This window comes from Muscardinus avellanarius, assembly GCF_963383645.1.
Source record: "Muscardinus avellanarius genome assembly, chromosome: 6".
In the NCBI taxonomy this organism is placed as follows: Eukaryota; Metazoa; Chordata; class Mammalia; order Rodentia; family Gliridae; genus Muscardinus; species Muscardinus avellanarius.
The window spans coordinates 72,403,577-72,546,644 of NC_137791.1; the positions used below are offsets into that span (position 1 = coordinate 72,403,577).

Sequence of the window (143,068 nt, forward strand, 5' to 3'; positions counted from 1 at the left end):
GACAAATATGGACTCACAAGAAGTTTCAAACCTCTCTGACCTCTCAGGAAGCATTGCCTGGGGTAAGTTTCATCCTTGCTGGTGTGTGGGTTGGGTGCAGAGGGAGAAGGGGGATCACTTCTATAGGCTGGGACATCTGCCTCCTTGCTTGCTTTCTTCTCTAAACTATTTCCTTCCTCAAGAGTAGTTTTCCTGCTTCCCCCAAAAAATCTGTACCTAGAACCAATATTTCATCTATGGCCTAAGGACAAATTCTAGTATCTACTACAAATCTTTATAAGTATTCCTCTTCCAGCTTCATGGGACCTGAGCTCCCACACAAAAGCTATTCAAGGGCCAGTCATTACAATCAGCTACCAGAGGGTGTTCTAATAGTATCATTTCTGAAACTTTCTCTCAATAAATGATTCATTCAGTAATGGAAAAATGAAATAACTCTTAATCACTTTAGCTGTGAAATTGTTAATAAAAACTATAATTAAAATATTAACCCACATTTTCACTTTTATTAAATTGCCAAGAAAGTTTTCTCTTCTGATCTTACAGATAAGTAAGCAGCCAGGCAATATTCATATACCCATTCAAGAAATATTTATTGATTGCCGATTACATTGCTATTACACTTTGTGAATATCTACAAACATTCGGTCTAAAAGCTGTTGTGTATCCTGTGGCTGGCCCCTGATAATTAGTTACTAAACCATGGCTCTTTGTGTGTGTGTGTGTGTGTGTGTGTGTGTGTGTGTTTGTGTGTAGTTTTGGGGATTGAACCCAGGGCATTCTATCTCTGAGCTATATCCCTAGCCCTATTTTTTATTCTTTATTTTGAAACAGGGTCTCACCTAGTTGTGGAGGGTCTCATTAAGTAGCGGAGGCTGGCTACGAACTCAAAATCCTTCTGTCTCAGCCTCCCAAGTACTGGAATTACAAGTGTGTGCCACCACACCCAGCTTGAACCTTAGCTCTTAAAAAAGAAATAACTAGAGAACATGACTAACCAGGAATAAAACTTTTATTATATTTTATTAGCATAGAAGCCTGTTTTAAATGGACCTCACAGAAAAATTAAATTGGTGGTTCACTCCTGATTAGCGTCTCCAAAGGGCAGCTTGATGTGTAAGTTTTTGCAAAGTCGATAACAATAAAAGAAAGAAGCTCATCTGGTAATTAGGTTATTCTATAGTTAGTCCCATTGGCAAGGTCATGAAATGGAAATCAATAGTGGTATCTGACAATGGGCTAAGACAGAAGACTATGTAGCTGTGTTTTAGAGGCCTCCTCATGGGACACATTGGCTATACACAGGTCCAGGAAAGATTTATTATTTGCTGTCTTAGAGCAGATGGTTCTGCCTGGTGTTAGGGCATCAAATGAGCTCACTTAGTAGCATATTGTTTACACAGACTGAACAAAATCTGAAGGAAAAAAAAAACAATTTGACCCAATGAAGGTCTAAAACTAAACAGAATTCCCAATTATCCTTATTTCAGGGAAATATAATTTACTGATTAAATGAAATCTTTGGTGTCTGGGGGACTTTCAGGGAGCAAGAATCAGTTACAGACAGTCTGAGTTTGGGAAATGAGCCGACTTCATATCTCCAATGAGGTCCTAATGGATTTAGTTCCTTTTGAATGGTTACATGAAGAAATAAATGTAATATAGTCCAAGCCAGGTTTCTGCTGTGTAAATGCCAGAATGGGAAATAATAGCCCACATATATATAGCCAAATGAAAAAAGATTGTAATCCTGAAATTACTTTCATTTACCTTCTGTTACTTTGGTGGATAAATAGGCACTGCTTCTAATATGAATTAGTATATAATCAAAACATAAACAACAAATGATACAAACCAAGAGCAAAGACAAGCTACTAGAAGGAACTCTAGACAAAGAAGGAGAAACTATACATGAGCAAATAAGGCAACCTAACAGAGGGGGATGGGAAGAGGAAGAAGAAAACTCCTAATATACATGGTGTACATTCACAAACATATCACAGATCAATCAGTAAGCCAAACATGAGAAGGAGGGAAGGGGGAGGGAATGGGGTGGAATTTGGGTAAGGGCTAATTGGGTGATGTGTGCAAGTATGTCTCTACCATCTTGTACTTCATTAAGGTGTATGACTACAATGCACCAATAAAAAAATTAAAAAACAGCTATTTTACCCTAACTCTCACCAGATAGGCATGACTGTTCTTTTTAAATGTATAACTAGGGTTTTCATTTATAAAGCCCTTGCTACATGCCTTTTCTATTTGTTAGCATATGTGGCATCCAGGTATCAAAATGGTGAACCTATTGTTGATTACCTCACACAACACTGTGCTATGAGATTAAATATATCCTGGTATTCTAAAGCTATGTTGCATTCTGGTTGGAAGTTATTCGTGGATATTCACTAAGTGAAGACAGGTCTTCTTGACTGCAGGGAATTTTATTCTTAAGTCAGGTATATGAATAATTGTAAAGCCCCTTGATTAAACCCATGATATAGATAGAAGTTTTACATGGTTCTAATACTGTGGAAACAGGCTTGGGAGCAGGCCCAGGGCTCTGTGCATGGGTCTCGTGTGTGTGTGTGTGTGTGTGTGTGTGTGTGTGTGTGTGTGTGTTTCTTCTTGTAGCTCACCCTTCACACTCAGCTCTAATACCGAATATAAGAATGCATCCTAGTTTCATCTTCTAAATCTAAAAAACATTATCTTCTCCCACAGAGGCTTACTACCAGGTCATTAGCACAATTAACCTTGAGCCTTCAGGCTAATTTAGATCCTATGGAGATCTTAACATTACTAGAGTTCCCAGAAGAAACAAGTGAGGCTGCCCTCTGGGATCCAGCCCTTCAAAATATATGGCCTCTGCACCATCAGCAATGGTATCTGGGAGCCTGTGAAAAATACAGTAAAGCATCTCATCCCCAGACTTACGGAATCAGAACCTGCATTTCACAAGTGTTCTGGTGATAACATATGCACTAATGTTTGAAAAGAACTGGTCTAGGGCTTCCTAGGAGGCCAGTATATTTCTCTGATATGGAGACCTCCCAAGGCAAACTAAAAACAAAACACATATCTCTGAGCTGGTCATAGTGGTGCAGGCTTGTAATCCCAGTACTTGGGAGGCCTAGACAGGAGGATTATGGGTTCCTGGACAGTCTCAGCTACTTAGTGGGGAGGCCCTCTGAAACTTAGCAAGACCTTGTTTCAAAATAAAAAATAAATAAATAAAAAATAGGACTGAGAGTGTAGCTTGGAGATATAATGGTCCTGGGTTCCATCCCCAGTACTGAAAAAAAAGTCTCTAAAAAGCTACATAAAAAATCTGAGACTTTCCTGTAACAGTAGAGGGAAAGTATTAGAGGCAGAACTGGTTTTTTGTTGTTGTTCTTGTTGTTATCATTTTGTTTTTGGTACTGGGGATTGAACCCCAAATCATTCTACCACCAAGCTACACTGCTAGCCTTTTTATTTTGAAGCAGAGTCTTGCTAAGTTGCTGAAAGCCTCACAAAGTTGCTGAGGCCGATCTCAAACCTACATTCCTCCTGTTTCAGCCTCCCAAGTACTGGGATCATAGATGTGTACATGCTAGCTGAGGCAGAACTGTTTTGATATGTTTATTTGTTTATAGGCTCTATGCATTCTAACTTTGGAGACCCTACCTCTCCAGCACACACACCCCACACACATATATAGCGTTTGCATTGATGGGAATCAAACTCAAGGCCTTGCACGTGCTAGGCAAGCTCTCTACCACTGAGCTGCATCCCTAGCCCTCTATCATATTAAGCACATTTAAATGTATTAATATCCCATTCAAAATAAACACATATTTTTTGAAAAATGAAACATTTTTATAATTTCAAACTTTGGTTTTTGATATAACTCATTCCATTTGTTTTTATATAAATGAATGATTATATTTTTTACACATACATATGTATATATTTACATGAAATCACACACATACACTTAAATTGTTAGAGTTATTCATATGAATGTGGGGTGCGTAACTGAACATGTAACAATCATTATTATTTTTTTCTTTGCAAAGATTCAGTGAGGTCACCTCCCATAAGGGTGCTGGAATGAGGGTTTAAAGAAAGAGGGAAAGGTTTATCATTTACATTATGGTGGAGAGAAAGCTGGCCAAGTAAATTCAGTAGGCTTATCAGGGAGAATTTAGTACCCAGATGAAACTGATGTTAGGAGTTTGTATTGGTATAAAACTCAAATTCCTTGCCTACAGGGTCTACGTAATGCAGCCCAAATTTACCCTCCCTGACCTATCCAGTGTTACTTTCCTCCATTTTCACATGTTCCAGCCACTGTGGTATTCTTTCCGTCCCTGAAACTTACCAAGCTCCCTTCAGTCATTGCATTTGCTGGTCCACTGCTCTCCACTGGCATGATCCTACCCTAGATCATCCCATGGGTGACCACTAGAAGCAGTCTCCTAGGACTAACTCTCAAAGTAGACCTCTGTAGTTCTTATTGCACTTGTCAATATTAGGAAAGGTCTCTCTTATATACTTGTTTATCTTCTATGTCCCCCCAACAGTTCCCTTCTTTCTCTTACTATTCCCTTTATTCACATACTTTGCTCCCATTCTCTGTCTCTTGCAGAGGTAAACAGTCTTGTTTATTTTGTATTATTTTATATATAGGTATATTTTTGCAAAATGAGTATTGTATTTATATAGTTTTTAACTTATGAAAATGATGTTATACATATTTCATTATATTTTGGCAATTTTCTACTACACAAGCACACATACATACACATACACATACATACACACGCACACACTCATGTCTGTGTGTGGAATAGGGGCATGGTACAGTGATGCATGCCTATAATCCCAGTACTTGGGAGGCTGAAACAGGAGGATCACAGGTATGAGGTCAGAAATTTAGTGAAGTCAAAAAGAAATAGGGCTGGAGGTGTAGCTTAGAGATTAAATGCCACTGGGTTCAATCTCCAGTTAGTATACACACACACACACACACACACACACACACACACACACACATATATATATATATATATATATATATATATATATACTGAGAACTGAATCTAGAGTCACTTTATCACAGAGTGACATCCTCAGGTCTTTTAACTTTTACTTTGAAACAGGATTTTATTAAGTTGAGGCTGGTTGAATGTGCAGTCCTTCTGCCTCAGCCTCCTTAAGTAGCTGGGATTATAGGCACGCACGCTTGTACCCAGATTAGACACTATATTTTAAAAATATATTATTTTTCTCTTAAAATAACAAATCTGTTATTTCTAAGTGTTATAAATTTTTCTATGGCATATATCCACCAACAATGTACATATCCATCCTCTTAGAGATAGAGACACAGGTGCCCTGTTCCCCTAATCATAACAACAAAACAGATGTTGCCATAGGCATCCTTGTCCATGTCCCTTTATGTACCTGTATGAGAATTTCCTCAGAATATACAATAGACTCAGAAGTAGAATTGCTAGTGGTTGTTCATATTTTAATTTGAGTGAATCTTGTCAAATGGCTCTCTAAATGGCTTTACCAGTCTAATCTGCTACTATTGACCCAGAATTTAAGTTTATGAGAACAGGGCTTATATCAGTGTTGTCTACATATTAAAAAGAGAAGGTAAGAGGCAGGTTTCCTCCAGGATGGATATGTGGCCGCCTCTGGCTGCTTTATGACATAAAATGGGGTTAAGATACCAAGAGAGTGAAATAATACACTGCACGCTAAACTGTTCAGGAGCAGAGTAAAGGCAGAAAGGAAGTAAACAGATAGATAAGGAGCTTGAGTTACCTCTAAGGCCAGAAACATAAAAAATAATTGAACAAATAAGCTTGAAAGATGATAGGTTATAGTCATAAACATCTTGTCTTAGCCTGGGTTCCCTAGAATATAAAGCTTGAGTTCACATACTAAAACTTTATTTAGGGTATTTTCCCAGGGCCCAAGAATTAAGTGAAAAAAAAAAGAATTAGAAAGAGGGGTAAAAGCAGATTCAGTGTGGAACATGATCTGTCTACAGTTTCCCCCAAAACAAAGCTGATTGGTGAGTCATGCTGGAGCAGCCAGAAGTGCAGAACCATTGCATCTTAGAACAGCTCCTGGTTGGGCAGGAAGGGTGAACAATTATTCTGTTGTCTTCACCCTGGCTCCTGACTCTCAGTGGTCAATGTGAACGCCACAGGGCGTAATTCCACTGTATTTCTGGGTTGCATGTCGGTTCCCTTCAGGCAGTGGCTGGGAAAATCAGAGCTTCTGTGGGCTCAGTTAGGTCAGCCCAGGGGTTGGGGCGGGAGCTACTCAGCCTTCCTGTAGGGCTGGTATTGGCCTGACTCTCAAGCTAAAGGTGGTTGAGGTCTATAATAGCATCAGCCTGGGCTTTATATCCACCAGGAGAGCAGGGGCCACTGTGACTAAGAAGCAGAGCAAAGAACTGAAGTCTTGGGGGCCAGCAAAGTCAGGCTAATCTAGGGTGCACATACACCATTGGACTCAGTCATCTTAGTGGAAATTCCAGGCCTGACTGTGGGAGTGGATAGCTGAAGCTGAGCGATATATATATTACCCAATATCATATATATATATATATATATATATATATATATATATATATATCTCACATATATATCAAATATATATGTGATATATATATGATATATGTATGTGTATATATCATATTATATAGAGAAGACTGAAATGCTGAGAGGTCACAGTATTAGATGTGTAGTTCCTTCTAATAGTCTTCTCCTTTTTCTCCTCTTTTCTCTTCCTTCCTTCTTTTCTTTCTTTTTTCTTCCTTTTTGTAGTACTGGGTATTGAACCCAAGGACATTCAACCTCTGAGCTACACTCCCAATTCTATTTTATTTTTAATTTCAAAATAGGTTCTAGCCAAGTTGTGGAGGGCCTAAGTTGCTGAGGCTGGCTTTGAACCTATAATTCTTCTGTCTCAACTTCCAAAGTACTGGGATTACAGGTGTGTACCATCACACTCAGCTTATCCATGTTACTTTGAAGTAACACAGAATGGTGGTATGCCAAACACTGTGAGCAGGGTTCATAGTTGCTATATGCTGGCAATATTAATTAATAAGCACCTAAACTAGAAAAAATCATTATTTAAGAAAGTCAATACATATAAACCAAAAAACTAAATTTATATTTTGGTGCTTTACAGTAAAATTTATTATTTTTTATTGGTACCTTGTAATCATACATTTTAATGGGATACAAGATGGTAGAGGCATACATGCAAACATCACTCATTTAGCCCTTCATCAGTTCTTCCTCATTCCCTCCTCCCTCCCTCCTTCTAATGTTTGGCTTAGTGATTGACTCTGATACTTTTGTGAATGTATAGCATGTACATTAGGGAATTTCCCTCTTTCCCCCCTCAGGTCGCCTTATATTTTCATCTATGTTTTTTTTCTTCTTTGTCTAGAGTTCCTCCTATGACTTATTATTACATGTTTATTATTTAGGCATGTTACCAATTTATACATTAATTACCATTATTCCAAATGATTATCTTTATTTCAGAAGAAATAGCAAGAACAGTTTCCAAATTCTGAATTTCCGAAACATAAGAATAATTCTTCCTGGTAATAAGACTATCAAGTCCAGAATTGGACCTGCTGTGGATGCCAAGTGAGACTGAGCAAAGATGAACAAGATATGAGCCATTTCCTCCAGATGTTTACAGGAGAGATAAGAAGTATAGATAGATAACAATAACACAAAGTAGAAAGTGATTAAGATTGGCTAAAATAAGTGCACTGCTAGGGGTTAGGTTCTAGAGAAAGGACAAACATCTGGAAGTGATGAATGAAGATCAGAGAAGACAGAAAGAGAAAAAGAGAAAGGGAGAAGAGCAGAGAGAAGAAGTAAAGAGATAAGGGAAGAGAAGATGAGGACAGCCCTGAACAAGTTTAGACTGAGTGAGAGTAAAGGTAGAGGAGAGAGTCAAACAAGGAGACAAGTTAAAACGTATTTGTAACTTGAAGCAGCAGTGCCATAGAATCACAGAGCACTGAGCCACTATCCTGCACAGTCAGTGGGCATCAAGGAAGGTATAAATGGCACTGAGGTTAATAAAGGGATTGTGGGCTACACAGATAACATAACTGATGGAATCCATTGATCCCATTTCATAACCATGGCAAGTATTGTGGGAACATGGACGGCAGAAGTACTAAAGGCAAATAGTATCCTCTCCTGGGTTAGAATTTGGCACAACAAATCAGAAAAAAAAAAAAAAAAGGTCACAGTGCCCTAAGACTCTTGCTTTACCAATTGTAATGACTGCTTGTGGGGTCAATGTGGTAAAGTAAGCAATTATGAAAACAAGTGAAAGAATAAAGGAGGGGAGGGAGCAAACCCTTAAAGGTGGTGAGAAAACAATGTGAACCACTAGGATGCTGGTTTTATCCTCCGGTGTCTCCAGAGCTGCTGATACACAGGAGCTCAGTGTGAGCCTTAGAGGGCTCTGAGCTGGAGGGCAAGAGCCCTGAGCACAAGGCTGAGCTGATCAGCACAGGGCTGACAGAAGTTGAGTGTGTAGTGCATGGAGCCTCCCGCGTAGAAATTCATCTTGAGGAAACAGGGTTCAGGTTGAATGAGCTTGAACAGAAATGAACAGTCCAACTTCAAAGTCTGAATTCAGCATGGAAGCATTATGGAATTCATTCCCAGCTCAGCCCATGGATGCAGTTTCTTGTGAAAAAAAGAAAGTAGGCAAAACAAGGATTTCTGTAAATCACAAGGGCTTCTTAGGGGCTTCTCTAGTTGCAGAATAAAGAGAAGATAAGTTTTTTGTCCATCCATCTCCATAGGCTATCCCTGAGAACCCTAGAACCCTAGCTCTCTGTTGACAAAACCAGGACACCCAGAGGGAGAAGCTATATTCATGAACATATTCCCTGAACTGCCACTCCACAGACATATCTCAGAGGGAGCTTGGAGGGGGCTGCCTTCCTTAATCAATGAAGGAGTAAGGCTGGCAGACTATGTCTCTTACTCTCTTCTGTGGAAGCCAGAGAGGTCATGCCTTTTGGCTCTTACTATGACACAGTTTGATTCTGCAATTTATTTTCTCTGTGACCTTGATGGAGTTATTTAATTCTTTGAGCATACTTTCTGAGGTCCACCTGCCTCCTCTTTGGATGAGTCAATAAGAAATCACACACAAGTCTTTAACCCATGGTGCAGAGCCAGGCTTCACACATGGGATCTCTACCTGAAGGTATTGTCTTCTCAGCCCCAGTAGACTCTAAAACATCTGAAGTTTAATTGTTTTGGGGGATGGGGGAGGAAGGCATCTGATAAAGGCATCTTGAGTCCCTGCTGCAGAAATTAGATTGCACACCCAACATCTACATATACTTTCCCCTCTTTCTTGGGGTATCTACTTTCCCTAGCATGCAATCCTGAGGAGTTGATGGAAGTCCCAAAGAACCTGAGGCAATCAGCCATGGTAACCTCCTTCCATTCCCAGCACTTACCAGTGGGCATGAGACTCAGTTATGTCTAATGGCTGGCGAGAAGTCTCATGGAAGCCCCTGAGAAAGATTTCCCCATTTGGAAAAACAAAACAAAACAAAACAAAACAAAACAAAACACTCTGCTACCTTTGGGCCCTGTTAAGATTGTAATAACTGCCACTGGGTGGCTCTAAAGATAGAGCTGGCCTGTTGGGGACAGCAAGAGGAATAACGGAAAGAATCTGGGGCTCTCCCTAACTTACCAAGTTGTTGCTTTTGACCTTGGGACTTCTTGCTGGGTTGAAACAATAAATTTCTTTATCATTGAAGGCATTTTAAATTGGGTTAATTATTAATGGCAGCCTCCCACATCTAAATTATGACTACCTTTTTTTTTTTGCATTTTACTTCATAGTATTTATCATATGTATGGCTACTTATGTGTTTATTTAATGCCTGCTTCCCCTGTTGGATTAAGTTAATAGAGATGTCAAGTTAATTTGGTTCACTATTGAAATCCCAGTTTTAAACACTGAGATGGAGATAGAGGAGCTGCTGAAAGTACTTTGTTGGAAGACTAAAGAAAACTGAAAGATTGTCACTAGCTCTCTTCCTCCTCCTCATCTTCCTCTTCTTTCCTGTTCTCTTTCTCCAATATATTCAGCATGGGTGAGTTGACAGTATACAGGATATATAGGGAAGAACTTAGTTTGCCTTCCAACTATGAGGAGAAGACCTTGTGTAGTAGCCTTTACCTACCCTTTAAGCTTCTCCCTCAATAAACAATAATGGTGCACATTACATGGTTGTCCCAGTGCATACATACACACATATATTTAATCGCAATACAAGATTTATAAAAACACATTTGCTTTTAGTATATGTGATATACTCTATTCTACCCTGTATCATTTTTAGAAATAGTAGCTTTGCCTCAATACATCAAGTTTATGACTCATTAATTAGCAACCCACGGTTCAAAAACACCCTGGACTAAATGAAATGTAAGAACTTTGAAAATCCTCTGCTTTCATCTTTTTTTGTCATTAAATTGTTCACAAAAAATTCAGTCCATTGACTGACTTAAAAGTTCTTTATTACAGTGACTTAGCAATGACTTAATTATTTCCCCCTTTTCCTGTGGGATTCTTCTTCACCAATCTCCTCTCCTTAAGTTTTGTTGGAGGCCAGCATGAACATACAGAATCAGGCTTCAGGTTATGAAAAAGTACTTTGTATTTTTGCTTGTTTTGCTCTAGGCAGCAGGAAAACAGGAGTATGTTCTTCCTTCTCTGAAACTTAATGGCCCCATTCAGCGCATTGATGAGGGCTCATTTCTGTGTAAGTTTATATATGTAGCAGTGAATACTGGTATTCCATGGACCTCACTGCCACCCTGTGGTTTCAAACCCAAGGGAGTCAGTTCTCACATTCTCTAGATGCACAGTGAAGAATAGCCCCTCACTGTACTTCCTCAACATAGAAACTGCCCTTGTCCTTGGTGAAGTCACCAGGGGAATTTCTTTGGGTCCAGAGGAAAAGGAAAAAGCTACATAGACATCTCACAACTCCAGAGCACAGCAAATAATGCTCTGTGTGTGTGTGTGTGTGTGTGTGTGTGTGTGTGTGCGCGCGCGCGCTTGCTTGCTTAGAAAACCATAATGCACGCCTCATTATGAAATAAAAAGTGCCCAAAAGGCAACAGGAGAGCTGCTGGGGCCATCAAGAAAGCTCCCTGTTTATGACCTACAGATATGTAGAGACTGGATTCCGGAGGTAGATAATACCGTGTCCCTTGGAACCCAGTCTCACCACTGCCCCCAGCATCATGTGAACTGGCAAACTAGATGCAAGTTATGGTCCCAGAGTTCAGGAAGAGCACGTTGCCAAGGTGCTCAGAGGTCACAGGTCTTCTAGAAGGACCCTGGTGTGACCTAGAAGCGCAAGATTGCGCACCCATTGCCTCCGGGAGGAGGAAGGCAAGATGAATGGAGCTTGTGGTGAAAACAGCCTGGAGAGACTGGAGACCAAGAGGACAAGAAAGAACGACAACCCCCAGCCCCAGAAGTTTCCTTCTCCTCGTCCCACACACTTGAAACACAAATAATAGTAACATAAAAAAAAATGCTTACAACCACGACGTTATCGCCCTACTTAAGTTGCCTCCCTCTGGAGGGAATGGGCTAGATATAAAGTGCAGGCGGCTGCGGTGGCCACGGGCTCGCCTGGGGAGTGCGGGCTCGGGCTGGCGCGGGCGACCCCACCTTGGGGGCGGCGGCTCCGGGCTCCTGGGCGCCGCAGCCCCGGCTGACCCCCGCCCTCCGCTCCCCTCCCCCTCCCCCCTCCCTCCCTCCCCGAGCGCCTCCTCTGCACGGAGGAGCCAGGCGGCAGCACCGACGCCGCACTCCCGCCCGCAGCGCGCCTGCCGCGTCCCCGGCGGCTCCTGGAGCCCGCGGCGGCGCCCGCACCCCGGGGCCGCGCCGCGCACCGTGCGCCCTCCTCCACGCCGGGGAGGGCGTTGAGGGCGACAGAGGACGCCCGGACGCAGGGGCGCCGCGAGGTGACCGGCTGCGCACCTGGAAAGTTACCCGGCTGTGCGGTGAGGCTGGCGGGCTGGGGGCTTGGGCGCGCGGAAGGCACAGCCGGGGGGCGCGCGTGTGCCTGCGCTGCGTGCCCGGCGCGCCGGCGCCTCGGCTTCCACACCCAGCGCTGCGTGTGTGCTGAGTGCGTGTGCACGAGTGCAGACGTTGCGTTCGCTCGGCGTGGCCGCGGCAGCAGCGACCGCCGCGCGGGGCTGGGGGGCTTGGCGAGGCTGCGGGGTGCGCGCCCCTTCCCTCCCCGGGCTCCCGGCAGCGCCCAGGGGAAGAGCAGCCGGGCCCGGGCTGTTGTACAAGTCCTTGTAAACTTGTGTGGGTGTCCTGGGTCACTTTCGGCACCGTGGGGCGCTTCCACATGTCTGTATCTCCTGCTGATTAGGAAGCAGAGCAAACAAGAAACCAGCCACTTTGGAAAAGAGAGAAAAAGAAATGGGCTCAGGTGCAAGTCGGAGAACTACAGTGCAGATGCGCAGCCCTTGAGGCCGGAGCTGAGAATAGAAATAATGCGGGCAGTACAAGTAGGTAGAGAGATGGTCTTCAGCCTTGGTTCCCTGATCTCCATGTTTGTTTCTACCTTTCCAGGAGCATTTCTTTCTTTCTTTCTTTCTTTCTTTCTTTCTTTCTTTCTTTCTTTCTTTCTTTCTTTCTTCCTTTTTTCTTTCTTTCTTTCTTTCCTTCCTTCCTTCCTTCCTTCCTTCCTTCCTTCCTTCCTTCCTTCCAACTTTTTCTTTCTTTCTTTCCTTAAATGGAAGAACAGAATGCACCTGCACCCTACCACCCCGCTGTACTTGCATTTTCTTGGGAAATTTCTATTTGCAAGTTTCTGTTTAACTCCTGGAGAAGGCGATCATCCCACATAACACACGGCAGCTGGTGCCAGGATCCCGGGTTAGTTTTTTGCACAGGCGGCTCTGAGCTGATAATGGTGGCGAATTCTCTTAGGAGGAGGAGAGACTGTCCTGTCCATCGGAACACTGAATAACTAAGAGTAAGTGGCATTCCAAGAGGATGCCCAGGAATGTTCCCTCTTTATGTGAGACACTTAATTCCAGTCCTGTGAAATCGCTAATGAGAAGCAAGGCAAATGAAAATTCACCTCTCAGTGAAGGCAGAGGTTGCCTGGCTGTTGCCCAAGCCCTGTGGTCTCATGTTGTCAGCCTCCCCTAGTCTGTCTTCCTATCAGTTATCCTTCTTCTGCGTTTTGTTTTTCTCTGTCTTCTGTGGTTCATTATCCTGGCCTTACAAACACTCATTTCCACTATTCTAAAAATCCTAGGTACAAACCATGATACCATCTTGACGTCCCTACTGTCAGCATGAGCTCATTCTATGATCCTTTGTAACTGAGTTCCTATCCTCACTCTTTCAAGAAAGGCTGAATTCAGTGCTGTTCCCTCTGACTGCATTTTTTTTTTAAATGTCTGGGATTTGAACTGCAGCCTGCTTGCATCTTGAAAATCCATAGCATCTCTGATACTTCTCTTAGATATCTTATTCATATAACTATATCATCTTCTTTGTTGTTTCCTTCTCCTTTCCCACAAATAATACCCACAGGCATTGCTAAGATGTTTGTGTACAACAATAGAGACCTTTCCCCCTATGTGATCTAATCTGTTATGAAAACTTCAAGTCTTACCTCTATGGAAGACTCTTGACTCTTACCTTGGCATGTTGGTAGACACCTCCTTGATGATCCATAGGCATTTCAAACTCAACATATATAAATGTAGGCATTTATATATGTGCCTGTCTGTTTCAGGCACAGTCTGCACTCTCCCATCAGTGTCACAGTAAGTAGCCCCTAGATGTGCTCTGGGTGTCATTTTTGAATGAATGAATGAATGAATGAATGATATAGAGTGAAAAGTACTATCTTCCTTTAAATGGTCAAAGAGAAAAGCATTGGAATATGTTTTCCTCCCCTTATGTATAACTGCATTTATTTACCATATTAAAAACTCTACCCCGGCAGCGTTCCTCCTATCCTCTTCTTTAAGTACTAAACCTTTACATTCTTTCTCACATTAACCTAAGCAACAGCTTCTTAACACTTCTCTAGTTTTCTTCCCAACCTTGTAGACTTATACATTCTTTCTCTCCTCATTGCCATTCTCCAGGGTATTTCTTCAGCTTTACCCTTCCATTATGTGTCAATTACTACTATATATTTTTAGGTTTTGTTCCTTTTGATTTTCTGATTTCTTACTGATTATTAAACATCTCTGCTTTAAATTTCCACAGGTCCCTGAAACTGAGTGTGGGTCAAAATTAAACTTGAATTATGCATTCCTTCAAATCTGCTCCTCATTTTTTATTAATGACATCAGCTCTTTCCCAGATGCCACAATATAAACTTGCAAATCTTTATTGACTTTCTTCCTACCACTACTCAGATTCCATCAGCCACAATCTCCTAACTCAGACCTATGGACCAACATTTCTGTGTGTTTCTTGTTTCTCTAGTAATGTACCTCCCCAAAATAGCTAAGTGGAATACTGCCAAAATTGGCAGCCAAATATAGACTATAGCTGAGCATGGGTGGCTCATTGCTATAATCCCATCCCAGTACTTGGGTGGCTGAGACAGGAGGATCACAAGTTTGAAGATAGCCTTAGCAATGTAGTATGACTCTGAGCAACTTAGCAAAACCTTGTTTCCAAATTAAAAATATAAAAGGGCTGAAGGTATAGGTCTGAGGTAGAATACCTCTGGATTCTGTTCCCAGTACCACCCTCTGCACACATCCCCCGCCACACACCACAAATATATATATATATATATATATATATATATATATATAACATATATGTATGTATCTCTATATATGAAATGTGGCATTCATAAAATTCACTGTGACCATTTTGCTAGGGGAGGGAGGACACTTTAAAGATAGCCTTGGGAGTGTATGAGACTTTGATACAATAAGCTCCTATGATTATGTGTCAAAAGAAAATTATTTTCCCAGTCAGGATGCTGTGAACAGAAAAAACAAGCAGCAGATTCAAAACGGAGCCTCAGGTCCATAGTCACAAGGTCATGTAGAGGGAGGCTTTTAATTGTGGCTCTGATAAGGAGTTTAGTTGCTTCTCAAAAGGATGCCTCTGTGTGTTTCACTTCAGTTTTGAAGGAGGGATTTGTATATTCAATGATAGTTAATTATTTTCTAAAAGAACTATGGCTAGATAGCTATAATGGAACACCAAATTGATATGCATCAGTTTCATACACACTTAGAATTGTATTTAGAAAAGACTGCATAATTCACTCCTCTGGTTTCAATCTAAACTGCCCATATCATAAGAAGAATCTCTTCTGCTTTTCATGGTTTATTGAAGGAAAGGAAACTGGCGAGTTGCCTGTACCCATAACTTTTATAAAATCCCCTATGAAAATGTTTTTATTTTCTGATTACCATGGAGATGGCTCATTTTTTCCCCTTAGTTCAAAAAGTTCAGTCATTAGAATAAGGCTGGGATCCAGGAGTGGTGACGCAGGCCTGTAATCCTAGTTCTTGGGAGGCTGAGACATGTTTTACATGTCATATATATGTGCAAAGATGTTCCATTTCATTGTATTGTAAGAGTTTCATATAGAGTTAGTATTAGCATTACAGTTAGCGTTAGGACTTCCATAAGTGTTAAAGTTCCTATATGCGTTCGTTACAGCAATGCGTAAAAGCTTGGAAAAGTTGTATACTAGTCATATCTATGTAAAATGATGTTCAATTTCAGAGTATTGTAAGAATTTCACATACGTTTAGAATTAGGATTACAGTTAGCGTTAGGATTTCTATAACAAGTTTGCAGCCAGTGTCAGCAACTTATCAATACCCTCAGCAACTTAATGGGACCCTGTTTCTAAACAAAAAAAAAATAAGGCTGCTGATATAGTTCAGAGGGAGAATGCTCCTGGGTTTAATCCTCAGTACCAGAAAAAAATAAATAAGTAAAAAGAATAAGGCTGGAACTCTGGGCTGGCCTTAGTCCTGGACTTAGAGCCTTCTTTGGATTGGTGCAGTGTCCTCTTAGTTTGTCTTACTTCCTTTTCACTTTGTTTGCTTATTTCTAAGAAAGTTAACTTTGTATAGGACAGATATGACCATATAACTTGAAAACAATTTGGCTTACATTAAAATACAGATGCCATGCCGAGGCTCAGGACGTTTTTCAGCATCTCCCTCAAGTATTTTCCTCTCATAGCTCTGCTGTTAACTCCTCACTTTCCTCCCACCCATCATGCATTTCATCTTGTTCCCTGAATATGCTATCTGCTATCTGCTTAACTACATTCATTGCTTAGTATATTAGTATATTTTTAAAAGTAATATGCTTTCTGGTTTTTTTTTTTTTTTGCGGTATTGAGGATGGAACCTAGGGGCATTCTACCTCTGAGCAACACCCCCAGCCCTGATTTTTTATTCTTTATTTTTGAAACAGGGTCTCACTGAGTTGCAAGGAGCCTCACTAAGTAGCTGAGGCTGTCCGCGAACAGCGAGCCTCTGGTCTCTGCCTCTCGAATGCTGGGATTACAAGCATGCACCACCATGCCTGGCCTACTTTCTGTTTTAAAGCAGTTTTAGTTTTATTTAAAAAAAATGCTGAAAAGTACAGAGAGTTCCTGTATCTACCCTTTCCATCCCCAACATACACTCTTTTCCCTGTTCATAACATATTCCAACAGTGTGGTACCTTCGTTACAATTGATGGACTGGTATTGATACATTATTTTAAAATAAATCCCATAGTTTATATTAGGGTTTATTCTATGTATTGAATATTCCATGGGTTTGACAAATGTATCATGACATTTATCTATCATTATAGTATCATACATACTAGTTTCACTGCCCTAAATATCCTTTCACTTATTTATTCCCTCTTCCCTCTCCCAAACTCCTGGAAACCACTGATATTTTTACTGCATTCAGATTTTGTATTTAGCAAGTACATAGGCTTTTCAAATTTTCTCCATTCACTTAGTAATATGAATTTAAAATTTTTCTCATTGGTTGATATTTCTTTTTATTATTGAGTAATATTCCATTATGTAGATATACCACAGTTTATTTCTTAACCCTCTGAAGGGTATAACTGCTTCTAAAGTTTCAGCAATTATATGAATTTATCTCTGAAGATTTGGGTCAAGACATACATTTATTTTTTGGTATTTATTTTTTATTTCATATACTTTTTTGGCAGTACTAATAGTAATTAGTAATAATTACTATTATTGTAATTCTCTGATTTCAGTTCAGGTATGGAACTCAGGGGCATTCTTCCTCTGAGTTACACCCCCAGCCCTATTTTTTATTCTTTATTTTGAAACAGGGTCTCACTGCCTTGTAAAGGGCCTCACTAAGTAGCGAGGCTGTCAGTAAACCAAGATCCTCCTGTCTCAGCCTCCCAAGTGCTGAGATTACAAGCATGCGCCACCACGCCTGACTATTTTATATACTTTTATTGGTGCATTGTAGTCTCACATCATAATGTAATTCATATTGATAGTAACATAAATGCACACAGCACTGGGTGGGCTTTCCCTCAGATTGCTCCCCATTTTCTTTCCTTCCCCATACAGGGTACTGAGATTGACATTGCTGTTCTCACATATGTACACTATGTTGATGGAAGTAATTCCTTCATTGATCCTCCCTCTCTCCCTTTTTCCCAGATGACCTACCTGATTCCACTGGAGTTTCTCCTCCATTATCTGGAGTCCCTCTGGTAACCCAGTTACTATCTAGCTTCTGCATATTAGAGAAAACATATGACCCTTCACTTTCTATGACTGGCTAATCTCACTTAACGTAATGTTCTCCAGGTCCATCCATTTTCCTGCAAATTACATGATTTTATTTTATATTGCTGAGTAAAATTCCATTGTGTGTATATCCCACAATTTAGTAATTCAGTCCTCTATTGATGGACATCTAGGTTGGTTCCATAATTTGGCTATTGTGAATGGTGCTGCTATGAACATAGATATGAATATATTATTGTAATTCTCTGATTTCAGTGCCTTTTGAAAGATACTCAGGAGTGGTATCCTGAGTGTGTGTGGTGGTGCACGCTGGTAATCCCAGCACTTGGGAGGCTGAGACTGGAGGATCGCAGTTCATGGACAGCCTCAGCTACTTAGTGAGGCCCTTTGCAAGGCAGTGAGACCCTGTTTCAAAATAAAGAATAAAAAATAGGGCTGGGGTTGTAGCTCGGAAGTTGAATGCCCCTGGGTTCCATACCCAGTACTGCTAGACATACATTTCTTACCAGTTGAATAAATACCAAGAAGCATAATTAGCTTTGTAAGATACTGATGTCCTATCTTCCAACATATCATATTTTATTTCCACTATCAATGAATGAGTTTCTGGGCTTCAAGTCCTTGCCAGTATTTGGTGTGGCTGGTGTTTTGGATTGTAGCCATTCTAATCTGTATATAGTGGTATCTATTGTTTTAATTTAAAAATTCCCTAATGACATATGATGTTGAACATCTTTTCATATGCTTTTTTGTCATCTGTGAATTATTGATGAGGTGTCTAGATATTTTGCCTAATTTTTATTTGAGTTCTTTGATTCTTTAATTGTTGGGTGGTAAGAATTTTCCCTTAGATATAAGTTTTGCAATTGTTTTCTCTGTAGTTTCTTATTTTATTTTCTTAATTCTCCTTTTGCAGAAGAGAAAATTTATTAAATTTATTTGATGAATAAGTTTCTAGTACAATTATTTGATCAATAATGATTGTCCCAACAATGATTGTCTTGGGTAACCATGCCATATTCATAAATTTACACATATTCGGATGTGGACCCTCATTAATCAAGTTCAGCCTTCCTCCTCTTCTATCTTTCCATTCAAGCTTTGTTGGTATTTCCCCTCCATTATCTGGAGTATCAATGGTATCCTCTGTGTTCCCTAGTTTAGGCATATTAGAGGAAACATATGTACCTTCTCCTTCTGTGCTTGGCTGGTCTCACTTAACATAATGCTCTCCAGGACTTTCCATCTTCTTGCAAAAGGTATGATTTTGTTCTTTATGGCTGAGTAGAATTCCATTGTGTGTATTTCCCAGAGTTTTGCTATCCATTCATCTGTTGATGGGGACCTGGGTTGGTTCCATATTTTGGCTATTACGAATTGTGCTGCTATGAACATAGGTATGCATATGTTGCTATAGTTCTCTGGATTCAACCCTTTTGGAAAAATACCCAGGAGTGGTAGAGCTGGATCGTATGGTGGATCTACTTCTAGCTTTCTTAGGAATCTCCACACAGATCTCCATAGTGGCTGAACTAGTTTGCACTCCCACCAACAGTGTAAAAGAGTTCCTCTTTCCCCACATCCTCGCCAGCATTTGTTGTTATTTGATTTCTTTATGCTTGCTACTCTGACTGGGGTTAGATGGAATCTCAGTGTAGTTTTGATTTGCATCTTCCTGATGGCCAGTGATGAAGAACATCTTTTCATGTATCTATTGGCCCTTTGTATCTCTTCTTTTGTGAAGTGTCTATTTAGTTCATTTCCCCATTTCTTGATTGGGTTGTTTGTTATGCTAGTGCACCACTCTGATAGGGGTCTAATATCCAGAATATACAAAGAGCTCAAAAGAATCTACACTAGCAAAACAAACAACCCAATCAAGAAATGATCAATAATTTTTTCTAAGATACATTATTTTCATTATTTTGCTAGTTGAGTAATATGAATAGCAATAATAATAAATATATTTAATCTTTATTACACCGATACTATATGCCAGGCAGACACTAAATTCTTCCAATGGTCCAGCTTATTTAACCCTCAAACAACCCTAAATGATATGTAGTATTATTTTATTTGTCTATTTGTCCATCTATTCATATGCCTGTCTCTTTTGTTATTGACACTGAAATCCAGTGTCTGGCCTGAGGGTGTAGAAACTTTAGGTGAAAGTGCTTGGGCTGGGCCCTGGCACTGTTACCGTAGCTAGTACTGTACTGTCTCCCATATTTATGGATATACATGCAGCTACACACACACACACACACACACACACACACAAATGTGTGTGTGCACAAGTCTATTTATATCAGACTCCAGATGGGTAGAGAGAGAAGCAGATATCGAACCAGAGCCAAGATTTTAGTTTCAAACTACTTTAGGGCTGGAGGAAGAACAGACAAAGCCCAGTTCCTCCCACATTGACTGCAGGTGCAGGTGTGCCTGGGCCTGCCAGCCACTTTCACTGTTCTTGTGTCTCTCTACTTAACATTTGGTGGACAGCATTTCCTAAATGGTGAGCAAATGAATGTAATACTAACAATAGGTAGTATTACCTAGTTTTCTTCTCTTTAAATGACATTACCTGTTCTACTCTCCTTGCTCAGTAAATCAGATTTCTTTGTTACCATCAAAGTTAACTAGATGGGCCTTTTTGGTTTAAGAATTTCACTGCACTATGTAAACATAAATAGGAGCCACATGAAGGAATTTCAGAGCCCAAGGAGGCCTTGCCCTTCTGGAACTGGCTCGGTGCCATTCAAAATGCTTTTGTTTTTCTGTCTTTTGGTGGGTTTAGTTTCCTAGGGGGCTGTTACAGACTGGCTTCTTTTCTCAATGGAGGATGTAATCTAGGCGGAGTGAAATCTCCGTCCCTCAAGGAGATATTTGAATCTTTAAAGATCTCTTGTCTGGAAGGCATCCAGTTTACTGAACTTCTGCCCCACCTAGAAATGGTCTCCTCTGGGCTTTCCTCACCCCAAGATATTAGTGTGGTCTCCAGTCCCATTCTTAAGAGAATGGCTCTTTATCTGGTGCCTACTATGTGCCAGGAATTGTACTGAATACTTTACAAACACAAGCTTACATCCCTAGGAGAGGGATGTAAGTATATCCATTTTACAGATAAGAAAACTAAATCCAAGATTGCAAGTAATCTCAAGAAGGCTGGGGAGAGGGCGGGTTGTTTTCTAACCATGACTCATCTGACTTCATTGCTCATATTAAATTCGGGTCTTTATCTCCAAAGTCATTACTCCTTGCATCAAGTGATGCCCTCTGAATGTAAGGATGATTTTAATAACTTGTTGTTGCTATATTGATGAAGCAACATCCTGTGGTTCAATTCTCCTTGTGGCTAGCAATCCATATTTGAAAAATAGCTTATCTTAGTGACGGGAAACAGAGTGAATCTAATTAGGTTTTATGAAGCCAGAGACTTCTAACCATGGCTTCAGGAACAATAAAATTTGAACAGGTGAACTAAGAAGTCAGACTAGTATTGAGCCCCTTAGGAACTTATCTCAAATTAGTGACTTGAAAGATGAGTTAGTTACTGTCATTTCGCCCCTCTTTGAAATTCAAAATAGTTTGAAAGATTTATATAGCTCCCAGACTGACTTCATTAAAACCACAGAATAATTAGTGTTTGGGGAAAATTTAATACCCTCCACCTAACTGTGCTTCAGGTTTGTAAAAATATTGGTTTGGTACAGAAGTTTTTAATGCCATTCATAGAACAAAAAATGATCCTAAGCCTTTTCATGTTTATATGCTAGAACTGCTTTCTCTGTCAAGTTTGATTGCAAATCTATAAGAGGATTTGCCCTGACATAGTACGTGACAGTTAGATCATAGTAAACAATTGTTCCATGAATAAAGAATGAGTTGTTAGTTTAATATTAAATTTAAACATGTTTGTGCTTGTGTTGATTCTTTATAAAGCAGTTTCTTTTTCTCCCATCCTTCCTGGGCCTGAGAATGCTTATTTATGAACCAAAAAGCCTGTCTGAAAGATGGCCTACTGCTGCTGCATGTTAAAAATTTGTGCACATGTTAATTTCACATATCTTTGGGAATACCTTTCATATGCCTGCATTTTTGAATATTTTTTAAGTTTATTCTCGAGTCTCAATCTAATATTTTTTGAATTATTTATTAGGAAAACAAGTGTTCCAGGGCTGTTTTTCTGAATTCTAGTCTGCTTAATTTTTGTATATGTTTTAATATAAATGCTACCAAATAAACAGAAACTTAAAGGTTAAACCTGTCGCGTATTAAAATGGTCTCTTCAGGTTAATGTTTACCAATAGCTACTTTGAACAGGAATCATATGAGAAATATCTCAGTATTGTAAGATTAAGTTTTCAAATATATTTTCTTTCTGTTTGTACTGTCTGCCTTAGGCAATCTGTATTGGCTATTGGTTTGCATCCATTTGAAACTTAGAGGCTATGTCATATTTTTTTACATCTATGCCCTTCTAGTGAATAAGCATTTTATTTCTGTCCAAGTTTGAAATTTGGAGGCAGAGAGGACAAGAATATGCCCGTTATAAAACTTAAGAATGGAGCCAGGCGTGGTGGCGCACGCTTGTAATCCCAGCATTCAGGAGGCTGAGACCCAGAGGATCGCGGTTTGCAGACAGCCTCAGCTACTTAGTGAGGCCCTCTTCAACTCAATGAGACCCGGTTTAAAAAATAAAGAATAAAAAATAGGGCAGGGGGTGTAGCTCAGAGGTTGAATGCCCCTGGGTTCCATCCCCAGACCCGGAAAAAAAAATTACAGGTGTAAAAGTATAAAGTTTATGCTGGATGTGGTGACACATACCTATAATCCCAGCACTTGAGAGACTGAGACAGGAGGATTGCAGGTTCTGGACCAGCTTCAGCAAACCAGCAAGACATTGCTTCAAAACAAAATTTAAAAAAGGGCCAGGCGTGGTGGCACATGCTTGTAATCCCGCACTTGGGAGGCAGAGACAGGAGGATCACACAGACCCTGTTCCCCAATAAAATATAAAATAGGTCTGGGAGTGTAGCCTGGAGGTAGAAGGGTTCCATCCCCCATACCACCAAAAAAAAAAAAAAAATTAAAAAGGGCTGGGGTGTAGTTTGGAGGTAGAATGCTCCTGAGTTCAATACCCAGTAAGGGGGGGGGGTTGAAAGGGAAGAAAGAAAGTATAAAGTTCAAATAAGTAGCCTAAAAAGATTTATATCTTCTGCTAATTAATTAGAACAGTATTTCCCAAACTTTAACCATTTGAGTTTTACTTTTATGATTTCATTCATATGTGCTAATTATGTACAGATGGCTTATTTTAATTTTCACTGAATTGGCTCAGTAAGCCTAAAGTAACTAATTTACCTTCTGATTAAGTAATATCAATTTGTGATGCCAACAGTTTATATTTCTAGGAAATGTTAAAATACATGCATAGCTACTAAAGTGAAAAGAAAGATCTGAATCAACCGAAATCACTTTCCAAACCCTTTATCTTGCTATTATATCCTGAGACTCATTTGATTGGTCATTGCCTTGGGGCCTACACTGAAGATATTCTTAATGAGAGAGAAATAGATCCTAGTACCATAGGTCATGATTTTTCGGACAACCTAACTTTAGGACATAAAGGATATGAAAGCGTCTCAATGACTCTATTTCCTTCTAGGGGTCACAATCCTAAAGTCGTGAACAGTGAGCATTATCAGAAAGGCAGTACTTCACAGTACACACAGCAGAGTGAAGTGCTAGTAAAGCAATATCGAATCTGCCTCTGCTTTGTGAGGAATGCAGATGTGTTATTTTCTAAATCAGGGGAAGCTTCCTTACTGTAGCCACACAGGGAGCTGTGAGAGTTGTGACATTTCCAAGCCTCTGTCGCAGTTAGCTGCTCCTTTGCATCTTATCTTTGCCATGCTGACATCCGAATCACAGGCTTGTTGTGATGCTTTTGACAGCTCTCCAGAGAGAAGAACCAAAGAGAACAGCGGGTAACCCGGGCCGTTTGTACAAAATGCTTAGCTTCCATACTTGTGTTTGCAAAGGACCGGGGAAGAATGAACCCCAATGCCAGCTCCTCCTCATGGAGTGATAAAGGAAATTAATCACTAGCCTCTCTTGGAAGCATGGGGGAATTTATTGCTCATGACATGATTTGATGATAACTGCTGTCATTTCTATTTATGAAGCTGGTTGGAATGAGATGATTGGTGGGGACTGTTGGGAAACAGAACTTCACATGGTCATTCCCAAATCTGTGCCCTTTCTCAGGTCCTTGAGCAACATGGGAAATGGTTCAGTGAAACCCAAACATTCCAAGCATCCAGATGGCCACCCCAGGAGCCTCAGCACAGATGCCCTGCGGAGCAAGGTGACAGAGCTGGAGAGAGAGCTGAGGAGGAAGGATGCTGAAATCCAAGAGAGGGAGTACCATTTGAAGGAGCTGCGGGAACAGCTGTCGAAACAGACAGTGGCCATTGCCGAGCTCACAGAGGAGCTCCAAAACAAGTGCATCCAGCTGAACAAGCTCCAGGATGTGGTGCATATGCAGGGCGGGAGCCCACTCCAGTCCCCTCTGGATAAAGTGCCTCTTGAGGTCCACAGGAAGACCTCAGGATTGGTCTCCCTCCATAGCAGAAGGGGAGCAAAGGCCGGAGTGTCTGCTGAGCCAACAACACGAACCTATGACCTCAACAAACCCCCCGAGTTTTCTTTTGAGAAAGCAAGAGTCAGAAAGGATTCCAGGTAAGACGTTTCTACTTCCTTTTAACTCAAATACTCTTCATATTATGAAAGACTAGAGTACATGTATGAATCCTCCTGAATGGCAAACAGCTCAGATTTGGGCACAGAGGGAGTTTTCAAAGGGTTTTGACTTGTCTCTCATTAAGCAGACATTTTCTTTAAAGCAGGAATTGCACTTTATGTGGACTTTGAGGAAATCTGGATATAGATGCAGATATAACTGAGTTGCTGAGTTTACTGAAAATCATTTCCTTGATCTTGAAACCCCTTGAAGGAGTGAAGAGGTCAGTTTAGGAAGTCTACACTTCATCTCATTTCATGTCAGAGTCGACATAAAAACGTACACAAATCTCAATGAAATATAAACATGTATAGCGAAACCCACTTCTTAGCAGTTAGGCTGCAAGTACAATGAAAAGGGAGCATACTGGAAGCTTAAAGGAGGAGGATTTCAGTCCTTTACTCCACTGTGTATGTTGAACACTGCTCTACCAGATACTGTATTGGATGCTTGAAATAAACAGACACAGAGCCTTTCTTATGGGAAAGATCGATTGCACAGAAGCACATAAGAAATGTATCATTATCAATTGATGTCAAGGATAAGATGGAAACCAGCACTACAGTGGGTGGTGTCCAGGGTGGGGGAAGGGAGGGCAAGGAGACAGCCGGAGCCGGATTATCATGAAGGCCTGAGGAGGTGACCCCTAGCTGAAACCTGAAGGACAAACACATGCAGACACTAGATGGAAAAGGCACTTTAGGCAGAGGGAACAATTGAAAGGTAGAATTTCTATTGAAAATTAGAATTTATGTCTTTAAATATTTTTTAAAGTAACCTAATAATTCTACATATTTATGGGGCATTTCAACACAAGTATATAGCATATACTCAACAAGTCAAGGTAATTAACATTTGCATTTCTTTATCTTTTTATATTTGGGGCCAAATTAGAGTAAAAAACCCATAAATATTTACCACCACATATTACATGTATGTGAGTGCATGTATGCTTATACATTTCTTTTCTGGTGAAAGTTTGATTTTCCTGGCTAGGAAAGATTGACTAGAAATATGAACTACTTTTGCATTATTTTTAAGTGAGTAGGTATTTATTAATTGAAATGAAATATTGAAATCTTTTCCCTTGAGTATGTCATGGCTGAGTCTGAATCTCTGTTACAAAATACAAGATCTCTGAAGTTAAATTAAATTTTAACTTATTCAAAGATATGAGTAATATGTATCAAGACAAAACATTGAACTTTAAACTAATAGAAGATTAATTTCAACAACAAAATTATAAAGGGATGCTTAACTCATCAATCTGTGACAATAGTTGGCACATAATAAATGATCAATATTTATTAAGACTAGTCATACTGGATTATTAATCATAATATTCTATGGTTGAAAGAAATCTGATTAGAATTAAACTTTAGGAGAGTTTATTAAGCTAAAGTTTTTATTATTAATTGGTTTATAAAGGTCTTATCTATTCCCTTTTTAGCTTTATTTTAAAATATTTTTATTGATGTATTGTAATTATAGTCAGATTCAAAGTGATATAAACATACATGCACATATATCTTATAAGTAATAGCTATTTGGTGTAATGGTGTCAATTCAGAAATTGTAATTGTCATAAGCTTGTGCTTGTTTTTTTTAAAAAGTGAGTATTATCTAGTGTTATTTTTTGCTATTTTAGAAATACATGTACTATTGTATATGATATAAAAACTACATATATTATATGTAATATCATATATAAAATATATACATAAAAGATATTATTTATCCCCTCCCCACATCTTTCCAAATAACAGTGTGCTTTCAAATGCAGGACAGTGCATAAGAGAATTTAGTAGCAATTCATCTTTTTTTAACCTCTCCCTATATATGCCACCAGATTTCTCTTCATGAACCAAGATTTTATTCAGTTACTTTGTTCAAAGACTTATACTCATCTTGAGGTACACCATTCTCCTAGTGATGAATATTTTGAGATCAGCATATTTCTTTGAATTTTTATTAGCTTTATTATAATCAGGCAAGAAAAATCAGTGGTTATGCACCCACCATAAATTTATGAGCCAAACCATATTTCTTTTCTTTCATAGTGAGTGGAACACAGGAAAAAACATCATATTCTTGAATAAGAATTATTGATGTTTGCCCTTATCATTCATGCCCTAATCCTAGTCATCTGCTTCCACAGAGCCTTGTGCTTCTATATTTAAGAAAATAAAATAGAATGTGTAACCACTCTTTTTTCACTGACTGCTTTGTGTCCCCATATCCCATGTGGAAAGTACAAATATTTCTCCACTTATATCTGGAATAACTGGTTAAACACAAGTAACTTCATCCATTCAGAGACTTAACTTTCTAAAAGTGCTCACCATTAACAATTCATTTCCCATTTCCAAAACATTTTAGTTTTGGAGAACAGCCAAAGTAAATTTTGGATATTTTTATGTTTGGATACTTTTATGCAATCTGTCAAAAACTTTTGTAAGAAACAAGTTTTAGAAGCTAGAGCATGAAGATGATGGGCATGTTGTTTCTTAACAAAAGGATGATGCACTGTATTCATTGTATTGGCTGCGATTGCAGAGTCTGTTAGACAATAGAGGATCTGTGAAGCTCTGATAGAAACCAGAGGGCACTGTCTGATGAAATGGTAGATTCAGACTTTTTAGATTCTGTTTCAGTAATCCATGAGAAACTGTACCTCATGACACATCAGTCTATGATTTTCTGGGTTCTCCATGCTTAGATGGCTTGTGAGTGGCGAGTGACCCTCATCGACTTCAAGGCATCCCCAGCCCATAGCAACTTTGTTGTCCTGTACTCTTCAAGTAGACTTCAGTGTCTGAAGGGGCAACTTCAATTGTGGAATTGCACATCCGGGCTTTATATGGAGGAACTTATAATGGTGCCCTAGTAGTAAGGGAGAATTCTGGAAATTTAGCTCACAAAATCCAAGGCTCTGTTTTTAAGACCACATTGTGCAGTAATTCAGTGCCATCAAATAGAACCTTCTGCAGTGGTGAAAATGTTCTATAATATTTACTCTCCGATATGGTAGCCAAGAACCAAATGAGGCTATTAGGCACTTCAGATGTGGCTAGCACAACTAGGGAATAGGATTTTCAATTTTAATTAATTAGAAAATTTAATGCCCACCTATGTCCGAAAGCGACTACATTGGATTTTGAAGTTCTAGATTATGTGGTTTAGACGGTAACTGCTGTGACATGAAATGAGAATTATGACCGAGTGAGGTTTGAGAACACTTTATAGTCAAAGAAGACTAATGCAGAATTTTAGACAAAGCCACAGAAAAGGTGAGTGTAACTTTCAGATTAACATGGACACAAGTGAATAGCTATGAAGCTGCCCTGAATCTGCGTGGCCTTTTGTAGTCACTTGGCTTTGTGCCTATGGACCATTTTAGATCTTCAAAAGCATACAGCTATGTGGGCACATAGGCTGTTTCTATAATAGGCACGCGGATTTTTTGAGACTATAAATAATGTGAGTCAAAGTACTATAGTCTATCAATCATTCTGATTTAAATATGATATGGTGAACATAAGACTGTAGAGCTAGAAGTACCTTAGTGTTTCATGTGATTCTTCTTTCTAGAGAAGCACAGAAATAGGAGTAGGGGAGTTACAGATTACACTGTGAAAGGAGACTGAGCTAGGATTGGAATTCAGGACTCCTGACTTGGAAACCAGTTCTTCTTAGCAGTCCTGCTGTCGTGTTTATAGATATCCGCACAGAGATGAAAGGTTTCAGGTCATACTAGTTTGAATATCATCCTGCCTTATCATGATAGACTCCACTGATTGGTAGTAAGAAGGATGGTGCTTCTGCTTCTTCCTTGTGGCGCTGAGCAGAGCCTGCTCATTGCATCCGTAGTTACCAAGAACTATGTCCTCAGAGTGCAGGCCTGAGAGGAAAGGAGGTGGCAGATGGCTTTGATCCACCTGATGGCCCAAACTGCAGCATATATGGAAGGCCACATAGCGGTTCCTGAGTGAATACAGTGCTTCTCAAGATTGAAATCTGGATATTGGTGGCAAAGGAGAGCCGAGGAGAGTTCAGATAGCATTTCTGTTCATCGTGCGCCTGCCTTGAACACAAAGACAACCTGTATCCAGAGATTAGACCTTTTCCTGAAATTAAAGTTTCTGTTTATGTAGACATTGTTTAGCAAACTTCAGCACTGGCAGAGGAAAATTACAAGCTCCTGCTGAATGTCTGGGGGAACACAGACAAATTAATCAGGGACATCTGGCAAGTAGCTGGTATGACTGCCTTTTGCTAAGAATGCTTAAACTATCATTTGAAACTATTGTTCTTTCATGAAAAGAAAAGATAAAACAAAGACTTGCCATCTGACTTCAGATGTTGGCTCCAGTTTTAGGAAGGACAATTAGTTGTATTTGTGACTCCCACCCCAGGAGCAGGATAGGTAAAAGTGGAAAATGCCAGTGAGTCACACATTGACGTTAAGATGTGGAAAAGGAGCGAGGAAGGGTACGTTGTTATTTGTGTTTCCTTTCTAACACAGTGCCAAGCAATCAAATGAGCATTAGAGAAATATATTTCCTTTATTGAACAGATAGCATTCAATGAAAAGCAAGAATATTTTTATATCACTAATCTGTGCTAATCCATTCTGAATGCTTCACAAATGGTGAATCACGTAATCCTTACAACAAACCTATAAGAGAAATATTACCACCTCCGATTTATATATTAGAAAACTGAGACACGTGGAATAACTTGTCTTGATTAATGTTACAGACACGTGGAATAACTTATCTTGATTAATGTTACAGAGCTTTTAGTTTTGAAACCAGAATTCAAAACTTGAAAACCAGCTATCAGGTATCAACTCTAACCACTCCTATATGACTTTTCTTTTATGTTTCTTTTCTCTCTTCTTTTTTTTTTATTGTACTGGGAATATTGAACACAGGAGCATTCTATCTCTGAGCTCCAGCCCAGGTCCAAGCACTTTTTATGTTTTATTTTGAAACAGAGTCTAGCTAAGTTGCTAAGGCTGGCCTGAAACCTGTGTTCCTTCTATCTCAGCTTCCCAAGTACTGGGATTACATGTGTGCACCCTTGTGCCTAGCTCATATATATGACTTTTCCAAGAAGAATATTAGAGGAGGACTTTTCATATTTTAGTTGGGAAGGCTTGACAAAAATTAAATATATAATTGTAGAAATAGATTTTTAATGCTATGATTAGAAGCGATTGCCTGTTATTTCTTTCTGAAAATTATGCTTCCAGAAAGTGATGTTATATTATCAGTTTGCAGGAGAGGGAGGCTTTGCTGGGAAGAAATCAACTTTTGCTCTCTCAAGAATTAGTGACTTACATGTTACAGCATGAGTGTTCTTCTTTCTCATTTTGACATATAGATTTTTAAGAGTATATGTACAGGGCTGGGCATGGTGGCACGCACTTTTAATCCCAGCATTCAGGAGGCAGAGACGGGAGGATCGCGGTTTGTGGACAGCCTCATCTATTTAGCAAGGCCCTTCGTAACTCAGTGAGACCCTGTTAAAAAAAAAAAAATAAATAGGGCTGGGGTTGTAGCTTGGAGGTAAAATGCCCTTGGGTTCTATCCCCAGTACTGCAGAAAAAAAGCATATATATACAGATTCATCATTTGGATAGCTAAGAATTGGTGCATATGCTTTTAAATATTATTGCCTTAATCTACGTCTTCAGAAACGCAAAAAAAAAAAAACATAGCTCTCTGTGTAAGGAGTAAAAGAACTAAAAATTCCAATTTTATAGCCAAAAGCAGTGGTTGAAGACAGCTAGGTGATATGTCTATGAAAGTGGTCAGTTTGTTTGAAAACAAAAGGCTATGATTTATAGTAAAAATGTGCATGTGCTTACCCAGAGCAGAAGTAGATATTGAGGGATGGGGTGAGAAAATTACATTATCAGTTAACTACTATATGTCAGTTATTTTATTTACATGATCTCATGTAGTTTTTAGACTACATGAGATAGTCTAAAGGTGGGTGTTTTCCACCTTACCAAAGGTGAAATTACAGCTCAGTCATATCTCAACTTGCTGAAAGTTGTAGTGTTGAGGATTTACTGAACCAGGCTTCCCACTCTGAATCTGTCTGATGTCAAATGTGTATTTTCTGCCACAGTATATACAACATTCTTAGGCTGTGTAGACCGTGGTGTGAATGGTACCCTTTGAGGTTGGGCAGCCAGGTTTGGGCAGTTTGGGGAGTGGGCTTGGGTGAACAGTGCTGTTAAACTTCAAAGAAAGAGAGAAGTAAAATGCACGGAGAAGTTCATGATGTGGCTAGGATGCGGTGGCAGCTGCCCTCTCATTAGGTGCAGATAATTCAGTGTTGGCAGCCTCTGTGAGAGCTGGCACCTGGCCCCCTCACTTCAGGCCTCTGCCTCTTCTCCCTCTAGGAGAGGAGCAGAAGGGCTCTGAGCTCTGATCTCTGAGCACCCCCACTTCTGCCCTCTCCCAACTCTCAGATGATCTGCTTTGTTCCTCTCTGCCTGTTATTCCTTCTCACTCCATCCTCAAGACTTTCAGCCTGTCAGCCACTAGGTGTTAGGAAATGTATTTAATGAGCTGTAATTTCACCTTTGGTAAGGTGGAAAACACCCACCTTTAGACTATCTCATGTAGTTTAAAACCTACATGAGATCATGTAAATAAAATAACTGACATCTAGTAGTTAACTGATAATGTAATTTTCTCACCCCATCCCTCAGAAACACTCAGGATTAATGACTTATTGTTTGGAACAGTCAGAAGCATAAGTGTGCCCTGCCTCCTGGGCTGCATTCCTAAGAGGGCACTCTATGCTATTTTTATAGTATGTAGAAACCATAGGAGCTTTTTTTTTAAAAAAAAGATTTTTTAAGAAACCTTTTCTTAAAGAATTTTATTGATACAATATAGTTATACCTCATAGTGAGATTCAAAGTGATACATTTATACATGTACATACCATCTCTTGGTGTGTTTCTCTTGTAACCCTATTCAGCTAGCCCCCTCCTTCCTCCTAGAATTCACTAGTAAGCTTGGTTGTTAGTGAGACCTCATATATGGACATAATACCTTTTGGTCTGTTTTCTTTCTCAAGCTTTCTTTTTCTCCACTGATCCTTCCTCCCCATCCCCTTCCACTCTTCTTCTAGTTTCTCTTGTTATTATCATGAAGTCCCTTTTCTTTCCTATTTTCTCTCTAGCTTCCACATGCTAGAGAAAATATTTAACCTTTTTTTCTTTTATTGGTGGTACTGGGGTTCCTGGAAGCCCTTCTACCTCTGGGCTATACTCCCAGACCTATTTTATATATTTGGAAACAGGGTCTCTTATGCCAGCGCGGCTGGCTTCGAACCTGCGCCATCCTCCTGTCTCCGCCTCCCAAGCGCGGGGATTACAAGCGTGCAACACCATGCCCGGCTGAGAAAATATTTAACCTTTGACTTTGACTTTCTGGGACTGGCCGACTTCATGTAGCATAATATTCTCTAGTTCTATTTTTTAAAAAGGAATTGAACCGAATAGATACTTCTCAAAAGAAGAACTACAAATGGCTGACAAACATATGAAAAAAAAAAAAGCTCAACATTATTAGCAATCAGGGAAATGCAAATCAAAATTCCACTGAGATTCCATCTATATCCAGTTAGAATGGCAATCATCAAGAATACAAACAATAATAAATGCTGGTGAGGATGTGGGGGGAAAGGAAGTTTTATGCGCTATTGGTAGGTTTGTAAATTAGTACAACCTCTATGGAAATCAGCATGGATGCTCCTCAAGAGACTAGGAATGGAGCCACTGTGTGGCCCAGATATCCACTCCTTAGTATCTTTCCAAAATAATTAAAGTTAGAATACTCCAGTGACACATACATATATATGTTTATAGTAGTACAATTTACAATAGCCAAATTATGAAACCAATCTAAGTGTTCCTTAAGAGATTAACAGATTACAAAAATGCGGTAGGTATTTCTCTGAATTCAACCCTTTTGGAAAGATACCCAGGAGTGGTATAGCTGGATCATATGGTGGATCTATTCCCACCTTTCTTAGGAATCTCCACACAGATCTCCATAGTGGCTGAACTAGTTTGCACTCCCACCAACAGTGTAAAAGAGTTCCTCTTTCCCCACATCCTCGAAAGCATCATGTTAAGTGAGATCAGCCAAGCACAGAAGGAGAAGATACACATGTTTCCTCTAATATGCCCAAACTAGAAAACACAAAGGATACCAGTAGGACCCCAGATATTAGAGGGGAAATACTAGCTAAGTTTTAATGGAAAGATAGGAGAGGAGAAAGGCCGATCTTGATTAAGGAGCATCTTCACCTGAACATGTGTAAAATTATGAATAAGACATGGTTAACCTGGCCAACCATTGGTGGGGGGGGGAGAAAACGGGGGCGGGGGGAGAGGGCACCAAATATAGTGTAAATGTATACTATTTATGTTCAATAAAAAAAATTGTTAAAAAAAAAATGCGGTAGGTACACACAGTAGAGTTTTACTCAGCCACAAAGAAGAAAAAAATTACGTCATTTGCAGGAAACTACAGCATTTTTTAACCCAATAGCAACTGGAGCATCCAAGATTTCCTTTACCCTCTTCAGGCTAATACATCCAAGCCAACAGATAATTATTAAATACTGAATGAGCATCAGTGATGCTCATTCTTTAATCATGTCTTCTTCTCACTTTTGTTCTCTTTTTCCTGATTCGCCTTTCCCCACTTCCATTTTTTCACTGATTCTTATATTTTGTTCCCCCCTTCTTAGCATCTGACTAGTCAGTGGTTACCAGTACCTTTGAGTACCTATGAGAGGCTAGGCACGGTGAGCTATCACCTATCTATAGCTACCTCAGTGGTTTTTATTATACAATTGTAGGGTCAGTACTATTATCTGAGGCTTGGCGGGGAATGTTGAAATCCTATATATTCCCACCTAGATATTAGCACAACTGCCACTTAATCAGAGCCACTGAAACCTACACTCAACTTTTGATTACGCTTGCTCTCTCCTTAGTTTCTAGGATATTTATGCAGTTGGTGGATCTGCTTGGTTGCATATAGGTTTGGAACAAGGCAGCGCTGGCACGAACCACTGTTGTGGAGGCCCAGGCAGCAGCTGCCAGCTCTCCTCATCTCTGTCTTCTAAGTGTCCTCTGAAATTGGCTGCTCTTTTCTTATTCATTTTACTTTTAAATCTAAAAACGTTTTATGCTATTTCAGATATTGCCTATTGCCTTGCTAGGTACCTGAGAAAGACTATAGTAGAAGTAGTATAGCTGAGAACACAGCGGTCTTTATTTTCCTTGCTTGTTGGGCCAGAAGGAAGCACTGCCATTGGCCTTTAGCTCTTCGGAGCCCTGCTGTTCTTCACAGGCAGCCTCTGCTCTCTTTCAGTGAGTTTGAGCCTCTCTGTCCAGAACCTTTTTCTAGGACTTAAACTGCAACACAATTCTCAAAAAGCAGAAACAACCTACAGATCAGGATAAAACCTTATAGGTTTTTAGACCATGTGGAAGGGCCTAAAGGCCTTCATTGTGACAGATAAGTTTCTTACATTTATCTTTTATCTAAAATGTTGCTTTCCTCGCAGTCTTACTTTAAAATTGTCTTTGAAGTATATGTTGTAGTTTTTCTTTGTGCAGTCTTGTTTGATAGTTTTTGTTTGATTTTTTGGATAAATAGCCATTTATGGCCAAAGAATATTATAATATTATATATATGTAATTAATACTGAAGTATGAGTGTTCAGGAGCCCTCCTCTCCATATTTATTGACTCCTTCCAGGTTTTTTTTTTATTGCTGTTATTATACTACATCCATTTTAATTGGTGAATTTGATGGTCTTTTTGAGGTTTATAGGTCAAGTTCTAGGGAATAAAGTGAGAAAGAAAAATCTAGAGCTTTTAATCTTCTCTCTTCAGATGAGAAGAGGAAAGAGGAAATAAAAGTGAGCAGAACAAGATAGTGCTTGAAATTTCTAGGGAATAGAAACTATGGGAAACCCAGGTGTGATTGTTTTTGATAGCTGCACAATACATCAGCACATCATTAGTAGTTTAGGTAACAGGTACTTGCTGTCTGGATGTCTGTGGGCCAGGTATCCAGGGCACCTTACTTAGGTCATCCTCTCAAGAGTCTTTCAAGGTGGCAGCAAGGAGTCAGCTGGCTTTATTCCTTTATAGCATGGATTCCCAAACTTAACTGGCTTACAGCCTCTTTTTAGGAAAAGAAAAAAAAAATTTACTCATCACACACAATTACATTACACCCATACTTGATTACATAGGTAATAGGTAAAAGAACTGACAGGAGAAAGTCCTGCGTGTTTTCTGATTACCCAACAAATGGCCTCACTGTTCTCATGCTGCTCTCTCAGTTTTTCCACATGGGTATTTATTAGGTACTTTTTGTTGGTTTATCTCTCAGAAGATTTTTTGGGGGGTGATAGGAAATAAAGAGGTGCTTATCCTGCTTATTACTGGTGTCTTATTAAAAAGATGGTTGAAATTTTTCATCCTTACTCTTATCCATGGACTGATAATGTTTAAACAGTAGGAAAGAATTTGAATGTCCTTCAGCTTTCTCAGTTTGATTGAGTTTCTAAGATGTGCCAGGTACAGCTTTAGATCTTAGGTAACTAAGAGGATAGAGAAAGCCACAGACACTCCTTGAAGATCAGAGCCTCTAGGAAAATTAAAACGTATTTCCATCACCCTTTCTTTTAGTTTTATTTAACGTTGTCATTTGCACCTGAGGCTATTACTGCCTTCCTCATCAAAATAGCTTCTCCCCCACATACATCCACATCCATAGTATTTCTGGATTTGGGAATCTATGCTTTGTAGAACTTTTCATAGGAAGAGGTCCTCTTCTAAGTTCACGTGATGGTTGGCAATTAAGTTTCTATGGTTGTAGGACTGGGGTTCCCAATTTTTGCTGCTCCTCCACAGAGACTTTTCTCATCTCTGGGGTTTGTCCATGGCTCCTTGCCACATGCCCTCCACAGGCCCTGTCTCTACAAGGTGGATTGCTTCTTTGAGGCCATTTGGAGAGTCTCTTTATAGTTTGCCAAGACAAAGTCTTAAGTCTTGGATAGTCCTCCCTTGAAAGGCGGACCATGGCAGTGTATTGTTGATGAGAAGCAAGTCACAGGTTCTCTGCTCACCCAACAGAAAGATACTAGACACAATATATCAGAAGGGGTAAAGATTATGGGCCATCTTAGAATTCAGCACACTACACCAGGCTTTATGCATCCCTGAGGTTAGAATCCCTGGTTAAGACTGGTGGCCATGGGGCTATATAAAGCTACTTGTAAAAAGTCCAGAGTCTTGTATGTCCATGTTCAGAGCACATCCTCACAGTAGCCACCAGATGGAAACCGCCCAATACTCATCAGTAGGTGAATGGAGAAACAAGAGGCTGTATGGAACAATCAATGGGATATAATCCAGCCTTCAAAAGGAACTTATGACCTGTGTAAAACATAAATAAATCTTGAGGACATTACGGTGAGTTAAACCAGACTTGATAACTATTACATGATCCCACGTATGTGAGATGCCTAGAGCAATCAAATACATAGAGACTTGGGCTTCCATCCTAATAGAGGTTACCATGGCCAGGAGGAAGGGAACTGAGTTAGTATATAAGTTAGTGAATAATGGTCCAGAGCTGGGGAGATGAGAAAAGTTCTGGAGGTGCATGGTGGTGATAGTTGTAAAATGTAATGCTACTGTGCACTTAAAAATAGTTGAACCAGTTTATTTTATCTAATATGTATTTTATCACACACACGAAAATCCCAGAGTCCTAGCACTGACCTAACAGTGTGACCTGAGGTGCCAGGCCAGGCTTTAGGTTCCAGATAGGATCCTGGAACTATTTTGTATTAATTTATTATATCGTGAAGGAGAATAAACTATGTCAAAATCCTGTGACAGATACTGGCTATCCTTAATCAGTCATTGTTAACTACCTAATATCAATTGATTGATTTCTAGGTGAGCCTTCAGTAAAGGCATGTCCCAATCTAGTGCTATGGAGATAGAGAAGGAATGAATTCAAATTCCCTTACTATTTTTTGTTTACAGTTATAATTATTAGTAGGTACATATCAGAATCACTTAAGGAAATTTAAAAAATGCTGATGCCTGCGCCCAACCCCTGGGACTCTTGTTGAATTGGTTTGAGGTGAGAACTTGGACATAGAGATTTATAGAACCTTCCCTGAGGATCCTAACCTGCAGCCATCACTGAGACCATTATGGCACAAAAGAAGCCTCTCTGCAGTTGCCTTCCCACATACAATTCAATAATCTCAGAGCAGTGCTGATTCCAGACATTTAAGGGAGCTATTTACCATTTTATACCGCATTATCATGCCACGGGATGGTGATTGAACATAGTATCCGGTGTGTCAGATTAACTTCATTATAACCTTTGGTTGTTTTCAACATTCATGAGGATTATTGACACACAATTACATTACACCCATACTTGATTACATAGGTAATAGGTAAAAGAACTGACAGGAGAAAGTCCTGCGTGTTTTCTGATTACCCAACAAATGGCCTCACTGTTCTCATGCTGCTCTCTCAGTTTTTCCACATGGGTATTTATTAGGTACTTTTTGTTGGTTTATCTCTCAGAAGATTTTTTGGGGGGTGATAGGAAATAAAGAGGTGCTTATCCTGCTTATTACTGGTGTCTTATTAAAAAGATGGTTGAAATTTTTCATCCTTACTCTTATCCATGGACTGATAATGTTTAAACAGTAGGAAAGAATTTGAATGTCCTTCAGCTTTCTCAGTTTGATTGAGTTTCTAAGATGTGCCAGGTACAGCTTTAGATCTTAGGTAACTAAGAGGATAGAGAAAGCCACAGACACTCCTTGAAGGTCAGAGCCTCTAGGAAAATTAAAACGTATTTCAGTCTTGTGTGATTAATATTCTAAGAGATTGGTGTGCTGAGGCAGGAGGGAGCAGTTTTTACCTGGTAGAATCAGGGGAGCCCCCATAGAAGAGAAAATCTTGAGTTGGGTTTTGAGGGAGGAATAGACTGCGGGACATAGAGTGTTTTTACAGCTCTTTTAACTTAGTTTCTTTTTTAGATTTTCCTAAGAACCATTTTCTTTCCAATTTTTTAATATTTTATTGGTAGATTGTAATTTTTCATCATCATGAGGTTCAAAATGATACATTCTAACTCAGTTCTTAAATTGCTGGTAGCATGCTGATTTATCATAGTGATAATTTAATTCTCATCAGACTGTGTTTGTTGTTGTTTTATAGCTAAGAAAACTTAGAGGTTAAGTGACTTCCCCAAGGTTCTGCAGTTAGTAAGTGGCAGAACTTGAAATCAAGGTCTGGCATCTCAGCTCCAGATCTGGTGCTGGTAACAAATACACTTTGCTATCTGCTTTCTGTCTGTTTGTGCAGTCAAGCTATGAAGTACCATACAAGTAAAGCTGATGGATCTGAAAGAAGGTGGAGGTACTGGCCCCTGGCTTTTCACTGAGTGTATGCACAAAAGGTTGCAAGACAGCATGATTTAACCTGTTTGTTTACAAACAAACAAACAAAACAAACAAAATAAAAACAAAAACAAAAAAAATCCATGGAGGACAGAGGCCTGTAAGATACAGGACCAAGGAGGAAGATTGAGAGCACAGCACAACAGAAACTGTCATGAACTTTGAGAAATGAAACTTATGGAAGGAACTTAGAGGACAGGAATTTATTGCTTCAAGGAATGTTGATTATGTAAGTTGGGGACATAAATGGATTACAGGAGGATTACTGACATTGCCTCAGATGGGTATGAATTTGAGATCTTCAGGACTTTGAACTGAGCAGCAGTGCCTCTTTATTGCTTTGTGGTTTTCAGAAGTTTTCACATCCCAGCTCTCTCCCTAGAAAAATATGATATTACTTCTTCCATTGCTAGCTACTACTATTAGCATGTATTAAGTATTTACTGCTACATAGAGTTAATGTGCATAATAGTCCTGTGACTTAGGTATGATTACCAGGCTCTAGTCACAGATGAGAAATCTGAGCTTCACAAAGGGGAAGTAGCTTGTCCAAGATCATGAAGCTAGGAAGTAGCAGACTTGAGATTTGAACCTATGATTCCCAAGCCATACACATTTTTGAAATACATTTTTATTGAAGTATACAATAACATAAATACATCCATGTCACCACCAAATATTACCAGGAAATAGAACACTGCCAGATCCCCGGAAAGTCCTCACGTTCCTTCCAAACTCTACCCACTATCCATCTCATAGCTTGATACTATCTGCACTGCTATTACTATGCCTTTTACATATTTTGGAACTTTATTTCAATAGAGTATGCACTTTGTAGACACTGGATTCTTTTGCTTAACGTATTGCAATTCATTTATTGTACATAGCAGTAGTTTATTAATTATCACTGCTGTATAGTGCTTATTGTATGACTTTATGCAATTCATCAGTATTACTATTGATGAGCGTTTGGTTACTTCTGGTGTTTAGCAATCATGAATAATGCTGCCACGAACATTTTCACACACGTCTTCAATGTGTTTCTTATGATGGACATTTATGTGTTTCTTATGATGGATATATACCTAGTAGTGAAATAGTTGGGCAGTACATTATTTCTAAGTTTAAATTTAACATGATTGTCAAATAAGTTTCCGAAAGCATTGAACGAACATCTGTACTCCCACCAGCAATGTGTGGGCACTGAACTACCCCGCACTCCACAGTGCGCAGCACCTTCAGTCTTTGTCATCTGAGCTATCCATGAGTCTGTTGTGGTGTCTCATTGTGGCTTTAGTTTGCTTCTCTTTCATAATGAACAATGGTGAGCACTTTTCAGTGTAGTTTCCTTCAATATCTGTTTTTATCTCATCTCTCTGCAGTGCAATTGTTTTTCATATATCAGGTTTCTCTGTATGTGTTGGCCAGCTTCTGGACTTTGGTTTCTGTTCCAAAGGTCTTTTTGTTATGTCTGTGCCAATAAAACACTTTCTTAGCGATTTCAATATATAATAATTCTTTTTTTATATTGGTGCATTGTATTCATACATCATAGTGGGATAAAAAAAAAAGCTTTTGTAGACATACATGCACACATTACCCAGTTAGCCCCTACTCGATCTCCACCCTGTTCCCTCCCCATCTCTCCTTCCCATGCTTGGCTTAGTGGTTGACATCTAGTATTATAGCAATTTACCCAAAATTAACAGTGATAATCTCACATAACAGGTTCATTTTTCTGATACCAATCTTTTGATGACTTAAAGATAACATTTCAATATTTCTTTTTGCTTTCTTTCTTACCAGAGAATAGTTTTTTCTTTTTTTTTAGGTGAAACTATCATATATATATTTATTTATTTTTCAGAAAAAATCTATCCTAATATGGAATATGGACTCTAGATACCCAAAACAATCTCGAAAAAGAACAAAGCTAGAAGATGTATATTTTCTGATTTCAAACCATATAAAGCTACAATAATTGAAACAGTGTAGTACTGTTCTAAAGGCAGATATATAAACCATTGGAGTTAAATAAAAGCCTAGAGATAAATTCTTCCATATATTGTCAAGTTATTTTTGACAAGGTTTCCACGAATATTTGGTGGAGAAAATAATAATCATTTAACTAAATATTGTTGAAAAATAATAATTACATGAAAAAGAATAAAACTGGACCCTTACCTAACCCTATATACAAATATTAACTCAAAATAGATAAAAGACCTAAATATAAATCTTAAGACTATAAAATTTTAGAAGAAAATCTGGGTCAAAAAACCTCACAACATTGAAATTGGCAGTGATTTCTTGGATATGATTTCAATGGCACAGGAAACAGAAAGGTATACAAACTCCCTAAAAAATAAAAAAAATATTGTATATCCAAAGACAGTGTAAACAGAGTTAAAAGTTACTGATAGAATGGGATAAAATATTTCCAAGTGCTATATCTGAATGTATATTAATATTCCAACTAGAAATCCTAAAAATTAGCAAAAATAAAAGCAAACAATACAATTTAGAGATAGGTAAAAGACTAACATAAATAATGAATCTCCACAGATAACCAATCTTAGTTGTCTGTTGGATGGAAGATCTTGTTTCTCTGGTTCTGGTGTGTGTTACCTATTTCTTCTTTGTAGTTAATCTCTTTGAGTATTTTCTGTAGTGCTGGTTTTGAAGACATAAATTCCTTGAGTTTCTGTTTGTCATGGAAGCTTCTTTCCCCATCTAATTTGATAGAAAGTTTTGTTGGGTAGGAAATTTTTGGCTGGAAGTTGTTTTCTTTCAGAGTTTGGAATATGTTACTCCAAGCCCTTCTGGCTCTCATGAGTTGGTTTGGGAAGTCTGGAGTGATTCTAATTGCTTTGTCTCTGAATGTCACTTGGCCCTTTGTTTTTGTTGCCTTTAAGATTCTCTGCTTGGCTTCCACATTGGTCATTTTGACAATTATGTGGCGTGGGGATCCTCTTCTCCGATCCTGTCTAAAGGGAGTTCTATAAGTTTCCTGGACCTGTGTATCAACCTCTTGCTTTATGTTTGGAAAATTTTCTGCTATTACTTCCTTGAAGAGATTGTTGACCCCTTTGGCTTCACTTTCTTTTCCCTCCTCTATTCCAATTATTCTTAGGTTAGCTCTCTTAAAATGGGCCCATATTTCTTCAATATCAGATTCCTGCTATCGGATATTTTTTCCTAGATTAGAAACTATGCGTTCATTTTTGGAATGATCATCTTCTAAGAGCGAGATTCTGTTCTCCATGTGGTCTAATCGGTTGTTTGTGCTTTGAATTGAGGCCTTTACTTCATTAATTGCATCCTTTATCTCTTTTTGGCTCTCTCTGAGTTCTTTTTGAAACACCTCTATTATTTCTACAGTTATTTTCCTGATTTGATCTTCTAGAAATCTCTGAATTTCTGTTTTATCAGGTTCCGAAGTTGTGGGGTTGTGGGCATTCATTGCTCCATTGTTATTCCTCTTTTCCATGATTTCGGAAGTTTGTGCCTTCTCTGGGTTCTTCTCTGGGTCACTACGACTTCACTTAAGGTGCTCTGGATCCCGAGTCTGTGGTATCTCAGTCCCCACTACTACTTTACTGGGTTGTATCGCAGAGTCTCAGACCCAGGGAGTCAATTGAGGCTGCTTTAGACCATGGGGGCGTGCCAGGTTGGGCGTTCTCCTGCTGGGAGTTGTGACTATGGTGTGATAACTCTGCCACCGCCACTCCCCCACTGGGTCAAGTCCCTGGGAGTGCTGTACTGGGATTTCTCCTCTAGGGGCTGCAATTTGACTCACTGTTGTTGTGTGCGCTGATGGAGCTGTAGTGGACTCGGTAAATTCACTGCTGCTGTGACTGGTGACAATATAGCGCCGCTGCCACACCCTCGGTCGTGAGGCTGACGTATTTCTTCTCTGGTTTTGAGCTACGTTCTGAGTCTCTGCAGGGTGTGCTGAGCCCGGCCCCTGGGAGTTTAAGATGCTCCCTGCGCCGAAAAATCTGCCAAATTCTGCCAGGCGGCTCACCTCGGCTCGCTGTCCGCCCCTCCTCTCTGGAGCCTGGTGGGCTGTTGAGTGTGTTGGTCTGTAGCCGTCCGGTGAACTCGCCACTGTCACTGGCAGTAAGGCACTGCTGCCACGTCCTTGGGCATGAGGCCGGCGTATCTCCTCTGTGGCTCTCTATAATAATTCTTGATACTCATCAGGTGTTCTAGTTTTGTCATTCTTCAATTTTGTGAAGCTATTCGTGGACATTTTTATGACTATAAGAAGTTAGGATAAGTTTGTCAATTTTCATAAATTTTAAGAAATGTTGGTTAGTATTTCATTGAACTTGCTCAATTTGAATAGATTTGACATCATTAAAAATTTAATCTTACATTTATGGCAAAGTCCTCTATTTATTTAGACTTACTTTTATTTTATAGAAGTCTTATACATCTTTGTTAGGTATAATTTTACAGAGTTGATGCTCTTGATTCTATTCTAGCTTAATTTTTTTTGGGGGGTCTATTTTTTTTTTTTTTGGTCTTTTTTGATTGGGGATCCAACCCAGGGTGGTGCACTTTTCAGGCAAGCACTTTGCCCCTGAGCTACATCCCAGCTCTTGATTCTATTCTATTTCTTTTTTTCTTTTTTCTTGGGGTGCTAGAGATGTAACCCAGGGGGATTCTACCTCTGAGCTACATCACGCCCTATTTTTTTTAATTCTTTATTTTGAATAGGGTTTCACTGAGTTGCAAAGGACCTCACTAAGTAGCCGAGGCAAGTGGTAAACCACAATCCCCTGTCAGCCTCCTGAATGCTGGGATTATAAGCTTGTGCCATCAAACCAGGCTCCTTGATTCTATTTTAAATGATGTCATTTACGCAGGGCATGGTGGTGCACCCTTGTAATCCCCGTGTTTGGGAGGGGGAGACAGGAGGATCGTGCAGGTTCGAAGCCAGCCATGCTGGTTTCAGAAACACTGTTTCCAAATAAAAATATAAAAAATAGGTGTCTGGGAGTGTAACCCGGAGGTAGAAGGGTTTCCAGGAACCCCAGTACCACCAAAAATAAATAAATAAATAAATAAATAAATAAATGATGTCATTTTAAATTTTTACTTTTAATCATTTGATGCTAGAATATAGAAACATTTAAATTTATATATTGACTTTGTGTCAAATGAGATGACTGATATAATTTGTTAACTTTTATAATAATTCAATGCATCCTTTTGAGTTTTTCACCTATATGACTGATTTTTAGAAAGAATGGCAGCTTAATTTATTTTCCTACATTTACTTCTTTGTTTTTCTTTTCTTTTCTTTCTTCCCTTATTAAATTTTCTAAGTCTTCCATTTCAGGGTTGAGCCGAAATGTCCCATTTTGACATTTGAAGTAAAGCTTCCAATATTTTACAGTGCATTATAATGTATTCTTTTTTGTGATTTTATATATCTTATCAGGTTAAGATTTTCCTCAATTATTGTGTTAGGAACTTTTTTAAAATTTTAAAATTATGAAATTCATGCAGGATAGTGGCATATGCCTGTAATCCCAATACTTGGGAGGTTGAGACAGAAATATTATATGTTCAGTGCCAGCACACAGTAACTTAGTGAAACCCTGTTTCAAAATAAAATAATAAAGGCCGGGCGTGGTGGCGCACGCTTGTAATCCCCGCGCTTGGGAGGCAGAGACAGGAGGATCGTGCAGGTTCGAAGCCAGCCTCGCACGTTGGCTTAGGAGACTCTGCTGTTTCCAAATAAAAATGTAAAAATAGGTCTGGGAGTGTAGCCCGGAGGTAGAAGGGCTTCCAGGAACCCCAGTACCACCAAAATAATAATAATAATAATAATAATAATAATAATAATAATAAATAATAATAATAATAATAATAATAATAATAATAATAATAAAAAAAAGCTGGAGGTGTAGTTCAGAGGTAGAATGCCCTGGATTAAATCCCCAGTAACTAACACACACATACATACACACAGATTAAAGATATATCATTTTATCAACTACTTTCCTGCATCCATTTAAATTTGCTGTATTTTTCACCCCTTTATTCTTCCCATGTGGTTAATTATATTCATTTATTTTCAATCTGATATAGAATATTTATTTTATATACTTTTTCTATGTTTTGCTTTTGTCTATAGGTATTTTTAGGCATATTAACTTCTATTTTTCTTTCTTATAATTTCAGTTTTTATTATCAGGTCATTCTGGCACTTAGAAATGTGTTGGGGACAATCCTTCTTTCCTATTTTCTAGAAAAGATTATGTAAGATTAATATTATTTTTCTTTAAAAGTCTAAAAAATTTAATGGTCAAATCTCAATCTAGGGTTTTCTTAGTAGGATAGTATTTATTTATTTATTTTTGTGATGCTGGGGGTTGAATCCAGGGGCCTTCTACCTCTGAGCTACACCCTCAGCCCAATTTTTCATTCTTTATTTTATTTTATTTTATTTTGGTGGTACTCGGTTTCCTGGAAGCCCTTCTACCTCCGGACTACACTCCCACACCTATTTTATATTTTTGAAACAGGGTCTCTTACACTAGTGCAGCTAGCTTCGAACCTGTGCGATCCTCCTATTTCCACCTCCCAAGCGCGGGGATTACAAGCGTGCGCCACCACGCCTGGCCTTATTCTTTATTTTAAAACAGGATCTCAGTAAATCACAGAGGGACTCACTAAGTAGCTGAGGCTGTCCTTGAACCGTGATTCTCAGGTCTCAGCCTCCCAAATGCTGGGATTACAAGCGTGCGCCACCATGCCCGACTTGGATACAGACTTTTAAAATACCAATTAGATCCATTATAATCCATTGCAATGGACATAAAAATAGAAGCTTTGGTTTGTACATCTGAAGTGCAGTACCCTCTACTTCCATATACATTTATCTTTCTCAATGTAAATTCAATGCCAGGACTATAGAATATGGCTCTATGCTCTGGACCTACAGAAAATTGAAAAAAAAGCACAAATTATAAAAAATAAAAAAAATACAAATTAGATCAAGAGATCAAGTAAGGTTTGATAATCAGTGTTTTGGATGTTCTTATTTCTATTTTTCATCTGCTTGTTTTAGTAGTTTATCAAAGAAATAGGTTAAAATTTTTCAAAATTATTGTTGAAAATTTACCTATTTTCCTCCAATTGTGCTTTATGTATTTTGATGCTATCTTACTAGGTACATACATAGTTAATTCTATGTATTTGTGTGTTCCTAATGCTATCAATATGAAATATCACTTTCTAGAAATGTATGTTTTCATTAAGGTCTACTTTCCTGTGTCAAGGAAAAATTTCTATTTAATTGGTGTTTACATATTATAGCTTTTTTCCATGTTTTACTTTCAAATTTTTTATATAATTATCTTTAATGCATATCTCTTATATGTAACATGCACTTGATATTTCTTTTTTATATTTTCAGTCTGATAATCTTATAACTGAAATATTTAGTGAACTTATAGGTATAAAATATTTGGCTTTAAATATGATAGCATATGATTTAATATTTATTTATCTTCAGATTCTTTTTCTCTACCTCATTGCCATTTTCTTGGATTAATTAATCATATATATTCATATATATATATATATATATATTCTGTTTTTATCTTTTTTTCGCTTTCTGGATAAGCATTCTTCGGCTAATGTTTTTGAGATTACTCTGTAAAATATTTGCATCTTTAATTTGTTAAAATTCTAATACAGATAAGTACTTTTATCAATTCCTTGATCTCAAATTATTCAGCTCCATTCATTGTCTTCATCTCCTGCATTTTTGGATATTTTCATATATTTATTTGTAATATATTTTATACTCTACAAGTTATTGGATTTGTAGGGTTAATTTTAGCTTTTTCTTGATAACACTAAATGAATATTTTATTTTTATGTGTTGCATGCACTTTTTATATTTTATTGGTGCACTATAATTTTATATAATAGTGGGCTTTATTGTTATATATTTTCTTATTGATATTTTATAAAGACTGTCTTTCTGTAGTCACCCATGTATTTACTTTTTCTTGTACTTTCTGTCTGTATCTTCATGTCTATTAAGAAAATACTTAAATATGATCTCTTAATATGTTATTTCATATCCCAATTATTTCCTATTCTTCAAATGTCCAGATTACATATATGTTCAACTTTTCTATTATGCCTCGTATGTCACCTATGTTTTGTTCTTTCGGATTCTTTGTTCTATTTCCATCCTGTATTCTCTCTGGTCCTCTATAGATATATTATACTTGCACATAATTTTATTTGTACATATTTTATTTCTAATTATTTGTAGTTTTATTAAAATTTAAAATTAAGTTCTAAACTTCAGATACTTTTTTTTTTTCAGTACTAGGGATGGAACTGAGAGGCATTCTACCTCCAAGTGACACCGCCAGCCCTATTTTTTATTCTTTATTTTGAAACAGGGTCTCACTGAGTTAGTTGCAAAGGGCCTCACTAAGTAGCCGAGGCTGGCTTCGAACCTGTGCAATCCTCCTGTCTCAGACTCCTGAATGCTGAGATTACAAGCGTGCGCCAACACGCCTGGCTTCAGATATTACGTTTTTCAATTTTAGAGTTTTAGAATTTTCATTTGGTCTTTTAAGATGATTGGTGTTCTCAGTTGACATTCTTCTTTTTGCCCTTCAACTTATTGATTACAAACATATTAACGTCTGATATGCTGATATTGTATAAAGATTGTGACAGTTTATAAATCATCTTTGCTCTCAGTTCAATAATTTCGTGATATCTAAATATAAAGTAGGTTGTCTAAAATATCTCAAATTTATGATAATTTCTATTTTGAGCTACTTATTTTCCAATAAAAATGAGCATTCTAGGATTTTCAAGTAGGATGTGGGTTTGAGGAATGAATATAATGTGGCTTTGGAATGGAAGTGCTATTCAGTCTACACATACCTAGAATAGGACCAGAGCAGATCTAGACTTTTTTTTTTGGTATGTATGCTACTGAAAGTTGAACCCAAGGGCATTCTGCCTCCAGGCTACACCCCATCACTGTCTCCTTGTATGTCTGATCAAACCTAGAGAGCCCAAGGGAGCCAACTTTCTTCTTCAGAAGAGGCAATGGAATGGAATGTAAGCAACATTGGCTTCAGGCTCATGGGCTTAGAGTTAAATTACAGGAGGAATAACTTGCTTCTTGCCTCTTAGTCCACTCCCACAGAAAATAGGATACAGTGATCTTACAGGGTGGTGGTGAGAATTAAGTAAGATATAAATAAATTACTATATATGAATTTATATATTAGTAAGTGAAGACTATTGTATATCCTGAAATACAACTTCTTGGAATTCACCAGACTTATTTTCTACCTGCAAATTGAGTGTCCATTAGTAGTACCCATAGAGTTCTGGAGAAAAGCCACATTTGTGACAATAGAACTAATAATAATAATTAGTGTAATAATAACTACCAGGAAAATATTCAAAGATATTTTCAGAAGTTTTGCATGGAAGGTATGGTAGTTGAGTTTTTTGGTGTGGCTAAACAAAAGTTGCCCTTGCAGGAGAAGTTGTAAATATGTAGGTAGCAATATCAAGAATAAGAATAAATAGCCAAATATAATTGTCATTCATTGTGATTACCAATTCTTTTCCATTACACCAGTGAGAAGAAGCTCATTACAGATGCCCTTAATAAAAATCAGTTTCTGAAGAGACTGGATCCTCAGCAGATCAAAGACATGGTGGAATGCATGTATGGGAGAAACTACCAGCAAGGCAGTTACATTATAAAACAAGGAGAACCGGGAAACCATATCTTTGTGCTGGCAGGTGAGTTTTTCTAGTTATCGTATAACAAAAGCTTTCCTTATTGTCTTGTGACTTTTTGCAAACATTTATTTAAAAATATAAAACCAGTTACTGTATTTGTATAAAATATAATAGATTGGGTTCATGAAATGGTAACATCGTTGATCTAATTATGATGATGTTAATATTTATTGATTTTTCTATATAAATGGCATTCTACTTAGCACTCAATAGAGAGATCTCATTTCATCTTCTTACCAACCCTATAAAAGCAAGTGCTGTCTCCATTTACTAATAAAGACTATGGAGACAGTATGACCTAAGAATCCATATTTTTTAAAAATAAAAATATGAAAATTTATTTTAAGTCAAGGAAAGATAGAAGACAAAAACATCCCCTCCCACAGGTGGGGATCCCTGAAATAGAGTAACCACTAAAGCTCCTGGGAGGTAGGCTTCTAAACCTTACTGAGGTCTCAATCTTTATTTTTATGATTGGTCAGGATTGGGTTTTGGAGAACCAGTGTCTTTTGACTAATTTCAATCCTTAATTTAAATTATTATTTGATCTGGCGCCCACCAGTCTCTCTCTCTCTGCTCACCTCCCCCACGTCCCCTATACACAGTGTTTCCACTTAAAATACAGAGGCACAGATTGACAGTTTTCAATATTTTACCTGGAAAATATTTTTGTATTTCTGGAAACTATTTTGGGGATATATCAATGCTTTCAAAGAATACTTTAGGTCCTTTTAACCAGTAGACAAATCTATAGAATTCCTGACAATAAAAACTAGTGTTTTACAACTATTTAAATGTTTTTCTTTGTCAATGATTGCTTGAACATGCATACATGTTGGATAATTATAATGGATAAAGGATTTATTTCACAAATGCTTAGGTTTTAAAATGGCTACTCAAAAAAATTTTTTATGGAAGCAATAAATTATTTGAACAGGGACTAACTTTATTGAATGCCTCTCCAGATCTGAATTGCCCAACTCTTTGAGTCTCAGAAAAAAGTTAACTTGACTTACCATATGTCAAATTGACTTGAGATGGGCTGTGATTTCCTATTTTGGGTTCTGATAACCTAAGCAATACGTTTATACCTATTTCTTAAGCTCATTAGGTATGGAGCAGAAGTTGCCTATCTGCACAAATTAAAAAGACATGTACTAACCTATATATGAGAATACAAACTTTGCTAATGTTATTCTATTTAGAGGGTGCAAAAGATTGTTTTCATATATTTTGATTCTTTAAACATGTTACTTTTATAATTGTTAGTGTATTGTTTGCCATATAATCTTAATAGGCAACTTTAAAAGTGTGGTCATTCCCAAGTAGTTATTCTACACAAATGGTGAATTACAACCTTCATTTCACTACCCTTCAACTTTATAGGGTCAAATGATCCAGAACAAAAATTCCCTTCTGTCCCTCTGCTTTTTATAGGGACAGGTGATCCAGAGCAAATTTTCCCATTTTTCTTTATATAGGGATAAGTTATCTGGAGAAATTTTTTCTGATTTTTCTCTTGGGCATTTCCTATCTATTTCAGCAACATTAGAGCATTCTTTCTAAAGAGGATAGATCAGTGAGTCAACAAATATTTATGGAACCTGCTAGGAGAAAATGAGAAACTCATGTCAGCCCATCTTGTTTTTTGCCAATTACCTTGATAAAAGGCTTGGGGAGAGCAGAGGTTGAACAGTTGTCAGCATCAATGCAGCTATTGAGATCAAGGCTATAGCAACATCCATGGAAGTGAAAAGTGGATAGCTTCTTATTTGAATTAATTATGGTATCATCTAAGGACTAAATTGCCCAGTTTAATTATCTTACAGAGCTAATTAATTTTATAATTAAAAAATTCTCTTTTATAAAAGATGGCATGAATCTCAAATAGTATAAGCTTGAAAAATTGGTATTCCATATATCTCTTTAGAATTACTCAAGCCCCATGAACCATACCAATTAGGAAAAAGCCTTGAAATACATTAAGAAACATGATATCAACTGGACCGTACCCTTAAGTGTCTTGATAGGATAGAATTAGTTGTAATGAGAAATTATTGAATTGCATATCTAATTTCTGAGGCTTGGAACAAAAACAGAGTCTTTTTTCTTACAAATTCTATTGAAATGAGCAGCTTTTTCTCTTTTGTTTAACCTGTTGATCTGGCACCTGAAATATTGCTACTCAGATCAGATTCATGGAATGATTGGATGCAGAGATGACCCAGCTTCGCTGATTAGGGAGAATGAAACTAATTTTTTAAGGGGAAGAGACATCATTCTACCATTTTTTCTTCCTTTAAGAATTTAGAATTTTTATTAGCTTATGATTTCGGTTAGGTAAGATTTTGTTTGAAGGGAAATGAGAAAAGAATTGCAGGATAAAAGAATTGTGAAAAGTTTGCCTAAAGCTCTGCTTCCTCCAGTCTTTTCCTGGGGACAAACAAGTGCCCTAGTACTATTGATAGAGTCATGTATTCCTAAGTAATAGGTACAACATTTAAAGGAAAGAGAGATTAGATAACAGTGCTGACCTCAAGGTCACATAGCCAGTATCCCTGAAGAGCTAGTTCTTAGAGCCAGGCTGTGTGGCTTCAGGGCCATTGTGCATCTAGAAGCCAGTTGTCACTGTGAATTCCTGAGCTGTGTTTTAAGTCATAACTTGTTGAATTTCTAGTATAAGAGAAATCATTTCATGTACTATACTTTTTATAGGGTAGAAAATTTTTGAACAAAATGCGTACTATTCACTAAATTTAGGGAAGAACCTTTGTTACACTATCGTAATACTAACAATAACGTGTGTGTGTGTGTGTGTGTGTGTGTGTGTGTGTGTGTGTGTTACTGGAGATTGAACCAAGGAATGTTCTACCCCTGGGCTACACCCTTAGTCCTATTTTATATTTTATTTTTGAAGTAGAATCTCACTAAGGTGTTGAGAGTTCTGCGAAGATGCTGAGGCTGGCCTGGCACCTGTGACCATTCCTCCTGTCTTAGCCTCCCAAGTACTGGGATTATATTGCATGTGCCACCTCACCAGCTTAACAATATCTACTACTAACATAATATTTACTAGGTGCTAGCCATTGTTCTAAGTCTCCTGCCTATATTAGCTCTTAATTATCATGTCAGATGAAATAAATATTATTGTTATTATTCCCATTTTTTACTAGGAACTTTAGTCAGTGAAGGTAACTTTCTCAAGGAACGTGGTGGAGCTGATTTCTGGCTATACTTTATCACACTCTTATTATGATGAGAATCATACCTTACCTGTATATTTTGCATACTTTCTTTTCTTTTTAATTTATGGGATCTGGGTTGATTTTAATTATGTGTGTTTTCTTAAATTCTCCTTGGTAGAGGGTCGACTAGAGGTGTTTCAAGGCGAGAAATTGCTCTCATCCATCCCTCTATGGACCACATTTGGAGAACTAGCCATTTTGTACAACTGCACAAGGACCGCCTCTGTGAAAGGTAACAGGAGATTAAACGCACTATCTAATTTGTTGCATAGAGTTAATAATTATCTCCTTAAGTCAGCTTTGCAACTTTTTGTTTGCCCCATATGGTCTGGGAAATTAAACTTTGAGGCATCCTACCCTGAGCTTAAACCCCAGCCAGGTTTGATTTTTTTTTTTTTTTGAAACAGGGTCTCACTAAGTTGCAGAGACTGGGCTCAAACCTTAGATCTTCCTGTCTTAGCTTCTCAAGTACTAGTATTATAGATGTGTCCCATATACCTGGCTTAATATGCTCTTATTAATAGACATGCTATGCCTATAAAAGTATTTACATGGATTCACTTATCTATATAATTCAAGTTATTAAAAAACTTATCTTTCAGATACCTGTATGTAGAAGATAAAAATGGCTTTGGCCGGGCGTGGTGGCGCACGCTTGTAATCCCAGCATTTGGTAGGCTGAGACAGGAGGATCATGGTTGGTGGACAGCCTCAGCTACTTATTGAGGCCCTTTGCAGCTCAGTGAAACCCTATTTCAAAATAAAGAATAAAAAATAGGGCTGGGGGTGTAGCTTGGAGGTAGAATGCCCCGGGGTTTCATCCCCAGTACTAAAAAAAATTGATAAATAAATAAAATAAATAAAATTTTAAAAGCTTTAAACTGAATGATTCCAATATTCCATCAATTGTCACTTCTCCTTTTACTATACAGATATGTGCCTTTGGTTCATCCAGAAGGTTTGCTTTCAAGTTTCCTTGAGGTTATGACCAGATTATAAGCAAGAAAAAATAATTAAACTAATGAAAATGAATAAATGTCAAAAGGGAGTGAGTTAAATGAGAGTTTTTGTGAATGACTTTTAGGATTAGTTGCGTTATTTTAGGGATTCTCATTTTTACTGACTGTATTCCTGTTAACTTTGAATTTTGTTTTTTGGAAGTATTTAATGTGCTCAGTGTTTGGGGCTGGGATATAAGTATTAACATTGCACAAGTATTTAATAAAAATACAGATTCTGGGGTTCTACTCCAAATTTGAAGGAGAATCTCTGGCCAGGGGCCCTGGATTTTATATTTTAACATGAGTACTAAGATAATTCTAATTGTTTCTAAAGTTCATATACCAGAGCCTTAGATCTTGACCTATTTTGTAGGTTCTCTTTTATTTTTTCAATATTACAACAATAATTTCATCAAGATTGTTTTTAGAGTTGCTACTTCTGGTCTACTTACTTTTTGGATTTTTATGCTTGCCTACAATGTCTTTTCTTATTTTAAAAAATGCTTTTGTCCTAAAAAACCCTGTTTTGTAATCTCTTTTAAAGTTATTTGTGTACATTTTATACAAACATAACCACAGAGAGACCATTAAAATATATAGAATTTTTTGGCAACAATGTCTAAACAGCATGACAAGATAAATATGCACACAAAAGCCTATACGTACAGAGATCTTTAATTTCTAGCCACGGGTTTCTGGATTCTTTACTCTCTAGATTAGCTACAGGTTGTCAGACCTTCTCTAATATAACAGCACAAATCTGAACTACTTCCTGATGATGTAGTGCATAGCTGGGAATTGAAGTCTCATTTGAATATCATGCTAACCAAAACACAATTAGGAAGGAAATCTCTGCTGCCCAATTCCAAATCATGGTGCATTTCGAAGCCCAAATGATTTTTAAAATTAGTCACCATTCATGTCTCTGCTTCCTCCCATTAGCATGCTTAAATACTGCATTTCCCAAGAAATGCAAATTAATTGATTGACATTTTGGAATGCTTTCTTGATGTGGTTGCTATACAGTGTTTTATTATCCTGTCATTTTTTTTTCTAAAGCTATTACCAATGTCAAAACGTGGGCACTAGATCGAGAGGTTTTCCAGAACATAATGAGGAGGACAGCACAGGCTAGAGATGAACAGTACAGAAACTTCCTCAGAAGGTAAGACTAACACACGGGGGAACATGCACACATGAGGCAGCAATGATGTGGATATGCTTGTTTTGTAATAACTATTTTACTCTACTCTCTCATTTAAGCATGTTCTACATTATTAAACCAAGAAGCAAATGTATTCCCTTGCAGAAAATGCCACTATCAATAAAAAATTAGATAGACTTCTCATTAGTTTTATGTGTTGATTATATTTATTTTTCCTGCTCTCTTTGGCCCTGATATTGATGGAGCCTTGTGAAAAATGTGGAAAAATGTGCAAAAATTTCTAAACGGTCACCCTGATTGCTCACTTGGCTTTGAAAAGGCTTTTAAAAGGATATAGCAAAAAAGATAGCCCTTCTAACAATGCTTAATAATAAAGATTAATTTATAGGTCTTAATTTATAAATATTAATAATAAAGATTATTTTACTCCCCTTGCTTTACCTGAGACATTCCTTTTCTCATTTGCATAGCCACACTTCCTTCTAAATTACTATGATTTATAGCAAATTGACATGCCAAAAATGGTGACACAGATCCTTGAAACCTGCTCATTTTGTGGAATATTCTGTAGCTCAATGTGGATACATCAATTTATAGAGAAACAATTGTCTTTGTAGTTTAAAAACTACAAATTAAGGAAAGTTTTTGAGACTCTAAGTTTCTTATTTAAACTATTTTGGGACCATTTAGGAGAGTTTTGACAGTCTTTGAATCTGTAATATGTAATACTAAAAGTGTATCAAGTGTTTTCCAGAATTAAATTCTAAGTTCTTAAGTACTGTATGGTGATTTCATCTTGCATAGTAAGCCTGTGGAACAGTGCCTTACATATACCAAGGGCTCAGTAAACACCAAAGGACCACACTGGTATAGTCAGTAGGACATTGCAGGTGTGAAGGTTTCTTGTACAGAATCTTACCCGTTTGCCCTCCTAGAGGAAACCATGACAACCGGCAGAGCGGCAATAATGGCAAGCAGGTGCCTTCTCTGATTGCCAGCTTCTGTGGTAGTCATCACTTTGTGGGATCACCTGAATGTAGGCACTCTCAAATCCAAAGAACTGAGTGTCATAGGTCAGCATTTACAATTAATAAGCCACCCTTAAGCAAGGGCTAAAAAGGGATACATAGATAAACCAGAGCCTATAGGTTATATTTTAGTGTTTGAGATAAAAAACAGAACCTCTATGCATAGCAGTTAATTCCCTCACAGTCTAGTGTATTCTGTCTTAGTGGAAGGGGCTCAGGTAATGAGCTAGCACATATTTATTCTTTCCTTCCATCCTTTTAATATTTCATTCATTCTTTTATTTGCTCAACAGATGTTTATTTCCAGATATCAAAACTGTGAATTCAGTGTAGAATAAGATAAACCTGCTTCCTCCCTTCAGAGAGGGGCTGTAGACTAAGGTTTCTCCCCCACTTACCTCTGGTTTCCCAGTATTCCTCAAAGGTGACAAGTTTACTAACATTATAAATCCTGGTTTGAACCAGAAGTAAAACTTTCATTAGAATGTGTTAATCAATGACAAGTTCTGGTTCCTTTTATCATTTCATCAATAGGGAAATATGGGAAACATTTTTATTTTTTCCATAATATGCAGTGATATACTGCATATATTTTCTTTCTTTTTTTTTTTTTTTGGTGGTACTGGGGTTCCTGGAAGCCCTTCTACCTCCGGGCTACGCTCCCAGACCTATTTTATATTTTTGAAACAGGGTCTCTTACGCCAGCGCGGCTGGCTTCGAACCTGCGCGATCCTCCTGTCTCCGCCTCCCAAGCGCGGGGATTACAAGCGTGCGCCACCACGCCTGGCATTTTTTTCTATAATATACAGTGATATATACTTTCTTTTTATATATACATTTTTATTATAAAGTAGATGACAATTTAAGATATGTAGTACTTATTTATGTAGGTAACAAAACATTGTAGTACCAGCAGTTCCTGCTACTGGATATGTATCTAGAGAAAATGAGATCGGTATGTCAAAGAGACACCTGTGCTCCCATGTTCCCTATTCAAGGTAGCCAAGAAATAGGAACAATCTGTGTCCAGTGACCAAGGAATGAGTAAGGAAAATGTGGCACATTTATGCAGTATAACTGTAAAATAAGTGAAATTCTACCGTTTGTGTCAACATGGCTGTAAATGAAGATCATTTAAAATTTTTAATATGCCTTATTGGTGCATTTTAGTCTCACATCATAATATAAATCATGTTGACAGTGATGTACATACACACAGAAATTTCTAGCAATGAAGATTATTTTATTAAGTGAAATAAGCCAGATACACAGTGACAAGTACTGCTGATCTCACTTATATGTGGAATCTCAGTCAGCTCATGGAAGTTGAAAGTAGAATGGTGGTTACCAACAGCTGCCGAGAGTAGGAGAGGTAGGGATGGGGAAAGGTTGATCTATGGGTACTAAGTTGTAGATGGATAAAAGTAAGAAATTTTGATGTGCTCTTATAAACCATGACAATAGGTAATGATAATGTGTATGCCAAAAAGCCGGAAGGAGGGATTTTGAATGTTTTTACCACAAAGAAATGATACAAGTTTAAGGAGATAAGTGTTTACCCTAATTTAAACATTGGGTAATGTACAGAGACATTACAACATGCATGTGTACAATGTTTATATTTTATGTATCAGTTAATACCTTTAAATTAAAAATTACAGCAAAGCCAGGCATGGTGGTGCATGCTTGGGAAGCTGAGACAGGAGGATCATGGGTTTGCAGACAGCCTCTGCAACTTAGGCCCTGTTTCAAAATAAAGAATAAAAGATAGGGCTGGGGGTATAGCTCAGAGGTAGAATGCCCTTAGGTTTAATCTCCAGTACCACAAAAAATTATAGTAAAATAAATATTCATGAAACTACTTCCCAACCTAAGGAAGAGGAAATGGTCAGCATCCTTAAAGTTCTCATGTGATCCCACCTGTCATTTCCATCCTCCCACAGCCCTGCTTCTTGGAAGTAGTCTGTAATTGGACATATAATGATCATTTCCTTGGTAATCTTTATAATGTTGCCTATAGCTTGGCTAAGCCTATTTTTGAATTTTATAAAAGTGGTGTTATTTTTTGAAGCTCAAATATTTTGCTCAATATTTTTTCAAGACTCATTTCTCCTATGGTAGTCCATCATTTGACTTTTTCACTGTGTATTTATCTGTTCTCCCATTGGGGCCTCTTCCAGTATTTTGTAATTTCAGCTATCTGGTGCAAACTTTCTTATACATGTCTCTTGGCCTTGTGCCTCCCAGTTGATGTGTAGAGGTCAGTCTGGAATTTTCTGCTTTCACAAAAGCAGATCCACTCATGCATCTTTGAGGGTAGCATTATTTTTCCCATAAGAGGTATCAAATTTAGATGGTTAAAAAGTATTTATCTTATAGAAATTTCATTGACTCTTCTAAATAAAAATGGGTAAAGTAGAAGATAAATTCCTTTAAAAGAACAATTTAATCATATTGATTGGTCAGTCATACTGAGTGAAATTTCTTATTTTTTAAAATAATGGGTTTCAGTATTCTATTTAATTCTCTGTATTATATGAAACAATGTTATTATTACATGCCTCTGGTTACCATTGATTTTTGAAAAGATAGCACAGTATGACTAATAAGCAAAGACCATTTCAATGCAAATCTCCCCCATTCAGTTTTAATTACAAGGAGTTAGGTGAAAATATGATTCTCCATTGAAAGCAGAGCTCCTCACTCAAGCTAATAGAAGAGCAATTGCAATGTGGAGAGAAACTCATTTCCAGATGTGATTCATTTTGAAAAGCCAACAAGAAATGTAAAATGATTTTCTCCCCAAATTGACAGGATGCAACTTTTCTCCTTTAGTGTGACATACTATTTTCATTTTATTATTACTTTTTTTGTTGTGGTAGTACAAAAGATTGAACTCAGAGACATTCTACCTTTGAGCAAACTCCCAGTCCTATTTTGTTTTATTTTTATTTTGTAACAAGTTCTCACAAAGTTACAGAAGGCCTCACTAAGTTTCTGAGGCTGGCCATGAACTTAAAATCCTCTTGTCTCAGTCTCTTAAATACGGGGGTTATAGGTGTGTACCACTGTGCCCAGCTTATTATTACTTTTATTTACTTATGGTAAATATTTGGGATTGTATGTATATATGATTTCCAATGCATATACTTTTCTGCTGTTTATGTGTTCAGTTATTTGAAAGTTTACTTTGAAAAATTAAAGTGAATTATAATGTTTAAGCTAATATAAACATTTTGAGATCTAAAGTATATGTGTGTGTGTGTGTTTAGTTAAATCTGGGAAGATAATTAAGTGAAGATTTCTTTTTAATTTTGAAGCGTATCCTTGTTGAAGAATTTACCTGAAGACAAACTAACCAAGATCATTGACTGCCTGGAAGTGGTAAGAAATTTTAAAGGAAAAATTCAGTTTTATTACAAGGTTTTGGAAGCTAGTTATAGAATCTAGCTCTATAACTGAATAAAGGAGAAAAGATGGTAGATCACCATTCTACAGAGACCAGGAACATTTCCCTATTGTGAAAAATTTTAGGCCAACTCACACTGAAATAAGGGGCCAGGAAGAGTTAGACTCTTTTAAAATGTATAAAAGGAAATTGGATTTGCATGTGTAAAGTGAAATTTGATTTACATATTTTAATGTTTTTAGTATATTTCATAAGACAGATCTGCCTTACTCAAGAGGCATTTGACTTTCTACAATTAACATCACAATCCCTTGCAGAGTTTTCATAGTATAAAGGAGTCAGTGAGGCATAATTAGGAAATAGAGCACAGAAAGGGCATGTTGGTGTTTTTGGTGACAAGCTTCTGATTCAGACGATGAAACACTCAACACTTGAACACTCCAGGACACAAAAATACATTTAAAAAACCCTACTCAAGGGGGACGTTACCTATTTTAATATCTAGAGGAAAACAACATATTGGAACATGTTCAAACACTAATTTTAGCCATCAACCCAGATGGTTGGTTCCAGTCCAAGACTCATCAAGCCTTTTTGTGAATAATGCTTTTATGGCCTGTACCTTAGAGTCTAATGGTATGTGTTTTATGAAAATCTCTTCAGATTTTGGAGATTAAAATTCAAAGCAAATAACCCCTCTAATTTATTCAGGGTTCAGTTTTACTGAAACTAACATGGCTTTAATGGAACTGGAAGGCAGTAGGGAATGGTAAAGGAGCCCCATCTAGGCTTTAAGCTTTAGTCGAGCCTGCTTTCAGTGGGAGAAAGAAAAAAAGCCCCACAAGGCTGATTGTTGACAGATTCATGCCTCTGTCAATCAAAATATACAATGTAAACTAATATCTGGTGAGAAGGGAGGGGGGCATTTTATCCTTAAGTGTAAGTGACACCGGTAATGTTTCCATTTACAATTCATGGAACCCTTCTAGCAGTTTATCAAGGACAGGCCATGATGACACAGTGCCTGGCCTTATGTCTCTGGGGGCTTCGGATATAAAGTCATTTTCAAGAAGACTGCTTATCCTGAATCTCTTGGGACTTTTTCCAATGTAACATAAACCAATCACAGATGTTACAAATTAATAATTCATTTCAATTTCTGAAGGTGTTTTTTTTTCCTCTTAAAACTAGAGAGGTCTTATATATTTTTTTGTTAACCAAGGAAATCTGCTTTTAATATCATACTAATAGAGTGGATTCACCAGAGGGGAATTCCATGCTGACAGCAAAATGAAAATTTAGTATAATTAAAATTAAATGGTAAATTAGACATATTTATAGTAGCCATGGGCAATAGCTATATAATTTATAGATAGGGACTCAAATCCAGTAATAATTAACACACAATTCAAGTTTTCAAGTTTGAAAGTCTCATCTTTTAAAACATCCCAAAAAAGATTTACTATATTTCAGCATCCGTGGAGAACAGCACAGATTGTAAAAGCCTCTTTATTCATACCTGGCAAACAAATGTGTCTCTGTTATGTGTGAAAGTTCTCGGATGCAAAAATGATGAACAAGGGAGTAATGGAATCTGTTTAGGCCTAAGAAAAGCACATAACTTAGCAACATAGGTTGGACTAATGACCTATCAGTGTGGTGCTGACAACACTTGATCCCTAAACCACTGAGCTTATGACAGAGGGCCTGCTGAGTTCTAGGACCAGCTGTCCCATGAACTGGTTCCATGGTCTCTGAGAAAACAGACAGGATATGTCATGCTGTTCAAGAGTTGATATGAGAAGTTTATTTTTATGTCTGTGGGGGGCAGGGGAAGAGAATAATCAGAACTTTCCATCACCAAGCAGTTGGTCTGATTTATTTAAGGTGTAGACTGTTGACCGTCTAGACCAAAAGGCCTAGATGGTGAAGTGGCTTCAACAGTGTAACCACCCAACTCACCCAGAACATTTCATTCTAGATACAGCCATTGCCTTCATGTTCTCCCAGGAAAATGAGTGAAAATAACACCAACATACTCACTGAAGCACTGTAACAGTTGAATACTAATCTCATACCTGTATTCCCAGTACTTGAGAAGCAGAGACAGGAGGAGGGCAGTTGATGAGATTTACAGCAACCAGTGACTTATGCCCCTGGCTGTTGTGCAAGACAAAAGACAAGAGAGGAAAGATTTTCTACTCCCACGTGAGGTCATCAGTCCAGAAGTGTGGACTTTGTGCTGCCCTGAATCGCAAACACTGAGATTAATGGTAAAGTCACCTAACTCCTGTCAGGAGCTCTGTGTTTGGCCTACTGTCCTGCACTGCCGCTCTCTCCTGCATCCTCCCCCAAAGCCACAGTGGTGCTGGGAGTGGAGTAGCATGGCATGTCCTTGTCTTTCTACAGACCTGTGCTGGCTGTTAAAAGACAGATTCTCAGCTACCACCTATACTTACTGAATCAGAACCCTTGGGAGGAGGCCCCAAATCCACATTCTTATGTTCGTTGAAGTTTGAAAAGCACTGGCATATGAATAGAATATATGTATTTGGAACTTTCCAGTGTGCCTCTTCATTTAGGTATTTTTCCATTTTTAATCAAGTTTTGTCAAAGTCTTGTCTTTCTTATAGTCCCAACTAAAAGCTGAGTAAACCAAAGAGTTTTTCCCTCATTTTAATGATTACATCCAGTGTCCTGAGAAACCTAAGATAACCATTGATTTTGCTGACTCATGGGTCAGTGAGTGGAGGGACTGGGGGATGTAGAAAGTCCAGTAGTTCAAAGTCTGGAGATTAGGGGCTGTGGACCTTCCTCTATCACTATGAGCTATCAATTAATTGTGGTGAACATTAGTATCCCCTCCTTTAAAAAAATAAGGGGTGGTGGGCCACATCAGCATGGGTTCTATTATTATTTAAATAATGTATAGTTGGTTATATAGTTGGCTTACTAGATAGCTGGCTTACTCAAATGGGAGTAATTTATGTTGGATTCTATTTTGTAGGATCTAGTTCCTTAGAAATAGCAAGCTAGGTATTAAATTGATGCTGAATGGTTGATGGAGTCTACCTAATCTAGGTGTGCTTGCCTTAAAATTTCTAAGATGTTTTGACCATCCTACTTGGAAAATAAACAAAAAATAACTTGTAACAATCCAAATAACTATAAACACCTTTTAAAACATACTTGGATACCTAGTCACCTGATGCATGGAGATGTGTGTGTGTGTGTGTGTGTGTGTGTGTGTGTGTGTGTTTGTGTGTGTGTGTGTGTGTGTGTGTGATACATCTTGTTGTATATCATCAATACTTCTTTATAATGAGGAGTCCTAGCCACAAACTAGAGACACTAAGGAAGTTGAGGCTTACCCATTTATTTTTCCTCCATTACCTTTGAGTTCCTTTTGGTTTTATACATTCTTTTTTTATAGGCATTCAGTTTTTGGCCTTTTGCTAGATTATACAAACTGAGCATTTTTCTTAAAGTGAAAAATAAGGTCTTTCCATGTTTAGCTGTTGCAGTTTCTTGTGCTCTCCACCTCTCAATCTACCCTGAAATTGATTTCCTTATTTTTCTTTCTGTTTTGCTGAACATTAAGTCACTACTCTCAAGGCTTCTAGCCACATATGTATATTTTTGATGGTATGGGAATGGAACCCAGGAGCCTTCTACCTCCAGGGGCTACACTCCCAGACCTATTTTATATTTTATTTGGAAGCAGGGTCTCACTGAGTTGCTGAGAGCCTCACTAAATAACTGAGGCTGGCTTCGAATCTGTGTGATCCTCCTGTCTCAGTCTCCCAAGTACTGGGATTATAAGCGTGCGCCACCACATCTGGCTTTCGCCATTTTTAAAATATCTTTTTTAGATTCTGGGTCACAGATTATTACTAGGTTATCAAATCAATTTAGTGGAATTTAAAGAAATAGAGTAGTGAATGAAGTACTGTTTTGAAAAATATACTTATGTTTTATATAAATGCCTATATGTGAACACGATCTTGTGCGTGTGTTGAGTGTACATGTGAAATGTATTTCTTACTGCAGGTCAGAGTAAAAAAAAATGCTTGAAAACCATTGCTCTACAGGATGGGGTCTTTGGCTTTTTGGTCCTCTAAGCGACCCCTTTGCAATGGGACTGCAGGACAATAACCACACTGTTTACATTTCTCCTTTTGGTCTTGGTCACCACCCTGGCTTGGCTGGCTACTCTCCCCAGTTGACAAGCACTGGGCAGTCTAGAATCACAGCCAGTACTTACCACTATATATTTTTGGTCTGACCTATTTCCACAGCCATTACTAATCTATGAAGTTACTGTCAACACACTGGGAGGTATTATTTATCTTCCTTCCGTGGTTTTGGGTGACAAAGAATCATCCCAGGGAAAAATACCACTAGGAAAGTTGTTCCTTAAGTAACAATAAAGCTCTTTCTGAGGGTCCCCTTGCAACCCTTTCCCCTTTGAACTTACCTGGTTGGCAGGAATTAAAGCCATACCTCCACACCCAACAAAGGCTTTGTAAATGAAGAGCAGCCTAACATCACCTGGGAAATTCTCTATGTCCTTTCTGTTTCACACTGGTAATGAGGATTCACACCGGTAGTGAGGATGGAGCTTAAGAAGGGGAACAAGAGATTTAGAGCAGAGAAGAAGCAGAGGGGATCACTAACAGAGCTGTAGGTACTTTAGTGAAGGGAATTGAACATTAGCTAGATAATAAAGACACCTGGACTATGGGAATGTGGCTGTCCCTCAGGGTCACAGTTATCACCATAAAATCATAATAAGAACATGTACCTACCTTTAAATGTTTAGAGAAGCATCTTAGTTCTATGCTGCTGTTGAAATAAGTGAGCACAAACTGGGTGGCTTAAAACAACACATTTTCATTATCTCAGTTTCTATAAAATCGAGATTGTCTCTAGTGAGGGCCGGTTCTTAAATCTAAAGTGAGACAGAATGAAGATTTGGGGCAAACAAACTATAACACATTTATTATTTTTTAATTAATTTATGTTTTAAATTGGTGCATTGTAGTCATATATCAATCATATTGGAGTACAAGACTTGAGAGGATATACAAGCACACATCATCCAATTAGCCCTCCTCCAGCCCCCGTCCCATTCCCTCCCCCTCCCTCCATCCCACACTTCTTTGGTGATTTACTTTGATACATTTGTTTATGTACCTCCTGCGTTTTAAAGAGGCTCCGTCCTCCAGTATTACATACCCTCTGATTGGTCACATTAGTTGCTTCACTATAGGGCCCTTTCTATAGCTCAACCTCTTCCTGTTGCCCTTTTCCTCCTAGTTATTGCTGATTAAGAGAAGCGTCTGATTTATATTTTCTGCGATATTTCTCTGTGCATGCTGCGTTGCAAGTACCAATCCCACTCTTGATGGTCCCAGTAGTGGCCTGGCTACTCAGTGGACTGATCCAGACCTCGCTGGCTCAAGCAGCGGCCTTGCCTCATAGGAGGACCCAGTTCTGGTCTCGCTGGCCCCTGAACTGGTCAAACCCCTAAGCTGGCTTTGGTCCCGACCTTGGAGGCCGCAGGAGTGAACTTGCCTCACGCCAGGCTCCAATGCTGGCCATTGGCCCCTGCACCGGTCTAACCCCTTGGCAGGATTCCAATCCCGGCCTCGGAGGCCCCAACACTGGTAATGCCTCACGGCAGGCTCCGATGCAGGCCTCACTGGCCCCAGCACTGGCCTAATCCCTTGACAGGCTCTTATCCTGGCCTCAGAGGCCCCAGTACCGGCCTTGCCTCAAGGCAGGCTCCGATGCCGGCCTCGCTGGCCCCAGCACCAGCCTAACCCCTCGGCAGGCTCCGATCCCAGCCTCGGAGACCACAGCACTGGTCATGCCTCAAGGCAGGCTCCGATGCCGGCCTCGCTGGCCCCAGAACCGGCCTAACCCCTCGGCAGGCTCTTATCCTGGCCTCGGAAGCCCCAGTACCGGCCTTGCCTCAAGGCAGGCTCCGATGCCGGCCTCGCTGGCCCCAGCACCGGCCTAACTACTTGGCATGCTCCGATCCCGGCCTCGGAGGCCCCAGCAGTGGTCATGCCTCACGGCAGGCTCCGCTGCCGGCCTCGTTGGCCCCAGCACCGGCCTAACCCCTCGGCAAGCTCTTATCCTGGCCTTGGAGGCCCCAGTACCGGCCTTGCCTCACGGCAGGCTCCGTTGCCGGCCTCGCTGGCCCCAGCACCGGCCTAACCCCTCGGCAGGCTCTTATCCTGGCCTCGAGGCCCCAGTACCGGCCTTGCCTCAAGGCAGGCTCCGATGTCGGCCTCGCTGGCCCCAGCACCGGCCTAACCCCTTGGCATGCTCCGATCCTGGCCTCGGAGGCCCCAGCACTGGTCATGCCTCACGGCAGGCTCCGCTGCCGGCCTCGTTGGCCCCAGCACCGGCCTAACCCCTCGGCAAGCTCTTATCCTGGCCTTGGAGGCCCCAGTACCGGCCTTGCCTCACGGCAGGCTCCGCTGCCAGCCTCGCTGGCCCCAGCACCGGCCTAACCCCTCGGCAGGCTCTTATCCTGGCCTAGAGGCCCCAGTACCGGCCTTGCCTCAAGGCAGGCTCCGATGCCGGCCTCGCTGGCCCCAGCACCGGCCTAACCCCTTGGCATGCTCCGATCCCGGCCTCGGAGGCCCCAGCAGTGGTCATGCCTCACGGCAGGCTCCGCTGCCAGCCTCGTTGGCCCCAGCACCGGCCTAACCCCTCGGCAAGCTCTTATCCTGGCCTTGGAGGCCCCAGTACCGGCCTTGCCTCAAGGCAGGCTCCGATGCTGGCCTCGCTGGCCCCAGCACCGGCCTAACCCCTCGACAGGCTCTTATCCTGGCCTAGAGGCCCCAGTACCGGCCTTGCCTCAAGGCAGGCTCCGATGCCGGCCTCGCTGGCCCCAGCACCGGCCTAACCCCTCGGCAGGCTCTTATCCTGGCCTCGGAGGCCCCAGTACCGGCCTTGCCTCACGGCAGGCTCCGATCCCGGCCTCAGAGGCCCCAGTACCGGCCTTGCCTCAGGGCAGGCTCCAATGCCGGCCTCGCTGGCCCCAGCACCGGCCTAACCCCTCGGCAGGCTCCGCTGCCGGCCTCGCTGGCCCCAGCACCGGCCTAACCCCTCGGCAGGCTCTTATCCTGGCCTAGAGGCCCCAGTACCGGCCTTGCCTCAAGGCAGGCTCCGATGCCGGCCTCGCTGGCCCCAGCACTGGCCTAAACCCTCGGCAGGCTCTTATCCTGGCCTTGAGGCCCCAGTACCGGCCTTGCCTCAAGGCAGGCTCCGATGCTGGCCTCGCTGGCCCCAGCACCGGCCTAACCCCTCGGCAGGCTCTTATCCTGGCCTCGGAGGCCCAAGTACCGGCCTTGCCTCATGGCAGGCTCTGATGCCAGCCTCGCTGGCCCCAGCACCGGCCTAACCCCTCAACAGGCTCCGGTCCCATCCTCGGGGGCCCCAACACTGGCCTTGCCTCACGGCAGGCTCCGATGCCGGCCTCGCTGACCCCAGCACCGGCCTAACCCCTCAGCAAGTTCCGGACCCGACCTCGGAGGCCCTAGCACAAGCCTTGCATCATGGCAGGCTCCAATGCCGGCCTCGCTGGCCCCAGCATCGGTCTAACCCCTCTGCAGGTTCCAATCCCGGCCACGGAGGCCTCAGTAGTGGCCTTGCCTCACAGCAAGCTCCGATGTCGGCCACTGGCCCCGGCGCCCGCCTAACCCCTCAGCAGGTTCCGATCACTGTCTCTGTGGTTAGTATTTCAAAGGTTCCAGTTGTAATGTATCAGATCTCTGCCTCCCCCGAATATTGGCCACTGGCATTGCCACTGCCTCCACCGTTTCAAATCCTTCCCAGGCTCTTTTTCCACTCTGAATGTTGTCCAGTGTTCCTAAGCATGCGTGATGGTAGCATTCGACATTTGGTGTAATTTCTCCAAAAAAATAAAGTTGGTAAGATCCGGTTTCTGCTTCTCCTGAATACAAGTCTCCACCACCATCGCGGAGAACTCTTTCAACACCGCGTTTCTCCTTGGTCTCCGCTAAACTCTCTCCTTATATGTGATGTCTGAGATTCTTAACAATATAGAGAAATAGCAGTCCTCTTTCACGGCGAATTTTTCCATAAGTTCCAGTGCATTTAGATAAGTTTTGTCTGCATCTCCAGTGTCCTGGCATCCATAACGGCTTTCTTACTACCTCTCCGATATTTTTCTTTATCTTTTTCTGTTCTGGGCCCGGTTTCTCCAGGGGTCTGGCGTGCTACTCGCAGTTCGGCCTGGGGCCCAGAGTCCCGCGACCCGGGCCCCATCTGGCGTGCCCAGCCCGCGACCCCCGCCCAGAACCCAGCGTCTTACTGGGTCTGGTTTCTCCAGGGGTCTGGCGTGCTACGCGCAGTTCGGCTGGGGCCCAGAGTCCCACGACCCAGGCCCCATCTGGCGTGCCCCGCCCACGACCCCCGCCCAGAACCCAGCGTCTTACTGGGCCTGGTTTCTCCAGGGGTCTGGCATGCTACGCGCGGCCCGGGGCCCGGGGCCCAGGGTCCCGCGACCCAGGCCCCGGCTTTTGTGCGCCGCGCGCGACCCCTGCCCAGAACCCAGCGTCTTACTGGGCCTGGTTTCTCCAGGGGTCTCCTATAACACATTTAAAACATCATTGTTCACGTAAAATAGGATTTTGTCTTTTGTTCACACAGCAGTCCAAGGAGCATGGTCCCTGTTGAAACTGCACAGTCATTCAGGAACCCAAGCTGACAGCTACTTTGCTCTTTTCAATAGGTAGTTTTCAAGGTCCCTCTGGACCACACCATTAAAATTGGGGAAAATATAAAGATATGTGCATGAAAGGGCTCATGGGCCTGGCCTTAAAGTAACCCTGATTCTTTTAGATAGAAGTTAATTCTATGACTGCAACTAATAGCAGACGTACAATTTACCTGGATAGCCATGTATTTCAGTGGAATGCTCTGTTGACCAGCCCACAGTCTCTGCACTGACATCAAGTCAGCAGGTACCTCGTGTGTACCAACATACTATCAGGTACTTTATTTATTTATGTATTTTTTTTCTGGTACTGGGCATTGAGTCTAGGGACATTCTACCTCTGTGCTATACCCCCAGCCCTATTTTTTTTTTTTTTTGCAGTACTGAGGATGGAACCCAGAGGCTTTCTACCTCTGACCTACACTCTCAGCCCTATATTTTTTCTTTATTTTGAAACAGGGTCTCACTGAGTTGCAAGGGGGCTTACTAAGTAGCTGAGGCTGTCCACCAACTGTGATCCTCCTGTCTCAGCCTCCTAAATACTGAGATTACAAGCGTGCACCACCATGCCTGGCTAACCCAGACCTATTTTTAATTTTTTTTTTCATCCAGGCATGGTGGCACACACTTGGAATCTCAGTACTTGGGAGGCTGAGACAAGAGGATCACAGATTATGGCTAGACTTAGCTACTTAGTGAGGCCTCTGTAACTTAGTGAGACTCTGTGTCAAAATAAAGAATAAAAACTAGAGCTGGGGTGTAAGTCAGATGTAGAATGCCTCTGGATTCAATCCCCAGTACTGCCAAAAAATTTTTTTAAATTCTTTTTTGGAATAGGATCTCAATAGGTTGATGATAGTCTCACTATTTGCTGAGGCTGTCCTCAATCTGCAATGCTCTAATCTCAACCTCCAAAGTACTAAGATTACAAGTGTACCCTACCATGCTCCGCTTACCAGGTTCTTCAGATACATTGCCCTATCTCACTCTCAGACAATGTTAGGTGTGGTAGATATGCAATCTTAATTTTACAGAAAAGGATTCTGAGGTCCAGGAAATGTATCAGCTAAGCCAAAGTGATTGTCTTCCCTCTTGACATGGCAGTCACTAATCAAGCATTCACTGTGTTTAAGATGTTCTTAGTGCGTCAGACAACATGAGCTTTAATTGCCTTATTGTGAGAAGCAGAAGCACAATAGCCATGCAAACATTCGGGCTCTAATCCCTGCAATGTGGGAATGTGTTAGTTACATGGCAAAAGGGATACTGCAGTTGTGCTTAAGGTTTGGGATTTTAAAATAGATTAGTCTGGATCGGCCTGGTGGGATGAATACAATTATGGGAGTGCTTGAAAGCAGAGAATTTTCTCTGGATGGAGTTAGAAGTAGAAGTCAGAGAGTCTCCAAGGGTAAGAATTGGACGTGCCACAGTTGGTTCTGAGACATGGAGGCTTTGTGCGAGGGATGACAGAGCTCCAGGAGCTAATGACAGCCCCCACTGATTGTCTGCCAACAACCTGAATAGACATGGAAAGCATATTCTTCACTGAGCCTCCAGGAAGAAACACCGCCCTGCTGATAACCTCCAGGCTGAGAGACCCCAGGCAGAGAAATCTAGTGCCAGCTATGCTGTGCCTGGATTTTCTGACCCAAAGAAACTGAGATAATGTAAAAGTATTGTCCTAAGCCACTAAATTTGTGGCCACTTGTTTTAACTACACTAGAAATTGAATGTACTTCTCTAGAAATTGAATATACCTCTCTAAAAATTTGAAAGTAGATGTTCTTATTGAAGTGTGTGTGTGTGTGTGTGTGTGTGTGTGTGTGTGTGTGACAGACGCTGGGCTTGAACCCAGAAGTACTTTATCTCTAAGCTACATTCCTAACCCATTTTAATTTTTTTTGTTGTTTTGAAACAGGATCAATCACTAGGTTGCTGAGTCTAAGTTTCTGAGTCTTGAACCATGATCCTCCCCCAAGCACTGGGATTATAGGTGTGCATAACCACACCCAGATACTCTTATTATAATCTTATAAATTGAGGAAAGCAAAACTCAGCGTGTAAATGGGATTTAAATCTAGTTCTGTTTGGTTTTTAAGTACTTTCTATATTATATCATTCTTTTTATCATGAGTTGCTGAAGTATCTTGTAAAATGTATGTAGCACTATGTAAATTAAAGGTGTGATTACTAATACTAGAAGCAGAATTTATCCTATGAATTTAAGTTGATTTTAAGAATAAGTGACCAGGAAGGTATGGAAAAACAAAGACACGAACGTGTATTAGTTTGGGGCTTATTTTTAAGTAAGAAAGAAAAAAGACAGATTAAGTTGTTAATTGTGCCTTTTTTAAAAATTAAGTTAATTTGTGTTTGTATGAATAATTAAGAGATCCATTTATTCCTGACTTTGAGACATGATCAAATTAAAACAATATAGAGTCAGACAGTTTAATCCATCTCTTATTTCCTCAGGTACTAGATTGCTTTTTTGGTTTGACAGGTAGATAGATTATTTTCCCTGCCCAAGAATTCTGTAGTCTCACAACCATATTAGTGAAACAGAGTGATACATAAAAAGAAATGTGATCATTTGAAATTTCGTGAGTATGAGCCTACTTTTAAAAACAGAATTTACATATACAAATTTTACTGTCATGTTCTCTCATGATAACAAATCTCTGGGCATAATACATATGACAGAGCTATTTAGTGTGGATCTGGAATCTGCTTAGTGGTTGTTTTGCTTCAAAGAATTAGTTGAGACTGGTATTCCTAATATCCATTACAGATAATATTTTCAACTAATTCTTTAATCAGATGTTCTTTTCTAAGCCTCAAGCCCAATTTTCAGAACTGTTACCTATTATTGCCAGTGTGTTTAGATTATGTAGGTGAGAGCTCCCCTGTCCACCAGCTAGTTGGTACACAGATATGTGTTGGTGTACATAGTTGACTTGCTCTACCTCCTCCTTGTCATTCTCCATCCCTGAAATTCAGTATTCCAAGCGAACTTGCTCTGTAAGAGGAAAAATTGAGTGCAGATAATAAAATAAAGATCTCCTTACTCTTAAATAGTTTATGACTGACTGCACTGGAAGAAAAGTTGACAGTTACAATGTGCACAAAACTAAAAACACAAGTGTGGAAGACTCATTTCAGAGACATGAAGAATCTAGGTGCTTTGTGTCTTCAGGTGTACGTCTCCTCCAGATTTAATGCTTTGTTTTCCTCTCATCCCATTAGGAATACTATGACAAAGGAGATTACATCATTAGAGAAGGCGAGGAAGGAAGTACCTTTTTCATTTTGGCAAAAGGAAAAGTAAGTATAAATGAAAGCTTATTTAAAGTAAATTTTAAAAAGTTTTTTTAAAATCAGTTTGCCATATATGCAACAGTGCTTTGCATTGCAATGTTGGAAGTTCTCTGCATTGAACAGATAAAGGAGCTTTCTCTAGAAGATCTCCTGGGGTTTGCCTGAAAGCTGGGTTTGGGGCTGGGCCCAAAGGATACTTGTGATGGGTTTCAGGAGTGATAGAAACTGTCTGGTGACCTTCTGCAGGTCTTTTGACTTCTTTAGACCTCGCTTTGCAGTGTATAATGGCTGGGTTATTTCTGAAGTCCTTTCTAGCAATGAGTGTGTGACTCTGTTAGTTTAACAATCCAAGAACATGGCTAGAACTTTTTCCCATCCAATAGATAAACTTAGCAGTAGGTAGAGAGAAATGAACTCGGCAAGGGAGGATGGCAGGCGTCAGGCATTAAGCCATGGCTGAGAACTTTAATTCCTACATGATATCTGAAGTTGATTCAGATGGTGGTGCAAAGTTTACACATCTGTGTATGTTTGCATACATACATTTATATGTATACATATACATCTACATGTATAATGTGTCTTTTTCTTTATCTAGCTATTCAGTGGGTAACAACTTCTCAGTTGTTTCTGTGTTGTCTCTTTTTTGTGTGTGTGGTGGTACTGGGGTTCCTGGAAGCCCTTCTACCTCCGGGCTACACTCCCAGACCTATTTTATATTTTTTTATTTGGAAACAGGGTCTCTTAAGCCAGTGTGGCTGGCTCCAAATCAGCGCCATCCTCCTGTCTCCGCCTCCCAAGATCCTCCTGTCTCCGCCTCCCAAGCATGGGGATTACAAGCGTGCGCCACCACGTCCAGCTGTGTTGTCTCTTAAATGTTCCTCGGAGACAAAAAAGCATTTGTCAAATATTGAAGGAAAGCATTCACTCTTGAGGCGTCTGTGTCTGCCAGCTTTTTGTGTATGCTGTTTCTCCCATGGAAGAAAACCAGAGAGCTAGGCACTGCCTTTTGCAAACTGGTTTGTAGGTGAACTTTGAAGTGGGCCCTGACTGAAGGAAAAACATAAACAAAATAATTTCAAACGTCTCAAAAATCATCAACCATCAGAACCACTTCCTATCATTTCTCCCCTAACTAAACCCCATGTTTCAAAAGAATTCTGGCTTCTAAGGGGGTTGCATTTGTTATTGTTATCTTAAGATTTTTAATTCATTGTGACATACATAAATCTCAATCAGAAATTCTATTCAGAATGAAACAACACATGACTATGTTAAACTATAATAATTCTAGCCACAAATAGGAAATATTGAAGTACTTTTTGGCTATACCATGGGAGTACTTCTACCTTCCTGGGCCATGGTTCACTTTGAACAAAAGTTGTTAACACTTTGCCAACCCACATTTTGTATTCAGTTTTAGCAGGTACATAGAATTTAGTTGATCTATGTATACCCCACTTAGAACTCTTGACCTTATTTGACCTTATTTTTGGTTAATTTACAAACACTATTAGGCATTTCAGAGTAACAAAAATTGCCACAGGACCATTATTATTTGCTTTGAGGATATCTAGGAAGAAATTACTAAGTTTACTTTAAAAACTAACTTTCAGAGATAGGGTTTGAATGGAGAATTTGCATCTTACAAATTTGATTACCAAGGGTAGTCATTTGATAGTGTTAAGCCACAGGATTACCCATATCTATCAAAATGAGCTTTGTGTAGTTAATTCTGCTACTACTGAAAACTGAAATCTTGTCTTTTTCCTCCTTCATCAATATATAGGTACAGAGGGTTGGGTAGAATGCATTCAGATCCTCCTCCTTTCTCTTCTCTTTCTAATTGTTTAGGTTAAAGTCACACAGAGTACGGAGGGCCACGATCAACCACAGCTGATAAAGACACTGCAGAAAGGAGAGTACTTTGGAGAGAAGGCTCTGATCAGGTGAACCTGTGAATTTATGTGTCACCCCTAAATAAAATGCTTAGATTATTTTACATGGAAAACTACTCATTTAGAATTGTCAAGCTGAGCTACTGAGGACATGGCAACAGATTAAAAAAAGACTATTTTATTAAAAAAAAAGCTTTAAACTAACTTCTAAAAAAATTGTTGTCCAGGAAATAAGGATACTATTTGCACAGGAAATAATTGGAAAATCTTAAAAACTTGTTAGTAATTTGATATTTTTGTAAGATAATTTATGTGGGGACTTATGTTCCCTCTTAGAAAATCATGACCTTTTCTCTTTGCCTTTTTATCTAAGTGGCCTTTCACATGTTTAGTGACTATTAAAAGGTTCTAGAATGTAGATGACTTGTCCAGCTGTCTGAAACAAAAATTTTAAAAAGTTAAAATAAAAAAATTTTGCTAGTGAAAATAAGAATTGTGTTCTATTAGAATTTTGGAGACAGATGTGGTGGTATACGCTTGTAATCCTAGTACTTGGGAGGTAGAGACAGGAGGATCTCAGATTTTGGTCAACCTCAGCTACTTAGTGAGACCCTCCACAACTTAGACCCTGTTGCAAAATAAAGAATAAAATAGGGCTGGTGGGGGTGTAGCTTGGAGGTAGAAAGCCTCTGGGTCCTAGTGCCAAAAAACAAATAGTTAAAAAAATTTCAAAAACCAAATGATGACTTTACATATTTTAGGTGCTTTTCAATCATTGTCATGTCAAACATATTTTAAAAATTTTCAAGCAGCTCATTTTTCAAATTTTGTAAGTAACTCAAAATAGTGCATGTGAAATTTCTACCTGAACCTTTAGTTTTTTTAGGTATGATTGTCTTTATATTGACCTAATTTATGGAATAAATTTTTTAGTTGTTAATTGAATTGTTTCAGGGATGCTTTGGGCTCCTAGAAACTCAAAAAATCTCATGTGTAAAGAAATACATTTCCCTAGATATGATTGTCTTTAGTATTTTTAGTTTTTGAAACTGGATCTCATTGAGTTGCAAAAGGGCTCGCTAAGTAGCCGAGGCTGTCTGTGAACCATGATCCTCTAGTCTCTGCCGCCCAAATGCTGGGATTACAAGCATGCACCACCACGCTCAGCAGCCATCTTTATAAAATATAAAATTAAAAAGTTTGGGATAACAGTCTTTTGCATTATATATGTTTGAAGTAAATACATAAAACTACTTAAGAAAGCACTTAAAATTTGCTATGACTTAATGCCTTTACTTCACATTTATGCTTCAAGAAAAAGAATGGTTCAGTTCTGTTCACTTCTTTGCTTTGTTTATAAAGCTCCCGTTCTACTGATTTGTATGACAGGTTTACATAATTATAGAGCAAAGAAAATGTATTTCAGAAATTACCTGAAGATAAATTTGATTATTTAAAAATAACAAAGCAATTATACTTTAAAAGAAAATCCAAGTACTAAAACTTAATAAATTATGTTATAGCTATTATGTAAGCAGTATTAAAGTGGGATTTAAAGACAAGCTGAATTTTTCTTTCCCACTTTCTAGATGGTAATGGACTTGTTTCATTAATAGGGAAATTATCTTTCTTTTGTGCAGTATCACAATGTATTATCATTATCTAAAACTTCAGTGTATTTATTCTTAACATTTACAGTCTTTTTCCTCATACTTCTAAGCAAAATAGCTGGAGCTTGAAAGCATACAGAGCTTTATAAATGTAGAGACAAAATAGGTCTTGAAAAGAAACATGTTATCTGGTTTTGCTGGACCTGAAGTAATTTATGCTGTACATTGCAGCCAGCCAATTATAGTGTTTTCTTAATGAGAAATGTTGGAATTTATATTTAATATAGACATCTAACTTTCTAGTAATTTTGAAAGCATAAAGCTAAATTTAATAGGAAAAATAGTCGAAGACAAATATTTTTACAGTTTTTTACATTTTTCAGCTATCACTTTTTAGGGTTGCTGACTGTGACTCAGTATTTCTTCTATTCTGTACATTTCCATGACTTGTCAAGAAATAGTCCCCAGAGTTTTTGTAGAATTTTAGGTGCAAAAATAAATCCATGGCACTTACATAGCCACTATCAAAGAAATAAAAGTGCATTTGTGAACATTTAGTTTCCTTTCTCTGAAGTTATAGATCCAGTAGCTGGTCTACAATCCAAGATAGTTTCTGTGTTTATACCTACCTGACTTATCACTATGATCTCTATCTCTGTCTTCATCTCTGTCTGTCTCTATAACCGTCTCTACCTCTGTTTCTAACTATGTAGATACATGTTAAATGCAGACTATCCTGCCTCTGATTCCAAAGTCCATGGAACTGGAGTACTTTTACTGATGTCTTCTAGCAAGGATTCTATAAACTGGAGAAGGACTGTATGTAGGTTGTATTAGAAGTCTTTGGATGTCACTAGGGAGAGAGGGAACTTTTTTGGACCTGTAGAGATAGGCCACCAAGTTTTCTTTGTCGTATCACTAAGAAAAGATTAAGGGCCAGGCATGGTGGCACACGCTTATAATCCCAGCATTTGGGAGGCTGAGACCGGAGGATCACGGTTCACCGACAGCCTCAGCTACTTAGAGAGGCCCTTCGTAACTCAGTAAGACCCTGTTTCGAAAATAAAAAGACTAAAAAAAAAAAAAAAAAAAAAAAAAGGCTGGAGGTGTATCTTGGAGGTAGAATGCCCCTGGGTTCCATCCCCAATACCACAAAAAGAAAGAAAAGAAAAGGTGAAGGAGCTAGACTTTGCCTGATACCATTTTTTATGAAGTTGCCCAGAGCAGTCCCAGTGGTTACTCTTCCACAGCTAGCTTCTATTCCTAGGTAGCCTTAAATGAATTTCTGATATCTGGGTATCATATGGGTATACCTTTTATTATTATCTTTAATTTATAATGAATGGAGGGAGGAAACCAATATATGTGTGTGTGTGTGTGTGTGTGTGTGTGTGTGTGTGTAAAGAAAAATTTTACCTGATGCTTGAAATTAGACTTATATTCAGGTCATATACAATAATTCATTCTATCTACGATTTTAATTGTAAGGCACACTACTATATTATTCACCCCTAAGAAAGACAGTGCTACTAATTACCCTACCACTCATTTTTTAATTGAAAAATAAACATACATCCTATAAAATGAATATGTGTTGGTGTTTATTTAATTAGGTGATAAGGCACTGAACACACTTTCATTGGATTTTATTCTTGTTTTCTCAATAAATTTCTCTGATTAGTTCACTTCTGGTTTGCTTCCTTGTTAATTAGAATTTATCCTCTGATCAGGAGAGAGCCCCTTTCTTTCAGCTGTTAACAAAGCTCAGAAGGAGGTTGCATGCACAGTCCCTGTCAGTGATTTCTTTCTGTTCTCAGTGCAGTTATCTTCTCCTCTGAAGTCCTTCTGTAGATAACCTTTGTTGGGACACACTTTAAATCCTTTCTTGGAAAGATAATGTGTATAAATTATAATGTTAAAAAAAGCATAGTCTTTGCAAGGTTTAAGTGCTTGTTGTGCTTTTTGCCTGCAAACTAATAAAAACGGATGTACAATTTCAAAGTGTAGTGAAAACTGACTTTTCTGCTCTTGTCTGCAGTGATGATGTCAGGTCAGCTAACATTATTGCTGAAGAAAATGATGTCGCATGCCTGGTCATCGATCGAGAGTGAGTATCCTGATGTTGCTGGAGAAGGCAGGTTCCGGCCATCATTAAAGACTTGGCCTTCTGTCGCTCCCAGGGCTGATCTGGTTTTTCATTCATCACCACTTGGAATTGCGGGCCAATCCTCAGCTGCAAGTACATCCCATTAAAATTCATGAGAAAGAATTGGGCCTTCTGATCTGAATCTGTCTGTGACAGTGGCAGATGCTGGGAGGCTAAATATTTTGTGTGCAAAGTTTGTACATAAATATCAGCAAAAGGCTGATTTAAATTCTGCACCTTCTGAGAGGCATATGTTTATTAGTGCTCTTATGGAGTATTTCCATACAAAACTGTTAAATTTTATAATTTATTAAAATGCCCCTGTAGTCAAAAATGGTTTTGAACAAATCCTCTCACCAGCTATAAAATATTCATTAGCTATTTATATTTCCAAAAAAGTTTTCACATTCGTAGTAATTTGTAAGTGATGAATGTCTTAGGTTATTTTTCAGAATAAATCTCATGTAGCCTTTATTTACTTCAAATCATATTTTAATCTGGCTTTTTGGGTCTCTTACTAATCATTTAAGTATATACTGGTTATTTGCTAGATATAATAAAGGAAATTTAAATGTGCAGAATGTAGGGCATTATCTAAATAAGTATAGTCGAAGAAATAGGTCATACTCATATGAATTCTTAACAAAACTACTAACATGACAACAAGTATCTTAAGGGAGTATATAGTCGACTTACAATTAAATCCAACATTTATTGAAGATAGAATCCTAGATATTTCAAGCCAGAAAGACTTCTAGAGCATTAAACACTTCTTTTCTCATGGAAAATTTAAAACATTAAAAAATAGAGTGGCATTATGAACCCCACAAAGCAAGCTCAATGATCATCAGTTCTTGTTCTATTTAATCCTTTCCCAGCACTATGCCATCTTTTTTTTTTTTGTTTTTTTTTTGTTTTTTTTTGGTGGTACTGGGGTTCCTGGAAGCCCTTCTACCTCCAGGCTACACTCCCAGACCTATTTTATATTTTTATTTGGAAACAGGGTCTCTTAAGCCAGCGAGGCTGGCTCCGAACCAGCGCAATCCTCCTGTCTTCGCCTTCCAAGCGCGGGGATTACAAGCATGTGCCACCACGCCCAGCAGTGCACCATGCCATCTTCACACCATTTTAGGCAAATCTCAAATAGAAAATGATTTCATCTATACATTTTTGTAGCATCTCTAAAAGTTAAACATTACTTATAAAATACTTATAAATGATGTTAACATCTAAGAAGTGAACAATAATTCTAAATACCATTTGGAATTATTTTAATTCTCTCTCTTATAGGTAGGAAAATCAAATTCAAAATAGGTTAGAGAATTGCCCCCATGGTGCCATTTGTGACTCAGCAGGGATACTACCCAGGTTTTCTGATTTTATTTCAACATTATTTCTAACATTACATTTGGAGATGGGAGCTCTTATACCTCCCATCTCCATATGTAAATATTCAAAAGTTTAATTCAGTTTTTAAAGTGTGAAATGGGGCTTAACATTGATATAATTTAAGCAAAGAGAAAATGTTAAATTCACTGCAGGTAAAGAACTTCAAGGAAAAGGCACATGGCTAGGGAAGTGCAAAGTGTGTTTGGATAGAGGTAAATTTTGGAGGCCATCTCTCAAGTGGAAAACGTTATCTGTACAGTGTTGTCCCAGCAATGCATTGTTTGGTATCAGTTTCTTAACATGCTCTCAAATGCCAAAAGGTATTAACTGTGTGGTATAATTGTTCCAAATTGTTAGCACAAAAAATATGATAGAAAAGATGAACTTCTTTCCTTTTTCATTATAATTATACAGACCACATATTTTTGTAATGTCACAGGATCCACAAAAAAGCATGCGATGATTTTGTATACATTGTATATGACTTGGAAGTTATGATTTTAAATTGTTTAATTTGCATACATGTCATTAAAGTCTATAATATACATTTGGTACAATGAAAACCGAAAAGTAATTTTTATTCTATGAGTGAGAGATACTGAATCTCAGCTATGAGTATAGATTTACCTACAACTTGGATTTTCTGGGACTGTCACAGTCATCCCAACATATATATCATTGGCATTTTATTTCACTATGAAGAGTATTCTAGTTTGGATGATAAAGGATAGAATCCTCCTAGCTATAACTTATACAGTGGACTAAAATTCTATAATAATGCTCTCATAGCACCCTGTATACCCAAATCATGCCATTATTCATAACTTTTTTTTACTCAGCATCTGTTGTCCCACTGCTCTGTAAGCTTCATGAATACAGAAATGTATACCGTATTCATCAGTGTACAATACACCTTGTACACTGATGCCACAGAGTTTGCATCCACATAGTCCTCGGCACATGAAAACACTCATGGGCAGTGGAATATGGAAGAAGTCTCAGGACAGTGGGCCGGGGACAATGAGATTAGATCAGGAACAAGACAAACCTGTGACTTATGTGGGGTTAGTGCTGTCAGCCGAAGACATGAATGAAATTCAGACAGAGAATTACTAAGTTGTGGTAAAAAGAAACACTGGGTGTTGTTTTGAAAGAAGAGATGGGAAGACAGAGACAAATCAGAGACAGGGAAGAGACACATTTTTTCCTTGAGTTTTAAATTAAATCACTTAATTAAGCAAATTTATAAGAATCTGTAACCTGTTGATTCAGTAATCAGATCATGTAAATGATTTTCTTTCCACCGTCTTCTTAAAATAAAATAAAACAAAGTGTTTGCAAACTACAACTACAAGGCAGAAAACTGTAGAAATATTTTCTCTTCTCACGCATAGCCCCCTTTGCTTCCCAAAACTCAAAGGATCAATTATAGAGCTTCTAGCAACTAGCCTGCATGATATAGCATGTTATACCTCTATCCAAACACACCTTGCGCTTCCCTAGCCATGTGCCTTTTCCTTCATCAGTTATTGAAAAATGTTGTCAAAATAACCATATAAATAGTCTTTTTTAATATTAAGAAGAATATCAAATTACCTTGGTATCCATCAGCACAGATCATCATTTTATATTATTTTATTTAGAACATTCAACCAAACTGTTGGGACATTTGAAGAACTCCAAAAATACCTTGAAGGGTACGTGGCAAATCTGAACCGTGATGATGAAAAAAGACATGCCAAGTAAGTGGGGGATGCTTTCCTAAGTGAGATTTGACTCTGGAAGAAGAGAAAGAAAAGGGATGGTGGGGGGATGATGATCTACATAGTAACTGTTAATGTGCCTTCATCAGAAAATCCTGGGGAGTTTTTTTTTTTTTAATAGATCTTCCATAAACAAGATACCACTTACCACTAGAATGGAGATTATTAATTCTGTAAATAGTCAGAAACTTTATTTCAGATGATGAGTAGGAATTTCAGGGAGAAATTTCCTTATAATGGGAATTTTTCACAGAGGTGACTTAGTGCAAAAGAACATAAATTCAGATTAGAGGTAAAGAGTAGGGTAAAAGTTTGAATTTTCAAAACAGAACGGAGCTACTGCTTAGGTTGCATTTGTGTGTGTGTGTGTGTGTGTGTGTGTGTGTGTGTGTGTCTTTCTGTTTCTAAAAGATAGGGTGGAGAAGGACTCTAAATGAAGCAATAGTGATGATGTTTTTATTTGATAGAAAATATACCTTGTTAGGTGAACATCATTTGCTAAACATTTATTTATTATATTTATTTTTATTCATGGAGGTGCTGGGGAGTGAATCCAGGGCCTTGTGCATTTCAGCCAAGCACTGAGCTACACTCTCAGCCCTTAAAATATTTTTTGAGTGAAAGCTTAAGCATATGTTCACCAGATAGTGTTAACGAAACTGTATAGTCAGAATCAGACCAAAGTTTGAGTTAAATTGCAACATTCAGTTAGTACCTAATAAGTTTTTTGCAGCAAATATATTTGCAATTTTTATGTCAAAGGCCTTTTGTACTAACAGCTTATGACTACATAACTTAGAACATAAATCTTAGTTAAAAGAAAACCCAGGCATTTCCAATCAACAATACTTAGACAAAAAGTAAGAAATGTACTTTTCACATTTCACAAAGCAGCAATTCTGGGTAATGCATGGAAACTGTCAAGATCTAATAAAAGCAGCAGAATTGGCAGAGATTCTCAGCATGGCATTCTCCTGTATGCACAGGGATGGAAATCAGTCTCTGGTTTTATTCCTTCCCATTGGCCCCTTTTCTGCATTGTTGCTTAAAAGCTATGTTGAAGTATATTTCAAACGCTGCAAAATTCATTCATTTTTCTGTCACTGATTCAGTGTGACTTTTGTCTATTTGTTGTTCTGCATGTGAGTTTTTTGTTTGTATATTCCACTGTTTTCCTCCCCAGATTCCGATCCTGTCAAGTTGAGGTAGCCTTTGTGGCAAGTTTAGGCAGACATACAGGCAGAAATAAATGACTGTAAGAGGGGTGTTCATCATTAGGTTAAGTGACATCAGCCAGTCACAAAGTGAAGGGTCATATGTTTTCTCTCATATGCAGAATCTAGGGAGTAATCGGGATGCCAGGGGGACTCCAGATAATGGAGGAGAAATTCCAGTGGAGAGAGGGAGGTGGTCTAGGAAAGGGTGCATTCCCATGGACAGTATGTACATATGTGAGAATACCAGTGACAATCTCAATGTACGGGCAAGGGAGAAGTGGAGAGAGAGCTGGGGAGCAAACTCCCCATCATATTCATATGTTACACATTATAATGTAGTAAGTAGTGATCATGTACTGTAAGTATATATAGATCATATGCTATAAGACTATATGCACCAATAAAAGCATAAAAAATAAAAAAGAGGGGAGTTTGTGAATGGCATGGCGCCTGCTGGACTAAGAGTGTGTGTAAAGTTTTTCTTCTTTTGTTCAGGCGGTCCATGTCTAACTGGAAGTTGTCCAAAGCACTCTCTCTGGAGATGATTCAGCTGAAGGAGAAGGTGGCCAGATTTTCCTCATCATCCCCCTTCCAGAACCTTGAGATTATCGCAACACTGGGCGTTGGTGGGTTCGGAAGAGTTGAGCTTGTAAGGGGTTTACGTTTCAAGCATCTGAGAGAAGCCTTTTGACTTTTTTGTTTTATATTCCAGCTTAACTTGGAGGAATATATGAATTATTGTTGCTATCTTAAATGTTGTTTTGAACTAAAAGCGAGAAAGTAAACATTTCAATCGGTATGTTGTATATTAGCAGCAGGTCTGTGCTAGTAAATATCTTGTAATGATTGCTATTTCAAGCTTCTTACATCATATCTTGTGGTGAATTTTTTTCATGGTAATTAGTGGAGAATGTACCAAGTAAGCATTCCCAAAGGCCAGAACATATAAAAACCATAATTTCTAACAAGATGTATATGTCTAGATAGATCTAATCACAACACATCAGCTCTCTATACACTAATATACACAATATACCTTCTATATACACTATATACACTATATAAATACACTATATACATACACTATATACACTATATACTATATACACTATATACATACACTATATGCACTATATACACTATATACACTATATACACTATATACATACACTATATACACTATATACACTATATACACTATATGCACTATATACACTATATACACTATATACATACACTATATACATTATATACACTATATACACTATATACATACACTATATACGCTATATGCGCTATATACACTATATACACTATATACATACACTATATACACTATATATACTATATACACTGTATACACTATATACATACACTATATACACTATATACACTATATACACTATATTCACTATATTCACTATATACACTGTATACCTTCTCAGAAGTTATCCCACAGAAATGCTATAGAAATGGAATCTTTAATGTTATGGTTACATCCCTTAAACAACTCCACTACCATGTCTACATTTGGCTTTCATTATGCTATTTTGGGATTGCTCCAAATTTTATTTCAGAAAAAAAAGAAAGAGGATAAGTACAAAATGATATTTGAAGAGCAACCTTCTGCAGTATTGAACAGGACAGCTAGAAACATACTCTGATATCAATTGTATCTTCCATATCACCATCTTCACTTGATGGTTGCCTTTCAAAGGCTAGAAGAAGGCCAGGTGTGGTGGCGCATGCTTGTAATCCCCGCCCTTGGGAGGCAGAGACAGGAGGATTGCGCAGGTTCAAAGCCAGCCGCGCGCGCTGGCTTAGGAGAGCCTGTTTCCAAATAAAAATGTAAAAATAGGTCTGGGAATGTAGCCCAGAGGTAGAAGGGCTTCCAGGAACCCCAGTACCACCAAAAAGAAAAAAAAAGGCTAGAAGAATTGTACTGTAAGATCAAGTGCTGAGAAAACTGTAGGATGGAAATCTTTGACCTTATTGGGTACAGATGGTTCTGAGCCCTTGGCAGTTTTCAAGCCCTTCTTTGCCATCAAACTTTTAAACTATTCACTGTGCATTGACCTTTGGGGATTGTGCTGACATTTCTATCTGCTGGATAGGCCTAGGCATCTGAAATGTTGCCCAAGAGAGCTGGCTAGTACAGTGCCCACAAAGTTCATACTGCATCCCTGATGGGTTGAAGGTTCTTAATAGGTCAAATAGTAGTTTTGATGTTTCTTATGTCATGTGAAGAGTTCAAGATAATATCCATCTACAGTGATATGTCCCACCAAAGATTAGGGTAAAAGTATTGACATTTTAAGATCTAAGATCTGTTTTTCTAATAGTAGTTATTAATAATAGTTATTGATCTAATAATAGTTATTGATGCAGTAATTTTACCATTGATTTGGAAGTCATCGACAGCATTCTTTGTAAATGTGAGCAAAGTATGGGGGAAGCAGCCACTTCTGTACAACCTCGCTACTTGTCCAGTATACTCTGCTTAGTTTTAAACCGGTCAGAAAAACACTTATTTTAAAATCTTGGTTTCCTTTTAAGGGATAATTTTGTGCTGATAGAAATGTCCTATATCTGTGTTGTCCAGTCATTAGCCAATACTGTTGGCTATTGAACTTTTGAAATGTGGCTAGTACCAATGAGGAACTGAACTTTTGTATTTAAATTAATTTAAATTTAAATAGCCTTATGTGATTAGTAGTTACCCTGCTGAATAGTGCAGACACAGAATTTGATTTAGTGTTCTGCCTTGAAAAAATCAAAGAGGGGAAATAATAGGAAATAAGAATTTATGGCAAGTCTGGTCAGAGTTTTTCCTGTTACATGATCGAAAGTGAATAGATTTCTAAAGATGAGATCGTCTAACCAGTTTTTTTTTTTCTTGCTTCAATAGAAAAAAGTCATAACCAGATAGATGGACTCTTGGAAATTGTGATGCAAGGGACATGTGTACACTTTTATGGAACTCAATTCTCTAGGGATGAGTGGTTAAAAGCCTACCTACTGCCTAAATGTGAACCAATTTCAACTTTCAATAATTGACATGTTTTAGATAGATTTTCCAAATCTTTCCCAGTAATTTAATGTTGAGGATCTTTCTATTTCTCGTATAGGTTAAGGTAAAAAATGAGAATGTTGCATTTGCTATGAAGTGTATAAGGAAGAAGCACATAGTTGACACTAAGCAACAGGAGCACGTCTACTCAGAGAAGAGGATCCTGGAAGAGCTGTGCTCCCCCTTCATTGTGAAGTGAGTGAGTGAGTGGGTGGCCTCCCAGGGCTGAAAAGACCTTGGCTGAGCTTTGAAAAGTCTGCATGTAAGAGGACAGGAAAAAAGGAGGACGTGCCACTCAGCATTATATAGTGAAACTGGGAGTCAGAGGTTCCAGTTGTTTTTATTTTAGAGTAAATCTTACAAAAGTGTGTGTGTATGTGTGTGTGTGTGTGTGCGCGTGTGTGCGTGTGAGAGAGAGAGAGAGAGAGAGAGAGAGAATGAGAATATAAAAATATAAAGTCATTTCAGAATAATTTGAACTGCTTATTTTATCTGAAACTACTGTCAGTACTGGAAATAGGGCAGCAAGAACCCATAAACTTCCTGTAGGGTGTTTTAATGTTGAATTTTTGTAGAAAATGGCATATGGGCACATGGTGGGTACTGAAGGGGAACATCCACTGGTGCCAGCAGTGCTTACATAGTAAAGAAATCAGCCCCTCATAGTTATTCTTTATTTTCTGTTTCTATCATGAAAATTTGAAGGAAAAATAGAAATTATTCTATGTCGTAGCTTTCATTGCTTGTAAACTCATGGGTTAGTGCTATAAGTCAATTTGTACTTCATATATCTCTTAGTGTTCCCAAGTATAGTTGTAGTGATTTGGGGATGATAATATAGTATTCCTGTAATAAAGAGAATTTATGCTTATTTGATCAAATGCCTTTAAGACCATACCTGTCCATATTCCCATATCCAGTTTTTTCATGATTAAAAGATAAGCCTGAACCCCAGCAATTCTGGAAATAGTTATCCAATTATCTTTATATTAATTATGTTCCCAGAATTCCCCTTTTAAAATAATATTTTGTTAGGGAACTATGATGAGCAGCTTCAGGGCATGAATTAAGTTGTATCCATTGTTCATTTCTACTTCTTTATAAAACATCTGTCATATAGTAGGGCAATATTAAAAATAAATATTTGTGACAACATTTATTGTATGGGGAGATTGACATGTACCTGGTACTCTTATGAGCCATATATAGACAAGGGAGTGGAGAAAATAAGCACATTTACCTCATTGTCCTATTAGGAAAATCAAGCAAATATATATTTTTAGTAAAGATATATCATCAATGATATATATAATCTATACTAAATAAATATATAAACAACATATAATCAAATGAACACACACATAGTCAATGAGAAATAGAAGAATACTGAGGTTGGATAGCTAAGAAGTGTCTAATAAGTGTCTGACTTGGGATTCAAGCCTGGGCCTCTTGGTTATGGAGACCACACTCTGGGATATAAGCTACTTTATTAAGAAGATGGCCATGGAGTTTAGCCTTGCAAGAATGGATAAAATGTTTACAGTGCAGCTTAGACTAAAAATCTCAGTCTGTTTGCAGAGGGGGGCTGTCTCAGTAAAAGGATCTATTAAAAAAGGATCAGTGATTTGTCAAGAAGTCCAGTGTCCTGTTAGGATATTTGTATGGAGATAAGGGTTATTATTAAAAATGTTACTGATGATAATCTTAAACAGCTTTAAAGGAATTCAACTGTATTTCCAATAATCATGTTTTTTCTCTGCACAGGTTATACAGAACTTTCAAGGACAATAAATATGTATACATGCTTCTAGAGGCCTGCTTAGGTGGGGAGCTGTGGAGTATATTAAGGGACAGGTAATGAAGAGGTGTTATAAGCATAGCTCTTATCTACCCACATCTGGTCTAGAGGATGCTGTGTTTATGATCATTTAAAGAGGCATGAAGGACATTATTAGGAAATTATTATAAGAAGATATTATTGCTTGCTAAAATAAATAGTAACTGTGGTATTTTATTAGTTAACTTTCCAAAAGTATCAATATGAACTCTGTAAAATAGTAATTGTCATTTCTCTTTAAGGGAGCAAAGAATCCTGAGCTTAGAGAGAAGGGGCAATATCCAACGTCACAGGGCTAGTACGAAGCAGAGTCAGGGTATGAACTCAGATGTTTCTGATTCCCAGCCTTGAAAAAAAAGGAGGTGTGGTGGGAAGTGGTTAAGCCCTCACTGAAAAGCCAAGTAAGATGTGTACAAAGGGTCAATTTTACCAAAAGTATGGTTTCCGCACAATCAAAACCACAGGTATGTGTCTTAAGCACTGCCTGTCTGGAAGATTCCATAGTAGACAAGATGCAGGTTTTCTAGACAATGTTGCTCTATCAAAAGACTAAAGTGTACAAACATTTTCTTAACAAGTTTAGAATTTATTTGGGGAAATTTTGTGATTTGAAAACATTTCATTAATTTGGTGATGCACTCCTGTAGTCCCATCACTTGGAAGGCTGAGACAGGCAGATTATAAGTTTGAGGCTAGTCTAGGTAACTTGGTGAGACCCTGTTTCAAAATAAAAAGGGGTGTAGTTCATGGTAGAACATCCCTGGGTTCAATCCCCACAACTAAAAAGAAAACTTTAGTCAAAAAACTAAATAATTACAAAGAAAATGGCAATTTTTAATGAAGTAGGAAATGAGTGTGGCATGTAGTAGCTCTTAGGAGGAAGAGGAAAAAAAAAAAACCTTAACGTGAAAGGAAGATTTTGAACTAAACTCTAAAGATGACAAAAATTTGGAGAGGCAGAGAGGCAGGAGAAGACAAAGCAGGAAAGCTGGCTTAGTGCTGGGATTCTGGACTATGAACACAAAAATCTGAGTGGGAGATAAGGACAGCGGAAGAGGGAATGGGAGGGTGGATTGGTATTAGACCTAATTTTCCTGGGACAGAGATTCTCAACTCTGACTGCAGGTCACTGTCACATGGGGAGCTTTCTACAAAGTAACAATGGTAGATCCTAAAGCCAGAGGATATGGTTCATCTACGAAAGGGCTGAACTTTTTTTTTTTTGTATAAAATTTTCTTAGGCAATTCTCTTTTTCCACACTGGTTGGTGCATCTTAATTATGTTTTCATTTATTTTGCTTATAAAAGCTATGCCGTAAATATATACTTAGCAATCATTAAGTCTGTGTGTTATGTAACTATAGATTGTTTCATGTGCATTTGTGGCTGAGAATTGCTGATCTAGGCAAGCAAAGACTTGACAATCTGATTAGAAGGTAAATGTGTTAGGAATAACTTGTTGGATGGATTCAAATAGGGATGATCTGAAAGGGTGAGGAAATCTTCATCAGATAAATATAAAGGCATTATTAGTCCCTTTCATGTCTGGTCCATTGTGACAATCAAGTTAGAAAATCTCAATCTATACCTTTTAGGTACTGCTCTCAATTCTGAAAATCACCTTGCTAATTAAGTATAAAATTTATATTATAAGCATGGATCTGGAGGCTTAGAACAGTTAAACAAGTTGCTCAAGGTACAGTGAGTGAAGGAATCAGGAATTAAACCCTGTTTCTCTCACTCTAAGAGTCACACTTTGCTGTTATACCTTGTGGCAAATCACTACTATGTTTATTTTATTTATTTATTCTTTTGATGGTACTGGGGTTCCTGGAAGCCCTTCTACCTCCGGGCTACACTCCCAGACCTATTTTTACATTTTTATTTGGAAACAGGGTCTCCTAAGCCAGCGCACGTGGCTGGCTTCAAACCTGCGCGATCCTCCTGTCTCTGCCTCCCATGTGTGGGGATTACAAGCGTGCACCACCACGCCCGGCTTACTACTATGTTTAAAAACTGCATTGTTTATAGCTACACACCATACTGATACAGGGCAACACTAATAAAAAAAATCAAGGAATATAAAAAGGAAAACATATGGCTCCCCTTTCTTTCTGGGTAACTGTTGGATACTGTACAAACAGGAAATGAAATGACCACTTGAAGCCATTTTTTAGTCAAGTAATAAATTACAGAAGTCTGTTTCAAGTGATCCACTGAGATAGTAGCATTTTTCTCCAGTGTATTCTGAAGACGTCTAAAATAATCTTTCTACTTTTTTTTCTTTTTTCTACTTTTTTTTTCCTTTTCTACTTCATATGTTCATGTGTGAGTACCAGTAACAAGTGCTTGAATGTTGATATTTTAATTGTAGTGGAGTGATTCTGGTTGGCATTATGCAACCACCCCGGTTCCGTTATAATCAGCAAAAGGCCTAATTCATTAGCAATATAAAATGTATTTCATGTATTTTGATGTTGATGCTCCTCAAAATATTTGCATTACATAAATTTGCTAATACAAAAATTCACACCTAGAATGATGCCAAGAACATGTATCCAGGGAACTAAGAAGGAAACTTATTTTATTGCAGAGGCAGTTTTGATGAACCCACCTCCAAATTCTGTGTTGCCTGTGTAACTGAAGCCTTTGATTACCTGCATCGACTAGGTATTATCTACAGAGACCTGAAGCCAGAAAACTTAATTCTAGATGCGGAGGGTTACCTTAAATTGGTAAGACAAGATATTTCACTTGGAGTATCATATGAAATATTTTTAGAACAAAGTTGTGTAACAGTTACCATTTCCTTTTTCATTTTGGGACAGCTGTTAGTTTCACTATGGGAGATATGGCCTCTGAAGTTGGCACACTCAATACTGGAAACGATGTTTGAGTATTTTCTTTGGGGCATAGGAACTTAACATTTCAATCATATTTATGACTCCTACTGAAAGTTCACATAATGAAATTTTTTTTAATTTTGATTTTTTAGTATTTTTGTTTAATAATCTTAACTCGGTTTTAATTGATCCAGGTTACATATTGGGACTGGCTATAAGTAATAAGGAAAGAAGATAGGATGACTCCTGTCCCAAGACATCCAGTATCTATCTAGGGAGAAAAGAGAAGCATATACCCATTGGTAGTTTGTTTTTTAATCTTTCCAGGTGATTCTAATGGGCAGCTAGGGTTGAGGCTCGCATTAGACTACATGCTCCTTGATACCCATCTTTGCTATCCAGCAATACTTTACAGGAACTCCCTTGCACATCACACAAAAGAATAAAGGGTTACTAGCCACATAAAGTGCTTTAATGAATAATGATAATATAACTGAAGGGTCATAACTGAGGGGAAACCAAGGCACTTTGGGCCTAAGTAAGGAACTCCACAGGATGGGGACCAAGGCTGAGTTTTCCTGGATCTACTTTGATAGCTCCTAAAAAAAACCTCATTAACTATATCTGAATATTTACAGATATTAAAAGTTATCCACCTCAGAAATATTGTGGAAGAAAATTATATTGTGTACTGAACAGTTACTGTGTAAAGATGCTATGCTAAATCTTTTATAATTAATCTATTTAACAGTCTGTAAGGTTTTATCATCAACATGTTATAGCTGTGAAAGTTAGCCTTAGGAATTTAATTTTTTATGTGTAATTGCTGTGACATCTCTCCCAATGGTGAAAGGAATAAAATAAAAGTCCTTTCATGTGAAATCTGGCTAGCTTCCAAGAAACATTTTGATCCATTCAAGCTTCATTTTATCCATGAAAGACACCTTTGAGGATTGATGAGGCACTGACAGAAGGCTTCAATCACTCCTATTATTCACAATTCCTTCATCGGCTATGCCTCCTACAGTTCTTTATGGAAACATGGTGGAGTATTCTAGAAGTAAAAACATTATGAGGGATGAAGCCTATCCATTAGATTCATCTTTTTCTTCTCATAGCTATTTTTGAAAAACAAGTCAGATGACATATTCAGTATTTATAGACATAGAAGTAAATGAATCTGCTGTTAGCCATTGTTATCCACTATACTAATTCATTTGCTAAATACCTACATTTAGAGTAAGAGTAAGAACTAAATTTTCTAATAAATATTAGTGATAACTGTTGAATATTTAGCCAGGTGTGGTGGCACATGGTCATAATCTCAGCATATGGGAGGCTGAAACAGGAGGATTACAGTTCATGGACAGCCTCAGGTACCGCTTAGTGAAACCCTTTGCAACTCAGAGCGACCCTGTTTCAAAATAAAGAATAAAAAATAGGAGTGGGGATATGGATGGGAAGTAGAATGCTCCTGGGTTCCATCCCAGTACTGCAAAAATAAAATGTTGAATTTTTATACTTCTAGCTGGGTGCTCTACTAATATCTTGAAATACTCTTGCTATAAAATGTTTGAAAATGTCAGATGAGGCATGGAAATTAGCATTACAAATGCATGGCTGAGTTTATAAGACAGTATAGAATTCCTCTGGAGATAACAACCAAGCTTGGTAATGGTAATAGGATCAAACACTGTAGAAAAAAGCTGTCCTCGTGTGTGCACCTGCAACTCTACCTGGTCCAGAGATTTGATTTTAGTAGCTGCATCTTCTGGGAACAAAAGACCATACTTTGTACCTGGGCATTGTGGGGGAGTTGAATCTGAGATTATTTCATACAGCCAGAAACCACACAAATTAAACTCTCAAATTAAACAAGAGACTAATATCAAATTTATAATGACAGAGTAAATGCAAGGAAACATACTTTTCTTGTTATTGGCTCTTAGTATAGTCATCTCTAAGAATTCTTGGCCACAGGCTGATCTTAATGGAGGCCGGGTGTTCAGTTTTCAAGGATGAAAAATCCAAGGTAGAATCTAAATAAAAATTGACCCAGGTTAGTAGCATGCCCAAGTTCTCAAGAATAAATGTATATTTTCTCTGGAAAAAATGTATTTTCAACTTAGGACCAAAAGAGATAAAAGTTTAGAGAATATGAGTTCACATAAAATATAATAAAATAAATGTATGAAAAAAGATTACCATGAGCATTAGTTGCCAAAACAAAATCAGCATGAGCAAACACATATGTATCATATATTGAAGTAATCACTTATAGAATATACAATAAATGCATCTAATGTGTTTTTAAAGTATGAGAGGGATAAAAATGAGTAAAGAATAGAGAATTTCAGAAAAGATCTAACAAGTTTGGATAAAACCAAACACACATCTATTAAAAATTAAGAATATAATAATTAAAATTAAATATCCAATAAAATTTTTATTAATGATAGAATAGCTTTTACTAGATTCTTCACATGTGTGAAGGCATTGGAGAGAAGCAGAAAGTAGATATTTAAGCCTTACAGGAGGGCACTATGCTGGGTGAGATCCATACTTAAACAACGGTTCAAATTGTTCACTTGAAAGCACTCCTTGGTATATAAGAAATGAGGAACAAGCTTTAGGTTAACATCATATCTAATGAACTATTGAATATGTTTCTATAAGATAATAAACAAAGCAAGAATATCTGATCTTATTATTTGTATTTAATGCTGTAACCAAGATCTCAGCCAATGAAATAAACCAAGAAAGGGCAACAAAAGGCCAAAGATTAGAAAGTTACCTGTCATTATGTGTAGACGACATGAATTTTTATTTAGAAAATTCTAAAGAATCTACCAAAGTAGCAATAGAATAAATAAGTAAATTAAAGCATGATTACAGGTACAAAACCAATATACAAATAAAATTTCTACTTTCATATACTGAAAATAAAAATTAGAACTAAATTAAATCATACTTATAAAAATTATAAAATATATTAAGATAATTTGACAATAATTATAAAATAAGTCTGTAAAAACATATAAAACCTTTACAATGAGAACTACAAACTATGACTGAGATACTATGTCTTGTATTATATAACTTAATATTTGATAAGATGTCCATTCTTTTCTAAATACATTACAGATTCAGTGTCATCACAATCAAAATCTAAGCATCTAGTGTTTAGAAATAGAAAAGGTTTTTTGTAGAATTTACATAGAAATTTATGAATGTTTCAAAGAATTAATAACCACTTTGTAAAAAAAGAACAAAATTAAAGAATTTTTATTTTCTGACATAGGACAATATAATATGAAGCTATAATAATCACACAATTTGATATTGGTGTAAGGACAGAAAAATAGCACCATCTAGTTGAATAAAGTTCAGATATATGTACAGTTACCAAGAAAAAAAAGGTTAAACTTTTCAAAATGCATTGTTGAAACTGGATATTTATATGTGGAAAAAAAGAAACCTGCTTTACCTTACTGTACATCAAAATTAAAATCAGTGGGGTATGGTGACCTTGGTCTCATTCTGTAAACTCTGATAATGAGCATTTCATTCCCCTGCATCAGTGTCTGTGAGGGGTCTGATATCTAATGAAGGCAAGCAAGGAAAAGTGACTTTTTTCCATCAAAATCAATACAAGCAAAGCTTGGGAAATTTTTGTAACGAGATGGGTCTGGATTTGGACGTGCATCTCTGGCAGGTTATAAAAGTGTGCCTTTTCGTGAGAATTATGCACCAGGAGTTTGTGGTGCAGGATGAAAATTTCATTCTACCCTTTCTCTTCAAGCCTCCTGGACCCAAGCTGTCTTTATCAGAAACTGCAGGAGTATGGATTAAAGAACTAAAAGATTATGAATACTCTTGCATAATTACCCCTTACCTGCCTATACCTTAATTTCTTAAACTTTTCTCCATTTTCCATGCCAAGGAGAGCTGGTGAAAGCGGTGGTGGTTAAGGGCTCCTTTTGGTTATATTGAACAAATCCCTAATAATACTAAGGAAAGCAGAGACCGTACAGAATTCATGTAATAACTGGCCTTTTTGCAGTTGTTCAGGAGAAAACATAGTTGTAATCCAGTAAATCTCAGCTGCCACCCATCAGAAAATCTATATGATTGCAAAATTAACTTCTATGAGTAATATGCCTCAGCTGAAGTTCAAAGTCTTCCTAGATATTTTTGTACAGGATGATAACCAAGCAGATTAATCTTCCTTATATTGAGTATTACATAAGAAAATATAGAATAAAACATAATAAATGTTGATATTGTTGTTGGTTTTTATGATCTCTGCTTTCTAATGATATCTTGTGACAGCAACTATGCTAGGCATATTGATTAGCATGTAAGAATGAGACAGTCAATGAGACAGCTCTCTGCTCAATTTTTTCTTTTTTTTTCTTCCTCCTTTACTCTTTTCATATTCATCCCTCCATCCATCTCTCCCTTCCTTCCTCTCTTCTTTCTTTCTTGTACTGGAGATGGAACATAGGGACATTCTGCCTAGGAGCTATACCCTTACCCCTATTTTTTATTTGGAAACAAGGTCTCACTAAGTAACCGAGGCTGGCCATGAACCTGTAATCCTCTTGCCTCAGCCTCCCAAGTACTGGGATTACAATTGTGTGCCACCATGCCAGACCCCTTCACTTTCAAAATAGGAACATATACTTTTTGTTCACTAATAATATAGAACTCATTAAAAAACCCAGTAATAAAAACACTAACAAAAATCATAACTCATCTTGGTAGAAATGTAAAGCTATTGCAAAATAACTCAATAGTGAAAAAGTTTTATGAATATTTTAAAACAGTTTCAAAATAGATAATATACTACATATCTACAGGTGTAAATTACAACTAAAGTGATAGCTAGAGTACAAGAAAGGTTAAAAATTAACAAGCTTAGCATTAATGTTCTCCAGTTCCATTCATTTTGCTACAAATGACATAATTAATTTTATTCTTTATGGGTGAGTAAAATTCCATTGTGTACAAATCCTGTTGTCTTGTAATCCATTCATCTGTTGATGTACATCTTGGCTGGTTCCATTGTTTGGTAATTGTGAAATGTGCAGGTATGAACATAGAGACACATGAATTAGTCTGGTAGTTTGTTTCTATTCTTTTGGGTAGATACCCAGAAGTGGTATTGCTGGATCATATGGTAGGTTTGTTCCTATTCTTCTGAGGACCCTTCATGTTGTTTTCCAAAGTGGTACTAATTTGCAATCCCACCAACAATGTATTAGAGTTCCCACTTCTCCACATCCTCGTCAGTATTTGTTGTTGTCTGTATTTTTAATGCTTGCCATTCTAGCTGGAGTTAGGTGATATCTCAGGGTAGTTTTGACTTATGTCTCTCTGATTGCTAATGATGTTGAACATTTTATACATTTATTGGCCATTTGAATTTCTTCTTTTGTGAAGTGTCTATTTAGTTCACTTGCCAGTTTTTAATTGGGTTATTTGTTTTCTTAATGGTGAGGGTTTTTTTTAGTTCTCTGTATATTCTAGATATTAGTCCTCTATTGGAGGAATAGTTCTCAAAATTTTTCTCCCATTCTGTCAGCTCTCTGTTGAGGTTCCTGTTATTTTTTTTATTTTTATTTTTTTGCTGCACAAAAGTTCTTCAGTTTAATGCAATCCCAAATATTGATCCTCCTTTTAATTTCTTGTGCCTTTAGGGGTTGTTGAGAAAATTTTATCTGTACCTAAGTGTTGAAGTGTTAGACCTATGCCCTCTTCATTATGCTAAGTGAGATTAGTCAGTCACAAAAAGTAAAAATTCAGATACTCTCTCTAATATGCGAAAGCTAGGGAAAAAATGGATCATAGGAGGAACTCTAGATGAAGAAGGAAAAACTTAGATGAGCAAATAACTGAGGGAGGTAGGAGGGGGGAAAGGGAACCCCCCTAATGCACATGATGTATATTTGTCAACATACCAAAGTCAATCACAAAGCCCAATATGAGAAGGAGAGAGAGGAGAAGGAACGAGAAGGGACTTGGAGAAAGGCTAAATGAGTGATGTGTGCATGTATGCTGCTAATATTAGCAGACTGACTTTCAGTGAATACAAATTCATAGTATATCATAACCAGGTTGGCTATATCTTGGGGATGTAAACAAGGTTTAACATTAAAAATTCTATCAAAAAAGCCTTGTTTCCCAGTTCTGCATGGAAGTTACCACTCTCACCTACAAAGTGAAAAGCTGAGCAGACTGAAAAAAAACAACTCTTCTTGGGTCTGTAAGAGAGAGGTGAGAATACAGGGAAAACGGATGCCTCCAAGACTGTAGAGACAGACTGAGTCACAGCTTACAGGACAGAGACAGGAGTGGGACATCCGTGGGAATGTGCCAGGGTGGGGAAATCTGAAGGGTAATGGACGAGTTGGTAGAGGCTCAGTACAGAGTTCAAAATTCCAGAGGGACCCAGTCATGGGGTAAGCACATGCTTGTTAGTTACATCTCCAGGAGCTCTATTAGGTTCTCATAGTAAATATCACAGAAAAATAATATCATACTTCCATCAGGGTAAGGGGAAAAGAATCATTTGAAATGTGCCAAAGAGCTCTGTTCTTCACCAGAAGTGTCCTTAGGAGAAACTAGTTAGCTAGCACCTAGCTTGGTGGGATCTAATCAGAGCCTAATTGACCTGGAGGAAGAGGAATACCTAACTGCAGCCCATGCTAGCTATCCTGCCCACCTATGGCGGTAGAAAAGACTGAGGAGTATTTTCAAAGTTCACAGTCCAGTGGCCAGGCCCACTAGCAGACTGAGACCTAATCACAGGCCTGAAGAATGATTTTCCCCCCTTCTATGAATTACCACCACATTACTAAAGGTCTATTTACAGCAATTTCTGGGTTTGATGATATATCCATGGAAATCTCCAAAATTTAAAATCAGAGAGAAAAGTCTAAAATCAAATAAACAAACAACAGTGCTATTCACCACCTGCAAAAGGGATAATGCAAATTAATGAAATTGAATAGCAGAAAATAGAGCAAAAAGAACAGAAACATTGAAAGAATAATGACCGAGAATTTCTGAACCAAATTAATGTCAGATATTAAATCATAGACATAGGAATATCAGAGCATATTATCCTTTTCTGTATAACTGAAATTAATGGCAATATTACATACAGGAGAAGGGAGAGAAGAATTAGGATTATTTTGTTATCATACCTGTGAAGTGGTATAGAGTCATATCTATATATGAATATAGATATGAATATCTGAATGTAGATATACCAATGTCCACTCTTAGACCACATGGAATTAAACTGGAAATCAATAACAGAAGATCACTGAATAATTTCCAAACACATGGAAACTAAGCAGCACACTTATAAGTAATACATAGTCTGTTAAGAAATCTAACAAAAATTTAAATATTTTAAACTAAATGAAAATGAAAACAACTGATTAAAATTTATGGAGCACAGCCCAAGCAGAGCATGTAGAGAAATCTGTAGCACTGGACAAATATGTTAGAAAAGCAACTAAAAAATCAATCATATATGTGTCTATCTTAAAAATCTAGAAAAAATGACAAAGTAAGCAGAACAGAATAATAATTTATACAGAAATTATTAAAATTAAAAATAGAAATCAATAGAGAAGAATCAATTAAATCAAAAGTTTGTTCTTTAAAAATTAATAAAATCAGTAGGTCTCTAACCAGAAGATGAAGAAAAAAAGAGCAGACACAGATTAATACCAAAAATAAAAGAGGGGTATTACTACCGGACTTTGTGGATATTGAAAGGATGATAAAGGAATACTATAATCAGCTCTTTGTCCACAAATTTGATAACCTAGATGTAGTGGACTAATTCTTTGTAAATCATAATCTGTCAAAAGTCAAAGAAGAAATAAGCAGTCCAAATACACCTACCTATTTAAATTGAATCAATAATTAATAATCTTTCAAAAGAGAAAACACCAGATTTAGACATGTTTACTGGAGAATTCCAGCCAACATTTAAGAAAGAAATTGTACCATTATCTACATTGTCTTTCAGAAGATAAAGCAGAGAAAGTACTCCTTAACTCCTTTGACAAGGCCAGCTTTTCCCTAATATAAAAAGGAGACAAAGACATTACAAGAAAAGAATATTGCAGATAAAGATCAATGACAAACATAGATGTAAAACTACAACAAAATATTAGCAAATTGAATCCAATATGTAAAAAGAATTATATGTAATCTATCACAACAAGCTAAAAGAAAAATGACATGATCATATCAATAAATACAGAAAATGTAAACTAGGAAAAGAGGGAACTTCCTTGATTTTATAAAGAATATCTACAAAATAGCCTACAGCAAGTGTCATACCTAACAGTGGACAACTAGAAGCTTTTTTTTTTTTTACTAAAATGAGAGACAATCCAAGTATGTCCCTTCTCACCAATCCTTGACAATATCATACTAGAAGTCCTAGTTAATGGAATAAGAGATAAATGTAAGGTATAGAGAGTGAGAAGGAAGAAATAAATACTTATTGGTTCACACATGGCATAGTTATCCATGTAGAAAATCTGAAAGAATGAACAAAATTTCCTGAAACTATAAACACTTAGAGTGAATTTATAAAATATAAAGTTAATATATAAAAGTCAGTTGCTTTTCTATATACCAAATTAACAAATGAAATTTAAAATGAACAACAATATACCATTTATTTGTATTAGCACTCTTCAAAGTGAAACATTTAGGTTCAAATATAACAAGATTGTGCATAATCTACGTGAGGAAAACTATAAGAGTCTGATGAAAGATATCAAAGAAAGACTAATTAAATGAAGATATTTCATATTTATGAATTAAAGACTCAGTGACTTTAGGATTTTATTTCTTTCCAGATTGATATATAGATTCAATGCAATTCCAATGAAAATTTCAGTATCTACATATTGTATTATTTTGAGTTATTGGTGAATACTGACAAACTGATTCTATAGTTTAGATGGGGAAGCAAGAACCCAGATTGGCCACCACGATACTGAAAGAGAGAAAAGTTGGGTAACTTTCACTGCCTGATGCCAATGTACCCTACAAAACTACAGTAATGCCGGGCGTGGTGGCACACACTTGTAATCCCCGCACTTGGGAGGCTGAGACAGGAGGATCGAACAGGTTCAAAGCCAGCCTCAGCTACTTAGTGAGGCTCTCAACAACTTTGTGAGACCCTCTTTCCAAATAAATATAAAATAGGTCTGGGAGTTTAGCTCGGAGGTAGAAAGCCTCTGGGTTCCATCCCCAGTATCACCAAAAAAAAAAAAAAAAAAAAAAAAAAAAAAAAAAAAAAAAAAAAAAAAAAAACTACAGTAATGAAGACAGTGTGACATTGGTGAAGGAATACACAAATAAATAATCAATAGAAAGGCTTAAATTTCCTAGAAATAAATCTGCATAGAGTCAACTTATCTTTGATAAAGAAGCAAAGGTAATAGTAAAACAAAGATACTCTATTCAACAAATGATGCTGCATACCCATATACAAAAAAACAGAAAGAAGGAAGGAAGAAAGAAAGAAAAGAAAGGCCTAGACACACACTGTACACCCTTCACAAAAATTAACTTAAAGTGTATCATGGATATAAATGTAAGATTCAAAGCTATAAAATTTCTAAAAAAATAACGTAGAATAAATAGATGACCATGATTATGGCAGTGACTTTTTAGATACATATCAAAGGCCATGATCTATGAAAAAATAATTGATAAGCTATATTTTGTTGACATTAAACTTCTGGGAAGAAGATGTCAAGAGAAGAATATAAGACACAGTCTAGGAGAAAATGCTCTTTTTAAAAGACATCTGAGAAAGGATTATTGTTCGATGAACTATCAAACCATAAAACGATATGGAGAAATCTTAAGTGAATATTACTAAGTAAAAGCCAATCTGGAAAGGCTATATACTGTATTATTTCAACTATCAGATTTTGTAAAAAGCAAAAAATTAAAAACAATGAAAAAGAAAAAATTAGAGGTTGACAAGGTTTAGGACATGGGAAAAGAATGAGCAAACAATACTTTAGGGTGGCAAAATTCTTAGTATAATATTTAACGATGGATATATAAGATTATACATTTGTTTAAATCTAAGGAATATACAATATTAAGAAAGAATAATGCTGGCCATGGTGGTGCATGCTTATAATCCCAGTACTTGAGAGGCTGAGAGGAGAGGACCCCATGTTTTTAGCCAGCCTCAGCTACTTAGTGAGGCCCTCTACAACTCAGTGAGACCCTGTTTCAAAATAAAAAATAAAAATAAAAATAGGGCTGCAGGTGTAGCTCGGAAGTAGAATGCCCCTGAGTTCCATCCAGTATTAAAAAAAAAAAAAGAATCCCAATGTAAAGCCCAATGTAAAGTATGGACTCTGAGTGATTCTGATGGTTATCACAGGTGTACTTTATAGTGAGTATGCCACTCTGCTGGGCCATGTGGACAATGGGGAAGATCGTGCATGTGTGGAAGCAAGAAGTGTATTAAAAAATCTCTACCGTTCCTCTTAATTTCACTCACTACTCTAAAAAGATAAAATCTTAAAGTGTTTTAATCTATTAAAATAAACTATCACTTTAAAAGAGTAAAATAAAACATTAATTGCCTCAATAATTATAGAGAAAAATATTAATACAGTTCTGCATTCAGTTATGCAAAAGTCTCTTAGCAAAGTGGAAAGACAAATAAATTTTATTAATCCAATAAAAGATGCCTAACAAAATTTAGAATAAATACTGTGCATAATTATTAAACATTAAAGAGTATTCTCTTAGAAATCAGTAATAGCTGTGCATGCTGATGCACGTTTGTTATCACAGCATTTGGGAGGCCAAGACAGGGGGATCGCAGTTTGTGGACAGCCTCAGGTACTTAGTGAGGCCCTTTGCAACTCAATGAGACCCTGTTTCAAAATAAAGAATAAAAAAATAGGGCTGGGGGTGTAGCTCAGAGGTAAATGCCCCTGGGTCCCATCCCCAGTACTGCAAAAAAAAAAAAAAGTAGTAATATATGCACTTTTATTCAATAGTTTATTGGAGGTCCTACCAAATGAAGTAAGATTCAAATAAACTTAAATGACAGATTTAGCCAAGTATAGTGTTTCACTCCTGCAATCCCACTACTTGGAAGCCTGAGGTAGGAGGATTGCAGGTTCAAGCCAATGCATTGTTAACTTAGCAAGACCCTATTCCAAAATAAAAACAGTATAGTGGGGTGGGGATGTAGTTAAGTGAGAAAAACATTTGTCTAGCATCTGTAAGGCCCTGGGTTTGATTTGTAGCAACCTCTAAAAACAAAGAAATAAAAATTTAGAAAAGGGCTAGGGGTGTATCTCAGAGGTAGAACATTCCTGAACCCAGTGCTCCCTGAAACAAAGACACACTGAAAAATAAGTGAAAAAACCTACTACATGATACGGTTAATGCTATATAAATTTAAAAGGTAGCAACGAGTATTAGAATTAAGTAGATAGTTTTTAATAGGGTTGTATGATATAAGTATATTCATTTTAAAAAGTCACTGTAGCCAATCATGGTGGCACATGCCTGTAATTCCAGTACTTGGAGGCTGGGACAGGAGAATTTAATGTTCAAGGACAGCCTCGGAACTTCAGCAAGACCTTCAAAACCTAGAGAGATCCTGTTTCCAAGTTAAAAATAAAAGACTGGAGTGTAGCTCAGTGGTAGAATACCCCTGCGTTCAGTCTCCAGTACAAAACAAAAACAACATCCCAACACTCAGTGTGTTGCATTGTTGATAAATACAAATACAAATGCCATTGACAAGAGCAGCAACTAAGCCTAGTCTAACAAAAATGTGTAAGGGCTTTATTGAGAAAACGATAAAAATTACAAGAAGATATTTAAAAGACCGAAATTAATAGTGTCTCTCATTCTCTCTTTTTCCTGGCTACAGAGCTAGATAACATATCTCAGTCTTTTTCCCAAGTAGCTGTGACTATGTATGTAGTATAGTTCTAGTTAGTAAGATGTTGCAAAAGTAATTTGCACGACTAACAGACCCAGCCCATAAAAATTTCCCGCAGCGGATTTCTGTGCACTATTTCTGGCTCTGTCGCCAACAAACGCTACTGATTTGAAATTGGCAGAGCCCTAAGATGGAAAAAGGCTGCATCCTTCCTGAATCATTGTGTGGAGGAGGTCCGTTTGCTGCTCAGGAAATTAAAAAAATACCATTATGTGTGAAAGAAGTAAATCAGAGTTTAAACGTTTATACGTTCTTGAATATATATGTCACAGTAGCTAGCATTATTTATCCTAACTCAGAAAGATCCACTAAGTTTAAAAACAGGCAGACTCGGCAACCTAACAATGTCAATATTCCGAGTTGATCAATAGATTCAATATACTTCCAGTGGAAATCCTAGCAGAGGTCTTGAAGAAGCTTAGAAATCCAATTGTAAAATTAGTGTAGTAAAACTAAGGGCCATGAATAGCCAGGACATTTCTGAAAACAAAGTAAACAGGATGGAGAGAAATTGCTCACTTGGACGCAGGAACTAATTATAATGTTATAGGTCAAACTAATTAGTAATGGAGGAAATTCAAGATTAAACTACAGTGACTTTATACTCACAGATGGTGAAAAGTAATTTTTTCTTATTACATGATGGTGAAGACGTAGGGAAATCGGAATCTTTATACACTTCTGCTGAAGAAGGTGGAAATATAGTATAATCCCTTTAGAAAATACATTGGTAATACTTGGGAGAGTTGAAGATACTGCATCTTTGACCAATTTGCTTTCTTATGCATACCTACTAGCAAACATGAAAAGTGATGTCAATAGAAGAATTTTACAGTGGTATACAAATGGAAATAACACAAATATTCATCAATAGCAGAATGGAAAGAATATTCCAAAGTATTAATTAAATGGTGTTATATCAGTAAAAATAAACGGAATTTGGGATGGATTAAATTCCTAAATACATTCTTGAATTGAAGAAAAGGTAATCTGTCAAAAATAGATCTATCTAAAGTTTAAAGAGTTGTGAGCTGGGCATGGTGGCGCATGCTTGTAATCCCAGCATTCCGAAGGCTGAGACTGGAGGACCGCAGTTCATGGACAGCCTCAGCTACTTAGCAAGGCCCTTTGCAACTCAGTGGGGCCCTGTTTTAAAAATAAAAAGACTAAAAACTAGGACTGGGGGTGTAGCTCGGAGGCACAGTGTCCCTGGGTTCCATCCCCAGTACTGCAAAAAAAACTTTGTATTATCTTTAGGATTATTAAAATTAGAAATGGATGCAATCAAATGATAAATGCAAATATGGTGACCTCTTAGCAATGGGCATGGAGATTGTTTGGAGGACGGTATTGGCTTCCATGTTAGCTCTCTTCTGGTTCTTAACTAGTGGTAATACAGGGGTGTTTTTATTCTTGTGCTTTGTAACTTGTATATATGCCACATTATTTTAATTGTATCAAGTATTTCTTAACTTGGAAAATAAAGATACTCATCTGCTTTAACCATATTTTGTTGAAGATCATTTTAAGCTGTATTTATGTGATAGTTGAGCTTTTTTTAATTGATGTGCTTAACATAAGCTACTGTTTCTCTCTTAAATAACTTCTACTTCCTCATAAACTTACCTGCAATGAGAAGGTTCCATTTTTTAAAATTTTTTTTTTTGGTGCGGGGGAAGGTATTGGGGATTGAACCCAGAGGTATTCTACCTTGGAACTACACCCTTAGCCCTATTTTTATTCTTTATTTTGAAACAAGGTCTCACTAAATTGCAGAGGGGCCTAAGTACTTGAGGCTGGCTGTGAACCTGTGATCCTTCTGTTTCAGCCTCCCAAGTATTGAGATTACAAGTATAATCAGCCCAGCCACCAAGCCCAGCTTAGAAGGTTCCCTTTTGAAGCTGGTTCAAGCCTCAGTTTCTCCAAGTACCTGTGACCTTTATAGACCTCAGTGTATTGAAATTGATGTTAACAGTTATCTCTTCTTTTTTTCCCCCCCACTAAACCCAAGTTAAAAATCTGCCATAATTAAAAATACTGTAGGTAACAAAATGAATAGATATGATGTCTTTTCTCAAGGAGCCAGATTTATTCTCATCCAATTGGACAGTGCTGCCACCAGGGATGTAATTTTGGAAGATGAACAGTGTTGCAGGATTTTACTTATGGGGGGACGAATTGATTCTGTAATTGGAGGAAGGCTTTGAGGAGATGGTGGCATGGCTTGAGCCTCAAAGGCCTTTTCCAGTTCATCCTTGAGCATGTAGGTCTTACTTCATCTTGCCCACCTTCCACTAAAGACTCCTTCAGCTGAATCACCACACCCCACTAAAGAGTAGACACTGTTAGGAAAGGCCCATCCACCAATACCCGAGCCAGTCACACACTTGCGTTCATTCCATGGAGGCCACCTTTTGTTGCCTGTTTAACGGATAGACATGAGTATCAGAAGGACATTGAACCAACTTTGGTCATTGGCAGACAGAATAAACAGATTCCATTTTACCCTTGTCTAGACTTGGGTAGAGAAAGTGCCCTAAAATGCCACATAAATATTTTTCTGGAATGTCATGCCTCCATGAATCATCTGGCTTAATTAGACTGGTAATTCTGTGTCCATATTTATGTGACTGAGAGAACCAATATCTGACAAATTTACTGACCCAGGCAGAAACTTCTGAGAAAAAAGCTCATGCTTACCAGATACTGGCTCCTGTAAGCCACAATGCTAATTTTTCTGTTACTGAATAATGCAATCATGGCTACAGATTTGGAAGTATCTTAAAATTTTCTCTTTTATTAAAATATTTTCAGGCTTAATGTTTTTAAGCTTTAACTTAATGCAGGTCATCTTTAAAAATGGCAATTTAATAGAGACAAAGAAAAAAAATTGTGTACAACTTTTCCAGAGAGCCCTCTTGAAAGTTTTGTTTAGATACTAGAATTTGAGAAAATAAAAAAAAAAGTGGGCTGTTCTATTTTCTTGTATTCTAGAATGATCTCTTTAAGACTTAAATCAAGCCATGCTCTCATACCTCTTTCTCTTAATCCTATAATAATTTATTTTATTTTATTTTATTTTATTTGAGGGTCTGGGTATGGAACCCAGGGGCATTTGGCCTCCAAGCTATACCCCCTGCCCTATTTTTTATTCTTTATTTCATACCAGGGTCTTGCTAAGTTGCAGAGGACCTCACTAAGTAGCTGAGGCTGTCCCCTAACCGCCATCCCGAATGCTGGGATTACAAGCGCGCGCCACCACGCCTGGCTTCTACAATATTTTTTAGAAGAAACATTAAAAGTTCTTTTTGTGGTTTAGAAATCCACTCCAGAATGTTCCCTCACTTTCTGAGTTTCTTCTCCCATACTATGGCCCAGCCACACTGGCCTTTTTGCCTGACCTTGAACTTGCCATGAATGCTTCCCACTCAGGGCTTCTGTGCCAGCTCTTCCTCCTGGCAGAGTCACTCTTGCTTGGACATTGGCAGAGCTTTCTCTTCTTTCACTCATATTTCCACTCAAATCTGCTCTGGCACTCTCTCTTTAGGGTGGCTTTTCCTGGTTACCTTATTTCAAGTCCAATTTGTGTTGTTCTTGGTACCTAGTTTTGCTCTGTTTCTTCATAACAGATGTCACTATTTGACATTCTGTTATCATTCTGATATTTATTCCTATGCTTGTTACTCTTTTTTTCAAGGTAAGTTCCGCCAGGCCTGTAGCTTGGTATACTGGTGCTTTATATATAATGGTGTTCAATAAATCTTCATTAAGTGAAGAAATGGAAGAACTTACCTTTTTATTGCCTAGAGGGGCTTGGGATCAAGAAAAGACTAAGGATTTATGTGGTAGTCAGAGTGGTATGAGACAAAAGTAGCTTGAGTTTCATGGAAAATATACAGACCTTGACATAGAGTCTGTGGGGTCTTCTCCATTAGGCACATGTTTTTAGAAAAATCTGAGTGTCGGTTTCCTTTAGCCAAATGGGTAAGACCATAGTTGATAGGATTAAAGAAGATGCAGAAACTGGTGTGATTTTATAAATCTTACCTTTTTTTTTTTTTTTTTGCAGTACTAGGGATGGAAACCAGGGACATTCTATCTCAGAGCTACACCCACCCACCCTGCCAGCCCTATTTTTTTATTCTTTATTTTGGAAACAGAGTCTCACTAACTTGCAGAAGGCCTCACTAAGTAGCTGAGGCTGTCCACAAACCACGATCCTCCTGTCTCAGCCTCCCAATTGCTGGGATTATAAGCATGAGCTACCATACTCAACTCTAAATCTTACAATTTTAGTATAATTAATGCCATCTCCTTGGGCCAATATACAGATTTTATAAGAGCAAAACCAGCAATACAAATTAAAATATGCCACTTCTAGATCAAGAACAACTCTCTTAAGTAGCTTATGAACCTCCATTCATTTTTAAAAATAAAGTTGAATGTAGTTTAAAAACTGAGTTGAGAGACTGTTATGAACCAGCAAAATATAATATTCCTGCATATTAGTGCTTTTAAATGCAGCTATAAGCATTGTTTTCTCTTTTCTTAAATTTCAGTCCTTATAAAATTAGCTAGGATTTTCATATTGGTCTTTCTCTGAGGGGTAAGTGGATGTTCTAATCTCAGCTGGTTGCAAATTTTAATTTTGTCATATTCCCAGTCATCTCTTATGAGTCTTTATGAGTCATTCTGTGTAGTTGAAAGAAAACAGTAAAAACCTATTTTGAATTAGGCTAGTTATATTCCCTTTCTCTCTTAAGGAAATTATTGTCATTGTGAGATAAGTACTAAAATGTATCAGCAAAAGTGTAAATTTCTGCCAGGCATGGTGGAACATGTTTGTAATCCCAATCCTTGAGAGGCTGAGACAGGAGGATTGCAGGTTCAAGGCCAGCTTCAGCAACTTGGTAAAGTCCTCTGCAACTTAGTGAGACTGTGTTTCAAAATAAAAAATAAAATAGGGCTGGGAGTGTAGCTCAGAGGTAGAATGTTCCTGGGTTCAGTCCCCAGTACCACTCAAAAAAGACAAAGTTCTAAGAGATTTGTTTAAGGTAAAATAATCATGTCAAATATTAATATTTGAATAAGTAAATGGAGGCTGGAGTTTATAGCTCACAAACTCATATGTTTTCAGATGAGGGCTTATTTTGATATGTTAACTTTGTTTATTCTACTTTTTAGCCAAGATGATTGCCATCGTATTGGGATGGTTCGTGTGTAATGAAGCCATTAAAATGTGCATGTTGAAGCCCAGAAACAATTTGCGTGCCTGTTTACTTGAGGGAGGTGGATGGTGGTTTGCTTAAAATAATATCTGTGTATATTAGAGATGAAAAGTATGTGCTAAATGTCCCTGTGCAAGGAAACCAACTGTTTGTTTTGCAGGGCAGGGTTTCAGTCATATACACTGCCTCAATTCAATGAGGGGCCTTCTGCAGCTCCAACTTTCTTTCCTGTCTATTCTGTGCACAAAGTTCTTTGCGTAGAGGCTCAGACAAGTGGGAAAGCCTGTTCTGAAAAGGCAGAGGAGGATAGCATGTGCCAATTCTTTACCCTGGCAATGTTCTTAATCCTTAGTCAGGGACAACCTCAGAGATTACTTCCCAATGACATTTTCTCCAACTTTGTCTCCCTGATGATCCAGAAGTATATGCTTTTTGGCCTAGTGAGTTTATACTTCAATCTAATATATATGACAGGATATACTGACATATGTGCATGTTTAAGTTTTCCCAACACCCTCAGTGTCATATCTCTTTATCTGTGTACCTAGCACAAAGCCTGAATTAGAGTGGGTGTTGAATGTATATTTTCAAAATTAGTGGGTTAATGAAGGCACTGTCCATCACCCACTTTCCTGAGGGAGACTGAAAGTATGCAGAGCTCAGGCAAAGTTGGGATGGGATGATGCTGGCTTTGCTTTGGACTGCCAGAATGTGTAAGAGGCAGACATTGTGCTAACGGATTTCAAGGACTGTCCCGAGTTTTCAACCCTTCTGCAACTAGGTTTACATCTGATCCTGCAAAGGAATATGTGAGTGTGTATGTGTGTGTTATGAAAGAAAGGATGGAAGAGTTGAAAGGACAGGAATGTTGAAAGATTCAGGAAGTTTATGGAAGATTTAAAGAGAAACATGTTTTATGATCTCTAAAATTTTCTCTGACATTCTCTTTCAGGTTGACTTTGGATTTGCTAAGAAAATAGGTTCTGGACAGAAAACATGGACATTCTGTGGGACTCCAGAGTATGTAGCTCCTGAGGTCATTCTCAACAAAGGACATGATTTCAGTGTGGATTTCTGGTCCCTGGGAATTCTAGTGTATGAGCTCCTAACTGGCAAGTAAGTGTGTAACTGCAAGTTTTGTTCAGCCCCTTCTTTAGAGATGCGCACTAATGATAAAAAAAAAAAATAGTGCCACCGGGGAATTTAACATTATTATTATTATTTTTTTGCGGGTCTGGGGATAGAACCCAGGGGCCTTCAACCTCCAAGCTACACCCCTGCCCTATTTTTTTTAAATTTTGAAACAGGTTCTCATTAAGTTGCAGAGGGTCTCACTGAGTAGCTGAGGCTGTCCGTGAACTACGATCCTCCCGTCTCAGCCTCCCAAATGCTGGGCTTACAAGTGTGCACCGCCAGGTCCGGCCGGATTTAACATTATAGAAATGCTTTATGTTAAGTATGTTGCCTTTGCCCTTTACAGTTTATAATACAGTGTTTATAATACAGTGACTTTGCAAGTTGACCGCATGGAGAAAAGACTCAGAAAGCTAAAGTATAGGAGTATAAAACTGCTATGGTTCACCTAACATAGCAAGGTCCATTATTATGGATAGAATATTACGTTTGTGAAGGTTTCACTAATCCAGCACAATAATAAAAGAAGGAATGAACGTTGAGCTATGTTATTATTTTTCTTTTTTTCCCAAATGAGTAAAGTTATTTTCCTAGTTCAACTAAATTCATTGACCAGTCAAACTAAACTTAGGCATGATCTTTCAATATATCATTAGTCAAACTGCTAAGAGAAAGCCATATTTATGGATTTAAATTATAATTCTCTTGTCAGCTTCTTTCTGGAGGTGTTAATTAGCAGAGACAAGGTACAGCAGGGGTTTTCCAAGTTAAAATTGAATTGTCATTCCCAATGAGATTAAAATACTATTAATGAATCTGAGGTCCCAAATGCTTAACACCCATATGTATGCACACATACATGAACACACACACACACACACACACACACATGTGCACAAAAATATATGTAATTTACCTCATACTTCACAATTTGCAAAGTACATATATAAGTATTACTTGGTTAGTATTCATAAACTCATTATGAAAGATAAAGCAGGAATTTTTAAAATTATTTTATGGTTTAATTTATATTAAAATTATTTTATGATTTTAGTTTTTACTTTACAAAACCAGATGGAAAAGCTATCTGCTCACTGAAGATCAGTAAAGAATCCCAAGTCTTCTAGCTCTGAACGTGATGTACTTTCTGCTATATGTGTAGATGTACACGTGTATGTTTATAATATAACACATGGATACACAGGGTTCAAGTCAGTTTTCTTTCAAGTTTTCTACTTCCTTTCCTCATTAACTGATTTGATCATCTTTATACTTTTTAGCCAAATATACTCAGCTTTAATTTCAGAGAGGATTTACATAGGGAATGGTTTAAGAAATACTGCAATAGGCCCAGTGATGGGGATATAAATCTCAACATATATTTTATAAGAAGAATCTCTCTCACTCTGTATCCCCCCCATCTCCTCTCTCTGGGCAGAGGATCAAGTTCAGAGCTTCATGCATGCTAGATCACTAGTCTACCACGAGCACCTTCACCCCGGCCTTCTTAAACTTTTTACACTACAAACTTCACTGTGGCTACATTCTACATTGGTGTCCATATGAACTGGGCATAGAGGGATGAAAGTTCATTTTATATTATCCTGTAACTATTTTCAAACATTCATTACTGAGCTGGGTGTGGTAGTGTATGCTTGTCATCCCAGTACTTGGGAGGCTGAGGATCATAGGTTTATGGGCAGCCTCAGTTACTTAGTGAGGTCCTCTGCAACTTAGTGAGACCCTGTTTCAAAATAAAGAAGAATGAAAATAGGGATGGATATGTAGCTCTGAGGTAAGAATGTCCCCTGGGTTCCATCCCCAGTACTGCAAAAAAGAAAAAAAATATATTGCTTAAGATACTGAAGGAAACAAGAGAAAAATTTCAGGTAATTATTCAGAGAGAAAACTTATTTAAGGTTTTGGCAAGAAGGAATATGTTTCTTCATATTAGAAATCTCAGCCAAATTTCTGAAAAATAGCTGATGGTTCTTATAGATAACTGGAGAATATACATTTCAGACTTATCAGCTAGAATAAATTATTACAAGGAGTAGGGATATAGTTGGAGGGGGAAAATTTCAACAATGTGGCATTGCTAAGGTCATATTAAGCTATCATGAAGAACTGGATAAATTGTGTTTTGCAAACATTTTCAGGGTAGGGAAGGAGTCAAGTTAATTTTAAATGTTCTGAATTTAGGAGGTAAATAAAATTGGAAAACAAAACAAAAAAAATAAAAGCAAAAAACAACCCTCAAAACACTAAAAATCAAGATAAAATAATATAGCTGTAAACATATGGACTTACTTTCATATTTAGGTACATATGTATGTATATATATATATATCATACCAATGAATTTGTTTCCTAATTTTCTAAGTGACACAGATTATTTAAAAATGGGTCCACAACCTTTGTTTCAGGGTCATTATTGCCAAGGGTGAGAACTCTCAGGATCAAAAGTTCTCAGGCATGGCTGAGATACAGCAGAGTAGTTAATATTGTCTTTAATTTTCAAAAATTAAATGGCATGGTAGAATAAATATGAAGGTGTTTTTAAAAGCAAAATGTGGTATGAAATAAAATGTTATACAAAATCAGTCATAAATTCTCCGTTCTTTTTCACTCAGTAATACTTTCCTCAAAATTTTCTCTTCGCATGGCTTCTAGGGACTTGCTTTATTCTCCTTATCCAGACTATATTGCTAGAATCTTCTCATCTTCTTGATGTCTCAACATTGGACCACTTCAGTCCTCAACCTCTTTTTGCTCTACCATGCCTGGGGTGACATCACCAAGTACCATGACTATAAATATTATCTGATGACTCAAAATCATACTTTTACCCCCAACTTATTCTCTGAATTCTAGATTCATGAATCCAACTGCCTTCTTAACATCTCCATGTAGATGTTCACAATGTAACCCTTTATTTCCTTCCCCACAACCTGCTGTCTACCCTTACTCTGTTAGTCAGCTTTCCATGACTGTAACAAAATACTTGGAATAAACAACTCATGTGAGGAAGAAAGGTATTAGCTTGCTCATGTTTTTAGAGGTTTCAGTCCAGGGCCACTTGACCCAGTTGCTTTTGGCCTGTGGTAGCACCAAAGCACCACAGGCCACTACATGGTGAGAGCATGTAGGCAAGATCTGTGGTGGCCAGGAAGCAGAGAGAGGAAGAGATAGACATTCCAGTGTCTTCTTCCAGGATACAACCACAATGATTTCACTTCCTTCCACAAGGCCCCACCTCCCAAAGGTTCTTCTCCCTCCTAATTATACTGTAAGCTGGAAACTAAGCCTTTACCATAGCTTTTGGGGGGATATTCCAGTTTCAAACTATAGCACCCCTCATCACCCCAGTACTTCTCTTAGTGGTGGTAATTTCACTTTATAGGTATCATTCCTGAATCCTTTCTTTCTTTGCTTTTTTTTTCTCCCACATACCACAGTTACATGAGCAAATCCTGTTTGCTTAACCATCTGTCTTAGCTCAGGCTGCTATAAGAAAATAACATAAGCTGGTGGCTTAAACCACAAACATGTATTTCTTACTTTTGAGGAGTTTGGAAGTCCCAGATCAGGGTTGGAATGGTTCTGTTCCAGTAGACTCTCTTTCTAGGTGCATATTCCTCTTTCTCATCTTATCCTCATGTGGTAGTAAAGTTAGCCAGCATTCTCACCTCTTCCTAGAAGGACACTGATCCCATTCCTGAGGGCTCCACTTTCATGACTTAATGACCATACATGAGCCCCAGCTCCAAATATCCGCATCATGAGAAGGGTTTTGACCTAGGAATTCTGGAGGAAGACACAGTAAGTCCATCTCAAGGTCTAGAATGATTCAGAATTCAACCCTGTCTTCGACGTTCAGCACTACTGCTCTAGGCCAGGCTGCTGGGCCTTCATCCTGATCACAGTTTATTCTCTTCATTGAAAAAATCTGACTGGCTGCTCTAAATTAAATCGCTGACTCAGAATCTTTTCCCACTAGATCTAGATGATATTGCCGTCATCTCTTACACCTTTCTGCAGCTTACTCACCCCACCAGCTACGTGGCCCACCTCACATTTCCAGAACGCCCATACCCACTCCTAACGCAGTCTGCTTTTCCTGTCTCAGAGCCTTCTGCCCACAATAGTAGTGTGGCTCATCCACCTCCTCCCTCCACTGGCACCTCTGCTCCACTCTCATCTCTCTTGTCACTGTCTCCCCTCCTTTAGTTTTCTTCTTAGTGAGTATCACCAGCTGAAAAATCACCTGTGTGTGTGTGTGTGTGTGTGTGTGTGTGTGTGTGTGTGTGTGGCTTAAGTGATAGGAAATTAATGAAATGATTTTCAAACATATATCCAAAATCTGTTATAAAGCAACTACTAAGAGAGGGAGAAGGAGAGAGAGGGAGGGAAGAGGGAGAGGGAAAGTGAAGGACAAAGAGAAGAAAGAAAGAAAGAATGGAGGAAGGAAGAGAGGAAGGTCAAAAGGAAGAGAGAAAGAAGCCTCAGAATTTGGTCTTAGCATGTCCTATTTTGTATTTTACCCCAGCCCACCCTTTTCTGGGATTGATCAAATGATGACCTACAATTTGATTCTCAAAGGAATTGAAAAAATGGATTTCCCCAGAAAAATAACAAGAAGACCTGAGGATTTGATTCGGAGGCTGTGCAGGTGAGAATGGCCACTAGTAGCCCCTAATTTTGGAGAAAGTGTGGAGGCTTCTAGGTTCTGAATCTATACATTTTAAAATTAAGTATGGAGAGAAATGGGGAGGCAAGGGGGGCACCAAGTGCTGTGTGCATGACTTACATTGTGATGTGAGACTGTAATACACCCATAAAAGCACAAAATACGTTCCCATAGAAACAAAAATAATTAGGTATATGCTTCCTTTTGTTCATTTCTGTGCCACTAAATCAAATTTAAACAAAGTTATTTTCTGTTTTGCAGTCTAATTTAGGAGTTTGAGTTTTCTCCATGTTACAGAATTACAGTATCCACTTACAAGAGATCTAAATTTTACAGATTATCTTTGGGAATTATCTTTAACTGTTATAGGGCAAAACAAAACTACAAACCTTAGGTTAAAACCAGAGTGGCTAATTTACAGTCTTATTATTTTGAAAGGAAAGGAGTGGTGGTGATAGGGTTACTGTCTGTCCTATTTTAATCTTCAGTGTTTAAAAGGTACTCTTCTGGTCTTACTTTAAATTCCCCCAGATTTCTACTTAATACTAAAAATCATCTGTCAAAGAAAAGACTTCCAGGTTTTGGGGATAAGTTCCAGTTTTCTGCTGCTTTTTTTTTTTTTCTTTTCTTTTTCTTACACTTGAACTTTTTTTTCAAAGCATTAAAATGTTGTAAATTTAGAACATGAAACTTAGCTGTGGTTTGCCAGCAAGAATTCCTGCATGCTTCTAAGAAGATTCTAGCTCAGATGTGCATGATTCTCTAAAGCTTTCTCTGTTTTCCTCAGCAGAGTTGGCAAGATAGTACTTATTACACATTTATTCATGCTCATTTAAAGAACTGATACAAATATATTCTAAACTCTTATCCAACTATGTGTGCTCCGGAGGAGGGGGGCATTTCCTTTTTATCTGTCTAGACTCAGATGTCTGAGCTACTGTAGAAGTTCAATGGATGTTACTGGATGAATGAATTAATAATTAACAAAGTCACTCAAATATAATTATTATAAACTTTCTGTTAAAATTATTATTTCAGGCAAAATCCAACAGAAAGGCTGGGAAATCTCAAGAATGGAATCAATGACATCAAGAAACACAGGTACATAGTTATTTCTTTATTTTTAAATTTTATTTTATTTGAAGGGGATATTGGGCTAGAACCCTGGGCATTCTACCTTCAAGCTACACTCTCAGCCCCTTTTGTTTTTTATCAAAACAGTGTCGTCCTGAGTTGGTGAGAGTCTCACTAAATTGCCATGACTACCCTCAAACCTTTGATCCTCCTGTCACAGCTTCCCGAGTACTGGGATTATAGATCCCAGTCACCGCACCCAGTTATAGCTATTTCTTTGCCCAGAAAAATGTGCAAATTTATAGAATAATGTAATAATCTTAGCAGGTTCTCTCAGTAGGCTATAAGATTCCCTATATAGATGTTCAGTTTTTCTCTTTGGCTCTTTGGGTACTCCCCCCACTTCTTTTTTTAGATGCAGTTAACCATCAACTACCTTAAGTTGATTTTTTAAATACTGAAATGGGTAAAATTATAAAACACTTAAAATCACACATCAAGTCAGAGAAATTTAGCTTTTTTATTCCCTTACCTTTAGTATTATCTTTATTAGCAACTTGGATGCTATTGGGAAGTTATATTTTAATTTTGGCATTGAATTTTTAAATTAAGTAGGATATAATTATGGTTGACAATATTCAGAAAACTGGGTCAGCTAAATCTACTATTAAATGGCACTGACTTAAGATTTTTTACTTCATGCCTGTATAAAAGTAATGCACATTCAGCAGAATCCATGTGTTGAATTTTGAATTCCGGTGCTTTTGGGACGGAGATACACGTGAGAACATTTTTCAGTGATTTGGAGCAGTGGTAACCAGGCACAGGTCCCAGTCAGCTGCCTAATCACAAGGGCAGGCGACCAGGGCTCTCCAGTGGGGTGTGCTGGTAAGCTGCACTATTGAGCAGATGAGGTATATTCTAATTTAGGGTATTTTTAATGTACAATGAGTTTATCAGTACATGACTTTGTTATAAGCCATTTGTATTTTATTTTAATTAATAGGATATATTTAATTGATAATTTAAGTATACTTTTTAATAAATATGATATATTTATCTTAAATATAATTTTACTTTGAATATTTCTTCAAATTCTGAAGTCTCATGTTTTATTTTACCCTTTTGGGTAAAGTATATTGATTTACATAGTACCTTAAATGATGAGTTATCCTTATGCATTACCTAATATGCCCCTTTCTAGTTTTACAAATTTCTAAATATTGTCTACAGAATTATTAATTCTCCATAGGTAATTTTCTTTTTTTCCTTTTTCTTTATATGGATCATATTGAAAATGATATACATTCAAATTGTGCTTGTTGCCCAACGATGAGTGTCCAGGGTGACCATGCTACATTCATACTTTTATACATATTCAAATGTAGCTCCTCCATTAATCAACCTCACCCTTCTTCCTCTGCTATCCTTCTGTTCTAGCTTAAAACATCCTCTCCAATCTGATTGAATATTCAAATATAGCACTTCAGTCCTTCAAGATTTTTATTTATTAAGTCAGTGCCAGGCTAAGTCCTGTAATCTTTGCAATGTTTTTATTTTGCTTACAATTTACAGATAGAAAATGTCACTTATAAAATTCATTCATAGTATTGAAAATAAATTTGAGAATTTCATTATGGAAAACCTTTGAATACACTGATGTGCTTACTCTTAGAAATGCAAACTCTGTGAATTTGGGGGGTGGGTAGGCTGGGGAACTGCTGGGTATTAAACCCAGGGCCTTGTGCATGCTAAGCACATACAGTACTCTACCACTGAGCTACATCCCAGCCTTCTATAGATATTTTCACTGAGGAGTTTGGCGCACATCAACACAGTGTGAAAATAGAGATGTGATGGCCAAACGCTACTCATTTTCCTTAATAACAGCAGTGCAGCTTTAAAAAATAAAAAAGCCCCAAGTGACCAGCCCTGCTCTATGCATTCATGAACTTACTTGAAATAAAACCATATATTCAACATTGTAAAGTCATATCAAACTCTCCCTTAAGGGAGTATTAGAAAGGAGGGGAAAGAGAGAAAAGAGGAGAGAAGAAAAATTAAGGCCGACACATCTGTGGATTTTCTAGACATCAAAATGCATGTAGTATTTCACTGTTCTTTGTCATCCTTTGGATTGCCTTCAATTGTGAAGCTCATTATTTGTCTCAGATTCCAATTTATCTTCTCCCTGCACTACATGTGGTTATCACTGTTTCTTTTCTCATTATAAATGACACATAAACACACCGTTCACATTGAGGGAACAAGTGTTCCATCAATTAAAGTGATTCTTCCAATATATTTTCCCCCTTTCTCTCATTAAAGAGTCTCCATGTTTTGCTCTGGGGTAGGTGGGAAACAGACATGAGATAATTGTTAACAGGCTTAAGCGTTATCTTTTACTTACTTACCCGAGGCTCATTTAAATGTAGCTGTCAAGTTGTGATTGGTTGTGCATGTAAATTGATGGTAAAGCATTTCCTCACCTCGGCATGGTAATAAAGACTTTTAAATTTCTTTCCCTGTAGATTAATTTGCCTATTCTTAATAGGCAGGATTAACTTTGCAGTGTATAGCTAGCTGTAGAGTACAGTGTGTAGAGTAGAGTTGACTAATAAGATATACCACATTTACACAGTACTTTCTGGTGAGTATGGAGAACTCAAAACTGTTATTTCATTCTTTTTGTTTGTTTGTTTGTTTTTCATGGTACATTTAAAGCTATAAAGCTTAGGAGAAACAAAGAACAAAAATAGATCTCTGTCTCTTTCTCCAAATAAATGTTTTTAGACCTTCCACAAGTCTCCCAGGTATAGCTCTTCTACCAATTTTTTGTTTTGTTTTAGACATTTAAAAAAATCCAGAGTTTGACATTAGATTTTTAGTCTCTTCTTTAAAGTAAATTTTTAACTTTTTTTTCTTAAGAGACCTATTTGCTTTAACTTTTTACTTAAAATAAACCAGTTAAATGTATCATATTATAACATGGATTTGACTGTTTTGTGTTGTAACCTTTTCTAAAAACCATTACAGAGCTCCTCTCCCCTGTTTACAAGTTAACTTAGAAACTAGACATCCATCATTTATCCCAAAATTTATTTCGAAAGAAGACCAATAGACTTGTACGGCACAGTTAGATTTTTCCTGATAGTAAGGAAATATTTGTTTCAAGTGTTTTCACATTACTTTTACTTTCAAACTTCTACAATCCTTCTAAAAGCAATTTCTGTGCTGTTGATGCTAACATTTCTTTGGTGAATGTGGGTACAAGTGCATAGAGACTCTTGTCTTACTTAAAATGTGGTTAATATTAAAAGGCCAAGTATTAAGTGAATGGCCACTCATGTTAAGTAAATACTGCCATAAGTCAAATTGTAAGAAGTACTCTGTAAGAAATCCAGTCCCTTTAAGTGACTAGAATAAAGGTAATGATTTTTATTAATATTTGTGGAGTACCTTCTGGACAAGAGTATTGTAAAACATGTTAAAAATATTCTTGCCATATTTAGTGGCAAAAAAGAATCCCTTGAGCTGTGTAAACTGTATACATAGAAATACCTAAAGATGGAGCCTCAGTCTGTTTGAAGAAGCGATGGGTGGATCAAGAAGCAAGCTTCTGTGGTTTCTCAGTGTATGCAGAGGAGGGAGATAAAACAGCTGGGGTTACAGCCCGGCTCTCACTTTGACTAAAGTGGGGCTTTGGTTTAGGAATGGCATCTGACCTGGAATGTGCTGGATGGAGCCTGCCTGCCCTCTCTGTTTTTAGTTCATTCTCTATTGCTAAACTTAGACTTGGATTAGGAAAACCAGTCAAGGACTGATCCAAACCCACTCTGGGGTAAAAAGAGACTGAGAAAAGTGAAGGAGCATAGCTTCCTCTATGTCCAATAGAAGAAGGTGACCATCTCTCCCTGCCTCCAGTCTCTACTCCTCCACCATCACCACAGGCCCTTCTGGACCCCGTGGCCATAACATACATAGCCAGAATTACCTTTTGACTGAATTGCATCAAGATCTCCTCAAAACTTTGCAATGGCTCCCCCCCCCCACACACACACACTCTCCAATCCTTTCCTGTGCCCTAAAACATACTTCTATGAACTGGCCTCCAGCTGTTTCTCAAATACATTTTTTTTCCTTCAGTTTTCTCTGTATTCACCACAGTTCAGCCCATTCCTATCACTCCATCTTGAAGGCCCTCACCACAGACATTCCTGTGGCTCCCCCCTTCTCTTCATTCTGGCTCTAATTCAAATAATGCTTCTTTAAATATCACCCTAGCTAAGAGCAGCCCTTCCTATATCCCCAGTCCAGCCATCACCTGCCACTGTATTCTCTTTTACCTTTATAGAACTTATTAGATCTACAATTAATTTAATAATTTGTATGACTTGTTTTCATCTATCCCCTCTCATCAACATATAAAGATCTTAAAAGTAGGGTCTTTGTCTTTTTTGATGTTGACTTTCCATAAATATTTCCTGGCTGTCTAGATTAACCTCAATGTTCCAATAGAAGAGATTGGTGGATATAGAATATTATTTCATGTTCTAAGATCCTGAGAGATAGAGCAGATTGTGTTTAAAAGAAATGAGACCCTCATGTTAAATTTCTGATCCACCAAGCTAGATATATATGCTAAAGACCAGAGCAGTGATACAGAAGCAGTAAGTAGAACTCTTGTCCATCAGCTTAATCTCGTATTCTCACAGATCACTGTTAAACACTTTCTTATCTTAGAACTGTGGAGAGCCATATCACCAGGACCATTACCCCCACACCAGTGTGATATTATAATATATAATTGTTATAATATATAGTGTATGACGGTGTTTCCTTGCAGTTGTTTAGTCATTCAACAAATGAATGACTAAACTAGGGGCTCTTATTGAGCCCCTATTCTGTGTCAAGCACTGCCCCCAAGTGTTCAGGGCTAAAAAGGAATGATGAAAATAGAAGAAATAAATAAATAGACAAAAATTCCTGCCTTTGTGAAGCTGCTATTCTAGTGGAGGAGACAGAAAATAAGATAACTAAGTCAAGTAGTACATGAGATAGCAATGAACACTAAGGAGAGTCTTGGGTCGCATTAAGTGCCCACTGAGGCCAGTGGGCACAGGTTTAATGTGAGACCACATGGCCACCATAGCCATGGGCAGCTGTACTGCTGCAGGCAGCTAGCAAGAACCACGTAGATAGACAGACACCCGGCCCTGCTCATGGTTTATCAGGCAAGCAATATTCCACTCTTCTTTTCTCATTTTTCAGGTGGTTAAATGGTTTTAACTGGGAGGGCCTAAAAGCACGGAGTCTCCCGTCACCTTTACGAAGAGAGGTATGGTATTTACTATATTACTTTCTTGATTTTTTTCCTAGGTATTTGGTTTGTAAACAGATTTTAAGGATGACTGTGTGTGTGTATGTGTGTGCGCGTGCGTGCGCTCGCGCACATATACACACATGCACATCATAAAGTTAAGGTGATTTTTTAACAGTTTCTTAAAGTTAAGCAACACTATCACAGTCATTGTGATTATAGGAACTATATAATGTTGCCTATATGAGGAACATTAACTCACCTCTCAGGAACCAACTACCTGTCAATGGCTTCTAAATCCTAGGCAACAAATGAAATATAATTTATTTAATAATTGCCTTTAGAATTTATAATTTATGTCATCTAACACAGGATGCTATTAAATATAATTATAAAAAATCCAGAAGAAACATTTGCGCCATCACAGAAATTTCTGTTGTCACAGAAACTGAAAACAAAAATGTTTTATTTAAAACTTAAGGCACTTAAAGAATGATAAAGAATTGGCAAGCATAAAACTGTTTTGCGCTAAAATGAATTTTATAGGAATATCGAAATGGAAATAGAGGAAGAGAAAGAAATGGTGTAATATTTCTGCTTTTTAGATACTAAATTTCAATGGCATTTATAGTACAGTAGATGTATTTAAAGGAGTGAATTAAAAATAAAATTTTCTTTAAAAATATCAATATTTACAGTATACAAAATTTACAATATCAAGTTCCCCACAACTATTAAAAATTTTTTTTCTTTTTAAAATTTTTTTTATTGGTGCACTATAGTCTCCCATCATAATGTGGATAATGTTGACAGTGGCATATATTCACATAGTACTTGGTCCCTTCCCCTTCCCCTTTTCCCTCCCCCCCAATACTGAGTATCCAGGTTAACAATGTTATATTCACATGTATACACATATTTGAATGTAGCTTTTTCATTGATTAATCTCAGTATTCTTTCTCCCCTACCCCTCTTTTCTGGCTTTACTGAGGTTTTCCCTCCATTATCTGGGGTCCCTCTGGTATCCCTTATATTCCCTAGCTTGAGCATATTAGAGATAATATATGTTCCTTCTCTTTCTGTGCTTGGCTGATCTCACTTACTGGTGGATTGTAATTATATGTCATGGTGCGGTTCCATGTGACACATACATGGCTGCAGCATTTGCTGTGTGTTTCAGTCCATTCCCACCCTACTCTCTGAAAAACTCAGATTTCAACATCCATATGTGCAAAGGGAGACATAAACCTTCAGGATTCTTTTAGAAAGAACACTAGCAAAATGTTTATAGATTGCAGACCTGGCTAACTAAATCTTCCTTCTACGTCAGCTGATGTGTTGACTTCTCTAGAACTGGGCTGCCCAGGAATGAGCCACTGCCACAGCAGTCACTGCGTCTCATGATCTCATGGATGACCTTTCCTTTCTTCCACCAACATATTACGATCTATAATATATCATATTTTAAATGACTTTACCTGATTGTTTATCTGGGTACTATGTATTTTTTTTTTGAAACCAAACTTTTTGTTTGAAACCAAAGAATTGGAAAACATCAGATCTATAAATAAGTTTTTGATTTTGGGTACTTAGACTGAAGCTAGGGACATTTGACTTCTGAACAAGACCTCCTCAGCCCTTTTTATTTTTTATTTTGAAGTAGGGTCTTGCTAGGGTGCTGAGTCTAGCCTGGAACTGGTGATCCTCCTGTCTCAGCTTCCCAAGTACTGGGATTACAAGTGTGTACTACTACACCTGGATCTCCTTTGCAGCATAACTTGATACCATAGTCATTTCATTCCTTCAACAGTATCACTGGTACTTTGAGTTGTCTTTTGTTTGGCATTCTGGATGCTTTTTAGGGATGCATTGACCACATGAAAATTCAAGATGGGCCAGGAACTTTTATGAAGTGGAAAAAGTGTTCTGGCAAATTCTGATTATTATTATTATTATTTTTTTTGGTACTGGGGATGCAATCTAGGGGTATTCTACCTCAGACCTACACCCTCAGCCCTGTTTTTTATTCCTTATTTTGAAACAGGATCTCATTGAGTTTGCAAAGTGCCTCACTAAGTAGCTGAGACTGTCCTTGAACCTGAAATCCTCCTGTCTCAGCCTCCTAAATGCTGGGATTACAAGTATGCGCCACCACACCTGGCTGCGAATTCTGATTTTCAATGTTTGCTTTTAAAAATATTTTTCATCTAATAAAATAACATTATTCTTGTCACCCTGTCTTTGTGATAGTTTTATTTGTGCATTGTAATTATACATCATAGTAAGGTTCAAAGTAGTATAGAGGTACATGCACATAGCACTTGATGTATTTCCCTGCAGATCTTACCCTCTATCCACCCCTCCCCATACATTTTAGCAGGATTGGAAGTGATACCTTCATATATGGGCATAGCATTATTTCAATTGATTCCTTCATCAGCTCTTGGAAGAGGGAGGTGGTGAGAGAAATAAGGAAATCTGTCACCTTATTTTAGAAAACAATATGTCATGCCAGGTAGCTCCTAATGAATGTCATCAGTGACCAAATCACTTGCTTATAAAGGGATGATCTCCTGAGTCTGAAACTGTGACTTGACAATGATAATTGGCTCATTTTTCCTTATGTGTAAATTACATGTGTTTAAGGCATGAAATCAGTGTTCAGATAGAAAAAGTGTTATTAGTTGTAATGGTGCACTTGGTTAGCATTATCCTCACCTGTGTCTTTATCCTTTTCATGTTAGCTCAGTGGACCCATAGATCACAGCTACTTTGACAAGTATCCTCCTGAAAAGGGAGTGCCTCCAGATGAGCTATCTGGCTGGGACAAGGACTTCTGACAGCAGGAAAGATGACTACTGCCTATGTGCTACAGAAAAGGACTATGAGGATCAATAATCCAACATTGATTATTTCTCTCTTCAAAGTATTATAATATCTTTTGGAAGACCATTAGGGAAAATAAATCCCTACACAGGAGGTGGAGGAGAGTGATATGGATGTGGTTCTGAATTACAATGTTTCATTTAGATGCTGTGAATTATTCATGTATTCCATTCTCTGCTTGTCTCAAATGTTGAGGGCCATCCCTATCCCTTTTCCATAATCAGAACCATTTTTGTTGAAATGACATCATTTTTTCCTAAATCTATTTCTCCTTCCGAAACATACTCTTCTGAGTCCTAATAAGGTTTAACAAGGATCTTGCCCTTGAGAAACTAATCCATAAAATAGAAGGAAGAATACAAGTGAGTTTTGAAAGATTTCCCAGCTCTATGTGTACATTATAGCATCTTAAAATGTTTGTTTTCAGAAATCCTGGTAATTAGTAGAAGTTCTTGATGACTTTCATTTGCTTTCAACCTAGAAATATACTATGTTTCTGATTCTAGTCTGGGGATAGGTACATTTGAGGATTAGAGAGTGATAACTCTTCCTAAAATAAATGAGCTAATTAATCCAACCAGATAATTTTTTTCTATTGGGAAATATAGAAAACAATGCATAAGGCAAAAACTACTTTTTTATTCTCCTGTGACCAGCTGTAATGCTGCAGGAATTTTTGAAAAACTTTGCTAAAAGTGGCTATAGTGTATGGTTAAATGATGGGCCTTTGGAAAGGTTTTATCTTATCTACTAAAATATTTTCACTTTCAAAATAGGAAATATACTAGAAAAAATCATGAAGGCTTTTTTTTTCCAATTAAATATAAAAGAGAATAAATTCTAAATAGATACAGTTGCTGGCTCTGAAACTCTGAGATATTTTGAGTAATTCTATTATTGTTGCTATTAATAAAACAAAAAAGTATAGAATGACCACCATTAATTTTTAATGAGAAGCCCATTGGCAAATGTTGATGCACTTCAATTACCGTGGAGTTAATACTCTTTTTAAAAGACATTTGAGTTATGGATATGTTTATAATTTTCACACATGCCATTGGAGAAGTGACAGGGTTTTAGAAGTAAGAAAAACAGCTAACATCTGGCCACTTTCTGTCCCCTCCTGGTAATTTCCAGATAATGAATAGGATACTTTCAATAGTATTGAATACCAATACCCAAGAACATTACTAGTAAATGAATGTTTATATGTATTAACCACCATCACTCTCCTACTCTCTTTCCAAAAAACGGGAAGCAGAGCTTTCTCTGTATCTTCTTTACCTGGCAGAATAAAAACTACATCTAAATTCCATCATTATCCTGGCTTCTGGTTACATTTTTATATTATAATAGTCTATGTGAAAGGCAACTTCTACCCACTATCCACACATATTTCACCATTAAGAAAGTCAGCTACATGCTTTCTGAAGACTTAAACCACACCCAACAAAGTGCATCCTTAACAAATCAAATTTCCATATTTAGAGTCGTTTTGCTGAACCAAAGAGTTTTTGTTTCCTGGAGTAGTATTTTTAAAGATTATGTATTGTATATAGAAGAACCATTTTTAATAGGATTGACATAACCTGCTTAAAGAATTTCTAAATTTTTAAAAATATTTTTATTTGCATTTGGTTTGTATGTACTATATGTTTTTCCATGTATATATTTTAAAATTACCAACATATCTAGGTAGAAAATTCATGTATTGGGTGGATATTAGAACTGTACAGTTATAATAGCAATGTTATTCTCAAAGGAAATCAAATAGTTATAATTTTTAACACCTTATCTATATAGAGATTAAAAACCTGTGATGGTATTACAGGTTTATTTTGCTTGTGACTAGCCATATATGTAAACCCTACATGCAGTTTTATTTTTTCTTTTACAGTACTTTATAAAGATGAAGCTAAGAGAGACTGAACCATCATTTTATCCCACTCTACTGTATCCTAGCTGGTCACCTTGGGAAAATGACTTGCATTTTAAGTATTAGTTTTCTCACTTGTAGAAAAAGGCACAGTAAAGTAACATCTACTTTGGAAGCTTGCTTTGGGAATTTAAAAAGATATGTAGAGAGTCCTTTGCCTGGTATGTGTGATATAATCAATGCTGCATAGATAGGAGCTACTGTTACTATCTTTATGAAAATTAAAGGGGCCTTAATCACCATTTTGTCCAGAACTTTATGTATCATTGATGTCTGTATGCAGAATTATATCAATTAAATCTAGCATTTGTCTCTTGTGTTTCTTTGAAATCATGAAGTAAACATGGCTGGTCAAATTTCATGTATAAAATGAAGGGTAGTCCTCACAAAAATGAAATATTTTATTGAACTGACCAGAGTTTTAATTTTTATGAATTAAAGACATATACATAGGGAAATACATAAAATTATCCCCAAATGTACAAACACATCATGTTCCTAATAATTAAATCATTCCTAATGTCTCTTTTCTAGGGTATAAAGTTAACATTTCATTTCTTAGCTTCTTCTATATGGGAAAAAGGTTTTCATAATCATAGTTTTCTAATATTTTCTTTATATATTAAAATGTCTGGAGTAGAAAGAATGTAGTGGTGAAAAGTAAGGGATTAATAGTACAAAAGTATGTGGGTTTGAATTCAAGATCTGCCCAGATTTTCATGACTTTGAACAATAAACCATATCTTTATTCAGCTATAATTTGTAAATATACATCTAAATATTGAAACAACAGCCAAGGATATTATTAATAGTAGATCATTGTTAATAATACTTTGAAATATATATGCACATACATTTCCTTTGACATGGAAATAAATCCTTGTTTGTTATTGCCATGCATTTTAGGAAAACTTATATACATTATCTCATTCACACAAGGTTCTAAAATAATTATAAGCACACTGGCTATTGACTGCTGCAAAGCTAAATATTGGCTTCAACTATGTGTTTCATTCACCATTTAGCTATAATGATTTTGCTTGGCCCAGTCTCAGTTACTATACAGCATAACAAATCACCCTTAAACTTAGCCACTTAAAACAGCCATTTTAGTTTTCTGGATTCTCTGAGCCAGAAATTCAGACAACACATGAAAGGACAGTTTTGCACTATACCAAAATATTTGGGGTATCCAGTGGGACTGGGAGACTCAATGGTTGGGAGCTAGCCTCATCCAAAACCTAGTTCACTCACATACTTGGTGCCTGGGCTGAGACTACTTAAAGACTAGGACTGTGTACAGGCTGACACACATGTCCTCTCTGTGATTTAGATTCCTTACATCATGATTTCTTTAGAATTCAGACTCCTTTTCTAAGTTATAAACAAAGTCATAATACTGTCCTATAAGAGTTATCCTTTGGAGTCACATAGCATCACTTCAATGGTGCAAACAAGTCCACACAGATTACAGATGAGGGACCAGAGACATGACTTCTTAGTGAAGAGATTTGCAAAGAATTTGCAAGCAAAGTTTGAAACTGTTACAGGCCATTTTCTGACCACATGTTGCTGATGTTACTATGATCTCCAAAACAAATTCATTTTGTCTCAAGAGCCTCTCTAAAAATATCATCAGGCTTGGGCTCAAGGTCCAGGATCTTGTCATCTAAATCCAGTGCAGGTGTGGATTGTGCTCCTTTGGGTGTAATTCCTTGGATATATTCTTTTAGGTCTGAAAGCTCAAGAAATACAAAAATAAGTCATCTTCCCCTCTACTCACAACACTGCAAGGAGCGAGGACAACCACGACAGAGACTACCATCAGGAGAGGGGACGGGAGGCACAAAGCAGCCCCTAGTCTGCAGTAATTCTGAAATCTGGGCAGACACCTGTCACCAATTCTCTGCTTAGGCCTCAATCCTACTCCCTGTGAGTCGTTCTTCATAGCTCATTGCTCCACAATGGAAACTTGATTCTGCCTTCTGAACCATCCTTCGTTTCCTCTAAGATAAAGCCAATGTTTTCCACAGAGTAGACTTCTTTGCCACCGTCTTGCCTGTTAAAAGTAGCTGATAGAAATTCTTTTAATAGTTTATATGTCTCTGTATCTTTATTCCAAGCCAATCCATTTGCTTTAAAAAGTTTGTATTTCTTGTGTATGAATTCACCATCCATTTCATTAACATAAGCCACACAGATCTTTTCTTTGGAAATGCTATAAGAAAATTTTGAAGAGATTCTTAGAAATTCTATGTTTTTCAAAAGGAGGATTTGCATAGCACATACTTAAGATGCTTCAAAGGTCTGTGTGAAAAGGTATAGTAGGCAAGCTCAAAGATGTCATCTAATGATTCCTGCTAGAGAAGTCTTAGGCCCTGCTATTGCTCTCTATCATCAAGATGAGTACTAAGTATGCATGTTCTTTATAATCATCCCATATTTTTATATTTTTATTGTGTGTTGTAATTATATACCATAGTGAGATTCAAAGTGATAAATTCTTACATGTACACATCAATTGATGTATATTCTTCCGCATCCCCCACACTCTCCTCTTCTTCCTCTCAGCATGTGAGTGTGAATGAGATTTGTAGTGTTACCTTTATATAAGAATAGAATATTATCTGGACTGTTTCCTTCCTTAAGCTTTGTCTTTTCCTTCCCTCCTGCCAGTCTCTCTCAATCTCCTTCCACTATTCTGGTCTCTTTCTTCACTTAACTGAAGCCTCTTTTTGTTTTCAATTTTATCTCTAGCTTCCATGTATGAGAGAAAATACACAGCTGTTGGCTTCCTAAAACTCGTTGAAATCAGCATAATATCCTCTAGTTCTATTCATTTTCTTGAAAATGACATAATTTTGTTCTTTCTTATGGCGGAATAAAATGCCATTGTGTGTATATACAACATTTTTATTATTCATTCATCTATTGTCAGGCATCTAGGTTGGTTCTATAATTTGGCTATTGTGAGTCATATTGCTCTAAACATGAGTACACACATACCACTATAGTATCATAACTTCAATTCTCTTGGAAAGATACCGAGAAGTGGTATAGCTGGGTCATATGTTGGTTCCATTCTTAGTCTTTTGAGGAACCTCCATGGTCACCCTGTCTTCAGTATTGGTGGAACCTAATGACTTAATTCCAACAAATAGAATATAACAAATGTAATGGGATGTCACTTCCCATAATAGATTATAAAGAAAGATAGAATAAAGCAAGAACAAAGTGGACACAAAAGACAGTAGAATTCTTAAGGAAAATCTAGAATTTGTGGTGACCAACCAAAACCCATGAATTTAACCTGGAACCAACATCTTCAGCCTTAGTCATATAGGTGATTTGCAAGATAATCTGGTGCCCTTTCAATATACCTGGGTTAGGATTTGAAGATGCTGAAGAAGCAATTGGTTTAGAGTTAAAGCGGTCATAGGCCTGGTTATTGCTGTCTACCAACACAGTAAGTCCTAAGATTACCAATAATGTGTATGCACTAAAGCAGTCTTACACTGCCATCCCGAGTGAAAATATAGTTGTTTTTAATGACTGCCTTTCAGATCTTATGTTTCTCTTATGGAAAGGCCTAGTTCAAAATTTAAAAAAGGAACTGTGGGAAACATTATTTCTGGCTTAGGTAAATTGATACAGCTTAAATTCACTCAGTTTTGAACCTAGTATTGAAGGGGTCGGGGATCAACGCAGGGGTCGATGCAGGAAAGACTCAAGGCCAGCAGTTGGAGATAAGCAAGCAAGCAAAAGCTTTATTAAGACATCCCAGCTCCCTTTTATATCAGGCAGCTGGGAGGAGGGGGCTTCTGCTCACAGTGGAAGATCGCACAAAGTACGGGGCCATTTACTGATTGGATGGTTTCCATATCCCAGTGAGTGTGTTATCAGGGGACTGGTTGTTGGGCATCCCGTGCCCTCTTTGGCTGGCTATGAGGTAATCAGCACAATCCAGAAGAGAAACTGGAGAGGCGCCATCTTTGGCATGACTGGGCTGCTTATCCTAACAAGTATATGTAATATATAGTAATTCTTATGTACTTTATTATCTTGGATTTTTAAGTAATGGAATTTGTTTTTTCTTTTTCTACTCAATACTTATCATAATGTATTTAGGGCACAAGCCACATGACACAGTAGAAAGCAGGACAATGATTTGTCTCAGGTGATTTATAAGCAATGTCTAAACTGAATTAGAGCTGGACCATTTTCAATTTTGGAAGAAATAAATACAAGATATTCTTATTTATTTAATTTTTGGTTGCTAAATTAAAAGTGGTAAAATGAAAATAACATAAATTTTGTTTTGGTTACTATAAAGTTTTTTCACAAGGGAAAAATAGACTTGCATTGGGAGGTAGAAGAAGAAAATATGATGTGTAAGGGAAGATCAATGGCAATTCACCAATCCTGGAAACCCACTGGGCCAAATGGGGCTTCCTCTCTGGGTAGATGAAAAAGACAATTATCTAATCCAACTATCTAATTCTGCTATTTAAAATTCAAGGATATCCTCAAACTGTAAATGGATCATGAAATGTAGAGTCTGGAACATTGCCCTCGTCTATATTATGAAGATGACCCTTTTAATGTCTCATGTTCACTTTTGCATTCAGGAAGGATTGTCAAAATAGTAAAGTCTGCCAAGAAATATTTAAAAATAGACCTACAAATTAAAGGTAAAGAAAGTAAAGTTAAAAAAATTTAAGTATATTTTTGAGGGGCTATCAAGACCAAAAAGAGTAAGAGGAACCTGTGTATGGGGTGGTGTGTGTGTGTGTGTGTGTGTGTGTGTGTGTGTGTGTATGTGTGTGTAGAATACCCAGGGGCATTCTACCTTTGAACTACACTGCCAGTCCTATTTTATTTTTTAAATAGGGTCTTGCTAGGTTGATGAAAGTCTCACTACTTGCTGAGCTTGTGCTAGAACATTTGATCTTCTTATCTCAGACTCTCAAGTACTGGGATTACGGGGTGTGTGCCATCATGCCTGGCTAAGAGGAACCTCTTATTCAAATGGATAATGAATATAAAGAAAAATATTTAACATATGCCTTAATTGGTTCACTAAATAATTACTAATTGAGCACTTATGTTCCAGGCATGGTTCTAGGTCCTAAGGAGAGAGCAGAGGGAAAATAATCATGATCCTAATATATTCTCACATTTGTTAAGACAACTGAGCTAATGTTGATGATCCTCTATGTGGTGTGATCATAACTCTATAGTTTGGTTTATTTTCTAAATCTTATATACTGAATTTTGTAGTAAATAATAAAACCTGCTTTAAAAATAAATTTGAATCAGAGGGGTAGGCTAAATGTTAGAAAGATCAATGGGAAAAGAAAGACTATAGAACATTTACAAAGTTTACATCAAATCAGTTCATAGGTAGGAAACTGCTATAACTTTTCCCAAGCCTCTGCAGCAGTACACATTTATTTATGTGAATCTTTGAGTTAAATTTCCAGACTTTCTGATGCCTCTTTTTTCATTTAAGGATGCACATTAAGCTTTCCACTTGATAGCAGCTGATGGTTTACTCCTTTAGATATTTTTGGCTATTAAGAATAAAAAAGAACCATGTAGTCCTGCTTCCACCAGACTTCCTATGTCTCTTCCTCTATCTTCTCTATTACACCCAGGAAGAAAATTTGACACCATATTATCTCTGCTAAATGCAAATAAATCAACTAGTTAATTAACTGATTAATTGATTCTCTCAACTCATATTTGGGCTACTAGTTTGTATCAGGCACAATCCCAGATGCAGGTATTCATCATTGACTAATGCACACCTCCACCATAAAGCACATATTCTAATTGCAAGAGGATGACAGTAAATCCTTAAACAAATGAAGGTTAATACAGCATCACATTTGTACATAAAAATAAATAGTATCTGTAACTCCTCTCATCTTCTTTGAGCTTCTACCTCCTATCTAGTGGGGGTAGGGAAGAGAGGAAATTAAAAGTGTCATTCCGTTTAAAGTTGATCCAATCAAATACTTTAAACAGCTCTTTCAGAAAAGTGTTTCTCAAGTTTAGGTGGATGTCAGATTTTTGTGGGAAGTTTATTTACATACCAAGGCCCAGGTCCCATCCCACTTATAGGAGCCTGGGTTTCTGTGGGTGGTATGGACAGCCTCAGTAATTCTGATTAAGCACAAAGTATGAGGAACATGAAAATTTTAGTTTTTATTAGATAAAAGTGTTCAGATTCTCATTTGGCATTTCTTCTCATTAGATTACTTACTAAGAGGTAGGAAGTGTCCCTGTTCTAAGGCAAGATGTCTATTTGGTTTCTATTAGGCTGATGGTTGTAGTCAAAGCAACTGTTGGAAGAAGCTCATCATTTGTCCTCTCTGGTGGGGACAGGGCCTAAAGCCTTCCTTCTGCCATTATACAGATTTTCCTCTTGGTTATTGCTGGCACTGGAGAGACTTAGGGTTTGATTGTGATCTGCTTTGGGAAATTTGTTCCAAAGCTACTGTAATTAAGTAATTTTTTTCTTTATCATCCCTCTACCCAAACCTTGGAGACTTATAGATTTTGTTTTCACAATATGGGAGCCAAGAGGACTCATGATAACTCCAGCTCAAGGCTCCTACTGCCCAGCTGTCCTGGGACCTTAAGCTTATTATGCTGAAGCTTTTCCCAGGGAAGCCTGTGAGGAACCCCAAAACAGGAAAGAGGGGTTTGTTTCCCTCATTCTTTCTTCCCACAGTTTCTTGGGAGGGAACTTTCTCTTCTTTCTGTTCTCTGGACTTCTATTACATACATAAAACTCTCTAGTCCTTTCTACAAAGTGAAAGCAGAAGGCAGAGGAATTCAGATAATCCTTTCTCAGGACCTAAGATTAACCTTTGAATTTCCAAACAGTATCATCTAAGACTTTCTCAGGACAGTCATACTGGAGTTAATCCTAATTGGTAGGTGGATGATTCTAGAAAAGAGTCAAGATTTATTTTCAGGAAGCAACATCAAGATCATATTAATAATTTGAAAAGAATTATTTCTCCTTTGCAAAAATAAATATACTTTCTTTATAGGGATAAATGCTATAACACAACCAAACCAGCTCTTAGGCCAGAGTGAAGCTGAGGAGCAGTGAGAGTCCTTTGAATGAGCCGGGAGGAAATGCCTCCCTAAGTAGGTGACATTTGAGCCAAGGCAACTGGCTTGAAACATTCTAGGATAAAGCAGTTCAGGAAGAGAAATCAAGTGCAAAAGTTACAGGGTATCAATGCATTTGGCATATTGCAGGAAGAAAAAGCAGTCTTTTTTAAGTTTTCAGAATAGTAAGAATTCAGAGAGGTAGACAGGTCCTGTGTCTGTTTTTTGTTTGCTTGTTTTTGCTTCCCCCAAATGAAATACAAAAATCATTTGACTTCTGTTTTTTTTCTTTTGAACTGAAGAGAAACTTGATCTGATTTAAGTCTTTGAATTATTACTCTGGTGGCCATATTCTGACAAAGCATGAATAGGATGAGGAGGCAGGCAGATCTGTGAGCAAGTTACTTCATTCAGGGGCGAACTTATTGGGGAACGTCCCAGACCAAAGTGTGGAGGAGACCATGGACAAACTGTGATGGGGAAAGTGAGACTGTGTTTGGAGAGAGAGGAGACAGGACTGGAAGAGAGAGAAAAAGAAAAATCAAGCAAGGATTATGTGAGGAGGAAGGAAAGGAGGGGAGATTCTAGATGAGCAATTACACACACACACGCACATGCACACGCACACACACACACACACACACACACACACACCCTAAAAGAAAACCAGAGAAGACCTATAATAACTAGCAAATTCAGTAACATTGCAGAATACAAAATCAAGATATAAAAATTATTTATGTTTCTGTACACCAAAACAAACTAATCCAAAAGGAAATTAAAAATAAGTCCATTTTTGATAGCATCAAACAGGATAAAATATTTAGGAAGAAACTTAACCATGAAAGTGAAAGACTTGAACACCAAAAAGTATGAAAGATTGTTGCGAGAAATTGAAGGAGACTGAAATGAATAAGAAGACATCCCATGTTCATGAGCTGGACAACCTCGCAGTTTTTAAATGCCTATGTTATCTGAATCAGTCTATGGATTCAGTCAAGTCCCTGTCAAAATACTAATAGATTTTTTATAGAAATATAAAAAATCCTATGATTCACATGAAACTTCAAAAGATCCAAATAGGCAAATTAATCTTGAGAAAAAAAGAAAGCTTGAAGCAACACACTACACACTTCCTGATTTCAATTATATTACAAAGCTATTATAAGTAAAAGAGTATGTGCTGACACAGAAACAGAGACATTGATGGAACAAAATACAAAGCCCAGAAATAAACCAGTGCCTAAAGGTCAACTGATACTTGACAAGTACCAAGAATTCACAGTAGGGAAGGATAGTCTCTTCAACAAATCATGGAAAAAACTAGCTATCCACATGCAAAAATATGAAATTGGATCCTTATCTTACCCCAAACACAAAAATTAAATAAACTGAAGATTTAAAAATGGAAGCCATAAAACTACTAGGAGAAAACATAGGACTTTTTCTTCTTGTTTTTTAATTTTTATTTTATTTTATTTTATTTATTTTATTTTTTATTTTATTTTATTTATTTTTTAATATTTTTTTATTGGTGCATTGTAGTCAAACATCGAAATGGAATACATGACTTTTGAGGGTATACAAGCACACATTATCCAATTAGCTCCTATCCCCTCCCTGTCCAATTCCCTCCCCCTCCCTCGATCCCATGCTTGATTTGGTGATTAACATTGATTCATTTGTTAATGTATATCCTGCGTTTTGAAGAAATTCCATCTTCTCCCATCCCATCCTCTCTGATTGGTCACTTTAATTGCTCTTCCATGAGGCCCTTTCTTCAACTAGATCTCCTCCCATTACCCATTTCTTCCTAGTTTTTGCATATTAGGGGAAGCATCTGAATTTCTATTTTCTATATGTTTCTCTATGTGTGCCGCATTGCAAGTTTCGATCCTGCTCCTGCAGGCCCCAGCGCCGGCAGATTCTGATCCCAGCCTCACTGGTTCAAGCACTGGCCTTGCCTCATGTCAGGCCTCAATCCTGGCCTCGCTGACCCAAGCTCTGGCCTCACCTCTTGGCAGGCTCCATTCCCAGCCTCAGTGGTCCCAACACTGGCCTTGTTTCATGACAAGCTCTGATCCTGGCCTTGCTGGCCCCAGCACCGGCCTAACCCCTCAGCAGGCTCTGATCCTGGCCTTGGAGGCCACAGCACTGGCCTTGCCTCATGGCAGGCTCCAGTCCTGGACTCGCTGGCCCCAGAAACCGCCTAACCCCTTGGCAGGCTCCAATTTCAGTCTTGCCTCAAAGTAGGCCCTGACTTGGTTTCACTGGCCCTGGCACCAGCCTCACCCCTCAGCCTCACCCCTCCGGTGCTAGAGCCTCTGATCCTGGCCTCAGAGGTCCCAGCTCCGGCCTTGCCTCACAGCAGGCTCTGATTCCAGCCTTGCTGGCCCCAGCATCAGTCTCACCCCTCTGCAGTGTCTGATCCCGGCCTCAGAGGCCCCAACACTGGCTTTGCCTCATGGCAGACTTTAATCCCAGCCTTGCTGGCCCAGGCTCTGGGCTAACAGCTCGGTAGGCTCTGATCCCAGCCTCGGAGGCTCCAGCACCAGCATTGCCTCATGGTGGGTCTCAATCCTGGCCAGGTTGGCCCCGGCACTGGTCTCATTCCTCAGCAGGCTCTGAACCTGACCTCGGAGGCCCTAGCACCAGCCTTGCCTCACAGTGGGCTCCAATCCCAGCCAGGCTTGCCCCGGCACCAGTCTCACCCCTCGGCAGGCTCCAATCCTGGCCCTAGAGGCCCTAGTACCAGCCTTGCCTCATAGCAGGCCCTGATCCCAGCCTCACTGGCCCCAACACCAGCCTCAACCCTCAGCAGGCTCTGGTCCCAGCCCCAGAGGTACCAGCACTGGCCTTGCCTCACGGCTTGCTCCGATCCCAGCATCACTGGCTCTGGGATCAGCCTCACTCCTTGGCAAGCTCCGATCCTGGCCTCGGAGGTCCCAGTACCAGCCTTCCCTCACAGCAGGCCCCGGTCCTGGCCTTGCTGGCCCTGGCATCGGCCTCACCATTGGCGGGCTCTGTTCCCAGCCTCGGATGGAAGCCCCAGCCCCGGCCTTGCCTCACGGCAGGCTCCAAACCAGGCCTCCCTGGCCTTGGCGTTGGCCTAGTCGCCCGGCAGATTTCTATTCTGTTCTCAGAGTCCCCGGCACCGGCCTTGTTGTGCACTGGGCTCTGGTCTCTGTCACTATGGGCAGGTCATCTACAGATGTTCCCTTTTTTCTTTCTATTTTTCTTTTCCTTTCTTTCTTTCTTTCTTTCTTTCTTTCTTTCTTTTTTTTTTTTTTTTTTTTTTGGTGGTACTGAGGTTTCTGGAGACCCCTCTATCTCCAGGCTACATTCCCGGAGACTTATCTCTTTTTTTAATATATGTATATATTTATTTGGAAACAGGGTCTCTTGAGCCAGCAAGGCTGGCCTCAAACCAGCAGGATCCTTCTGTCTCTGCCTCCCAAATGCGGGGATTACAAGCGTGCGTCACCATGCCTGGCGTTCTTCCTTGTTAAAAAAAAATTTTTACTATGAAAAAGCAGTACATGTCTTTTGCAAAAGCTGGAACCCCAAATACCTAGTGTCAATAAGTTTTGTCTTCCCTCCAGAGGCAGAGGTCCATAGCTTCTGTTCAGAAAGTAGGCTCTGCCATTCCATGTGGACCCTGGCATCCCACTCTGTGCAGAGGATCATGGTGGTCATGAGGGCTGATGATTCCTAGAACACGCAACATGTAGTACCACCCCAGCTATGCGGGGCTCCCTCTTATACCTCCCATAACTTTTTGCCACTTAGCGTATTCTGCAGGCTTTTCGATCATGTGTGGTAGGTGCGGTCAGTCTACTTTGGGGGGGATTCCCTCAAAATCTCAAGGTAGACTGAACTGGATCTGTCTGCTCCACCAATTTTTACCCTTGGGGCAATTCCTTCAGAAGATCAAGGTGGGTTGAATCTGGTCTCTGTCTCTCCAAAATAATAGCCTCCACCTCTATTGTTGGTACTAGTGCCCATACCTCTGCATTTCCCTGCCACTGCTCTGCTCTACTGGCACAGCCCGCTGCTGCTCCACCCTTCGCCCTGCCTGTGCTGCTCTGCTGCCCCACCTGCACTGCTCTGCCACCGCGCCTGTGCGGCTCTGTAACCCCACCTATGCCGCCCTGCCGCTGTTGCCCACCCTATCTGGTGTTCTGCCTGCACATTTCTGTCAGCGCCCACTTCCCTTTTGTTCTCTGCTGGGTTCCTTCCTTACAGGATAAGATGTCCAGAATTCTTAATCATTAGCTGCAGGGGCATTAGCTGCAGGGGCAGGTCCCCTTTGTGGAGTTCTGATTTTCAAAAGTACCAAGTGAATTGGATAGTGTTTGTCTGCATCTCCTGAGTCCTGGCTACCACTGCCACCATCTTGGCCCCTCTCTCTATATATATACTATACACACACACACACACACACACACACACACACACACACACACATATATATATATATATATATATATATATATATATATATATATACATACATATAATAAAAGAAGACAGTATGAGTGGTTTGAGGAGGTTTGAGGAGGTTGTGAGATTGAGCATTCAGCAGCAATAAGCAGCAATAATTTTTATCTCCCTTTCACAATCTGAGGTCACAGCCTCTCTGCGCAGAGCAAGGTCTGCTGATCAGGCATGCCGCAGCCCCAGCGCAGCAGGGCGAAGCGCGACCTCCATGTGCGCTAAAGTCCAGATACCACAGCTGGGCTCCCCGCCTGGCGCTGTATGGTTCCCTCCACCATCCCCAGCGCATTTTCTTAGGAGGTGTGTTGATAAGAGTCCCCAGCGTGCGCGGCTGAAGTGGTCCCTTCTCTGATCCCTTCTGGGAAGTTTCTCTGAAGATCTCTTCTTGCGTGTGTGGCACTTGCTTGTCTCCTTGCTTCTAATTCCGCCGGTATCCACTCTCTCCTGTATTCTAGATAGGAAGTTGTGGTTGGAAGTGTCTCCTTCAGCTGTCCAATTCCGATATTACACCAAAGCCTGGTGTCCAGGGCTTCCCTGAGAAATGCTTATTCTGTTTGGCTGCCGCCATCTTCCATTCCTCCTCCTATTTTTATTTTATTTTATTTTATTTTATTTGTGTGTGGGTCTGGGGATGGAACCCAGGGACATTTGACCTCTGAGCTACATCATGTGCCCTATGCCCTATTTTTCATTCTTTATTTTTATTATTTATTTATTTATTTATTTGTGGTACTGGGGTTCCTGGAAGCTCTTCTACCTCCGGGCTACACTCCCAGACCTATTTTTACATTTTTATTTGGAAACAGGGTCTCCTAAGCTGGCGCACGCGGCTGGCTTCGAACCCGCGCTATCCTCCTGTCTCTGCCTCCCAAGCGCGGTGATTACAAGTATGCGCCACCATGCCCGGCGTTATTCTTTATTTTGAAACAGGGTCTCACTAAGTTGCGGAGGGCCTCACTAAGTAGCTGAGACTGTTCGTGAACGGCGATCCTCTGGTCTCAGCCTCCCAATGCTGGGATTACAAGTGTGTGCCACCATGCCTGGCTCTTGTTTTTTAGTCTTATTTATAAAAGCTCTGTTTTTATATTGGTACCATATGATTTTACCTATTGTAGCTTTATAATATACTTGAAATGAGAAACTATGTTATTTCCACCTTTTTTTTCTTTCTCAAAATTACTTTTGCTCTTTGGGTGTTTTGTCCCATATGAATTTCAGGATTTATTTTTCTATTTCTCAGCATTTTCCAGGTCAATGATTTCTTAGAAAAGACACCCGAAGCACAGGATACCAAAGCAGAAACAAACAAGTAAGGCTACAGTATACTAAGAACTTCTGCACAGCCAGTAAACAATCAGCAAAGTGAAAAGATGTTTTATAGAAAACAACTTCAACGATGTAGTCGATAAGGGACTACAGGTGAAAATATTTGCAGTCAAATAACAATAAGGAGTTACTATTCAAAATATTTCAGAAAATAGTTGCAGGAATATATGCATATAAAACCACACACACACACACACACACACACACACACACACACATACACACACACACGTACATGTTTATTCATGTTGTGGTACTGGAGATTGAACTCAGAGGCATTCCAACTCTGAGATAGAGCCCCAGCCCCATTCATTCATTCATTCATTCATTCATTCATTCATTTCTGTCTTGAAACAGTGTCTTGCTAGGTTGCTAAGAGAATCTCCCTAAGTCAGGGGCTAGTCTTGAACCTAAGACCCTTCTCAGTCTCCCAAGTACTAGGTTCCTAGGAATGCATCATGATGCCTGATTGCCATATGTTGTATAATGAGTAACTATTTAAAATATTTAAGAAATACTAGCTTTTTATGTTGCTAGTCTAACAATCTTCTTTAGTTTCTGGTTATGTCAAGTCTTTTTTTATAGGACTCTAACATTTTTATGAAATAGACTGAGTACATAGACTGCAGTAAAACTTGCCTAGCTCCTCCTGATTAACTTTTCTGAACTTTTCCTAACTCAAATTCAGTTCTGGTTATCTCCAGCAGGGCTGGACCAAGAGAACTATTTCCTGTTTTTCACATAAGGCTTTTTGATATTTCTGCTTCGAGAATTTGCATTCGAATTGGGCAAATTTGAAAATGAATGATTAAGATTGTTTTTAATGTTCAAAGAAGTGTTGACTAGAGGCAGAGACTGGAGGATCACATTTTATGGACAGCCTCAGCTTCTTAGGGAGACCCTTCGCAATTCAGTGAGACCCTGTTTCAAAAATAAAAAGACTAAAATCTAGGGCTGGTGGGTGTAGTTCAAAGGTACCCCTGGGTTCCATCCCCAGTACCACACACACACACGCACACACAAATGTGTTGGCTACTCAGGACAATTGCCTACAGAATCTTATAATATTTCCAATTTTTTTCTTTAACAACTCTATAAAAATACAAAGAGTAACCTAAGAATATATGAACAAAAGTTCACATAAGCCAACTATGAAAATTAATGTTTTTAGAGTTTTCTAGGAATAAGCAAGATAAAACAATGGCATTTTGGTTCAAAATGATGTACTGCTCTCAATAAAGAAATATTTTTGTAAGCTAGAGAAATGAAAAAAATTTTAGAAGTATGCAGCCTCCCCAAGGTTATTACTTTAGGTGTGTGGGGAAGGTGGCACTCATTTAAAAGAGTAAGTTATAATATGCTTCCTAAATATTTTTTCATGTATGTACACCTTGCTTTATCACTTGCCAGATCCTATTCATCTATCATTTTTACTACATCAGTCTATCTTAAATGCTACTGTTTAACCAAAATTTGGCGTTTATATTTTCTTTCTTTTTCTTTTTTTTTTTTTTTTTTTGATGGTACTGGGGTTCCTGGAAATCCTTCTACCTCCAGGCTACACTCCCAGACCTATTTTTTATATATTTTTATTTGGAAACAGGGTCTCTTAAGCCAGCACGGCTGGCTTCGAACCTGTGTGATCCTCCTGTCTCCACGCCTCCCAAGTGTGGGGATTACAAGCCTGCGCCACCACGCCCGGCGGCGTTTATATTTTCAACTTTCAGTATACTAAAAGTTTTTGTTCATTAATATTGCCTATATAAATGTAACTTTAATGTTCCAACTTCCACACCAGAATTGATGGCTCAGCTCCTGTCCTTTAGGCCTCTGCATCTTCTTGTTACCTGAATTTTGTAGTTAAAGTGTCATACTTAGATATAGAATGGGCCCTGAAGAGCTCATAAATTGGTGTTTGGAGTTGATGTAACTGAGTCATGAGGATTGTTATTCCAGCAGTGGCCCAGGTTAGTAGAGTGTGTCTAGAAAAAGTGAATCCCTGGGGGTGCAGCCTTAGGGATTATATCTGGCTCCTTCTCCCTCATCAGTTTCTTGCTACAGTCTCCATCATGTGAGGAGCACAGCCCATGCGCCCCAAGATGCCAGGTCCCCAGCCTCACATGGACTGAATCCAAAACTGTAAGAAAATAAATCTTTTCTCCAAGTTACACAGTAAGTCTTTTAGATGACGTTTGTAAGAATGCTGACCAGGACACAAACCCAGTTCAAAAGTTAATTTATCTATCTCTTCTAGTAAGGAGCATCTCTGTTCAGGCTATACCTGAATACCTTTTTCACTGATTACTCATCTTATTAGTATTTTTCTCCTTGCCTCCATCTCAGATTTTATCAGTTACCATTTGTATTTCTTTCAGAATGTTTTTTTTTCCAAAACACAAATTTATGGGAGAAGACCATCTTGTCTACATGCATTTTCCTTAAAAGAACTTTATCCAAATTAAAATTAAATTTCACATTAAATTAAATTCTGGAGAAGAAGTCTTTAGATTCATCAAAGAGATACTTACAGTGCTCATCTACTCATTCATTGAAGGACATTCTTGGCTGGTTCCACAGTTTGGCAATGATGAACTGTGTAGTTATGAACATGGTTGTTCATGCATTAGTTTGGTATTTTGGTTTTCATTCTTTTTGGTAGATACCCAGAGGTGGTATTGCTGGATCATATGGTAAGTCCATTTTCCTTCTTCTGAGGCTCTTCTATACTGTTATCCAAAGTGGTTGCACCAAATTGCAATCCCACCAATAATGTATTAGAGCTTCTATTTCTCCACACTTATTCCCACTTACTGAAAACCTGAAATCCAGAAGGTGAGTAACTTTGACAGGATGATCTACTCACAACCAGTTTTTTTTTTAAATAGAGGTCTCTTGGATATGAAAGTCTCCTGAGAGATTAGGTGAGTCAGCGGCAGCTTCTATTGCTTCCTGGCCACACAGTTGAAACCCATTAGCCCTTTATATGACGCAGGTCCCAGTTCCAGGCGCCTGCCATGCAACAGGCTAACAGTTTCCGGGCCTGGCCTCGCTGGCCCCAGACCCAGCCTCACTGCCCAACAGGCTCTGGTTACTGTCACTGTGGGCATGACGTTTACAGATATATATACATATATATACATATATATATATATGTATATATATGTATATATATGTATATATATGTATATATAGTTACTAGGAGAAAACAGCACATGTCATTTGCAAAAGCTGAGAGCCCAGTTACCCAGCAGCAATGGATTTTATCTCCCCACTGAAAGTGGAGGCTCACGGCCTCACCATGGAGAGCAGAATCCACTGATCCAAGCACAACCTGACCCCCAGCGCAGCTCAGAGGAGCGCAGCAGCCATGAGCTGAGGTCTCCCAGGACCTGCAGGGCAGCAAATCAGCACAGCAATACTGGTGAGGCTCCCTCCGACTTGCCCCAGTGCAGGAGCCAGCCGGCAAGGGCAAGAGTACGGGTTCTGAAGAGAGGTGTGAGGATGGAGAATTTTAAATTCTAACGAGGGGGAGCTGCCAGCCTACTATCTCTACTGGCCGACCCCTGTTCGTGGGTCAGTATTTCCTACAGGTCAACACTATGCCTGGGTCAGTATTCTCTATTGTGCCGACACTCCTGGCCAATGCAACTTCTGGGTCAATCTCATCTTTATTGTGCTGACCTGACTTTGTTTTTCCAGAGGTATTTATACACAGCTACAGGTCAATCAACATTCTTGTGCTACCACCACCAGAATACAATAAAGACCAATACAAAACACATCATTACAGATAGGTCTATCAGTACCCTCATGTCATCACCACTGATCCTCTCTCAGACCTCTTTGAACTTTCCATAACCCCAAACCTTGTTGACTCTGGGTGAAGGACAATCAGCTGAGTCAGAGACACCAATCTAGGGGAACGCCTTAATGGCTCCCAACACCCCAGACATTTTTCTTACACAGTATGTTGTCCAGAATTCTTGCACATGTGTGGCAAGAGCAGTCTACTTTTGGGGAGATATTTTCAAAAATTCAAAGTGGATTGGATTGGATCTGTCTGCCTCTCCCAAATACTGGCCACAGTCACTACGCCATTTTGTTTCGTCTCCACAAAACTTTTTCTTACATAATATGTTGTTCAGAGTTTCTGAGCATGTTGGGCAGGAACAGTCTACTTTTGGAGAGATTTCTTCAAAAACCCAAGATGGATTTGGTTGGATCTGCCTGCTTCTCCTGAATATTGGCCACTGCTGCTGCCTTCTTGGTCTCTCCTAGAGTATGATGTCAAGTATTCTTGTGCATGCGTAGCAGGAACAGTCTGCTTTCTGATCTGTTCGGGATATCCCTCCAAAAATCACTTTTCTTGCAGTGGCGGGCACCGCACGAATTCTCGCCTCTAATTCCTCCATTTTTCACTCTCCTATATTTTAGATAGGACATGATGACTGGAAATGTTTCTTTGTGTTGTCCCATTCAGCTATTAAATTAAAATCTGTTGTCCAGGGTTTCTCAGGAGAATGCATGTCCTATTCGGCTGCTACTAACCATCACCGCTGTGGTCATGGTCACAGCTGCAGCTGCAACTGCAGCTGCTGCCATTTTCCTCCCTCTTCAATATTTTGTGTGTGTGTGTGTGTGGGTCTGGGGATGGATCCCAGGGGCATTTGACCTCCGAGCTATAGCCCCTGCCCTATTTTTTATTCTATATTTTGAAACCGGGTCTCACTGAGTTGCAGAGAGCCTCACTAAGTAGCTGAAGCTGTCCACAAACCGCAATCCTCTAGTCTCAGCCTCCCGAATGCTGGGATTACAAGCGTGCACCACCATGCCTGGCTTCAGTACTTTTAATAAAAGAAAACAGTACGTGTCTTTTGCAGGAGTTGGGGGCCCAAGTACTTAGTAGCAATGTGTTTTATCTCCCCTCCAAGAGTGGACACCCACAGCTTCACTATGAAGGGCAGGTTCTGCTGCTTCGAGCGCACCCAGCCCCAGTGCTGCAAGCATGGTGGCCAGGAGCGCCCTTGGCTCTTGGGATGCTAGGCGACGGCTGACCTGAATATGTGGGCCTCCATCTGATACACCCCTAACATTTTTCTTACATGGCATTTTTTTCCAGAGTTCCTGAGTATATGGGGCATGTGCAGTCTACTTTTGGGGAGATTTCCTCAAAGGTTCAGAGTAGATTAGAATGAATTTGCCTGTCTCTCCCTGATACTTGCCATTGCCACTGCCACCATCTTGACCCTCCTCTAAAAGTGTAACTTTCAATTATGTAATCTGACTTGAGCTGCAGACAGGACCTGTGCTGTATTCCTTAGGTTAAGCCACCAGTAGCTTACTGAAACCCTGGAGATTCTGAAATTATCACCTAGCCAGCTTCTACTTCTCTCTTTCCATCTATTCTCCGTGCAACAGACCAAGAAATCCTGCTATATATAAGCTAATAAAGGTCACTTCTCTCTATAAAACCCTGAGATGATTTCCAATTGAATAGTTGAAAATAGAGTTAGGGGGGTTAGGAGAGAGGTATAAACACCAACTGGGTTATCAGAGACTGTTGTTTTATTAGTCCCCAACCCTAATACCCTCCAGAGAGTCAGCTGGCCAGCAGAAAGGGACCGATGGGCCATGTGTCTGGAGAGTTGCACATAGTCCTGATCGGCCGGCTGAGTCATGTAGCGGATCAGATGCACTGCTGTTTTATAGGCATGCCGATTCTCTCGCTACATCTGTAGCATCACAATGTTTGGTGTCTCGAGGCACCTGGAGTCTCACGCTTTCTCTGCTTCTGGCTTCCAGGGTTCCGCTGCAAGATCACGTAGGGGAGAGACCCAACTAATCATCCTATCATCCGGGCCTTTTAGCAATAATGGGCAGAATTTGAATCTTGAACTACTTTCTGCTGTCAAGGGCTGTCTTAAGGGGGCCCCTTGGAGGGGAGAGGTCGAGTCCTCCAGAAGTGGGCAAGTGGGAGTATGGCTGCAGCATGAGTCAGAGGTTACCCTGGACAGCTTGGTGATGTGCATTCGATGAGACTTTAACAGCCGAGGAGCTATTAAAGAAAAGGCAGATCTTGAGAGCAGTGAGTGGGTTTGAGTCAGTCTGGTCAAATGAAAACATGCTATTGGGTCAGGAACATCAGTATCGGATTTTAGGGAGTTTAACACTTATGGCTGTTTGACATCTGGAGAGGAAGAACATCATACTATGTAAATGAGTGGACCTGCTAAAATAAAAACATCAAAGAGAATCATGCCAATAAAAACGAAGCTTAGTGGGCCCCAACACTGTACAAGACAATTTGTCATGAGGATGTTGTAGTGGAGCCCTTTTTAGACTTGGCCTCAGCTTTAGGCAGAGCAATTTTGTCCTGTAAGAGACGGCATGTAGTGCGTGGGCAGGAGAGCTTGCCATCAATTCCCTGTATGGAGATTGGAAAAGGAAATCTAGGACCTGAAAAGATGGAAGGACTGAGCAGGCAACCAAAAAGGAGATTGGCTTGCCCGCTATCTGGAGAGTTACCATGGGCTGGCAATGAGGATGGAGGTTGAGGGATCCAGGAGCCATCAGTCTTCAGCCAGGCTGAGTAGGGCCAGAGGTGGAGCCTTGTCTGAGAAGGTGCTCCCCCTGTGTTGAGGCACCTGGGTCTCACCACTTTTCCAAGGGGACTGTTCCAGTGGCCCTCCTGGCCGCACGCCCGGCACAGTCAGCTTGGTGGGCTTGGCCTTGCCGCACTTGAGGCAGGCTCATGGAGGTAGTCGTCATTGCTGTCCTCCACCCCTAGGTGGCACTCCAGAGGGCTGAGCCGCCACTGCCAGCTGAAGGGCAGCTACCAGGGTTCTGCCTTTTGGCCAAGTCCGAGTGTACACTCCATCTCCGCCTGTTCCTCTCTGGAACTAAAACTTTAAATGCCATGTTAACCAACCAAATCTTGAAGATGGCGACTGTGTAATGTCACAAGATGGCGACCAAGATGGCGACTGTGACGTCACCAGGCAGGGACTATGCGCCATTACAAAATGGCAGCTGGAGGAAAATGGCAACTGATGAGCGAGAGCATTAGAGGAATGGAAAGCAGGGGAAAAAAACCTAGACATAAAGACTTCCAACCACTTACCAGACCACTTACAAAAGTTCTTAACCATTCTTGGGCTACCGCAACCAATTACCCAACTCATATCAAAGCCAGACAAGGGTATTAATTTTTTTCTACCTGAACACACAAATACACACACACACACACATATATGAGCTACAAAAGTAGGTTATGATATTATATACATTGTAAAATATTGAATATATCCCCCTTTTCTTTTACCTTGAGAGCTTTTGTGTTTTTCAGGTCACACTTACGAGACTCTACTGCTAACTTGTTAAATGAGCCATCATTTTCTCAAGTGTATATTTTAAATGTCTCAATCTTCCTCAAGTGAGCTTAGGCAAAGGTTGATTCAGGGGAGCCTACAATATTGGTTATGAACTTGAGCTTGGTAATACTGAAACATGTTAGTGTAAATCTGTAAAGCAATACTTCTCTATTCCTAAATGAGGATTAGATTAATGGGACTGATGGAGAGCCTCCTGATGAAGCTTTGGACATTCACTTTCTTACAAGTGAAACTGAATGATCTTTAATTTCAAGATCCTGTTTCAAAAATTTTAAAGAAGACTAAAAAATGGGTCTGGGGGTATAGCTCAAAGGTAGAATGCCCCTGGGTTCCATTCCCAGAACTAAATAAATAAATAAATAAATAAATAAATAAAAGTGTGACTGCATAAAAACAACCAACTAAATTGGGTGTGGTGGTACAGACTTGTAATCCTAGTTCTTGGGAGGCTGAGACAGGAGGATCACAGGTTTGAGGACAGCGTCAGCAAGTAGTGAGACGCTCATCAACCTAGCAAGACACTGTTTCCAAATAAGAAATAAAATTGGTCTGAAGGGATAGCTCAGAGGTTGAATGCCTCTGAGTTAAGTTCTCAGGAATACACACACACATGCACACACACACAAACACATGACCAACCAGCCTTAAATATCTTGCCATATGGGATTTTACAATTGAGGGATAGA

General features: G+C 38.4%; 1 protein-coding gene across 2 annotated transcripts; it reads left to right on the plus strand.

Moving 5' to 3' along the window:
- Nucleotides 1-24,146: 24,146 nt before the first annotated feature.
- PRKG2 (protein kinase cGMP-dependent 2) lies at nucleotides 24,147-120,058 on the plus strand (the record flags this gene model as incomplete). Of its 2 annotated transcripts, none has more annotated exons than XM_080697452.1 (18): nucleotides 24,147-24,607; nucleotides 47,875-48,041; nucleotides 51,405-51,518; nucleotides 53,347-53,452; nucleotides 57,801-57,864; nucleotides 69,894-69,971; nucleotides 71,820-71,914; nucleotides 75,512-75,580; nucleotides 78,652-78,750; nucleotides 80,484-80,637; nucleotides 83,117-83,253; nucleotides 84,823-84,912; nucleotides 87,489-87,630; nucleotides 105,953-106,116; nucleotides 110,684-110,806; nucleotides 111,863-111,925; nucleotides 117,170-117,236; nucleotides 119,963-120,058. In XM_080697452.1, the coding sequence occupies 18 exons, from the start codon at nucleotides 24,147-24,149 to the stop codon at nucleotides 120,056-120,058; spliced, it is 2,289 nt and encodes a 762-aa protein (XP_080553578.1). The 2 variants fall into 2 exon arrangements, with proteins under 2 accessions (XP_080553578.1, XP_080553579.1); XM_080697453.1 differs by having other exon boundaries at nucleotides 80,484-80,550.
- Nucleotides 120,059-143,068: the final 23,010 nt, after the last annotated feature.